Below are 144,179 nucleotides of genomic sequence, written 5' to 3' on the forward strand. Positions count from 1 at the left end.
CATCAGTGCACTCAATCTCTTCCATTTCTGGGGCAGGGATATGTGGATGGCCCACGGAAACCCTGCCAGCAGAGTTATCAAAAAACAGAAGAGACTGCTGCATGACTTGGGGCTCAGACTGCTTGGCTGATTTGCAAGAGGGCGGGTTGAAAGACAGATGGCCATGGGCTGTAGGTGCCAACTGTGAGCTTTCAGCAGGCGACTGGGTGGGAGAAAATGTGAAGGAACTGAAGGCACTGTCAGCCACCCAATCTACTATCGCCTGTACTTGTTCTGGCCTCACCATTCGTAGAGCTGCATTTGGGCCTACCAAATAATGCTGAAGGTTCTGTCGCCTACTCGCACCTGAGAAAGTTGTTTCACTTGGGGCCGTGTAGCTGGCACAGATCGACCATGTCCTCTCCCTGCAACAGGAGCTCTACCAGCAGCACCACGACCAGGGCCATGTCCCTTGTTTGACGCTCTCATTTTTTGCAGTCACCACCAAAGTAACAGATGTTTTTACTAAATAAAGTTCCTTGTGAACAATGCAGAGCAGGTTTTTTTTTTTGATGGCCAAAATGGGTAATGTCACCCAACAATGGAACATACTAATTTTTGAAATTTAGGTCGCTGTCACCTAGGCAGAGCAGGGTTTTTTGGACGAAAAAATGGGTTAATTTCATCTAACAATAGAACAGACGAGTTTTTTAAACTTATTGCCCGGTCTGCTATGCAGTGCAGGCAGCAAAGGTACTTTATTGCCAAAAAAAAGTTATTTTCTCACACAATGAAACAGATGGATTTAACTGTATTTCTTTAACTACCAGAAATGCAGCACAGGGCAAAAAGGTACTTTATTGCTCCCCCCAAAAGTTTTTTTTTTAACCCTAAATGAAACGGATGGCTTTAACTGAGATTATATTCCACTTTCACAAAAGAAGCACAGGGGTTTTTAACATAACAAATGGTGGATATGTCACCCCTACAATGGAACAGATGGATTTGCTGAGTTTATGCGCAGAGGTACTCAGAGGTACTTTACACCCAAAAATGAGAATTTGAAGCCCAAAAATTTAACAGCGGTATTTAATGGTTTTATTTGACTAACAGGAACGCAGCGTAACTGCAGTATTTGGCAGCTTTATTGGACTGTCAGAAATGTAGCACAGGGCAAAAAGGTACTTTACCATAACTTTTATGGTATTTATTTTTTTACCATAAATGAAACAGATGGATTTAACTGAGATTATAGTTCAATCTCAACAATTAAGTACAGTTTTTTTTTTTACTTAAAAAATAGTGAATATGTCACCCCCACAATGGAACAGATGGATTTGCTGAATTTATGTGCTTGTCTGTCACATATGCAGTGCAGGCCTCAAAAGGTACTTTACAACAAAAAATTTAACGTCACTCCACAATGGAACAGATGGATTTATCTGATTATATTTCACTCTCAGAAATGCAGTACAGAGGTACTTTACAGAAAAAAAGTCAGGATGTCACCCCCTAGATGCCAGAACTCACAGACGGTATTATTTTTCCTTCCCTGGCACATATGTAGTGCAGGTGCACTTTAAAAATAGGTATATGTCAGCCACTGAACTACAAGAACAGGATTAAATGATAGTGCACTAGCACTGCATATGTGCCAGGGACAGCTGTTGCACAAAATGGTCGCTGACGCCCACCTAACAGACGGATTAAAACTATTTTTTTTCAGTCTCACTGGGCTCAGGGCAGGGTACAAAAATGTTGCATTGCACCCCCAAAACAAAAAACGCTGTAGATCGCCGACTTCACACTAAGTGCAGATATCAGAGTCTTTCCTAATCTCTCCCTCACAGCAGCAGCATCCTATCCCTACAACTAGTAAGAGCAAAGTGACTCCAGCTTATATAGAGGCTGGGTCACATGCTGCACTTGGTCAATCACAGCCATGCCATTAGTAGACATGGCTGTGATGGCTTCTAAGGGCACACTAGTTAAACGCTTGTTGATTGGCTGCCCTGCAGCCTTTCAACCAGCACCATTAAATTGCCGAACTTGAACCCGAACTTTTAGGAAAATGTCCAAAAAACCCTAAAGTTTGGTATGATCCCGAACTTTACAGTACGGGTTCACTCAACCCTACCCATAATCAATAGAACTCAATGAGGAAGCAATGACTAGCACTGATTAACTTTTTATTTTTTGCAGCCCCTTGAAATAGAGTGATGTGACAATGCGGCCCCCAACCAAAAAAAAGGTTGTGCGCAGCCCTGCTTTAAGAGATTATGCCACAGATAGAGGAAGAGCTGTCCATCAGCAGCATGGTGCTCCTTCTCATTTCGTCTATACTTGAATGAAGCTCTACCAGAACTTTGGATCGGTCGCCCTGGAATAAAAGATTCGCCCATTTTACTCTGGCTTCCACGATCACCAGATTTAACACCCTGTAACTTCTTTCTGTGGGGCTACATCTATAAACTTCTCCCCTCCCAGCCACAGGATATGAATGACCTGAGCTGACACAAAGTGCATATCCAAGAATATGGTGGCACGCATTTTGACAGAACTGAACTACCACCTAAACATCTGCTGTGTCACCAATGGAGCTTACATTGAACATTTGCAGTAAAGAAAAACTTTTCGGGATCCCCAATTCCGTTCCTGAAAAAAAAATAGAACATGTCCTATTTTTGTCCGCAATTACGGACCAGAAAAGGCATTTTCTATTATAGTGTCTGTGATGTGAGGTCCGCAAATTGCAGATCGCACATTGCAGGTGTCCGTGTTTTGCGGATCCGCAAAACACTTCCGGACGTGTGAACGGATCCTTCGGGCTCATGCACACAAACTCTTTTTGCGTTTCGTATACGCACAGTATTTTGATTCCATATACGGAACCATTCATTTCAATAGGTCCGCAAAAGATGCGGATAGCACTCTGTGTGCTGTTCGCATCCGTTGCTCCGTTCCAAGAACCCGCAAAAATTATCCCAAGTCCTAGTCTTGTCTGTTTTGTGGACAAGAATAGGCATCTCTATAATGGGCCTCCTGTTCCGTTCCGCAAATTGCGGAAGGCACATGGGCGGCATCCGTTGTTTGCGGACCGCAAAAACGGCACGGTCGTGTGCATGAGCCCTTAATCTGTACGGCCACGAGTGCATAGATCTTCAGACACAAAGCTACAAATTCTGCATAGACATCTTTAAAAAAAATAAATAAATAACATGGTTACATGCAACAACCACTAGAGGGAGTGTGAGAGCTAACTGCATACAGAGCTCTACAGTGAACTCTGTGATACTACCAGATGCTGTTAAATTCCATGTTACATGGAGCCAGCATCTTATTACATGTGTTACCTTTCAGCTGTTCTCTATGCAGTGGAGTTGGATCTCTGTATTAGGGATCATGCACACAACTGTATGTATTTTGCAGTCTGCAAAAATTGAGGATGACGTCCGTGTGCATTCCGCATTTTGTGGAGTGGAACAGCTGGCCCATAATAGAAAAGTAGTATTTTTTTTGCGGAATGGAAATTGAATGCCCTTAAAAAAAAGAAAAAAAAAAAAAAGGGCTCTGAGCATTGTAGACATACAATAAGTAATTAGTCAGCTCAGAACTCTAAAAATCTTTCCCATGGGTCGTGTCTGGTATTGCATCTCAAATTCACTTATAGTGCTGAGCTGCAATACCAGACACAGCCTGCGAGCAACTGTGGTGTTGTTTCTGTTGGTGGGGAAAATGCACTTTTTTTCTCTTCTAATCTTTGGCAACTGCTTTAAGCATTTAACACTTTGTGTAATAATTAGAGGAACATACGAGTGATTTCTGACACCATCGAAAAAGTCATATTATATTAGCTTGAAGAATAAAGAAAGGTGGTTAGAAATAATGGTAATAGGTTCTGTGATCAAGCAAATCTCAGAATATGTACAACCCCAAGATCAATGCGTGGAGTCGGACAACATGTAGTTTGCAGCGCGTCTAGTCTAGTACAGATCGCTGGAAGAGATGCTAAAATGATGAGTGGAGGAAACCAGCAGGACAGAAATATAAAAAATAAAAAAAATGATTGGGTGTGTGTATTATATTTCTATACATACACACATTATAATATATATATATATATATATATATATATATATATATATATATATATATATATATATATATATATATATATACACACACATACACACACACACTGGTTCAGCTGCGTTATTTAGATGTTCGGAAGATACCACAGATCCACTGCATGTAACATCAAAAGCGCAACATGAATAGTAATTGTTAGTGTGAAGTGAACATTTAAATTCAAACACGCTTCTCGAGGTTGACCGCAGGGAAAAGCAAGATCTTCGATTCTTCCTGTCCTCTGAAGATCTTCACTTTTTTTATTCTGAAAACTGCTTGCAAATGAAATAACTCTGTGGTATGTAGAAAAAAATTAAAAAAATAAAATAAAATAGAGGGTGGGGGGGATATTTTTATCTTTTTTTCTCTGGCCTTTTATCCCTGGAGGAAAATCGGGTGCAGAGGGAAAAAGATATTGTGTCCAGCAGAACCTACGAGGGGTTTTGGATCAATAGCTTTTTCAGCGGGATTCCGCTTAATGAAGGTTTCTTCAGCAGAGAGGCTTTTTTTTGCTAATAACAGTAGGTATTATGGATGGCCGTGTGGAGCAAAACATCTGTAGGAAAGACAAAATAATTGCTTCGTTTTGCTTCAGAAAGGATTAGAAAGAATCTAAACCCACAGCAAACCGTTTTACTTTGAGGAAGTTTGAGGACAGCTTTTCAACAAACCCCCCCCCCCCCAATCCCAATCCCATATGTTTGTATAGAAGAAGATAAATCATTAATATCTCACCGCGGGGCAAGAAGTCGTGGATTGTACTACACAATGAGCTGAAGCTTTGAGGTCAATGATACACAATGCAGGGAGATGTGTACGACCAGGGTGTGCGACATGCGTTTAGACTGCACAGTACATTTATTCCCTCCTTTATCTCTATACAAAAATACACAGAAAATGTAATATTGATAGATTTCATCCACCCAAATTCACACACGTTATGCAGTCATACTACGTGCACCTCTGCACCCTTTTAGGACCAACGCACACACAAAAACCTTTACTTTAGAAATTCCTATTTATTTGTATTCTGTAGGATAGCACAACATATAGGTATTCTCTCGTCAAGGCAGCAGCCCTTGCTGTATATGACCATGTAGCAATGGAAAAAAATAAAAAAAGATACAGAAGGCAAATAGTTAACATTATACATTAAACAAAGGAAACATTGACTATAATGGTAACTGTGAGAATAAATACAGTAATAATTGCTGATCTCAATGTCTGTCAATTCCTCCTTTCTATGGATATTTCACAAGAGGGAGGGAAGAAAATATACTCTCATTATAACGTATTCTGTACACTGGTGCTGCTTATTTTCAGTATTGCACATAATGAGAGGATATATGGTGTGCAGCCCGTGGAACAGCAAAGGAAATACTCTCAGAAAGAAGCGAGTACTGTATGGAGCCGATTACTTCGTCTGTATGAAGGAGAGGAGAACAAAACATTGTAGATTCCTCTTTGGGGGTGATGACACACATTTCAATTTCATCATGACTGTACTTTTCTAGATGATAGGGATGGAACAATGTAACCATTCCCCCTTCAAAGGATGCTAAAAAAATCCCAAAAATAGATATATCTGAACTTGGTTCAATTACAAGGACATGGGTTTAAATGATTTAGGCCTGATTCACTACTGCTACTGGGAACCCCTTTAAAGGCCTGCACTATGAGGCCCAAACTGATCTGTATGGCGAGTTTCATGCACACCAAACTCAGGATTCCAAGTAAAATGACATCACCATATGAAATTAGTCTGAGTACTGTTCTGTTGGGTTACAACGTGGAGTGTTTCGAATGTGATGAAACATACTTGGCAAATACATTTTTGTGAATGGGGCCTTAAAGGGGTTGTCTCGCTTCAGCAAATAACTTCCTCTACATAATAAATATTAATACAAGGCACTTACTAATGTATTGTGATTCTCCATATTGCCCCCTTTGCTGGCTGAATTCATTTTTCCATCACATTATACACTGCTCGTTTCCATGGTTATGACCACCCTGCAATCCATCAGTGGTGGCTGTGCTTGTACACTATATGGAAAAGCAACAGCCTATGTGTGGCCCCACAGTCCCGGCCAGCGTTTTTTCCTATAGAGTGCAAGCACGACCACCACTGGTAGATTGCAGGGTGGTCAAGGGTGGTTGTAGCCATGGACACAAGCAGTATATAGTCTGATGGAAAGCAAAGGAAGCAATATACATAATAACAATACATTAGTAAGTGCCTTGTATTCACTTTCTGTACACAATAAATGCTATTTAAGCATTAAACCCCTTTAAGCATGAACATAAAAAAAAACAAAAAAAAAACTAGATGATCATTGAGCATTTCTCTTCTGAACACTGCAGATGTGCACATTACACAGGACCTTCCTAAGAGAACTGAACCTTCAAAGCCAAATTTAGAGTGTGAAAAACGCTATCTGAACATTACAAAAAGGCAAAAATATATATGTACCATTCTGTGTATTCCAGCCCAAACACTGCCCATAAGTGGCCGTAAGTACCAGTAAATACTCAGCATGACAAGAAATTCTTCAAGTGCTACAAAGTGCAAACATTACTCTGAACTACCATAATTTTTAAGGAGACCCTTGGTACAAAGGCTCTTTCTGGCCGACCGGTTTTGAAGGCATGTAGTGATAGAATTCCAGCCAATTGTTGATTTTGGTCCTACACTCCATTTTGCCCTAAAATAAAAACTATCATTTGTAAAATAAAACCGTAGCTAGCATATATACGCCATTGTCTCACTAAGGAGATGTGCCATATATACCTGCTGGTACAGAAGAATAGCTCAATATTCCAGGAATCTGATTTAAGTATGTGATAGAATACACCAAAATATAGTCATTTCATAATTTTCATTTTACAAATAAAAAAATATACTGGAGGGAAAAAATAGCATAAAATGAGAATAAAACATTGCATTGCGCTCAGTTTTGCAAAGTCATTATAAAGGCACAAGGTTTCTTTAATTACCATAAAGAAAGGCAAATGAGCAGTGAGGTAAAGAAAGGGTTAAAGGGAAAGGCCTTCCCATCCTGGTTAGAGGCAAAATAAGGCGCGTGTACTGTTTGACTGCACAATGCAGACAACAGACCTTTCCAAAGATGTTGGCCTTAGAAATAACCTTCCATCGTCTCAACTGATGCCCACCAAAAATCGCTGATGTATCTTTCTGGGCTCATTCCCCCCATTAACCGCTTTTATTTGCTAATTTACATTAGGCGGTAATCTCCCATCATTACACTCCTCATAGAAGATTCCTTGAAGAGTGGATTGTATGGTGATATTCATTACTGCTCAATCCTGCAATCGCCAGGATGCCACCAAATATTGACTGTAGAATGAGGGATAAGTCCTTAGAAGTGATAGATTTCATCCAGAAATGTGTCCTATCCAAAAACAAACCGGCATCCGTAAGATACCATAGGTCAACAATAGAGCACGAAAACCTGCCCACTTCTATGGAGTAAACTGGGGAAATTCTTGAAAGTGATGGACGTAGGGTGGGAGAATCCTGGAGGACTGGTAATCTAGCTGGTGGCGGTCACGGCATGCATTCTTTTTGCAACCTCATACACATAGGTTACGTCTGGTCTCTTCTCTGGGTCTGGGTTTATGCAGGTATTCACCAACATGCGCAGCTGTGAAGAGAGAAAAAAAACACATGTTAATAGTTCATGCATCGTCTAAGCACAAGATAATCTCTTATTAAAAGGGTTGTTCAAAGGGGACGGACTGATGTTGACCACCCATACTTTACTATACCCTTGAAAACTATATTTCGTTTTTCCTCCAAATAGGTTTACTATATGTGTTCAAATAGTAAAAGTGTAGTTCAGGTTGACATAAATACCACTTTAATGGGGTTCGCCGAGCATTTGGTCAAATTAGGACATGGTGCTATCCTGAGGGGTCCAGCTTCTGATCAAACAAATGATATCCTTTATTCGATGTGGTAAAAGCCATACAAAACAAGACAGATAGAAAATCGACGCGTTTCGGATCTCAAGTTAACGATCCTTACACAGTTTATGTTGGCTTTGTCCTAGCCACATCCAGGCCTCCGATACGATACGCAGGTGAGCGCTGCAATTTGACTTTCTATACCTATATCCTGTAAACCCTACTTCCCTCGCTCCCCAGATGCAGCCGTCTTCCTTGCACCCCATGTGGCTCCTTTACCTGTTCGGTTGCATTGACTAGAACAGGGAAAGAAGCGCCCACATCCGGTGGGGGGTGGCAGCATTGGGGGAGCAAGGGAGGGCGAGCCCTATGTAAAAGAGCTCCCATCCACGGGCCAGCACCATGTCTTAATTAGACCAAAAGCCAGGAGAACGACTTTCTTATTTGGTACCAAAATGCACAAGCTTTTAATAGAATGTTTTCCTTGTACTCGGGTCTCTGTGATGAAGGAGTTAACTACAGGGTTTTTTTTTTATTCTGGTGGATGCTTTAAAGTAGAAAATAAAAAAATAAAAAATGTTATTCAATAAAAATAAAATAAAACATTGGATATATATATAAATAAAACTGTCGCTCTTTAACTGGGCGATCCTCTATGGGGCATAGTTTTTGATATGTGCCCCTGGGCTGTGACTCTGGATTCACACTTAGCAGCAAAATCACAGCCCTGCAGGCAGGACCGGCACAGCCGCTCAGCTGAGTGGTACCCTCATTATAATCCTCCTGCAGGTCGCCATGGCAACTGCCATCCTGGAGCATCCCTGTACCTTCCTAATAAGCTACCATGTGAAATGCAAATGCGGACAGTCTGAAAATTAGTCAAGGAGAATAGGCGATGAGGATGCAGATATGTGAAATATTCATGTGCAGACTGGAAGAGCAAGGGAGGGGGTAGAGAGAAAGAAAGAGCATGAGAGTGAGAGAAGAGGGGGGGGGGGGGGGAGGAGGAGACAATGTGAGTGTCAGAACAAAAGGCTGCCCCTGACACTCATACTATTATTAAGCATTACTGCAAATCGAGAGACCGAGGCAGAAATTGTATATATGTGCAGGGCCATTATATTCAGATGCAGCCGCGCGGCCATGTGCGCATCTTTATAAAATTGTTAAATCAGCTTCATAGAAAAACAAAAAAGGCTGGTTCTTGTTCATGTTTGCAGCAACTTATTTCATTAAAAGTTAAGAAAAGCAGAAACTGTACAGCAAATAACTGCTGCTAAAGTGCTAAAATCCTATACAAAAAGGCACACGCAGCAGGGCCACGGGGAATGGAGCAGATCAGCGGCGTCAGTATCACTAGCAGCAGGGTTATGCAGCAAGTTTCATTACACACGGGTTTGTGTGTGTAATGTATACCGGGGTGAATCCTGCTTGAATTGGAGATTACAAAACCAACTAGAATTTATTTTTCAGATGACGTCAGGCCTTCATCAATTTAAACATTTTTTAATCGCGTGCACAAGGAAAATCCGCAAAGTACAATAGCAGCAAAGTGGATGAGATTTTCTGTAATCAGACACACAATGTGGAAAAAAAATCATGTGATGTGAAGCTTAAAAGCACTGCATGTCAATCCTGTATGCAGATTTTTGCCACAGATTTCACTCTTTGCCGCAAAATCTGCAACAGATTTTTTCCTAACCCATGTGAAGGCGTTTTAAATCTTCAGAAAAAAAAAAAAAAAAAGACGACCTTATAGCAGCTAGTTATAGTGCAAAATAATAAGTATGGCAATACACCCCCTCCCTAAAGCCCTTTGGTCCCCCTCTCTCTGGCGTCACTGCTGTTGTCAAACGCTAGAGCCAAGTATGTATCTATAGGGGTTGTAAATCTAGCACCTGTGCCCTGTTGGCTGAGGAGCAGCAAAGATCCCTCTGTCGCATAAAACATGCAAGAATTATGGATTTTGAATTGTGGGCCAGGAGCTTTACGTTACGCCTCTGGCTGCGGCAGTGATGTTAGTTTGCACAGCATCCAACCATAGAAATCGGTTGTGCGTATGAGAATGCCTTTAAAAAATAAAGCATGTAGCATTTTTGCAAAATCGCCAAAGAAGTTAAAAGCTCACTGTGTATGGAGGACTTAAAGGGGTTGTTTCACTTGGCAACCATCAACTCTTGGGGTGCTTACCTGTTCCCCAGAACATAAAGCAACATACTGTCTGCAGTCCTGCCGCTGCTCCATTCCCAGCTGCTTCCGTTCTCCACAGAACCAGGAAGCAACTTGGGCCCATGACCACTGCAGCCAATAACCAGCCTCAGCGTTCAATAGATTGAGCAGAACATAATTTCTGAGGCTGGCGACTGGCAGCAACGGTCATAGAGTCAAGCTGCTTCTTGGTCCTGTGGGACTGGAAGAGGCCAGGAACGGATTTAGCAGCGAGACCACAGGTGTAGTTTTTTTTTATGTTAAGGGACACAAGTTAGGACCCCAGGGGTAGTCAGCGTCCAGGTCGGACAACCCCTTTAAAGAATAACTGTCATAATTTTTATTTTATTTGCTAGTTTATTATAGGTAGGCATGTATACCCGAGTTAGTCTGTCAATGATTGCCAAAAGATCCGTAATTACCTTATAATAACAGCTTTCATTAATGTCTCCTGTCCCTTTCCACTGCTCCCTTAAAAGACAGTTGCTATGGCTCATCTGTCTCCGGCTAGGAAGACAGAGGGGCGGTCCTTCACACTGCACTAGAGGCGTGTCTCTCAGTAATACAATCTGATTGGCTGGCAGGGAGCTGCTGGCTACAGCAAGTTTGTATGTAACCTGAGGGAATGCAGTTTTGGCCTCAGAGAACTGGCAGAGGAGCCATCTTGAGAAGATCCTCATAATGTAGGATTCAAAACAGCCGTAACTAAGGGGAAAACTCAAGGAAAACCGTGGTAAATGAAGAAACTAAAGATGGCTTTATGCATAATGCTGCTGCTGCAGCAGTAACATATGCTAAAATTGATTTTTTTAATGAAAATATGAGTTATCCTTTAATTGTTTTACAAACATCTGATGGCTGCATTTTTTTTTATTTACATAAAAAAAAGTGAAGAGTTAAATGTGCAAATGTCTAAAAAAGAATTGGCTTTTTCCCATTAGTCTAGTGAATCTGTCCCAGGTTGCTATTAACACCGATTCTGCTTCATACTGTATACTTCTGAGATTTTGGTTGGCCAAGTGGGCATAAATCTATGCTTGGTGTTAGAGTCTGTGAGTAACACGGCAGTAGACATGACAATCATGCTACACAGAGCGATTGTCTTGGACAAGACTGCTTGACTGGCTCTCTTACATATAGTGTGCCCTATAAAAGTAACACACTAGATCATTTAGATCACAAAGTGAGTTTCCAATAAAAGCTTATAAACAAAAAAAAAAAAAAAAAAAACCCCCACAGAATTCCTTTAACATACCTCCTCAGAATAGTGGTCAGATGGCAGTGGAGGATAGTCACATTGCTCTATCTTCTTACACAAGGAGTACAGGTTCATTTTATCTCCATAAAAAGGACTCTGCAATGCTGCCATCTGTAAGTAAATCAAACAGAAGTTCATTCATCTATTTCTTACAAATAAATGCAAAGCTCTAATAGAAATATAGACTATAGTAGTGGTATTTCAGCGACATGCTTTTTTACTAAGTAGTAGTCAATCTGTTTTGTGCTGCATCACTACCACCATATGTGAACTTAGCTTTGGTTCCTGTCTGGTTTTAGCTAACGAAACTACAGTAGGTTTATGGTCTGCCACCAAAAATGCTGTGTAATCTGCAAGCAGAAGGTTATAGAGACGGAGGAGCCAAGTAGATTGAAAGACAGTTTTATGGGAAGAGATTCAGCAAAACTTGTAATTGATACATTTAAACTGATGCTTTTTCTGACTTCAACTGTACATGGGGAAGGTGTCTGCAATAATAGTATTCTGTGTAAGTGTGTATACAGAGATAGCTGTCAGTCACTGATAGTTATGCACAGGGGCGGTTTTAAAGGGTAACTCTGTTTTACAGCTTCTCACAAATTAAATTCTGCTTTTGCTGGGGACAGTGTGAGGATCCATTCCAGCCTCATCCTAGTGCTCTGGTCTGCTTATATTGACTTCTAGCTGCCACAGTGTGCTGCTCCTGCATCCGGCAGTTCTCCTCAAGCCTGGGGTGTATCCAAATACAACAGTCTGCCAGTGCTATACTGGTCTAGACTTCCTTTCCCATACATTTAGGCCAACCACCAGTGAGCCCTAATATAATCCTTGTCCATATCCTCAACACACATGGTATAAGAGACACAGAGTTTATGCTCACAGCACACAGAGGGGAACGATCTAGAACACACAAGACACTATTCATTGCAGTACAGATGGGACAGGGACTATGTAAACTGATGCAGAGACAGTCCAGTTAGGGATGCTGACTAAGGCTACTTTCACACAATGTTTGGTGCGGATCAGTCATGGATTTGCACAGACGGATCCGTTCAGATAGTACAACCGTCTGCATCCGTTCAGAACGGATCTGTTTGTATTATCTTTAACAAAGCCATCTTGAACATCATTGAAAGTCAATGGAGGACGGATCCGTTTTCTATTATGCCATATTGTGTCATAGAAAACTTATTCATCCCCATTGACTTACATTGTGTGTCAGAACGGATTGGCTCAGTTTTGCAAGCAGCGTTTTTGTGTCCGCCTCCAAAGCGGAACAGAGGCAAACTGATGCATTCTGAGCAGATCCTTTTCCATTCAGAATGCATTAGGGCAAAACGGATCCATTTTCGACCGTTTGTGAGAGCCCTGAACGGATCTCACAAGCGGAAAGCCAAAATGCCAGTGAGAAGTTAGCCTAATAAACTAAACCCAGCACATGCAGAGTCAAATCAAGCACTTTATACAATTAATTCTATTATGACCAAAGCAAGAAATGTAGTTACTATCTACTGGAGGGAAGATGTGGTCTATACACAGAAAACAGCAATGTGAGATGCTAAAACATTCTGCAGTGTTCAAGCTCTGAGCCCTGAATGGGGAAGGGACCTCTGCACTGAGCTCTGGAGCAAGCCAGCAAAGAAAGACCACTTCCTTCTGTCCATCAGCGTATAGCAAAAATTGCTAGAAGGGAGACTTCTAGTGGCAGTCATTTCAGAAGTGTTTTTTCTTTAGGGTGGATTACATGAAAATGTTTAAGCAAAAGTACATTTCCAGATTTGTTCAGGATCACCTAAAGTGACCTTTAAGAGGAAGTTGCTTTAAAAAATTAGGCTATGTACACCTTCAAAGGCAATGTTTTTTTATGATTGCATGTTACTCATATTTGGCTAAAAATTATTTTTTCAATTGGCCTTTTTTTTTTTTTATATTGAGCCATTCTGTCACAAAGGGTCAACAGTTTTTCCAACGGTGTGACTGGTACTTTTCACTTTGTGCCGGTCATCTAATAAACCTCATCTCTAAACTACTGAGAGGTCATAAACACTTATTTAGGACACATTCTTATCAGTAAGATAAGGACTGAGCTTCGATGAGTGTTTATAAGATCAGAGAGCAGAGATAAGGAGTCCTTCTGCTCCTGGTATGATGGAAAATCCAAAAGGGTGCTACTAGAGCATGTTGCCTCTGTACGGAAAAAATATTTTTAATAAAGACCAATTTAAAAAAAAAATGTTTTTGCTCAAAATAAGTACAATGCAATAATAAATAAAAATTTCCCCCAAAAAGGTATACGTAGCCTTTAAGTATAGAAAGAGCAGACGTTTAAATGTATAAATGATAAGTTATACTGAATCTTTTCCCACAAAACTATACATCAATCTGCTCAGCTTCTCCTGTTCTATAACAAGCTGCCTGCAGATTGCACTGCATTTTGTGGTTATAGGTTATCTTTAATTTGGACATATGACGAAGTTTAATTAGCCTAGGTGTTAAAGAATAGTCAAGAACATGCAGCCAGAGTGGACAGCGCAATCCTTCTACACAGTAGACAATTATATTACTCAAGGGAAATAAACAACAGTACCAGGTAGACACGTATAAGCAGTAGTGTTAAGTGCGAAGTAAAGAACGCCATTTTTTAACGAAGTGTTACTAATGTCTTAATGAGATTTATAAAGTGTCTTACATGCTTTATACAGGAGATTACATTTTAACATTCTTTGCTTCCTGGTGCCTTTTAACACATTACAGTTGGCAACATGTACATGCGTTTTATAAGATTAAAGTGACACATGAACCAGAGGCTCAAAAAAATGACTTTTTTTTTTTTTTTTTTTAAGAAAAAAAAAAAAAAAAAGAATAGTAAAAGAATGTGAGCTGGGAATAGTATATCCCATGTTTTATATCCCTTTATGTTACATACACAGCAAAAAGTAGCATAAGAAATTTGCACTTTAAGACGCTACAGGACTTTTCTTAATCAAAACCTTAAAGAGAACCAGTCACCACTTCTAAGCCTCCTGACGAAGCCAAGGCGAAACGTACGTCGAGGTGTGTTTTTGGACCCCTTCCCCCACGCTTCCTTAAACATGTCGACATGTTGGTTATTGTCCTGACCTCATTTTTTTTTTTCCCCCTTCTGTTTCTCTTGGTCCTACAGCATCTTAGGGGTGGTTAATCCTCTGAGTGGGTAAAGTTACTTCATCCCCTCTGTAGCATTAGGTTTGCCATGTAGATCTGATATCATTATTTCCTGATATTATTTTGATTGGTACAGGCTTACCTACCTTTGTGTTATGTACATGTATTTCCATCTTTTGTGGGAGCTATGTGGGTGCTTTGGGATCCATACTCAGTATGGCGTTTGTGGCCATTGTTAAATATCTAGATAGTTTTTCCCCCCCATTTTACATGATTTATATGTCTATATCTATCTATATATATATATATGCATGCTGCAATAAAGAATATAATACTTTTTATATACAAGGTTTTGAGTCCTGCTTATTTTTATCCGTTGTAGGGTTTTTGTATAGGTCGTTTTTCCCCACTTCTAACTTGTCTGTTTTAATGATTACTTATTCCTCATGCAAAAGCTGTTTTGGTGCATCTTTTTTCAACACTGTTGTACTGCTATTCCTCCTCGAAATGTATGAAAACCAGGTGCTACCACTGTGTCCCTACACATTGGCAGCAAAGATTTCACCAAATCAGACTGGATAGGAACACACCTAACTTAACACCCAGTTGCAAATCTATTCATAAATTTCTAGGAGGAATAACATAGGAACTGAACAATGCACTGTACTAAAAAAGATACCCTACAATTATTTAATGAAGAATACAAGTACTTCACAAAACAGACAAGTCATAAGGCAGATCCTTTTTAAAGCAGATCTCTAGGAGGATGTAAAAATCTGAGAAATGTACGGGTCTGAACTAAGGATGAACGAATGAATTCTAACAAACCGATTCCTTTCATTAGCAAGAGTTCCTCACCCATAAGGGGCTGTCCCCACAGGTAAAGAACTGCCCACCTAACTGTTAATTGACAGGGCGGTATATCTCACCCGGCCCTGACAATTTTGCACAGGCGATACTGTTCCAAGTAGCAGCGCAAGCGCAGAAGATCTGTTTCCGCTACTGGGGCAGTGACTGCACGTGCACCACTATTCTTCCAGGTAGCTGTGCATGAACAGTCGCTGCTTCCGAAGTGGAAGCAGATTGTTTGTGCTTTTGCTTCTACTTGAAGCAGCGGTGCAGGATCGAGATCGTCAGGGCTGGGTGAGATGTCCGACCCAGTTAATGAACAAGAAAGGTGGGTGCTTCTTCACCTGAGGGACAGCACCTTACAGGTGAAGAACTTTTACTAAGGAGACAAATCAATTCACTCATTTCTCCTGAACAGTTGACGGGAAAATTCAATTGTACGAAATTTAATTTTAAAGGGGTTTGTCAAGCAGAAACGTGTGATCACCCACGCTCATGTTATAATGCTTACTGGGTTCCATTAGATTCTACTGCTGGTCCAGTCTTGACACACAGGAAATGCCAGGAAACGCTCAGTCCTCAAATCACTGGTTGAGACGGGGCCATATCTGCAGCCAGTGACTGGCTGGGCATTTTGTGTTGTGATGGAAACAGGAAGCAATGACCAGTGGCGTAGGCAACGGAATGGAAGGTTTGGGTGAACTGGAAAGTATCAGATTTTTATTTGATTTAACCCACTAAGAGCCCTTTGCTCTATTTTCCCCAGTTTGACTAACTTTTTAAATATGCATGAAGCTGAGTAAATCGGGTTCTCCCTATTGCTTTTGCAGTCGTCAAGTTATTAGCGGTTGTGTCCTCCATTCATCTACGTAGATGCTTTCAGTATACCTTCAAACATCTGCTGGTTCTGTGTGGATCAGACTCTGATCCAGCTCCACTCTGCTGTCAGGCATGTATAATCCCCATCTTAACATCCAGAAGAATTCTGAAAACACTCATACGAGAGTCTACTACAACATATTAATAAAAAGCAGCACAAAATAAGCAAAGTATTCACAAAGTAACGCCGCTTTTTATGTAGGCTTAAACAATACAATAATATGTCCGATTTTCCAAGAGCGCAGTTTTCCTTTGAATTCAGCCTTAATACGACATCTGGGCAATAATCACAATTACTTCTGTTGCTTTCCTATCATTTCCCTATATTGCACATAGGGGGAAATGGTTTCCAAGTCTAGTTGTTGGTAGATTGATTGGGAGGGATATGTGATACCCATGACATAAGTGTGTCTGCCTGCTCCATACTTCTGTACGTAGGAAAAAGGAAATCACTGGCACCGGGAAATGGCTACCTTTAATTCATTACTAATGTTTCATGTTTTGCATTTCACACATATACAGTATATAGTTTACACTGCTTTTCAAACACATAAACCACATTATACCAGGAACATACTTTTGTAAGTTGGATACAACACATTCTCTCTTCCTGCCTCTATAGGAACACTTCTTACTTTTGTGTACACTTTTCTATAGAAAGCTGAGCTGATGCTGTTATTTCACACTTTTCTTGGGGTCTCATTACTTACACTGCAATGTAAAACTCACAGCTATGTTAAATTTAATGTAAGATATCATTGGGGATAATAATAATAAAGAACAGAAGACTGTATGTGCCTCCATGAACTCTACTGACTATTATGCTATACTCAACATAGATTTTCCCTTGATACGTTCATATAGTATGCACAGAAACAGATATCCCAACTATAAAATGGTAGTGCCAAGATACAGGATACACAGGCAAATGGGAAGATGAAACTGTCATCCTTACTTCCAAGGCACTTTTGCAGCCAACTGGTGCAATATATAAAAAAAACAAAAAAAAACACAACAAACAAACAAACAAAACATTCTCAGTCAACCATTCTCTAATATAATGAAAACACTTTGGGCTGCCCACCTCCAAAGAGGATGGCCAGTATGGATGGAACTGAAGAGCTAAAAACTAAGCAAAGAAAAACTATATAAATAAGGCTGCACATCACCATGTAAAAACAATACTTATTATAATAAACATAGTGAAATAACAATACTTATTGTGTCGTTTGACCTCGGCAGGCAGTTCCATTGCCTGAACTGCCTGCCTGATCAGGCAAACGCATGTCATTTTTTCTGACTGATCAGGCATTCTTCAGACTTCTTAGGATCCTGATCAGCCAGAAAAATGCATTGCAATACCGGATCCATTTTTCCGGGGTCATCCGGCAAAACGGATCTGGTATTTATTTTTTTCACATTTTTAAAGGTCTGCAAATGTGCAGACCGGAATACCGGATTGGTCAATGCGGCAATTTGAATACCAGATCCGGCACTAATACATTCCTATGGAACTAAATGCCGGATCTGGCATTCAGACAAGTGTTCAGTTCTTTTTGGCCGAAGATAAAACCACAGCATACTGCAGTATTATCTCCGTCCTGAAAAGTCAAAAAGACTGAACTGAAGACATCCTGAATGGATTGCTCTCTATTCAGAATGCATTAGGATAAAACTGATCAGTTCTTTTCCGTTATTGAGCCCCTAGGACGGAACTCCGTACCGGAAAAGAAAAACGCTAGTGTGAAAGTACCCTAATAAAAGTGTCCAGGCAGACCAGGTGCACAGGTAACGTGCGTATTATTTCACTATTTGATGTCATGTATATCATATGTAGCATATTTGAAGTCCGTATTTAGAACTGGATGTGCACATGGTTGTGCATCGGATTTATTTCCTTGCCCTGCACAAGGTCCTTATTGTATACAATACTTGTTTAATAAAATTATTTATTTTACTTTATGGTGTGCAGCCTTTCATACGGTTTTTCTTTGCTCAGTTTTTCAATGAATGGTCCATTACCGTGGCTGGCACTCAGTTTATATCAGAAGTGTGCCCCCCTAGCTGCTTTTTGACATTGGAACTGAAGATCTGTCGGGAGAACGTCCACTTGGATAAACGACTTTTATCTTAAAGGTTTTCCTTAAGAGGTTTCACTGTATAGTTCGAAAAAGTATCCCTCTAAAGGTGCAGCATAATGGCCATATAAAGCAGGGACTAATCTCATAAATAAGTTTAAGGCAATGGAGCCAAGCAACAAAACTTTAATCTGCCATCTATATATTTTTTCCAAGAGAGCTCGTACTGCCAGCCATGCACAGAACGCTTTAGCACAGCTCTTTCCAATCGCTTCCTTGCTATAATCCCGAAATCCCACTGCCTAGCAGTGCCTTGCAGGGCGCTTCTGTCAGTGAACAGGTTAATGTCACACGTTGTAGGTGGGAAGGGAGGAAAAAAAAATAAAAAATAATAAAATAACACGCAGAACGTCCCCCGGAGGAGCCAACCGCGACTAGTATATTTTCATGCATCTCCTGCTTTGACAGATGAAAAATGTCAACTGTCCTGTTTTTATTTTGAAGCTTTATGCACTATTCATCTGCTTCATTAGTGTATCTTCCCGACTTCTCTCTGACAGCTGCTCTCTCCCTCTACCTCCCCCTCCCTCCCTCCTCTCCACCTCACCACCCCCCCCTTTTTATTTCTCCTCTCGGCAGCTGAATTTTTCAGGCTAATTTGATCTTGCACACTGAGCCGATCTTGGGGAATGATTGACTTGCTCTCCTGACCTCGCGGCCTGATTAGTATTCCTGGGGTGTCGTGGAAGGACAGGATCCCACTGTCTGTCTTTAAGGCTGGTGGCAGTCTTTCTCCCTTCTCTTTTGCTTTCTCTCCCCATGCTGTGCTGAAAAGCCACCAACTTACAACCTTGTCAAGAATCTAGTAGCTGTGCTTAACAATAAGACAAAGGGAAAAAATAGCATGTAATATCTATTTTGGCATGTAAGGTCTGCGTATTAAAAGAAAATAGTTTCCTTATTAATTGGGCTCGCCTTGTTTGCATATCAATTAAAAAAAATAAAGAAAAAAAATTGGCAGGCCTAATTTAACTGCAAAAAAAAAAAAAGCACTTTGCAATTTCTTTTCTGCCACTTGATCCTCATTAATTCCATCGCTGCATTAAGTTGAATAGATTTTATATCTTAAGGTGTATCATAATTTGCCTGAGTGCAAAGTGCAATTTTGGAAACTGTGACCTGGATTGTACATTGGTTATAATGCATTATTAAGCAAGAATAAAAAATAAAAAAGATCAGGCATATTGCTAATACATTGTAATCTAAGCCAAAGAATCAACCAACTGCACTGAAGGCCTAATTCAAGAACAGGCAATTAATGAAGATTAAAGAAGGCTTAAAAGCGAAGGTACTCCGCTACATGGGTCAATTAGACTACAATTGGAGAATTAAACATTTCCACATTTGTAAAGGCAAGCACTTTATCCGGTGACCGGCCATAGACACACCGCCCTACCTGTCATACCGCAGCTTCTTACAGATGTTCTTCAGCCAAGATTGTTTTCAAGTAACATTAAACAGGACCTTTCATGGAGTTCGTTTAGTTTAATTAAATACCTTCCCTTGCCGGGTACCCTGCCTGTTTTTTTCAAATATCGCTTGTACGCCCCACTGTGCCCCCTGCTGTTTTCCCGCCCAGTATGTTAATACTGAGCATCAGTACAGGGAGGAGGAGATGCCAGGGTTTCTCAAGAGGTGTCTCCTTCTCCCTGGCTGTGCCGCGGTCCAATCACAGCGGAGAGCGTCACAGCCAGGGAGAAGGAGACGGCAAAGAAAGGTATTTAAACTAAAAAAGGTCCTCTTTAATAGGCAGCATTCTTCAATGGCGTCCAGAATAAAAGCCTAAACTAGCGGTGTTGTTCTCCTTAATAAAATGGTACATCTGGTGCCAAATGATCACAGTCAGTATTGCTGCGAGTCCTCTGAGGACACCAATCGTGGACATAAAATGCATGTTTCAAGGGTGATCAGGAAGTTGTGGTATATTGTGTGTGTGTATATAGGTCAAGACATTAGGTTTTCCTGCAATATACAGTAAGGTCCATAAATATTGGGACATCAACACAATTCTAAAATTTTCGGCTCTGTACACCACCACAATGGATTTGAAATTAAACAAACAAGATGTGCTTTAACTGCAGACTGTCAGCTTAAATTTGAGGGTATTTACATCCAAATCAGGTGAACGGTGTCAACTCTCAAGAGGAAATCCAAAGAGCTGTCACTATCAGTAAAGCAAGCCATCATTAGATTGAAAAAAACTAAATAAACCCATCAGAGAGATAGCAAAAACATTAGGCGTGGCCAAAACAACTGTTTGGAACATTCTTAAAAAGAAGGAACGCATCGGTGAGCTCAGCAACACCAAAAGACCCGGAAGACCACGGAAAACAACTGTGGTTGATGACCGAAGAATTCTTTCCCTGGTGAAGACAACACCCTTCACAACAGTTGGCCAGAGGTAGGTGTATGTGTGTCACGAGTGAATACAGAGGATTCACCACAAGAAGTAAACCATTGGTGAGCCTCAAAAACAGGAAGGCCAGATTAGAGTTTGCCAAACGACATCTAAAAAAGCCTTCACAGATCTGGAACAACATCCTATGGACAGATGAGACCAAGATCAACTTATACCAGTGATGGGAAGAGAAGAGAAGAATATGGAGAAGGAAAGGAACTGCTCATGATCCTAAGCATACCACCTTATCAGTGAAGCATGGTGGTGGTAGTGTCATGGCGTGGGCATGTATGGCTGCCAATGGAACTGGTTCTCTTGTATTTATTGATAATGTGACTGCTGACAAAAGCAGCAGGATGAATTCTGAAGAGTTTCGGGCAATATTATCTGCTCATATTCAGCCAAATGCTTCAGAATTCATTGGAAGGCGCTTCACGACAATGGACAATGACCCAAAGCATACTGCAAAAGCAACCAAAGAGTTTTTTAAGGGAGAGAAGTGGAATGTTATGGCCAAGTCAATCACCTGACCTGAATCCGATTGAGCATGTATTTCACTTGCTGAAAATGCCCCAAGAACAAGCAGGAACTGAAGACAGTTGCAGTAGAGACCTGGCAGAGCATCACCAGGGATAAAATCCAGCGTCTGGTAAGGTCTATGCGTTCCAGACTTAAGGCTGTAATTGACTGTAAAGGATTTGCAAACAAGTATTAAAAAGTGGAAGTTTGATTTATGGTTATTATTCTGTCCCATTACTTTTGGTTCCTTAACAAGTGGGAGACACATATGCAAAGTGGTGTAATTCCTACACCGTTCACCTGATTTGAATGTAAATACCCTCAAATTGAAGCTGACCGTCTGCAGTTAAAGCACATCTTGTTCGTTTCATTTCAAATCCATTGTGGAGGGGTATAGCGCCAAAAATGTTAGAATTGTGTCGATGTCCCGATATTTATGGACCTGACTATAGGTTCTTGTTTCAAGTAGGATGACTGATACACAACACACAGAACATATACCGATACATACATGTGTAATATTGTGGGACTACAGGGGGAAAAGAGAGTACGTTTTTGAATACTATAAGGCTACTTTCACACTTGCGCTTGATCGGATCCGTTCTGAACGGATCCGATCATATTAATGCAGACGGAGGCTCCGTTCAGTACGGATCCGTCTGCATTAATAACTTAGAAAAATTTCTAAGTGCGAAAGTAGCCTGAGCGGATCCGTTCAGACTTTCAATGTAAAGTCAATGGGGGACGGATCCGCTTGAAGATTGAGCCATATGGTGTCATCTTCAAGCGGATCCGTTCCCATTGACTTACATTGTAAGTCTGGACGGATCCGCACGCCTCCGCACGGCCAGGCGGACAGCTGAATGCTGCAAGCAGCGTTCAGCTGTCCGCCTGGCAGTGCGGAGGCGAGCGGAGCGGAGGCTGAACGCCGCCAGACTGATGCAGTCTGAGCGGATCTGCATCCATTCAGACTGCATCAGGGCTGGACGGAAGCGTTCTGCTCCGCTCGTGAGCTCCTTCAAACGGAGCTCACGAGCGGACAGCAGAACGCTAGTGTGAAAGTAGCCTTACGCTGCTTTTGTGCCTTTTCTTCTTCTTTGAGCTTTACCTGTCACTTGCCAAGTCCTACTAGTTCAGAGTACAGCCGGATCTGTACAAAATCAGCACGTCAGCAATGGGTGTGACCCACGACATAGGATCTGTCACAGGGCATGAGATCCAGTCCAGGAAACATATTAGATGTACTGTGCTTGTGAGTGTATATACACAACATATTGTGAACAGTCCACAACCAGATTCTCTGAACCAAAGTTAATATAAGTGACGGGAGGAGGGACTCCCTATTTACTGGAGTGTAAATTTTAAACACTGCTCCCCTTGAGCGGTCCTCTAATTTTAAGTATCAATGATCCCCACAAATGGATGCTCTATAGTCTACAAAACCTCACAGAGCACTGAATGCTTCTGGAACACCGATCACCATATATGCCAATAGGGATCGACCAATATAGATTTTTTAGAGCCGATAACTTATACCGATATTCTGTGCTTTTTCAGGCAGATCCATAAGGCCTCATGCACACAACAGTATTTTTTCACTGTCCGCAAAACGGGGTTCCATTGATCCGTGATCAGTGACGTTTTTTCGTCCGTGGGTCTTCCTTGATTTTTGGAGGATCCACGGACATGGAAAAAAAAAGTCGTTTTGGTGTCCGCCTGGCCGTGCGGAGCCAAACGGATCCGTCCTGAATTACAATGCAAGTCAATGGGGACGGATCCGTTTGACGTTGACACAATTTGGTGCTATTGCAAACGGATCCGTCCCCATTGACTTTCAATGTAAAGTCTGGAGTCCCTTTTATACCATTGGATCTGAGTTTTCTCCAATCCGATGGTATATTTTAACTTGAAGCGTCCCCATCACCATGGGAACACCTCTATGTTAGAATATACTGTCGGATATGAGTTATGTTGTGAAAACTCATATCCGACAGTATATTCTAACACAGAGGCGTTCCCATGGTGATGGGGACGCTTCTAGTTAGAATATACTACAAACTGTGTACATGACTGCCCCCTGCTGCCTGGCAGCACCCGATCTCTTACAGGGGGCCGTGATCAGCAAAATTAACCCCTCAGGTGCCGCACCTGAAGGGGTTAATTGTGCGTATCATAGGCCCCGTAAGAGATCACGGCTGCCAGGCAGCAGGGGCAGACCCCCCCACCCTCCCCAGTTTAAATTTCATTGGTGGTCAGTGGAGGGGTTAATTGTACGGATCACAGCCCCCTGTAAGAGATCGGGTGCTGCCAGGCAGCAGGGGGCAGTCATGTACACAGTTCGTTGTATATTCTAACCAGACGCATCCCCATCACCATGGGAACGCCTCTGTGTCAGAATATACTGTCGGATCTGAGTTTTCACAAAGTGAAAACTCAGCTCTGAAAAAGCTTTTATGCAGACGGATCTTCGGATCCGTCTGTATGAAAGTAACCTACGGCCACGGATCACGGACACGGATGCCATCTTGTGTGCATCCGTGTTCTTTCACGGACCCATTGACTTGAATGGGTCCGTGAACCGTTGTCCGTCAAAAAAATAGGACAGGTCGTATTTTTTTGACGGACAGGATACACGGATCACGGTCTCGGCTGCAAAACGGTGCGATTTTACCGCGAAAAAAAACAAAACAAAACGGCACAACGGCCACTGATGCACACAACGGTCGTGTGCATGAGGCCCAACACTGATGGTACCATGTTTAGTTTTCCAGAGCCTCCAAAGTACTTAAAATGAAGTTTTATAAATATGCCAGCCCTGTATCCTTGCTGGGTCATTTTCATCTCCATTAATTATCCAGAGTCTGTGCGCTTTTCCGCCGGTGTACATATCAGTATGCCTCTGCCCACAGTGGGCAACATACTGCGCATGCCCAAACCCGGCGGTGAAACAAACAGGCACTAGATTATGAAATGGTATGAATGGAGATGACGCCGCAAGGATACAGGGCTGGCCGGATGATACAGAGGGGAGGAGTCAGGAGCAAGTAAGGCGGGGAGCACTGGGCACTTGCAGCACACTCTCCACCCCTGGGCACTTGCGATAGGTAATTTGCATATTTTTAAAACTTCATTTTAAGTACTTTGGAGGCTCTGAAAAACTAAACATGGGTACCATCAGTGTTATGGATCTGCCTCCCACAGAGCTATATCATCAGTTTAAAACATGTTATGTAGGTGAGAGACTCCCTTTAATAGTTTGGACTTTTCAGACTTGGCAATATGTGATATGTTTATTGTTTATATGTAAAGGGAAAGGGGGTAATTTATATTTAATATTTTTTTTTCTTTTTATTTAATAACTATTTCCCCCCTTAGGGGCTAGAACCTGGGATCTTGTAATCCCTTGTCCTATTCACCCTAATAGAGCTCTATCAGGGTGAATAGGACTTCACACTCTCTCTGCTGCCCTGTGCATAGTACACACAGCAGCAGGGAGATTACAATGGCAGCCAGCGCTTCAGTAGGATCCTGGCTGCCATGGTAACCGATCGGAGCCCTAGGATTACACTGCTGGGGCTCCGATCAGAAGCTGCCACTGCCACCAATGAAGAGGAGGGGACCCTGTGGCCACTGCCACCAGTGATTTTAATACCGGGGGGCAGGCGCACTGCGCCACAAATGATGATTAACGTTTAATACAGGAGACAGGTGTGTCGGCGCAGAATCACATAGCCGCCACCCTGCCCCTGACAGGGAACTGCGATCAGTGGCAGCAGTTAACCCCTCAGGTGCGGCACCTGAGGGGTTAACTGCTGCTAATCGCGGCTTCCTGTCATATACGCTGGGCACCGCCTCCTGCATTTGTATTAGACGTTATCATTGGAGGCGCAGTGCGCCTGCCCCTCCTCCTCCTCCCATCTCTCCTCATTGCCAGCGTGGCACAGGAGGGAGAGAGAGAGTCACTCCTTCTCCCCTGTGCTGCTGAGAGAACATGGCGTGCTAACAGCAGCGCGCTCATGTTCTGTGATAGCACACTGGATGCGTTATCGGCAGGGTTAGATACCGATAACTTTGAAAATCGATAATATCGGTAACTCTGATAATCGGCCAATCCCTATACGCCAATAACCATAAGCCTTAAAAACCAACAAAAGTGGTCACTGACACCTATCTAGAGTCTAACCCACTTAAAGGGGTTATCCCAAAAATATTCTGTAATGTTCAAACATGCACCTGGAACGGAATGCTTTTGTATAGTGCCACCAACTTTGCTCTTTTACTTATTTCTCGGGCCACCTCACTGAAGTGATCGCACAGGCTAAGTTCAGTGCGTCAACCACCAGCTGTATCTACTGTTAGAAAGCTTTGCCAGTTACAGGATGAGCTGCAGCAGAAATGACACCCCCTGAGCGGCACCCAGACTGCTCCTGGAGCGGCAATGTGGCTGCAAGCAGCTCGTCACCCCTGCAGCCGATCATTGGCTGAAGCAGCGCATGTGACCATGTTCATTGCCAGCTGGATGTACACAGCAGAGGGACTGGAGCGGTGCGGAGCAGGAACTATCAATCTTCTGTTTCAGGGCCATGCTGCAGGCACTTGAGAATTTTTTATTTTTTTTTACTGGAAAACCCCATTAAGCTATTATGGTCCATTGCAGGCAAACATCTTTCTTTCAATTACCTCATAAAGTAGACATCCTAATGACCAAATATCAGACTTGAAGTTGTATCCGTTTTCATGTATCCTCTCTGGTGACATGTAATATGGGGTTCCCACTGTAAACAACAAATGAAGAGTGTGAGAGATAGACAGATATACAGGAAAGCATACCTAGAATTACACACACTAGCAAACATACAGTCTTTATGGGTTATATAAAAATGTCCATGCTTATAGAAATATACACAAACCAACCCCAAATCCAAGGTTTACATTCAAGTAACTTTATTGTTAGGCCTTCAAAATATTTTTGAGGTTAAACCAGGGGCGGACTTTGTGCTAAGTGACTGGGTGGCCCTGGAAAAAAACCTAAAAGAGGTCCCATGTTGTAGGCGGATCCAAATTGACAAAAGACGGGACAACACAAGTAGGCAGGGACTACATAAATAACACAAAATAAAGCCCCTACAGAATCAAACACCACAGTTCAGCACAAAAATATTGCTACCCCTGCTGAGGACGGCGATACAGTTAAATCCTGCAGCAGTGGCCGTGCTCGCAATGCCAGCCTTTGTGCACTCCCCATGGTCCCGGTCACCAGAGAGGCTAGCATCTTCACTTCGTGTTCAAGCACGACCACCGCTGCTGGATTGCAGGGTGGTATTAACCCCTGGATAAGAGCAGTGTTTAATGTGATTGAAAAATGAATCCGGCCATCAAAAAAGGCAATAAGGACAATCACAATACATTAGTGTCTTGTATTAACTTTCACTACATGATGAATGCCATTTGTTGAAGTGACACAACCCCTTTAAATATACAAAAATTCCAAAAAGTATCTAGTAGACAACACACTACTATAGAGCATATCTTATGTGTCTGAAGAACATTTACATCTTATGTACGGATGTGGTTTACAGGGAATAAAGTGCTGCTCACCATAAGGTTTCTATACATTATATTTACCATTACATATTGGTATAATGGCCATCATACGGGACAAATTAGAGTGTAAACTTCACACCCAGGACTCTATGACTAACACTGGCGGACTCGGTCCTTTCATATATTACCTATTCACGCCAATAACATTCTATTTCTTTATTTCCTCTGTAGCGATCACTGTACAGAAAGTGATCACTTCTGACAACTCCCTCTCATATTAAAAGGGGTTTTTCTGTGAATGTATGACCAGAGACTGAAAACCCCTCATTCACGCTTATTAATAAAGCTGCACTCCGTACTACAGGTTATTGTCACCAAACTGGACTTCCTCCAACAGCTGCAAGTCAGAAGAGCAATTTCAGGTTCTCTTGCTTTTAGATGGTAGGAGAGAAAACTACTCAGATTCTGGATGTGATTATACAATTGAGGGTCAGTGCATAAAACATGTTCCTATCTGTCTACCAGCTCTAGCTGGCGAGGACCATGGGGGAGAGAAGGTTCCTAATATATGGAGGGTACAGAGATGCAGAAGCTAAAGGAGTAAACAACTGCGGGAATTAAAAAGCTCTCGACTTTCTTTCCGAATGACTGAAGGAAATATTTGACATGTCTGGTGCCTCTGAATACACTGTGAAGACTCCCAGAGCTGAAAACTGAAGTTAGGAGCTTGGCAAAGTACAACTATAAAACCCTTTCTTACGATTAAGGGAATGCATCATGAGAAAATGACCTACTGCTCAAATCACATTTTTATGTTTAATATATTATTTTTTACTATTTTTATTATTTTTTCATGTCACTACTGTGTATATGCAGTGCTCCAGACAAAAAAAAAAATACCTAGTAGCCATTGGCTCCTGAACTGAAAAATTTAGGAGCCAAATCAAATTTTTAGTTGCCAAATCGAAACCGAATCAAAATTTTGGTATCATGACAACTCTACGCCAATCAGATCGGCGTAGCGTTGTTTTGATACCAAAATTTTGATTTGCTTTCAACACCAAAAAAAGCCGTGTGCATTTTGCATTTTATGAAACGTTCGGCCCATACTAGAACCGTCCTATCCTATTTTTTGGGGTGACAAGGTGACTAAAAAATGGCAAATGCTCACCGCATAGGAGATATTTTTTAATAATTTAATAGTTTGGACAGCGCTATTTAATATGTTTATTTATTTATTGTTTATATATTTTATATGTAAAATTGGGAAAGGGGGGATTTAAACTTAATATTTTAGGGTACTTTCACACTAGCTTTTTTCTTTTCCGGCCTAGGGGCTCTATACCAGAAAAGAACTGATCAGGCATATCCCCATGCATTCTGAATGGAGAGTAATCCGTTCAGGATGCATCAGGATGTCTTCAGTTCAGTCATTTTGACTGATCAGGCAAAAGATAATACCGCAGCATGTTACGGTTTTATCTCCGGCGAAAAAAAACTGAAGATTTGCCTGAATGCCGATCCAGCATTTTTCCCCATAGGAATGTATTAGCGCCAGATCCGGCATTTAAAACACCGGAATGCACCCGCACTAAATCGGGACCCATTCACTTCTATGGGGCTGTGCACTTGTGCGTTACGTGAAAATCGCAGCATGCTCTATGTTGTGCGTCTTTCACGCAACGCAGGCCCCATAGAAGTTAATGGGGCTGCGTGAAAATCGCAAGCATCCGCAAGCAAGTGTGGATGCGGTGCGATTTTCACGCATGGTTGCTAGGGTGAAAGTCTATTCACTGTATTATTTTCCCTTATAACATGGTTATAAGGGAAAATAATAGCATTCTTTAATACAGAATGCTTAGTAGAAGGTCAATATAATAAACATTATATACACCCCAGTATAACAAACATTGGTGGCGCAGTGCGCCCCCCCAGCACAATAAACATTGGTGGCGCAGTGCGCCCCCCCCCCCCAACACAATAAACATTGGTGGCGCAGTGCGCCCCCCCCAACACAATAAACATTGGTGGCGCAGTGCGCCCCCCCCCCCCCCAACACAATAAACATTGGTGGCGCAGTGCGCCCCCCCAACACAAACATTGGTGGCGCAGTGCGCCCCCCCCCAACACAATAAACATTGGTGGCGCAGTGCGCCCCCCCCAACACCATAAACATTGGTGGCGCAGTGCGCCCCCCCCCCCCCCCCCCAACACCATAAACATTGGTGGCGCAGTGCGCCCCCCCCAACACCCCAGTATAACAAACATTGGTGGCGCAGTGCGCCCTCCCAATATAATAAACATTGGTGGCGCAGTGCGCCCCCCCAACACAAACATTGGTGGCGCAGTGCGCCCCCCCAACACAAACATTGGTGGCGCAGTGCGCCCCCTCAACACAATAAACATTAGTGGCGCAGTGCGCCCCCCCCTCAATATAATAAACAATGGTGGCGCAGTGGGCAGTGCCAATGAGGGTTAAAAAATAATAAAAACTATTAACTCACCTCCTCCAATTGATAGTCTCCTGTTCTTTCTTCAGGACCTGTCAAAGGACCTGTGGTGACATCACTGTGCTCATCACATGATCCATCACTATGGTAATGTACCATGTGATGAGCTCAGTGATGTCACCACAGGTCCTGAAGAAAGAACAGGAGATGAATTTTCTGCTACCCGGAAATTCGCGAAAGAGACAACTTGGCGCAGGCGCAGTAGCGCCGAGTCAGTTAACAATAAAGGTTAACAAAATGCAAATATCTAGACCTCTTCAGCACCTCTGTGACGTTTAATTGACAGTATTATGTCTATATTGTGGAAGATAGTTTTACATTACGTCTAGCTTGAAGTGCTGACTAATATAAAATTTGAAATCTTTATTTCATTTCCTTAAAACTATTTTCCACAATATAGACATAATACTGTCAATTAAAACGTCACAGAGATGCTGAAGAGGTCTAGATATTTGCATTTTGCTAACCTTTATTGTTAACTGACTCGGCGCTACTGCGCCAAGTCGTCTTTTTCGCGCATGCCCAGTGGGGCAGAATATTCTGCTACCTTCTGCTCGCTAAACAAGACGGCTTGGCGCAGGTGTAGTAGGAGCCGAAGGTAGCAGACAATTCCGGCCCACTGCGCATGCGCGAAGCCGGAATTTTCTGCTACCTTCGGTTGTCTTGTTCGCGCATGCGCAGCGGGCCGGAATTTTCTGCTACCTTCGGCCATCTTCTTTGCGCATGCGCAGTGGCCCGGAATTTTCTGCTACCTTCGGCGCGTTCACGCTACGGGTGAATCCTCCGCGCCTGCGCCGACAAACCCCCGGCAGAGCCAATGAGGAGCCGAGGTGAGAGACACACCTCCCACGTCACTACCGGAAGTGACGTGGGTAGCAAAAAATTCCGGGTAGAAGAAAATTCCGGAACACCGGCAGCTACGCGATCAATGGGAGGAGGCGAGTTAATTTTTTTTATTTAAACCCTCATTGGCACTTCCCACTGTGCCACCAACGTTTCTTATACTGGGGGGGCGCACTGCGCCACTAATGTTTCTTATACTGGGGAGAGGGGCGCACTGCGCCACCAATGAAGATAACTGACCTGTTAATACAAATACAGGAGGCGGGTGCCGGAATCAAATAGCCGGCACCCGACCTCTGACAGGGAGCTGCGATCAGCGGCAGTTAACCCCTCAGGTACCGCACCTGAAGGGTTAACTCAACTACCTCTGATCGCACCTCCCTGTCATAGAGGTCGGGTGCCGGCTATTTGATTCCGGCACCCGCCTCCTTTATTTGTATTAACAGGTCAGTTATCTTCATTGGTTGCGCAGTGGGCACAGCCCCTCCCCTCCTCCTCCTGTCTCTCTTCTTATTGGCGGAGGCAGCAGCACAGGGGGAGGGAGAGACTCCTCCACTGCGCTGCTGAGAAGAACATAGGTGGCGGGGCAGAGAACTATCAGCTCCTGTGCCCGCCACTGTATTCAACGGCAGAGCTGCGGCGGCGGGTATAGTCGCAAACGGCGACAAGACTAAAAAGTCTTGTCACCATTCGTAAATTCTAAGTCGCATTGGCGACCATTTTGGTCGCCATCTGGAGCCCTGATATATATATTTTTTATGCATGTAATCCTGCAATTTTCGATCAGGTCACTAGGCTTAAAATATGTTAAGATTTTGTGTCTTTAGACACAACAGACAGGAGCTGACCCCATTGACTATAGAGAGCTTTCTAGTGCTATGGGACCTGGGCAGAGGTCAGACGGGAGATGATAAACTGTGATATTACCTATTGTGAATGGTGTTATCTATACAGAAGTGTTAATTGTTCTTGTAATTCTGCTTGTGGTAATAAGAGCTACAGAAAAGTTGCCTGTACAGAACACAAAATCATGACCTATTTATTAGACCTAATGGCCATTGTGAAAATTGTGGAATTAGATGCAATAATATATATAGAAATGGAAAACCTAAAGAAAAAAAAAATATATATCACCAGTAATATATATTTTTTTTCTTTGATTTTATTTTTTTCCGGCGTTGGAGTGCTGCTGTTTTTTTGCACATATCTATATATACACACACACACACACACACACACACACACACACACATACATACATACATACATACATACACACACACACACAGAAAGAGTTGCACCTTTTGGCGCACAGATTAGACATGGATATTCAAGATAGGTGCAAAGAGACAGTTACAATGGCCAGTTATTTCTGAGTGATCTTAAAGGGGTTATTTTATTTCATCAAATGGCATTTACCATGTAGAGAAAGTTGATACAAGGCACTGACTAATTTATTGCGATTGTCCATATTGCATCCTTTGCTGGCTGGATTAATTTTTCTATCACCTTATAAACTGATAGTTATGACCACCGTGCAATCCATTAGTGGCGGTCGTGTGTACACACGTGTTGGCCTCTCTGGTGGCTGGCACCATGGGAGTGAATAGGCTTCTGCTTTTTCCTATAGTGTGCAAACTCCACCACTACTGATGGATTGCAGGGTGGTCATAACCATGGGATGGAAAAATGAATCCAGCCAGCAAAGGAAGCAATATGGACAATCATAATACAATAGTAAGTGCCTTGTATTATCTTTCTGAACGTTTGCTGAAGTGAGACAACCCCTTTAATAGACCAGTGTGAATAGAGAGAGACGCATCACTGATCTGCAGTTCACTTCAGTTACACTACTGTAAAAGTAATCATCAGCAGCTCAAACTGAGTGACTATTACATTTAGGCCTCATGCACACGACCGTTGTTGTGTTCCGTTTTTCGTGATTTTCTGCAGACCCATTGACTTTCAATGGGTCCGTTGAAAACTCGGCTAATGCACAGTTTGTCATCCGCGTCCGTGATCAGTGGTTCCAGTCTGTCAAAAAAATATAACCTGTCCTATTTTTTTTCACAGAAAATGGTTCGCGGACCCATTCAAGTCAATGGGACCGTGAAAAAACGCGGAGGCACACAAGATTGTCCGCGTCCGTTTTTTTCCCCTATCATTTGCATCTTGACTTTTTTAACTTTCCTTCATGTCTGGTGATCCTCCAGAAATAAAGGAAGACACACGGAAACAAAAACTGAAACGGATCACGGAACAACGGAACCCCATTTTGCGGAACGGAATACAATGGTCGTGTGCATGAGGCCTTACACCAATCACTTCAGGGGATTTTCAAGATAAGAAAAAGGTCGGCTTTTTTCCTTCTCCACTAGACACTGCAATGCCAGGCACTACCCATGGACAAGAGAAGCACCATTTCTGGGAGGAACTTTTTTCCTAATCGCAATTACAAAAAAGATAAATTTGTTCAATTGAAGAATCTTTTGACCTTTAATTCAAAGCTCCGTATTTCAGATGCACACTTTCAGATTTTCCAAGACATTAAAGCGCTCATGCAAGCAAACGTAATTTTTTTGCAGGTCTGGTCCGATTGTTTGCGGCCCATATGTGGAACCATTCATTTAAAGGGGTCTACAAAAAACAAACAGAAATGACTCCTTGTGCATTCCGTTTACCCGCATGGCCATTCCGCCAAAAAATAGAACATGTCCTATTCTTGTCCGCATTACGGAAAAGGATAGGACTGTTCTAATAGGGGCAGTCCCTTCCCGCAGAATACTTAATGCACACAGCTGTGATTTGCAGATCCGCAATTCGTCGTGTGCATGAGCCCTAAAGGTGATGTTCTATGTGAGATGTGAGTTTTTTTAGGCTCTGACCTATGCAGAGGTCATCGTACAAGGAAAGAATAAATAAGCGCCGACAATCACCTATTGTGAATGGACGATCCGGTCTTATCTATACACAGAGGTGATATCACTACAGGCAGGATTAGAATGACAGATAAGCAGGTAACTGCAGTAAAGTGATCTCTACAGACCAAGAAATGGCGCTTATTATTTGGCTTAGTGGCCAGCACAAAAACTGCAGGATTTTATTGTTTAATGTTTAAACATAAATATAAAAAATTTAAAGTAACCATCAAAAATTCTTTAATAAAATGCTAAACATAAAAGGACGATTTATACAACAGGTAATTTTCTGATGACACATTCCCTCTAATTTGGACTAAGAGTCCATGTAAGGAACATTCTACATATGAAAAAGCCATTACTATAAAGTATGCGTGCAGACATTTATTAAGTCTTTCAAAACAGGAAGGGTTAACCTTACCCCCACTCGATCTAACAGTCAAATGTCACCTCTGTCAATCAGTGTCCAAGATAAAAACACGCAAGGCACCAGAAACGTTAATGAAACCCTCTATCTTCCGTACCCGTAGACCCAGGTATTCCTCTACCAGAGAAGTGGGAACGTCTCTTGTAATTCAGTGTTTAATTAAGCAGCGTTACACTATGGCAGTACCTACCCTATAAAACTTGACCCCATGTTGTAGCATTTCCTTCTCTAAAACATACAGACATTATGGGGAAAAAAGTACAAAAAACACAACTAGTCCGACTAGTACTGTCACATTTTCTGAGAGCAAATAAAAAGGCTTCTTTTTATGGGGCACTTGTAATTCTTTCATTATACTGCTGGTAAAATGTTCTTCTACCGTAGGCCAATCCCATGAATTTCTTTCTCCCCTTTAAATTTTAACAGCGCAGCCATAAAATAAATAATCAGTGGTTATGATGGCAGCGGGCTCTTTTAATGTCAGTGGCAGGGTTAAAGGTCGTCATAACAGGAAACTCCTGAAAGCTACGTGAAATTAATAGTGTGTGCCCCAACACAGGTTAATAAGGCTTTCCGGAGGGGGCTGTGGGTTTCACAGCTGACACATGGCATCAGACGGGGCAGTAAAACACCCGCTCACTACCCGTGCCTCTCAGGACGGCTTACCTAAAGAATGTGCAGCTGTGGTTTTGGAGCTGAAGAAGCGGCCCAAACCTAAATCCCCCAGCTTCACCACGCCTGTGGCTGTTATAAACACGTTGGCTGGCTTAATATCTGGGAGAAAAAACACAAGTTTAGGGAGCAGGCAGACAACACACAAATAAGACATCAGTAGGTAACAATGCAGACTGGCACAGGACAGAATGCATTCCAGTGCTGACCAACGGCATCTTCTGAACTGCACAAGCGCCTGCATTATTAGGGCTTTCCTTAGTTTTTTACATTAGAGTGGGTGAGATGGCACACTATAAATGGAGCCCAACACTTTCAGGGTGCTGCTACACTTTGCGGCAAAAACATGAGGTTTTTGCAACAACATATCAGCATCAGAGAACACACAGCAATTGATGCAATTCAAATCTGCTGGTGTGAGATTTGCTTTGTTCCCCCTCTTTTAGAAGTAAACGCAGTTTTATTCCGCATCCTACAAGCGGCACCACCCTCAGACTAACCACTGCATAGTGAAAACTGCAGATTTCTGACCCTATTGCAAATTGTGGCACGGAGGCCGAGTGGTAAATTTATTAAAAGGGGTGAACCTATGAACTAAAATACCTGGCGTAAAGCACACCATTATTTAAGCTATCGCTGCACTACGATGTAACGCTCAGCTTTTTACTGACATTCTCTATTCCCTTCCTGTAGGATAGCAGCAGCTCATCAAGCTCCCGAAACCTTAGTTCTTGTTAACCCTTTCCACCCCTGAAAACCGTCCCTCACACACAGCCTCCCCACTAATGAACAGCACTATGGTACGCAATGAAATTTCCTTCTCCATTGTCTAGACAGATACAGCTATACTTTTCTATAAAACGTAGACGCTGGGATAAGTGAGTGACAGGTGCCTGGGCTGCTTCACTATGGGATCACTGTGCAGACACCGAAAGGAGGAAGAAAGTCCAACCCTAAATACAGGAGACGACGGAACTGAATCTCAGCCTCCTGAGAAACAGTAGGAGGGGGACATAAAAAAACCTAAACAATATTTCTATGGCATGTATGGGCAATGCATAGACACAAGCCATGTGAACTTGGTTTTGCTGTGCGTACCCATTGATCGGAATGGGTCTGAAATCCGCAAGATACAGCAAAAGATATATCCTATCTTTTGCAGTGCAGAGGCATGGACCCGAAAGCCCATGGAGGCGCTTCGTACTGCTTCTGATCCATGCCTCCATTCCACAAAAAAGATAGGACAGGTCCCATCTGTTTCCTTATATTGCGGATTGTGTGCCGCAATATGGGCACTGAGCCCTTATGGTCGTGGGAATGGATCCTAAGAGTAGTTTCACACAGGTGTTTTTTTAATGCATTTTTTTCAGAATTTTTGTGTTTTTAGTGGTGCCTTCTGCCCATTTATTTCTTGGAGTGTCTACTTGGCAGCTACAAATGTGAGCTGAAGCTCTATGGGACATATGAAATTCAGGAAACCGCTTTTTTTAGCTACAGTTTTTTTTGTCTTTTTTTTTGCTTCTTTTTATTTAAAAAGAAAAACAAAAAACAGCAAGCTGAAGCTTATGACATTTTTCAGGCACCTTCTCAACAGGGGAAAAACGCCTTGATGAAAACGCTAGTGTTTAGACACACACTGGGCCAATTATCAAAGGTCTCTGAAATCTCCTGTGCTGCTGGACAATGCGCCTAATTTATGATGAGGTGCAGGCGCCAAATAAAAGGTGCACTAAACTTATTCAGCATCAGCCACTTTGGTAAATCTGTCAGTGTTTAAACTGTCTTGTCCATGTTTGCTTTTAGACCGTGTAAGTAAATCGATCCCAATGTGTTTCATTTACTAAGAATTTTCTAAATCTGTTTGCTGTCACTGGATGAAAATATTCTTGCATACATCTGAATGTACAAACCTATATACATACACCTAGTATTAGAGCACAGAGAATTACTTAGACGGGGTACAACTGTATCCACTAAAATGGAGAGTAGAGTTCGTTTTCGGGACGTATTCAAAGATGTTCTAATTCACTGACAGCAAGCAGAAATTCTGTATAAGGTAAGGAACTGGAAACATTATACAGCGATTAAAAACTTCATTGACGGGGGCGTGGCCTGACTGCCGATGTAGGAAGACGCATGGCGTAGAGCTCCTGGAAAAGAATCCTGATTTTCATGTCTGCTCACCTCCTGCCTAACTTCAGAGACAGCCGACTGCACACTGAAGCCTCCCTGGATGCTGGGGTATATCCTGGTGCTATCATGACCCGGCAGAAGCAGAGGGAAAAGGAGGGTAAAGACGGCGGCACGGACACTCCGTCCAAACAAGATGGCGCCGCGCAAGCTGCGAAGCTCACTGATGTGGCGGTAAAGCTGGGGAGGTTCGCCCGCACCCCGGCCGCCGCGGCTACTGATCCGGAGCCTGAGACTGCAGTGTCTGATGAGGTGAGGGGAGCGGAGCCTCAGCAGGCAATTACTTACGCCTCGATTGTAAAGCAGAGAGAGGGCCCAGCATTACTACCGGAGACGGAGCCTGTCCCTGAACCTACCATTGCGGACGTTTATAAAATGGTAGCGCAGTGCAGCGCAGCTCTCACATCCCTGAATACTAATATGGGAGGCCTCAAGGAGGAAGTTTTATTAATCCGCCAGGATATGCGGCAATTTAAGGAGAGAGTGGGAGAACTCGAGGGTCGCGTCAGCGATATGGAGGATCAGTTGCCACCTGTAAAGAGAGACTTGCAGCGAGTTATTCATAATGTGTCATTGCTGATAGCCAAGTCTGATGATATGGAAAATCGTCTGAGGCGCAATAATGTGCGCTTTATTGGGATACCGGAACGCACCGAAGGTTCGGATCCAGTTTCGTATATGGAAAAGTGGTTGGTGGACACTGTTGGCAAAGAAAAGCTATCCCCACTGTTTGCAATAGAGCGGGCCCACAGGGTGCCGTTTCGGCCTCCACCTCCGGGGGCGCCTCCAAGACCTCTCCTGATTAAAGTTCTCCATTACAGAGACCGTGATGCCATTCTTAGAGCTGCCAGAGATACTCCTGACATCCAGATTGCTGGTAGTAGAATCCTGATGTTTCCGGATTTTTCTGCAGAAATTCAGAAAAGGAGGGCGAAATTTTTGGACGTAAAGAGGCGTCTGAGGCTTTTACAATGGCCTTACTCCATGTTATACCCGGCTAAACTTCGGGTTGTGGCTCATGGGTCCACGCACATGTTTGAGGATCCGGCTGAAGCGTGTCAATGGCTGGACAGTCATGAGAAGGATCGGCGTGGCAACAATACCTGAGGACTTGGTGATATTATTGATAGAACTTTTTCTTTTATAATGTTTACTTACTGATGGTTTTTATTGCCAGCTATACATGTATAGCGCTCTGTTGTTTCCGTATATGATAGGGCGGCTATATATACTGCCTTAAAATCGGTTGTTTCTTTTCTATTCTGCTTAGGTATTTATAGGGCAGGGTAGGAGGTTGAGTGGTTTGTTCTTATAGTTATCCAGGCTGCTGCGCCACTAAGTGATAGGGTACTACGCTTCAGTGTTCTTGTGCATATACCACTAATTGCGGCAGTTAGGTTCACTTTGTGTGTGTATGGTGTACCCCTATACATCAGATTTATGACTTACAATAGGTTTACGAATGTTGGGGGGGAGGGTGGGAATCTGGGAGCAGGCTCTATTTTTGCATTTACCTCAGGGGGGAGGTTTGTATGGATCTATCGACACTGGTTCTTGTATCTGATTCTATATGTTCGTGATGTCTTCTGTTAACATAGTAGCCTGGAATGTGCGGGGCATGTCACAAGCCTCTAAGCGTGCAGCAATATTTCATGCCCTGAGAGATGTACAACCAGCTATTGTTTGTTTGTCTGAGACCCATTTAAATGTGGATAAGACGCACTTGGCGCACAGAGCGTGGGTAGGTTATGAATACCATTCTACTCACTCCACACATGCTAGGGGGGTTACCATCCTGGTTCATAGATCTATACCATTTACTGTGTATGACTCATGTATTGATGATGGTGGGAGGTTTGTGTGTCTGAGTTGTAGTATTTTTCATTTCAGGATTGTTTTGGCGGCGGTGTATGTTCCCCCCCCATATTCAGCTGAAGTTATGAAACTAATTATCTCCTTCAAGTCTAGGTTCCCATCCATTCCGCTGCTGGCCATGGGGGATTTTAATATGTATCTTAATGGCTCCTTGGATAAGTTCCATAATGGGCTGGGAACATGCCCCGCTGCTTCTACTTCTCTGGCGCGTTTGTTGTCAGAGGTGGATCTATGTGATATATGGAGAACTTTGTATCCTACGCAACGTCAATTTTCTTGTTATTCCACCACACATGGTTCCTTGTCCAGAATAGACTTGGCTATTGGATCCTTATCTTTAGTGGCCCTGACAAAGAAGATTTTGTATCTACCTCGTAGCATATCTGACCATTCTCCACTATTGCTGACTCTGGAAGTAGGTCCCCAGACACATGTTATTAGACCTATTTGGCGCCTGAACCCGTTCTGGTTGTCAATAGTGGATACTGGTACTGTGATATCCGGGGCTTTGGCTGATTTTTTGTCTATTAATGTGGGCTCGACGTCTCTGGATGTGGTGTGGGATGCTATGAAGGCATATGTGAGGGGGCTTTACATTAAACATATCAGCATTAAAAAATCTAAAAGTCGTGCTCTGGACAAGGAACTCTCAGATCGGGTTACGCATTTAGAGGCTGATTATGTTGCACAGCCCACGGTTGCTGGGGAGCTGCGATGGAAGGAAGCCCAGAATCTTCTGAAGGAGCATATACAGGCTAGAGCGGAGGATAAACGGTTGTTTACGACCCAAAGGTATTTCGCTGAAGGTGAAAGTGCAGGTCATTTGTTAGCTGTGATTTCTAGGGCTCAGCAGGGTCCTTCTTCCATCACTTCACTTAGGGGAGGGAATGGACAAATGGTGGTGGGGAATGAGAACATTCTGGAAGAATTCTATGTACATTTTAAGGAGGTTTATAGGTCCAGGCTGGTCGCCACTGATTCTTGTAGGTCTGGATATTTGGAGGGAATTGACATGCCTGTCCTGTCTGAGGAGAATAGGGCGATCCTTGAGGAGGATATTACGTTAGAGGAATTGGGAGAGGCACTAAAGTCCTTGCCTAATGAGAAAGCACCGGGTGGGGATGGTCTCCCTGGGGAATTCTATAAAAAACATGGAGAACTGCTACTTCCGCACCTGCTTGCAGTATTTAAGCATGCTTTTGGTAGAGGTATTTTGCCTTCCTCCATGAGAGAGGCTATAGTTGTAGTAATACCCAAACCGGGTAAGGATCCAGCTTTGGTAGATTCGTATAGGCCCATTTCTCTCCTGACAGTTGATGTCAAACTCCTGGCAAAAATTCTAGCTAACCGATTGAATAGAGTTATTCACACCATTATTCATGATGATCAGTCCGGTTTTATGCCTGGTAAGTCTACGGCTTTAAATCTTAGGAGGCTATTCCTGAACCTCCAGTTAGAGGGTAGGGATGTGTCGGATAACAGGGCCGCGGTGGTCTCTCTGGATGCTGCCAAGGCTTTTGACAGTGTTGAGTGGGACTACTTGTGGGCGGTCATGGCTAAAATGGGCTTCGGGTTGGATTTTATGAAGTGGGTTAAACTTTTGTACTGTGAACCCAGGGCTAGAGTGCGAGTTAACGGGCATTTATCGTCAACTATTGCTTTGGAGAGGGGGACAAGACAGGGCTGTCCGCTGTCTCCGTTATTGTTTGCGATAGCCATTGAACCCTTAGCATGTATCCTGCGTTCTACTTCTTCTGTTGGTGGGTTATTGCGGGGCTCAATGGAGGAGCGGGTATCGTTATATGCGGATGATACATTGATATATGTGAACGATCTGGAAAAGTATATGGATGCAGTAATATCTGTGGTGTCTCAGTTTGGCGACCAGTCTGGATTACTAGTAAACTGGGATAAGTCAGTTATTCTTCCAGTATCCTCTCAAGTACCGTCACGTTCTGCTGTCTTCTCCGGTCTTAAGGTGGTGCAATCCTTTAAGTATCTTGGGGTAATAGTGTCCATGAACCCTGCAGATTATATTACTAGTAACCTCCTACCCTTGTTGGAGAAATTCAAACATAAGATCACAGTGTGGCATAAACTGCCTCTGTCGATGATAGGAAGGGGAAATTTGTTGAAAATGATCCTTATGCCGCAATTGCTTTATGTCCTGCACAACTCCCCTGTTTGGATTCCCGTGCATTACTTTCACAAAATTTTACGACTGTTTCGTTTTTTTCTGTGGAAAAGTAATAGGGGGAGGATAAAGTATGAGACGTTACAGAGGAACAAAGATGCAGGGGGACTTGCTCTGCCCAACCCTTTACTCTATTTTCTATCGGCCCAATTGCAGCATTTTAAGGGGTGGGGAGTGGGGGGTAGCCCAGGTATGAGGAGTGGACGATTGATGGAGTGGGCATCGAATAGATCTCCCCCATTGACGGCCATTGAAGGTAGGGTAAAGGAAGATGTGGGGCGTATCCCAATACTAGTGCTCATGAGGAAAGTCTGGTGTAAGACCAAACATATCTTGGGATTAGAGGGATATGTCAATATCTCGCCTATTTGGAGGAACCCAGCACTGCCAGAGTTGGAAGGTCTAACTGGGTTCTCTGGGTGGAATAACAAGGGAGTATGGAATTTGGGTCATATCTTCTCAGGTGGGGTATTGAAGCAATATCAACAGTTGTGCTCGGAGTTTGGGCTTCCTTCCTCGCAGTTCTATAGATATCTTCAGCTCAGGCATGCACTAGACGCTCAGGCTAAAGTGGCCCCAATAGTGTTCACATCCACTCATGCGCTAAACACGGTGGTGGCTGCTGGTTCGGTGAAAGGGGCAATCTCCGTGATGTATCAAGCCTTGCTAGAAGATTTTCTTAAGGGATATCCGTTAAAATGTAGGCAGCAATGGGAGAAAGATTTGGGTGGGCTTACAGATGCGCAATGGTCAGAGATAGTGGCGCTTACTCCTGATCTATCTCTTAGTGAGGCGGCACGTCTCTCCCAGCTGTATCTAGTGCACAGGGTATATAGGACTCCGGTATTTCTGCATAAAGTGGGTTGCAGGGATAGTCCCAATTGTCCGAAATGTGGCAGCGTCGGAGCTGATCTTCTGCATATGTTATGGTCATGCCCTTCATTGACCTCTTATTGGAGAGCAATACTACATCTTATTAACAAGGTACATAGTACTAAATTTAAAATGGATCCAAGAATATGTATTCTGGGTATACTGCCAGAGGACAATTTGCAGTCTACAGTAGCTACGGGAATAGAAAGGATGCTCTATCAGGCGAGGAAGACTGTTGCAGCAAAATGGATACAGGGGATACCCCCGGCAGTACCGGAGTATGTTGCTAGAATGAATGTGGTAGTGCGTCTTGAGAGGGGTGTGTACCAGAAAAGAAAATGCTTGTCTAAATTTGAGGCTATTTGGGGTAGCTGGATAGATAGATCGGGATGCTGTAGTCCTTGGCTAGCATTGACGAGGAGTGCTTTGATTGCCCGGTAAGGCTGATCTGGGGAAGTGACTGTGTACATCCTGGTGTTTGGTGGACTGTGTGGTGTATGACTGTTGGCGTCTGCTGTGTGATATGTGAATGTGGACTGAGTGCTATGTCTGTGTGGGAGTCTACTTACTTGGGGCTCATAGCCTGTATTGTTTTTTGAGTCCAATCGAACTGGTGCCGATAGAATGAGGAGACGTAGAATCTGGAGGTAGTTATGCTCTTATTGCAATGATGGCCTGCTCTTGGAATGTTTGGGAGGGGTGGGGGGGGGGGGCTGTTTATAAGGATGTTTGTTGAGGGAGAAAACAATTAGATGAATAAAGATCTGGATCTAATGTGTATATTCCTACGATGTCATATGGTCATAGGAAGTATATTATGTAAAATGTGCATATGTAATATTTTGTACTCTTGTCTTTTGTACATGCTGTCTTTTGATGACCGAATATTTGATTTGATTTGACTGTCATTTGATGATGAAAACGGGAAAAAGATTTGATAATAAAAGATTATCTGATTTAAAAAAAAAACTTCATTGACAGGAAAAATGAAAACCCCTTTAGGGGACATTAACACAATGGATACTACAGAACCCGCCAATGGGCATGTCCTTTCTGCCTCCCATACAACTCAATGGGAAGCAGCACTGAGGATCACGGAGCAGCGGCTTACTGCTGTGCCCGAGCCCAGAAGGGACATGTCCGTGCCAAAATTTCTCTATAGAATCTGTGGTGTGGGAATATTTCTCTTATAAAAAGGCAAACAATTACCTTGCAAATATTAGCTGTTCAGGAAAAATTGTACATTTACAAATTACCTCTGTGCATGACACGTCGGGAATGCATATGTTCTAATGCACTGCAGAGCTGCACAAAGTATTTCCAAACGGTTCTCTCAGGAATCAACCTTTTATGTTTTTTAAAATGCTGGGAAAAAATAAATAAATAAATTAATAAATCAATAATAAATGTCACAAGTGTTTTCCACAAGGTTTCTAATTGTGAAATTCTGACTGCCTAAACTTCCACTAGAGGGAGTATAGCGGCTCACCGACAACGGATTTATTATGTTCAGTAGGGGGTGTATAAATCCTGAAAGGGCCAGGGATCAGCAAACTTCGTAACTCCTGCTGCGAAACTACAACTCTCAGCTTTCTCTTAGGCTTCATTCACATCTCCGTTTCTGCGATCCGTCTGCCGGATGCGGATTCTGGTTGTAGGAGGGGTGGAGGTTGCCGATCCCTGGTGCAGGCAGTCAGATCTGCTGTCACCACAAAATGCACCGCAATCTGCGTGCTATGGAGAAGGAGGAGCTGAGCATGTGGTTTTGTGGGAAACACTCAGTAAAACATATAATTTATTTATTCATACATCTGCTGATTGATAGTATTCTTTGTGTATACAGAGATAGCCGTCACTCCCTGATAGCTGTACACAGGGAAGCTGTTATCAGTGATTGATAGCATTCTCTATGTAAGTGTGTATACAGAGACAGCTGTCACTCCCTGATAGCTGTACACAGGGGAGCTGTTATCAGTGATTGATAGCATTCCCTGTGTAAGTGTGTATACAGAGATAGCTGTCAGTCACTGATAGCTGTACACAGGGAAGCTGTTATCAGTGATTGATAGCATTCTCTATGTAAGTGTGTATACAGAGACAGCTGTCACTCCCTGATAGCTGTACACAGGGGAGCTGTTATCAGTGATTGATAGCATTCCCTGTGTAAGTGTGTATACAGAGATAGCTGTCAGTCACTGATAGCTGTACACAGGGAAGCTGTTATCAGTGATTGATAGCATTCTCTATGTAAGTGTGTATACAGACATAGCTGTCAGTCACTGATAGTTGTGAGTGGTAAGATCAGAAAGAGCAGATTACACTACATTTTGTGGAGACAGTTTCTCTTTAGCTACATGACCATGCAAGGGGCAGCAGAGAAATTGTCGTTTATAACAGAAAGAAAATTTGTAAACTTTTGTCAGGAAATCAATCAATAAGGAGTTTTGGACCTAGTAAGCATACATTTAACAACAAAAAAAAAGCCATTTTTAATAGTTTTTTTTCACAGATGCCTTTGTGAAAAATGGCCATTAAAAACGGCCCCTTGAAATATATTGGGGCTGTCAATCTGTCAAAACAGATAAAATAGGACATGTCCTATTTTTCACGGCCGTTACTCAGGGCCTGTTAGAGGTTTTCTGGTTTCTGATATTAATGACCTATCCACAGAATAGGTCATAAGTATCACATCTGCGGAGGTCCGACTCCCAGCATCCCCGCCAATCAGCTGTTTGAAGAGAATGCAGCGTGCCTGCAAGCACTGTGTTCTCTTCATAGTCTACCTGCTTGCAGTAAGCACTGCAGCAGCAAGCAGTGTAATTACAGCTCCTCCATCCCATTCACTTGAAAGGGAAGGGGCAGTTGTAATTGCAGCAGCAAGCAAGTAAACATTAAAGAGAACACAGTGGTTGCAGAAGCACTGCGTTCTCTTCAAACAGCAGATCGGCGGGGATGCTGGGAGTCAAACCCCCACTGATCTGACACCTATGACCTATTCTAAGGAAAAGGTCATCAATATCTGAAATCGGACAACCCCTTTACAATTGTGACTAGAACTATAGACTGCAATAGTTCTGAAAACAGCCTTGTGAATGTACCCCAAGATTAAACGAAAAGAGAAACAGAAAATTTAAATACAGGAAATATATACATTATAAAAAAACTCTGTGTGTTATGCGCATTTACTGCAGATTTTAAACTATATACAGTCAGGTCCATAAATATTGGGACATTGTCACAATTCTAACATTTTTGGCGCTATACACCACCACAATGGATTTGAAATGAAACTAACAAAATGTGCTTTAACTGCAGACTGTCTGCTTTAATTTGAGGGTATTTACATCCAAATAAGGTGAACGTGTAGGAATCAAAAACAGTTTGCATATGTGTCTCCCACTTGTTAAGGGACCAAAAGTAATGGGACAATTGGCTTCTCAGTTGTTCCATGGCCAGGTGTGTGTTATTCCATCATTATCCCAATTACAATGAGCAGATAAAAGGTCCAGAGTTTATTTCAAGTGTGCCATTTGCATTTGGAATCTGTTGCTTTCAACTCTTAAGATGAGATCCAAAGAGCTGTCACTATCAGTGAAGCAAGCCATCATTAGGCTGAAGAAAAACTAACAAACCCATCAGAGAGATAGCAAAAACATTAGGTGTGGCCAAAACAACTGTTTGGAACATTCTTAAAAAGAAGGAACGCACCTTTGAGCTCAGCAACACCAAAAGACCCGGAAGACAACTGTGGTGGATGACCAAAGAATTCTTTCCCTGGTGAAAAAAAACACCCTTCACAACAATTGGCCAGATCAAGAACACTCTCCTGGAGGTAGGTGTACGTGTGTCAGAGTCAGCAATCAAGAGAAGACTTCACCAAAAGGGTTCACCACAAGATGTAAACCATTGGTGAGCCTCAAAAACAGAAATGCCAGATTAGAGTTTGCCAAACGACATCTAAAAAAGCCTTCACAGTTCTGGAACAACATCCTATGGACAGATGAGACCAAGATCAACTTGTACCAGAGTGATGGGAAGAGAAGAGTATGGAGAAGGAAAGGAACTGCTCATGATCCTAAGCATACCACCTCATCAGTGAAGCATGGTGGTGGTAGTGTCATGGCGTGGGCATGTATGGCTGCCAATGGAACTGGTTCTCTGGTATTTATTGATGATGTGACTGCTGACAAAAGCAGCAGGATGAATTCTGAAGAGTTTCGGGCAATATTATCTACTTATATTCAGCCAAATGCTTCAGAACTCATTGGACGGCGCTTCACAGTGCATATGGACAATGACCCAAAGCATACTGCAAAAGCAACCAAAGAGTTTTTTAAAGGAAAGAAGTGGAATGTTATGTAATGGCCAAGTCAATCACCTGACCTGAATCCGATTGAGCATGCATTTCACTTGCTGAAGACAAAACTGAAGGGAAAATGCCCCGAGAACAAGCAGGAACTGAAGACAGTTGCAGTAGAGGCCTGGCAGAGCATCACCAGGGATTAAACCCAGCGTCTGGTGATGTCTATGCGTTCCAGACTTCAGGCTGTAATTGACTGCAAAGTATTTGCAACCAAGTATTAAAAACTGAAAGTTTGATTTCTGAATATTATTCTGTCCCATTACTTTTGGTCCCTTAACAAGCGGAAGGCACATATGCAAACTGTTGTAATTCCTGCACCGTTCACCTGATTTGGATGTAAATGCCCTCAAATTGAAGCTGACAGTCTGCAGTTAAAGCACATCTTGTTTGTTTCATTTCAAATCCATTGTGGTGGTGTATAGAGCCAAAAATGTTAGAATTGTGTCAATCTCCCAATATTTATGGACCTGACTGTATATTGAAATGTGAAAATCGCTTACAACTGTGTCATTTATAATGGGATTACTGGTCAAGTAGCCATCTCACGGTTACAATTTTATTATGGGTATTTTAATAGTGATTTTTTTTCTGTCGCAGATTTCAGCACAACTTCCATACCGAAATGTGCAACACAAAACATCCACTCACTGGTTTAAATGAGAATTCAAGCTGTAGTTCATCTAGTTCAGATTTTTCTGTGTGCAAATTTAATATTTGCATTGCAGTAAAAACAAAAACAAACAAAAATGGAGTTAAATCTATGGCCAGATCCATGCCATGCAAACTGCAAGACCACGGCAGAAACCACGGGTCACCCTTGCGATTTCTGCTGCAGATTCCATGACACGCATCAGATTTTTCTAATTTCTGGCGCGAGAACATCTAAAGTGTCTGAGCATTAGAATAAAACACAACCTGTTTGTGAGATACAGCACGGAAGACTATGTTGGTGCTCTATATATAATAGGAATATAAACACTATAATCCATTGCAGTAACACAAAGCCCCCTTTTACCCTAAAAGTTAAAAATCCATGTTTCTAGCACTTCAGATGATCTCATGTTTATAATGGCATTTCTACTTTCTACTTAATTATAATGGTAAAACTAAAACTTTACCATTTTACCCGAGGAGAGAAAACAGATTCCGCTATATTTATATGTAGATTTTAGTGTGGTCTCTTTGAAAGCGTTCCTTTTTTGAACTCTTGTGACTTCAGGTGATCTAAAATGTTTTTCAAGAAAATCCCTGTGGTTCTACAGCTTTGAAAAGTTTACAGCAAGTTATAACAACTTGTATCCTAGGCAAATGATACAGTACACTGCATGAAAATTAAATCGATCTACAACTTGTGATTTCTTCATCGTGGCCATACAAGCAGTCTACACCAGATTTACACATCAGAGAATGTTTGAAGTCAATAAGATGGAGATCAGCTTGTTAACATATGCATGGATGAAATATCAGCTCGTTAGAAAACCAGTCTATCCCCTATATAAAACAGAAAACTAATTCATGAGTCGAGGAATAGAAACATAGGAATATAGTATACTTAAAAATTAAATATAAATAAGACAGACGTGTAACTCGGAACAACATTTCACAGGTTTCAGATAGGATTTATCTACATAAGTAAATTGTGAAACTTTCTAATAATATTGCATGACTTATACCGGGCTGTGTAGTCGCCAAGTCAAAGTTCTGACATTTTATCACACTCACTCCAGACAGCAAACAAATTATAGCAGCACACCTTGGTACCTATCTGCAGAAGTCACCTTGACGTTGCTAGATGGGCCCTACACACATTTGACCAAAAATGTGATCAAAACGGCTTTCATTTTTCATGTATAATAAATATAGTAACACTGGAATCCACAATAATCCCTAATCCTTTGTTCTATTGTTTGCATGTTTAACATTGAGCTGCCATATTATGTTTGCTGTCTGTATGTTAGCCTTATGGATGTGACTTTGGATGTGCTAGTCTAAATTTTCTTGCTCTCCATCTTATCACACTCCTTCATAAATGTACAATAACGTAATACATTTTCAGTAGTGTTTTTTTTTTTTTTACCATCATGTAAATAATCAGGCTACAAAGATAGAACCGATACCATATTTATTAAAATAAAATTCCTAAATTCCTGACATTTTCTAAATTGCTGTAAGTAAATATGCAGTGCACTATGCAATTAATAACTGGAAACCAGTTATACACTCTCCGGAGAGAGGAGAACTGATTACCTATCATCACTAGAACACCCTGCTTATCACTGTTTATAGTATAACTGACAGGAGAGAACACCGGAGAGAGGAGAACTGATTACCTATCATCACTAGAACTCCCTGCTTATCACCGTTTATAGTATAACTGACAGGAGAGAACACCTGAGAGAGGAGAACTGATTACCTATCATCACTAGAACACCCTGCTGATCACTATGCAGAATAAAAAAAAGGGTCTTAGATTAATGGTACATAAATGATTACCAGTGGTTAACTTTTCTAACTTTATATGAAAGTTAATATATGAATTACACAATATTAATAACAGATAATATTTTTTTAAGCTGTAGTGGGTACATTTCTACTGACTCCACCCAAAACTTGGTTCAACTCCGACTCCATAGCCCTGACTTGTACTTGATCCCACGTTACAACCTGTGTTATAGAGAAGAGCTATATTCTGCAGGCTCCATAGTGAAAATCTCCATTGTCTGCACAGACTGGGTAAAAACTGTGGCCCAGATTTACTAAATGTATCTTGCCAAAAATCTGTTTAAAAGGTGGTGCAAATTAGCCCATTTAGTTTTTCTGTACTTTTTTCTGACATGCTTGTCAAGGAGCAGGACTTCGCAGGAAAGGGCAGGGCCTAAGATGTGCTGTTCTGCACCACAATTCAGGCTAACTAATAGATGGTACAGAGCCAGAGAAAGATGTCTATTCCTGCACAAGATTTATCTCCCGGCCTGAGCCCCTGTGATAAATCTGGCGCAGGTCTAGACAGTCTGACTAAGCTTACGCCATGATTAGGATTAGTAAATATGGGCGAGAATTTCTCACTCAAGAGGACCTGGCATGTCCATGCTTTACAAGGCAATACAACTGATTTCAAAGGACTCATATGACTTTTTTCCATGGTGGTGATAGAGACACGGCCAATAATGATGATGGATCGCAGCAGCAGACACCCTGAAAGGACCTGTTTTGGAGAATATTACCTCTTCTGCTTATAGTCATGTAACAGGAATTTTCCTAGGCCATACAAAAATCATCAGCAACTGTAGTCCTCGCTAATGGTTCTCTCCTCATGACATTCACCTTCTTCGGTTGTTGCTCACATGAGTAAAACTTCAGTTATACCAGGAAAAAAAAAACCTTATGGAAGATGTATCATCAAATACTACCCTACCTGTAAAAATACTACATTCACACTGAATGCTTAGGGCAAATATCAGAGGTCAAAAATGAAAAGCGAAAAATTGTCGCCAAGACTTAAGCAGCCTGTCTGTACTTGGAAGCTGGATACCAAAAAAGGCAACAGACAAAAAGAAAAGCACGGGAAAAATAAAGATACGAGCAGCACACTGCTTGATCAAATTGGTAGAAATCAAAATGCCATGTTCACATTTTGTTGTTTGCCTAGATATATTACAAAATTTCATATATCAATCTGTACTACTAATTTATACAAAGTTGTGTGAAAGGTAGTGCCCATTTCAAAATACTAACCTTCGAAAAGATAAGACAGGATTTTTTTCTACTTAATTTTTAAGGTAACAAGGCACAAATATCTGAACAGAATGCAAGATAACCATGTACACTGAAAGGAGCGATGCAAACAGAACTGCTAAATACCAAGCTTGACCAAAATACCTTTATCATCCTAGACAGGTCCCCAGCATCTGCAAGTTCCAAGACTATGTTCAGTTCATTATCTTCAATGAACGATGCGTAGTATTTTATGACATTGGGATGGTTCAGTTGCTGAAAATAAAAACAAAACATTTTAAAGCAAATTAACTGTAATAAAACTGTTTAATGACATGATTAAAAGGGGTATTCCGGTAGAGTTACTGAATAAAAAAAAAACTGCATTAAAGCTGCAAGCTGTGACCCAACCAGAACCCATACCTATACATATAACCAGATTTTATATTTACCTTGCAATCCATTTGTCTAACTCCTATGTGAGCCTGCAACAAACAGAGTATCATGGCGACTGATCTTCCCTCACAAAACTACAATACCCACAATCCCTAGCTTTCCTGTTGTGAGTGTTGATGTTTAGAGATGGACTTGCGGTTCGCCCAGCGGTCGTTTCACGGCGAACATATGGAGATGTCCGTGCGCGCCATATTCTTTTGCATTGTGCCGAACTTTGACCCATGACACATCCATTAGGTGGGGTAGGACAGCTAATTGAGATGTTTCAGCACATGGACACACCCCCAAACCTATAACAGAACCCGATCTGGCAGCCATTTTACATTATGTGTTTTGCCAGTGTAGGGAGAGGTTGCATTTTGGAGCAGGGACAGACTGTTAGGGACACCAAACGCTAGCTAACAGGTTCACAAAGGTCCTTTTAAGGACTGGTAACGTTGTGCTTACGATAGGTGTGATATACTTATACTATACTTTCTAACATAGAAAGTATATTATAGTGCATTTGTATGCTTCCAGAAAATACTGATTGAGGGCTGCGATCTATCAGCTTCCACAGGATAGTGATTGAGGTTTTCCAAATACCTGCGTCCACAAAATTACTGCTTGAGGGTGATATACCAGCTTCAACTAACAACTGATTGAGGCCTGCCATATATCAGCTTCCACAAATACTGTTCTTCTCTAGGGACTTTGGCACAGGTCCACAGTGGGATATGTTGGCTAATTTCTCAATTTTAACATCAGTATGAGGGTTTAGAAAGACCGCAGAGTGCACCTGTCTTTGCAAATGTTATTATATTGTCATTAAAAAAATGACAGGAAGAGGAAGGCCGTTCTGCAGGGGTGGTAGGGGACGGGCAGGTGCACCATGCCGGAGCCTAAGTGGGAAGTTGCAGAAGGTGCGTGCCATTAGGTCAAAGGACGCACCAGAGTTGGTTGAGTGGCTCACTCAGCCTTCCGCTTCTGCACCCTCCTTACCCTCTGCTGTGTGCACCCCCAAAGACACCACCACCATAGCCCCTCCACTCGAGTCAGAGGAATTCCCATTTCCCATCCATTCCCAGACCTTACCGATGCGCAGCCATTTTTGGCATCGGATGAGGAAGAGGAGATAGAAACCGCCGCCACCCAGCCGTCTGACGACAGTACCCAGATCATCCCAAGGAGGAAGGTCACTCTGTTGCTGCCTACTCCGAGATCTCTAATGTCAGTGGTGGTGAAGGTGATGAGGACGTGTCAATGGAAGTCATGTGGGTGCCCACAACAAAGGAAGAGGAGGGGAGCTCAGAATGAGAGACGGAGCAGCAGAAGAAGCAGGCAGAACTCACAGTGCACAGGAGGCAAAAATCAGACTGCAAATGTATCTGGAGCGAGCTATCCACCATGCACGGTCAGATCTTGCGCTCACAGGACGCCAGGACATGGCTCCAGATTTTAAAGGTGTCAGCTGCTGCCAATAGTGTTGCCATCTGCAGCCTGTGCTGTCAACGCATAAGTCGCGGTAAGCCCAACACTCAACTAGGGACGACCGCCTTAAGGCGGCACCTGGCCTCCCATCACAGAGCCCAGTGGGAGCAACGCCGTCAGAACCCACAAAGCCACACTTCTGGCGCTCCACGTCCTGTCTCTTCTTCTTCTCCTCCTCCCTTTTGTCCTCCACCTTTCACCGTGCCATCATCACGTTAATCTGGCACAAAGCAGGCTTCCGTGGCCCAAATGTTAGAGCGTAAAAAAATTACGCCGGATAATCCTCTTGCCCAACGGCTGACCGCTGGCTTGTCGGAACTGTTACCCCACCAACTACTGCCATATAAATTGGTGGACTCGGAGAGCTTAAGAAAATGTGGTCATTGGCACACCGCAATGGAAGGTCCCCAGAAAGAAATATTTCTCCCAGAAGGGCATCCTTGAACTATATGGCCATGTTCAGCGGCAAGTTAATATATCTCTGGCACACAGTGTCGGTGCCAAGATACATCTGACCACAGACACGTGGTCTAGCAAATATGGGCAGGGAAGGTACATAACTTACTGCCCACTGGGTGAACCTTCTGACGGCCATCAAGCATGCAAACCGTGTGAATTTGGTGTTACCGCCACGGATTGTATGCAGGCCTGCCTCTTCTTCTTCTCCTCCTCCTACTCCATCTTCCATTTCCTCCTCGGCTGACTCCAGCTTTTCCACCGCTACCGCCTCTTCCGCTGCACCCCCAAGCTCCCCAGAACCTATTCGACGTGCCATGTGAGACAATGCCATGCTGTGCTGCAGCTGTTGTGCCTGGAAGCCAAGAGCCACACCGATCCTGCACTGCTTTCAGCTCTGCGGACACAGGCCGATCAGTGGCTACTGACTGCTCAATTTGACAGTTGGTAAAGTGGTGTGCGACAACGGTGACAATCTGCTGAGCGCACTGAAACAGGGCAAAATGATACACGTGCCATGCATGGCACACGTCCTGAACTTAGTTGTGCAGCGATTTGTTGCCAAATACCCCGGGGTCCAGGACGTCTTGCGGCAGGCCAGGAAAATCTCTGCCCATTTTAGAAGATCTTACACAGCCATGGCTGTCGGACGTCTGATTTGACAGCCCGACGTGCTGGTACTCCACCTTGTTTATGCTTGATAGGCTGCTCCAGCAGAAAGGTGGCAATAACGACTACCTGTACGAACTCTGCGGCAGGACAGGTTCTGGGAGCTTTTGTTTTCACTGCGCCAGTGGCTGCTCATGCACGACACATACAGACTTCTGCGTCCATTTGATGAGATCACCAAACTGGTCAGTCGCAGCAAGGTTTAGCCCCACTAAGCCCCACTAAGCCCATGGTTTAGCCACACTAAGGGTCATGCAACAAAAAAGGTACAGCTAGACTGACTTGTTGCGTGACATTTTTTTAATGCGAGTCAATGGTGTCACACTGCGACATGCCTGTTGTGTCACAGTATTTGGCATGTCAGTGTGACACCACTGACTTTTTTTTTTTTTTTTTTTTAAGTCAAGCGACATTGCTGCGACAAATGCAGTTGTGTAGCCGAGCCCTAAATGGAGCTAATTTGCAGTCCGATCAGCCATGTGACAAACTACAAATCTGTGGCAGAAATCAGGGAGTCAACTTCAGACTTCTCCAGCAGATTCTATAGCAAATGCACACTGGATTAATTAAACATATATTTTAAGATATGTGCTTCTTTAAAATGGACCAGTCACCAGTTTGAGTATTGAAAACTAGCACTGCTCCACTGCCACGCTCATTTTGTCTGTGCTCAGTGGACAATGTCAGAGTGATCAGGATGGCTTTACCTCAGGAGAATGGAGGACAACCAGACAAAAAAAAATAAAGACACTGATGAAATGAGCGGAGCAGTGTTAGGGCTCTTTCAAACTTGTCTTGTCCGGATCCGTCGTGTACTCCATTTGCCGGATTTACACGCCGGATCCGGAAAAACGCAAGTGAACTGAAACCATTTGAAGACTGATTAGTCTTCAAAATGCGTTCAGTGTTACTATGGCAGCCCGGACGCTATTAAAGTCCTGGTTGCCATAGTAGTAGTGGGGAGCAGTATACTTACCGCCCGTGCGGCTCCCGGGGCGCTCCAGAATGACGTCAGAGCGCCCCATGCGCATGGATGACTTGATCCATGCGATGACGTCATCCATGCGCGTGGGGCGCCTTGACGTCACTCTGAAGCGCCCCGGGAGCCGCACGGACGGTAAGTATGCTGCTTCCCCACTCCCCACTACACTTTACCATGGCAAACAGGACTTTAGCGTCCTGGCAGCCATGGTAACCATTCAGAAAAAGCTAAACGTCGGATCCGGTAATGCGCCGAAATGACGTTTAGCTTAAGGCCGGATCCGGATTAATGCCGGATCCGGATTAATGCCTTTCAATGGGCATTAATTCCGGATCCGGCCTTGCGGCAAGTCTTCAGGATTTTTGGCCGGAGCAAAAAGCGCAGCATGCTGCAGTATTTTCTCCGGCCAAAAAACGTTCCGGTCCTGAACTGAAGACATCCTGAACGGATGTCTCTCCATTCAGAATGCATGGGGATAATCCTGATCAGGATTCTTCCGGCATAGAGCCCCGACGACGGAACTTTATGCCGGAAAAGAACAACGCAAGTGTGAAAGAGCCCTTAGTTTTAACAAGTAAATTATTAGGAATACGAAATGAAGTGCAACCTGAAGGCAGCATGTTAAAGAGCAGAAAGAGCTGAGCAGATGAATATATAGTTTTGTGGAAAGATTCTGTGTGCAAGTGTGTATACATAGATAGCTGTCAGTCCCTGACAGCTGTACATGGGGGAGGCGTCAATGATTCATAGTATTTTCTGTGTAACTCTGTATACAGAGATAGCTGTCAGTCACTGATAGATGTACACGGGGGAGGAGTTATCAATGATTCATAGTATTCTCTATGTACGTGTGTATACATAGGTAGCTGCCAGTCAGCCAGTCAGTGATAGTTGTACATGGAGGAGGTGTTATCAGTGATTGATAGTATTCTCTGTGTAAGTTTGTATACAAAGATAGCTGTCACTTCCTGATAGCTGTACACAGGGAAGCTGTTATCAGTGATTGATAGCATTCTCTATGCAAGTGTGTATACATAGATACAGTGCTGCCCATAATTATTCATACCCCTGGCAAATTTTGACTTAAAGTTGCTTTTATTCAACCAGCAAGTAATTTCTTGACGGGAAATGACATAGGTATATCCCGAAAGATAATAAGACGATGTACAAGAGGCATTATTGTGGAAAAAAACATTTCTCATCTTTTATTTACCTTTGAGCAAAAAGTGTCCAGTCCAAAATTATTTATACCCTTCTCAATAAATCAATAAAAAAAGTCTTTATTGGCTATTACAGCAATCAAACGCTTCCTATAATTGCAGATTCGCTTTTTGCATGTCTCCACAGGTATTTTTGCTCATTCATCTTTAGCAATGAGCTCCAAATCTTTCAGGTTGAAGGGTCTTTTTGCCATCACCCTGATCTTTAGCTCCCTCCACAGATTGTCAATTGGATTCAAGTCTGGACTCTGGCTGGGCCACTCCAAAACGTTAATGTTGTTGTCTGCTAACCATTTCTTCACCAGTTTTGATGTGTGCTTTGGGTCATTGTCATGCTGAAATGTCCACTGGTGCCCAAGGCCAAGTTTCTCTGCAGACTGCCTGATGTTGTTGTTGAGAATTCTCACGTATTGCTTTTTTTTTTTCATAGTGCCGTTTACTGTGATTGGGTTCCCTGGTCCATTGGCTAAAAAACACCCCCAAAGCATTAGGTTCCCACCACCATGTTTGACAGTGGGGATGGAGTTCTTTGGGTTGAAGGCTTCTCCTTTTTTACGCCAAATGAAGTAATCATCATTGTGACCAAACAATTCAATTTTTGTTTTATCTGACCATAACACAGAAGACCAGAAGTCATCTTCTTTGTCCAAATGAGCTTTTGAAAAGGCCAAGCGAGCTTTTGTGATCCTTATCTGGAGAAGTGGAACCCAGCAGTGTGCAGTGTCCGTTGGATTGTCTGCCTTGAGACATTGCAACCAGCAGAGCCCAGATTCACCAGGATGGTCTTGGTGGTGATCCTTGGATTCTTTTTCACCTCTCTAACTATCCTCCTGGTCAGCACAGGTGTCACTTTTGCCTTCTGACCACGTCCAGTGCGGAACATCTTGTACTTTTTGCTCAAATGTAAATAAAAGCTGAGAAATGTATTTTTCCACAATAATGCCTCTTGTACGTCGTCTTATTATCTTTTGGGAGACACCAATGTCCTTTTCCATCAAAAAATTACTTGCTGGTTGAATAAAATTAACTTTAAGTCAAAATTTGCCTGGGGTATGAATAATTATGGGCAGCACTGTAGCAGTCAGTCAGTGATCGTTACACAGGGGGGGGGGGGGGGGTGTTATCAGTGATAGTATTCTCTGTGTAAGTGTGTATACATAGATAGCTGTCAAGTGAGCTCACAAAGAGATTAAAATGAATAAATTACGAACTTAGCCAAATCTCCCCCCCCCCCCCCCCTCTATAACATGCTGCCTGCAGATTGGACGACATTTCATAGGGACACTTTCTTTAGAAAATATTTGATGTATACAAACGGGTCTTCAAATCTGGGGAAGATCAGATAATGTTAGCTTTTTGGTATGAATATGTGCTGAGTTGAGTTGCTAAGAAATAGGCCTTCACCATGATAGTTTAACACCATCAGGCGTTATATACTTATTTGCTGGATGGCCATTAATTTAAAGGGGTTCTTCAAAAATGACCAGACCTGTAAAGGGAAGCTTACTTACCTGCTTCCCGCAGCTGGCTCCCCGTTCTTTCTCCTCCAGGACTGTGATGCCCTGCTGAGCTCCCTTGCTGTAAACATCCAATTTAAAACACTGCCTCAGCCAATCACTGGCCGCAGCTGAGACCGCATCCCCTTGCGTCATGTGACCATTTGTCAGGATGTAAGGGGGGCCAGTCACCTCCACGTCCAGTGACTGGCTGCGGCGACGTCAAACCAGATGTTTACAGCGCAGAGAAGCAGGTAAGTAATCTTCCAGTTACAGGTCCAACCAAGTAGGGGGGAGGAAGCCAAAAAAACACAACCCCTTTAATTTGTCTCATATTTGTATTCCGCTCATTGAGGCCAATTAAGTAAAACCCTGCTGTGGACTAAACTTTTTGGTATGCCTTTTGCTGCGAGTCAGTCCCTTTGAGATGACCAGCATCCCGTCACCTGAATATACTACACTACTGAAATACTTGAGTGATTGAATTTTGTGGTTAATTTCCATAATAATACAAATTAAAGATGTTTAATGGCAATGATGGATAAACATCAGTGAAGCACAACAGCAGTCTTCACTTTGTAAGTAAATCGTTGGAGGGCAGTACGTAATCCCACTGTGTTCGTTATAAGGAAGAAGCAAAGTGACTTTTAATGCAGTTTTATCCCAAGATGTAAACATCTTTCTTCCCTTATTTAAGAAGATGCCAAGTTCACAGGAGATGTGAAAACTAAGTGGTTCAAAGCCTTCGTGTGGCACATTGGAGAAAGGGGCTCGGCTAGACGAAAGGAACAACAAAATCAAAGCTTCAGATTTCACACAAAAAGCGCATTCTACAAACAAATCTTAGGGGCGCTTCAAAAAGTGTTTACCTTAAGGAGGTCAATCTCTTTGATACAGTCTGCTCTTGCCTTGGCATCCATCAAATCAAAAATCTGCGAGGGATTAAATAAAGATGAACATGAGATTATTTATAAAGACACCATTAACTCAGAGGCACTGCAGCGAGGCTCGAATGCAGCTATATGGCTGATTACACAACGCAACAACAACAACAAAATAACTTTTCGGCCGCTACTGGGATAAAAAACATTTGTCCTATACTAAATCCAAAGTCAGAATTGTTGTAACACGTCATGAAATTTTGCTATGCATAAGTATGCCTAAATGAATTAAACACTTGGAAAGCATTGAATAATTTTGAACACAACGAGTTTTACTCCAACAATTACCTGATCTACATCAAAGTTTGTGTAGCAAACCGTGTATAAAAATTTAATGAAATAAAATTTCAAAAAGTCTCGTTTTTAAAGGGAGTCTGTCACCACATTTGGACATTATAGACCGCTTACATAGCATTCTGGCATAACTTTAGATGAATCAAATGGTACCTTTGTTGCGTTCTTCTGCGGTTCACCTGCGGCAAAAACAGGCTTTCATATGTAAATGAGGGCTCGCAAGATGCAGTGGACAAATGTGACCACGGCATCTAGACAGTCCGGAAGTGGAAGTTGCGCACTTCCGCTCCGGTAACAGCGTTACCCAGTTGAGATCGGGGAACTTGTTACATTGATCTTATAGGCTGAAGCCTCAAGCAGGCTTCAGTGCCTATTAGATGACTAAACTAATACCAATAGGTGGCAGCAGTGTATTGGTATAGTGCAAATGAAGTGTTCAATGGTGTCTATATAGACATCAATAAAAACAATAGGCATTCAAATGATTGACAGTCATTGTCACCCATGGTTTTTGCAAAAATAAATAAATAAATAAATAAATAAATAAATAAATAAAATAAAAATCACACCCCATTCCTTAAACTAAAAACAAAGTACTTAAATTATAAAGAAACTAAAACATCATGGGCATCGCCATGTGCGAAAATGCCCATACTATTAAAATATAACAATATTAATGGCATACGACAAATGGCGTAACGGGGGGAAAAGAAAAAGTCAACTACCCAATATTTTTTTTAATAAAAAGTGAACAAAAAGTCGCACACACTTCAAATTGGCATCACTGAAAATAACTGATCGTCCCGCAAAAAATTAGCCCTCACACAGCCCCGTACACATAACTACAAAAAAAGTTATAGGGGTCAGAATATGGTTATATAAATTTATTTATTTTTTCCTCAAAAAGGTTTAAATTTTTTCCACAGTATTAAAACGCAAGAAAAATCATACAAGTGTGGTATCGTTGTAATCATACTGACCTGGAGAACGAAGATAACAGGTCAATTTTACTGCATAGTGTACAGTGTAATTTTTTTTTTATCAGCATTGCGTTTTTCCCAATTCTACCCAATTTGGATTTTTTTTTCCTGCTTCCTATTCCTACTACATGGTATGCAACCATAAACAGTAAGCAAAAAATAAGCCCTCATAAGGCTATGTGAATGGAAAAATAAAAAAAGTTAGGACTAAAGAAAGGTGGGGAATAAAAAACGAAAACGCAAAAATGGAAAATCCCAGGGTCATTAACCACCTCAGCTCCCCTAGCTTAAACCCCCTTAATGACCAGACCACTTTTTACAATTCTGCACTACACTACTTTCACCATTTATTGCTCGGTGATACAACTTACCACCCAAATGAATTTTACCTCCTTTTCTTCTCACTAATAGAGCTTTCATTTGGTGGTATTTCATTGCTGCTGACATTTTTACTTTTTTTATATTAAATTGAAATTGACTGAAATTTTTGCAAAAAAATGAAATTTTTCCATTTCTGTTGTAAAATTTTTCAAATAAAACTACATTTCTATATACATTTTTCTCTAAATTTATTGTTCTACATGTCTTTGATAAAAAAAACAAAATGCAGTAAGTGCATATTTATTGGTTTAGGTAAAAGTTATAGCGTTTACAAACTATGTACAAACTATGGTGCAAAAAAAAATCAATTTACGCACTTTGACTTTCTGAGCACCTGAGGTTCTACAATGCTCAGACAGTAGAAACACCCCACAAATTACCCCATTTCGGAAAGTAGACACCCTAAGGCAGGCATGTCCAAACTGCGGCCGTCCAGCTGTTGCAAAACTACAATTCCCAGCATGCTCTAATAGCTGTAAGCTATCCAGGCATGCTGGGAGTTGTAGTTTTGGAACAGCTGGAGGGCCGCAGTTTGGACATGGCCTGCCCTAAGGTATTCGCTGATGGGCATAGTGAGTTCATGGAAGTTTTTATTTTTTGTCACAAGTTAGCAGAAAATTATTATTTGTGCTCTTTAGAATTTGGGCCCCTTTGCGCACCTAGGCTGCAAAAAAGTGTCACACATGTGGTATCGCCGTACTCAGGAGAAGTAGGGCAATGTGTTTTGGGGTGTATTTTTACATATACCCATGCTGGGTGAGAGAAATCTGTCTGTAAAAAACAACTTTTCCCATTTTTTCATAAAGTTGTCATTTTACAGAGATATTTCTCTCACCCACCATGGGTATATGTAAAAATACACCCCAAAACACATTGCCCTACTTCTCCCGAGTACGGCGATACCACGTGTGTGACACTTTTTTGCAGCCTAATTGCGCAAAGGGGCCCAAATTCCAATGAGTATCTTTTAGGAGGGCATTTTTAGGCATTTGGATTCCAGACTACTTCTCACGCTTTAGGGCCCCTAAAATGCCAGGGCAGTATAAATACACCATAAGTGACCCCATTTTGGAAAGAAGACACCCCAAGGTATTCGGTGAGGGGCATGGCGAGTTCCTAGAATATTTTTTTCTGGGCACAAGTTAGCGGAAAATGATTTTGTAAGAGAAATTAAAAAAAAAAAAAAAATTCTGCTAACTTGTGCCCAGAAAATAGATAAAAAATATTCTAGGAACTCGCCATGCCCCTCACGGAATAGCTTGGGGTGTATTCTTTCCAAAAATGGGGTCACTTATGGTGTATTTATACTGCCCTGACATTTTAGGGGCCCTAAAGCGTGAGAAGAAGTCTGGAATATAAATGTCTAAACATTTTTACGCATTTGGATTCTGTGAGGGGTATGGTGAGTTCATGTGAGATTTTATTTTTTGTCACAAGTTAGTGGAATATGAGACTTTGTAAGAAAAAAAAGAAAAAAGAAAAATTTCCGCTAACTTGTGCCAATCGGGCGAACACTGCGTTTTTTGTAGAGCCTATAGAACATGTCCTATTCTTGTCTGCAATAGCGGACAAGAAAAGGCATTTTCTATATAGTTCTAGCAATGTGAGGATCCGCAAAACACATACGGACGTCTGAATGGAGCCTTACAGGGGGGTGGATCAATGACAGGAGGGTGATCAGGAGTTAATAAGGGGTTAATAAGTGACGGGGGGGGTGTAGTGTAGTGTAGTGTAGTGTGGTGGGGTGCTTGGTGCTACTTGTGTCCTCTGGTGGTCGATCCAAGCAAAAGGGACCACCAGAGGACCAGGTATATCAGACGCTGTTAACAAAACAGCGTCTGATATACCTTTCAAGGGTTAAAAAATAAATAAAAAATAATTGCATCTACAGCCTGCCAGCGAATGATCGCCGCTGGCAGGCTGTAGATCAACTGGTTTACCTTCCGATCCTGTGAACGCGCGCTCCTGTGTGCACGCGTTCACAGGAAATCTCGCCTCTCATGAGATGACGCGCCGATGCGCCCAAGAGGAATAACCCGGCCGCCCGCAATCCTGCGTTAGGCAGTCAGGTAGCGGTTAAGGGGTTAAAATCTAGACGTGTCAGGCAAATTCCGAGTTCATATTTGGAATCAGCACGCTCATTTTAGTATAAATCACATGTTTTTCCCTCAGTAGCAAAATCCTTGTTGCGCGGTGTTAGTAGGACACGCGAGAGGGTTGAGTAACACCTACCCTCCGAAGGAAAGGTTCCCAACCAGGCAAAGCAAAAAATAAATAAATAAAAAATGCACGTCATGCAAATGCACAGACAAAGTGAACGAAACGCATGTCACAGCATATGGACCCTTCTATAGTATCCCACAATTAATGTCTCTAGAACCCATTCTCTGATGACGTGTGGTAAAATGCTTTGATCCCATCTTTCTGCGTCTCAAACTAAACAAATCTGAGCAAGATACATGAAACAGTCACTGTGGGCCTTTCAAGGAGAAAAGGCTTGTGAGCTGCCCTGGGGGAGGGATGCTCAGAGTTACAATCACATCTCTCCTATGCAGTGACAGCTCCCTCCCGAACAGGATGGATGGAGAGAGACGAGGACACACAGTGACTTGTCATTGCAGCTGGGAATGTGACTTCACACTTGCACTTACTTTTTGGTCCTTATTACTTCAACGCTATTTCAGATCGGTTACTGGATATAGCCAAAGACCCCTGATGTAATCAATCTGAGGTCCCTATGCTTCTGTATTGTCAGTACACCGATTATGTCAATTTTGGGACTCATACTATATAACACTATTAGGCTACTATAAAATCGCATCTGGTCAATAATACAACCATCTACATCTATTCTGAATGGATCTGGTTGTATTATCTCTGAAATGAACAGATCTGGCACTAAAACCATTGCAATTCAATAGGCGCCAGATCCGGGGGGTTTCGTGTCCAAAAAAACAAATCCAACACCATTGACTTATATCGGGTTTCATGCCGGATCCGTTTTGATCAGTATCCCATGACGCACACAAAAAAGCTGCTTGCATTCTGGTGCACTTTGTTCCTCTTTGTTCAATTTTGTCCCAATTTACAATGAATGGGGACAAAACTAAAGAGTTTTCCTCCGGTTTTGAGATCCTCTGACAGATTTCAATAACTGAAAGGAAAACATACTAATGTATAGGAAAGAGCTACCTCAAAGAGGTTATACACACACACACACACACACGATTGGCCATGGTCAGACACATTGCACCCCTTCCGATCACTCATTTACGAGGAGCTCTTGTACTCATCTAATCACTGCACAGTGGAGGCAGCGATCGATGGACTACCCAGATATATCCAAAAGATACCGGAATATCCTTTTCAAGAGGACCTGTTAGCTCTCCTGCCAGGTCTTAGTAAATACTTGCATTCCCCATTTCCAGAGTATCTTTTGTATATATATATATATATATATATATATATATATATATATATATATGCGCACTATGCAATGGTCTAAATAAAGAAGCCATTTGATAACAACTGCTTACTAAAACAGACATTTTATACCTTATTCACACCTCTGTTTTTTCCATCAGTGATTGTGAGCCAAAACCAGGTGTGGCTCTAAACACAGAATCTGTCCCCATTGACTTACATTGTGTGTCAGAACGGATCCGTCTTCCACACCACATCACGGACAGAAAAATGCTGTTGCAGCATCTGTCCGCGATGGGGACGCAGCCAAACTGAACGGAATGCATTTTGGTGGATTCCGTTTCATTCAGTTCAGTTTTGTCCCCATTGACAATGAATGGGGACCAAACGAAAACGTTTTCCTCCGCTACCGAGACCCAATGATGGATCTCAATAGCGGAAATGGAAAAGTGCAAGTATGAAAGTAGCCTAAATCTGGAGATTCAGATGGAAAAGAGAAGCCAGTAGTCATCACATAGGCAGACCTGGAGGTTCTGGGCTTGGACGGCTGATAAGGGCATTTGTTTCAGGTTAACACACAAATGAAAGCTGCCAGTAACGGACGCTGCACAGTGGCATCCATCACTCATGGTCTTGAATGGCATCTGTTTAAAAGAAAAGCTACTGAAAACCTTGTGACACACATTTAACTGATGCCTGTTACTGAGGTCTTACAGCGGCATCCATCAACCAAAGGCTATGTCAAAAAAATTAAAATAAGTATACAATATTTACTGGGGTTCTCTGCCATGCCTACAGACAACTTTAGCGTGTACAAAAAGGGAGATTTGCAGCATATATACTAAAGCTTAAAGGGGTTGTCCGGACTAATGATATTGATGGCTTATCCTCAGTATAGGTCGCCAATATCAGATTGGCAGGGGCCAACCCCTGGCACCTCTGCCCATCAGGTGTATGAAGGGTCTGCGGCGCTCGTGCAATCGCTGTGTCCTCTTCAGTTTAATTACAGCTTCCCCTCCCGTTCACTTCAATGGGATGAACAGTTGTAATAACACTGGACCAACGCTACAAAGTAGAGGGCGTGCAGGTAAAAACTGAAAAGGATGCAGCGCTCACACAAGCGCCGCGATGCCAGGGGTCGGACCCCCAGCAATCTGATATTAGTGACCTCTCCTGAGGATAAGTCCTCAAAATCTGTAGCCCATGCACCCCCTTTAACAAAAATAGGAAGAGGTCGTAAAAACGTAGAGAAGAAACCAATAACTAAGCACAAGTCACGTGTGCAAAGTACATGTGTGCAGAAAGCGAAAAATGAGTCCAGGTGAGGTCTGTTATGTGAAAAGAAATCCCTTATCCAGTCTGGGGTTATATACACGGCAAAAAAGAATTATCCTGCGCGGCCCAACTGTGAACGCAAAATCTGGAACTCAAAATGTACAAAATAACATATCACAAAAATCACAAAGGCAGCTTTGAAAGGCTTCACTCTAATGAAAGGAGTCTCCTGCAGAATAGTTGAAACAAATCCGCGGCTCTTTTCAGCAGTTTTGCATATTGTAATAGCATGCGGAAAGCTGCTGGCAGCTGTCATTCACTGCAAACACAGAGGAGGCAGATCCCCCACAAATATATGCAGATGCTATGCAGATTAAAAGGGAAATGGGATTCAAAGTCGAGGATGTGCTACTAAATGAGACAGCTTAGCAGCGGGGAATGCTGGGGAGCGCACTGCGCTATTCTGCCATGGCCCGGACACATAGGTTATTCCTTATTAGCGCCATGCTGTAGACCGAACGGGCATTCATATTGGCCATATACACAGTGATAATAAACGTTCTACCAACACAAGACCATCATTAGGCTTCACATCATGTACACTTTATTCAGAAGAAAAAGGAAAAAGATGTCCAGATGAAAATAAATAAAAGCGGTAACGCAACCAACGTGTTTAGATCTAACAGGTATAAATATGGAAACGTAGACAAAATAAGTGGTTGGAATTATATAAGATATCGAAATCCTATTGCTTTCTATGAATATCTCACATTTTGAATCTTGTTGCAAAGTTATCAATAAAATTTTTTTTTAAATTAAATAAGACTATAGAATTATATGTATACACTGCATACATTTAATAAAAATACATTCACAACACCCGCAGCTCAGTTAGGCTGGTTGAAAATCTGCAGATATTAACATCTAGAATTACATGTGAATGCCGCCTTAAAACGGTAACTGTCTTTTGATGCCTCAGAAGTTTAACTGGTTTAGGCGCTGGGAACCCAGCTGAACACTTAATGAAAGAGGTATTCCAGTTTTAGGACACTGATGACCTTATCCTCTGTATACGTGGTCCATATCAGATCAGTGGGAGTCTGTTTTAAGGGGTGAGCACCTTTGTTTACCTGCATGCCGTCTACATTGTAGCACTTGGGAGTAATTAAAGTTTCTTCCCTCCCATTCAAGTGAATGGGACAAAAAGACCGTAATTAGACTTACCGGTAATTCTGTTTCCTTGAGTCCACCATGACAGCTCTACTATGAGATTGAGCCTTGACCTCTGTAGGGGCAGGAACACACAGAGTTTAAAAGGCCACCACCCACACTCACCCTCGGTGCTTTCCAAATTACCAAGTTGGTGTAGCCTTAACCTAGGCAATATATGAATATATACATTTTTTTTTTTTTTTTTTTTTTAGTATTAATTCATACTCAACCCCTCCTTAAATCTCAGGGGGGGAATCTGGGCCATCATGGTGGACTCAAGGAAACAGAATTACCGGCAAGTCTAATTACGGTTTTTCCATTTCATCCACCATGACGGCTCTACTATGAGAACTACCAGATTATTAAACAGGGTGGGTAACTGCTTGTAGAACCTTCTGACCGAAGGTTAAATCCGCAGAAGCTGACACATTAATTCGGTAATGTTTGATAAAAGTACTTATATTCGACCAGGTGGCTGCTTTACAAATCTTGTCTAGGGAGACACCTCCTCTTTCTGCCCATGAAGACGCCATAGCTCTTGTAGAGTGAGCTTTTATATACGTGGGGCTATCTAGACCCGACTTCTGATAGCAGCAAATAATAGTAGATCGGATCCATCTTCTGATCGTGGCTTTGGATGCCTTCTTTCCCCTGTTTGGACCTGCATACTGAATGAAAAGGTTATCATCTTTCCTAAATTCCTTTGTTGAATCTAGGTATTGTATGATAGTATCTCGAACATCCAGGAGTTGGAACTGATCTTGTGATGAGCAGTACTTGGGAAAGGATGGAAGGATGATCTCTTGGTCTCTGTGAAAGTCCGACACCACTTTTGGGAGAAACCCTGGATCTAAAACGTTGAACTATTCTGTCCGGGAAGATAGTGAGGTATGGTTCCCTGCAGGACAGCGCCTGGATTTCACCCAGACGTCTGGCTGAGGTAATTGCCACTAGGAAGGCTGCTCTTAAAGATAGGTTTTTCAGAGATATACCCTGTATAGGAGAAAAAGGCGAAATCGTAAGATTTCTTAGGACCAAGTTTAGATCCCATTGAGGCGTCCTAGGAGTTAGGGATGGTCTCAATCTTGAGGCAGCTTTTATGAACCTCCTTATCCACCTATGACTGGCCAGGTCCGTATCATAACAAGCCCCCAAGGCCGAGATCTGTACTTTGAGAGTACTTGGTCTAAGGCCCAGATCTAACCCTCGTTGGAGGAAGTCTAGCACTTTTTTAATATTTGGAGAAGAGTTTACGGGAGGAGTCTGGCCTAGCCAACTACAATATTTTTTCCATATCTTAAGATATATTGCAGAAGTAACTTCTTTCCTGCTGGACTTAAAGGGAACCTGTCACCTGGATTTTGTGTATAGAGCTGAGGACATGGGTTGCTAGATGGCCGCTAGCACATCCGCAATACCCAGTCCCCATAGCTCTGTGTGCTTTTATTGTGTAAAAATAACGATTTGATACATATGCAAATTAACCTGAGATGAGTCCTGTCCCTGACTCATCTCACATACAGGACTCATCTCAGGTTAATTTGCATATGTATCAAATCGTTTTTTTTACACAATAAAAGCACACAGAGCTTTGGGGACTGGGTATTGCGGATGTGCTAGCGGCCATCTAGCAACCCATGTCCTCAGCTCTATACACAAAATCCCGGTGACAGGTTCCCTTTAAGGGTGTTTATGACTTTCTCTGATAGCCCTCTGCTTTTTGGGATTTTGCGTTCAGGATCCAGGCTGATAGTCTGAAAAGACCTGGATTCTGGTGAAGAATTGGACCCCGAGAAATAATGTCCTCCTGTGGGGGGATTATCCAGGGTTATTCCAGAGCTAGTTCTTTTAACACTGGGAACCAATTCCTTTTTGTCCAGTACGGGACAACCAGTATTACTGTTACTGGGTCCGATCTTATTTTCTGCAGCACCCTGGTATTAATGGCCAAGGGGGGGGGAAGGCATAGGCTAGATCCCAAGACCACCTGACTGAAAATGCGCCTGTCGCCCAAGGGTTGTCTCTTGGGTTTAGGGAGCAAAAGGGATGGACCTTTGCGTTCTTTTTTGATGCAAACAGGTCTATCTTGGGGGTCCCCCACCTCCTGGTAATCTGATAGAATACGATTGAGTTTAGGGCCCATTCCCCCGGATCTATGGTTACTCTGCTGAGAAAATCCGCCTGCATGTTTTCCGTACCCTTTAGATGGATAGCTGTGATGTATAGAACGTTCTTTTCCGCCCAGGAAAATATTTTTCCCGCCAATTCCTTTAAGCTTGATGATCGTGTTCCCCCCTGATGTTTCAGGTATGCCACGGCTGTTACGTTGTCCGAGAGGATTTTTAGGTGTTTTCCGGAGACCTTGTCCTGTGATACCTTCAGCACCTCCCAGATTGCCCTCAGTTCTCTGTGGTTTGAGGAACATTTTCTCATGGCGTCCGACCAAGTGCCCTGGTAATTTAGCGAGCCTATTTTTGCTCCCCATCCTGTACCACTTGCATCCGTGTTTATTAGAATCTCCGGATCTTTTACCCAGGGTACACCCTTTTGCAGGTTTGCCTCTTTCGTCCACCATTTTAAATCTGATTTTACCCGATTCGGGATGGGGATTTTTTTTCTCTAGAGAGCACTGTCTCTTGTCCCAAATTCTCAGGATCCAAGATTGGAGAATCCTGGTGTGGGCCTGAGACTAAGACACCGCTGTTATGCAGGAGGTCATTGTGCCTAGGAGGCTCATGGCATTGCGAATGGAGCACTGGGATTGACCTCGGAATTTTTGTGTTTTTTCCATAAACAACGTAATTTTTTCCTGAGGGAGGGATGTCACCTGGGAGACAGTGTCCAGGATTACCCCCAGAAATTTCATTTTGGTTGAGGGGATTAAACTTGATTTTTTCAGGTTCATTACCCACCCCAGTTCTGAAAATCTGCGCATCAGGTCTCTGGTAATGCTGGTTGTCTCCAGCTCCGAAGATCCTAGGACCAGAAAATCGTCCAAGTATGGGAAAATTTTTATCCCTTCTGCTCTCAGGGGGGATATCATTTCTACTACTAGTTTTGTGAATACCCTTGGTGCAGATGAGATTCCAAAAGGGTAACACGGTGAACTGGAAGTGTCTTACAACTCCTGAGCTGTCCACTAGGGCAAACCTGAGGAATTTTTGCGATGATCTGTTTATGGGGACGCGATAGTACGCGTCTTTTAAGTCTATGGACGGCATGAAGTCTCCTTTTCTGATCAGGGGAATGATGGATGTTACGGATTCCATCCTGAATTTCCTGTATGCCACTGCTTTGTTTAATTCTTTTAGATTTATAATAGTGCGGAAGGTACCATCTGGTTTTTGTACCAGAAATAGACTGGAATAATAACCCCTTCCTCTTTCTATACTTGGGACTTCTGTCACAACACCTGAGTCTATAAGTTGCAGGATACCCTGCCAGATTTTTTTTCTATAATTTTTGGGCTGTGAGAGGTTATTTTGAACCGCTTTGGAGGGGCTGAGGAAAATTCTATCCGGTAGCCATCCCGAATTATGTTTAGGGCCCATGGATTTTTTGTAATGGACTCCCACTGGGACAGAAAATTCCGCAATCTTCCCCCTACTCTGGCGTCATTGTTTATCTGCTTGTTTGTTTTGGGGGTTAAGAAGGAAACCTCTGGCTTTTCCCCCCTTCTGGTAACTCCACCTACCCCCCTTTCCTTTGCCCTTATAGGGTCTAGTTTGGAAGTTGGAGGAACGAAAGGGCTTCTTTTTGGTCCCTCTGGGAACCCCTTCTTTTTGTATGCCGCCTTTTCCAGGATAGAGTCTAATACAGGTCCAAAAACGTATTCCCCAGAAAACGCTATGGAGCATAGCTTGGCTTTTGATGCTCTATCCCCTCCCCAGGCCTTTATCCACAAAGCTCTCCTTGCAGAATTGGTGAGGGCCGCATCCTTAGCGGCGAACCTCACAGATTCCGCCGAGGCATCCGCCAAGAAGGCTGTGGCAGATCTGAGGAGTGGGATAGAGCTCAATATTTCCTCTCTAGGAGTCTTGTTTTTGATATGTTCTTCTAGTTCGTTAAGCCAAAAACACATAGATCTCGCGGCTATGTTGGTTTTGACCCCAAACATAGCTGCCTCCCAGGATTTTTTTAGGAGAGAGTCGGCTTTCCTTTCCATTGGGTCCTGTAGCTGTGAAGAGTCCTCAAATGGGAGGGAAGTCTTCTTAACTACTTTTGCCACTTGGATGTCTATTTTGGGGGTTTCATTAAATAATTTGACGTCCGCTGGATCAAACAACAACCTGTTTCTGAATTCACGAGATACCCCTAGTCTCCTCTCGGGGTCAGTCCACTCGTCTAAAATCATGTCCTTTAAATTTTCATTCATTGGGAAAACTTTGGACTTTTTAGCTCTGAGTCCCCCGAACATCTCGTCTAAGACGGACCTTGGTTTCTTCACCTCCTCAATCCCCATGGTTGCTCTGACAGCTCTCAATAGCTCCTCCATATCCTCGGAAGAAAAGAAGTATTTTTTAACTATCTTCCATTATCTCACCCTCTGATAGAACGTCAAGATCCACATTCTGTCTAGAGGTGGAGGCCTCCTCATCCATAATCTCTGAAACAGAGGAGGATAGGGCGGATAATCTAGTTTTTTTTTGCAGGAGGTGTAGACGGGACTGATCTGAGGGAGGCCAAAGAGGACTTAATTTCGTTCTGAATAAGTGTTTCGACCTCAGACAAAATTGACGGTTGCTCCTCTTTTATAAGATCTTTTATGCAACTCTGGCAGAGCTTCTTTTTATAATTCTCAGGAAGCCTTTTACTACAAGTTGCACTTCTTTGAACTTTAGACCTTGTTCTGGGCTCTTTAACTCCCTATAAAAGAGAGGCGCAGCCAGGTATCAATAGACAAAACAGGCAAGTAAGTCAAAAAGGATACATCATTTTGTCTTTTCCCCACAGGGGAACTCACTGTTGGAGTAGCCGAGGGAGTTTCAGAGTCCATCTGGGCTGTAGGGGCGTCCGGGGCTTCAGGAGCAGACATAGGTGCTGTATGCGCCAGGAGGCAGATCGGTGCCACTGCCTGTTTGAATCTGCCGCCACAAGTAGTCGGCCCGGCGTCTGACGTCACCGCCGCGCGCCCGATCCAAGCCCCGCCCCTTCCACCTCCAGCCGCCGGGAGCAGTGAGTAATGCTGAGGCTTCCAGAGAGTCGGCGTTCAGCATGCTGCTTCCCTGCGGTCAGCTTCCTCAACATAGGGAAGGGGGACCGCACTGTGGGGAGGGATACAGGCTCCTGAAACAGAAGTGAGATGGACTCCATATGGATCCCCTGCCCAGCTTTGGACCAGACCGCAGGAGGGCAGGGGAAGAGGACAGAATCCTCAGGTATTTCTAAAATAAACTTTCTTAACCTCCACCGGGAGGGCTCTCTGTGTGGTTGACCCCTGTAGGGACAGGAAACACTGAGGGTGAGTGTGGGTGGTGGCCTTTTAAACTCTGTGTGTTCCTGCCCCTACAGAGGTCAAGGGTCAATCTCATAGTAGAGCCATCATGGTGGACGAAATGGAAATCTATAATAATTAATAATTACTCTGCACCACTGCTGCAATGTAGACACAAAGACCCCAAAAAACAAAACAAAAAAATATATAAAACCACAAGCTATACATTTACACACGAGTCACTGTATTTTTCGCCCTACAAGCTGCACCTAGGTTTTAACAAAGAAAAATAAGAAAAAATAAATTTTTTATCAGACCTCTGATCCGACTCCTAGATGATCAGATCCCCAAAATAAGACCCCCAATGCTCGGATCAGACAACACAGATCTGACCCCCCCCCACACTCTCACGTAATCCCCCATGCTCAGATCTGAACCCTATTACCCAGATCTCGATACCCGTTCTCCATTGTAGAAATATCTTTATGAACCCGCTCTCCATGTTCATCACTTACGTGGGAAAAAGTCACGATGGAAATGTAAGAAATGCACTTTCAATGACATTCGGCAGCCAAGTTGTTCAAATGCTGTAAGCATGTTGTCTACTAATTCAGCATAGGTTGCAGCTCATCTGTTCCCAAGGAAGTTCTGTGCTACTAGCACAAATGCATCCCAAGCTGCAAGTTCCAGAGGGTTGAGTTTTGCTCTGAATGTGTCATCATGCACTAGTTTGTTGATTTCGGGGCCAATAAAAATTCTGGCCTTTATTTTAGCATCAGTTTTCAGAGGGCTAAACTTTTCCTTCAAATACTGCAAACCATTTCCATCACGATCAAGTGCAATTACTAATGTGAAGTGGTGGAGGATAAACTTTAAGTGGATCGATGAAACAGATGGTTTTTCGTTCCCATTGTGCAATAAGACAGCTTTCAAACCTGTTGTGTTAGAGCAGTGATGGTGAACCTTTTACAGACCAGGTGCCCAAACTGCAACCCAAAATCCACTTATTTAGCACAAAGTGCCAACACGGTAATTTAACCTGAATACCAATATAGTATATCTTCCAAGTACTTTATCATTTAGCTATAATATCCTGCCTACATTCAGTACGCTGCCTGTGCTGTTCATAGTGTGCCCTACTCTGATGAATGTCAGGAAAAGTCTAAAGCATATTGGTACGCATTAGACTTTTTCCAGGGTGCGCGTGCCCACAGAGAGGGCTCTGAATGCCGCCTCTGGCCCCCGTGCCATAGGTTCGCCACCATTGTGCTAGAGTCTATGAACAGCCTCAATTCATCGGTAACATGTGTACCATCTAACTCCATCATAAGATCATTTACATCAGGACAGAAACAGACATCGCTTTCCATTGCATGGTATGCAGCTAACTTGGTGTGTCTATGATGAAAGTGTGAAGCTGTGGTGCCTCGTTGTAGCAAATTCCATTCCTCAAGTCTAGGAGCTAGAAGTTCTGACTTTTCTTTAGATAATGACAGATCTCTTGCCAGATCATCTAAATCCGATTGGCTCAGCAAGTGCGGCTGACCCTCCAGTTGTTCTAGATCAGGAAATACATTGTCAGATCAGAACAGCCTGTTTTAATTGCCGTTCCTGCTGTGGGAGGGACAAGCACTGGATTCTCTACATCGTGTGGTACTGGTTTAAGAGCAGACTCACAGTCAGGATACACAATTTGTGACTCGTTTCTCTTTGAATATCCAGGGATTTTAGTCATGCAAAAGTAATAGTCTGAATGGTGATTTTTCTGCTCACGCCAAACCATAGGTACTGCAAAAGCCATTCCTTTCCTTTTACCATTGAACCACTGCGTTAGCCCAGAGTAACACACAGTGCAACAAACATGAGGTGCCCAGCTTTTATCTTGATCTCCAATTTTACAGTCAAAGTAATACTTGAAAGCAAGACACACTCGCTTTGCCAGATTCTTGCGCTGATCATAAGTAGTGTATTTGCCACATATGTAGCAGAAAATGTCTGGATCATTAACACATTTGCATTTATCCATCTTAAGTTTCAAAACTGATAGCGCTATAACAGATCACTTTATCAAAATCTGTCCAGCTTGCCTTATATACTTACTGCTGACATAAGCCTGCGTCCGAACAGGTCTGGACATGTCCATTGGAATATCTCCAATATAATGCATTAATATTATAACTGAATAGACTTTGCATGTATAACTTAAAATCTAGACGTGTCAGGCAAATTCAGAGTTCATATTTGGAAACAGTTTGCTAATTTTAGTATAAAAATCACACGTTTTTCTCTCAGTAGCAAAATCATTGTTGTGGACAGCGCCAGGGTGGCCTTGTCAAGCTTGACCTCGCTAGATAAAAAGGACATTTTTGTGAAACGCCTGACTTCACCCTGAGAATACTAGAGTTATTTTTCCGTTCACCTAGCCATCTGAGGGCTTGATGTTTGCTGGACAATACTTTTTAATGCCACCATTTAATATGGCATACATTTTTTTACATCAGCATATTCTGACCCCCATAACTTTATTTATAATTAAGTTTACTGAGCTGTGTACATTTTATTTTGTCTCGCTATTTGCCATATTGGAAAAATATTTTTAGATTTTATTAGTACGGGCGTTTTTGGATGCAGTGATGCCCATATGTTATTAATTTATTTTTATGTTTTTGTAGCCTGTGTAGGAGGCTACAACATTCACCAATTTTACATACAGGAGCATGGTAATATGTGATTTGCTGATTTCTTTTGTTAGTCTGCTAAGAATTGCAGCTCTAATACGCTGGCTCTCTTCAGCTAGCGTATTAAAGTGAATTGCTGGCATCCCCATTAGCCCCAGGGGGATGCTGGTAATTACCCGCCGGAAGCACGCGTTTCTGGGTTTTTCACTGTTTAGATGCCGTGATCTGCATTATTGCAGAGACCAGCCGGCCATGGCATCTGCGAGAGAATGCCATGTTTACAGATCGCTCCTAGCAAAGGGGTTAAAGAGCTTGTACTCTTTCAAAACGACATTTAGAAGAAGAAAAAAAATAGAAAAAAAACAAACAAACACACACATTACAAGTTCTATACTAAACTCACTTACCTGAACCTTTTTTAACGCAACCGGTACTCTATCCAAAAGGCACGTTGCTCTGTATACTTCGCTGAATTGCCCCCGTCCAATCTTCTTCTCAATCTGGAAGTTGGCCAGTGTATTATAACCCATGTCTGGCCGTAGTGCTTTCTATAAACATGAAAGATAGAAGAAACAAAAAGTTAATCATGTTGGTTATTGGATTTAATGACATCTAAAATTCTGAATAATAAGGAGAATATATCATCTATACTGGATAAAGCTTTACATCAACTAGCAATAAAGAGCAGCAATGATTGTGGAGGCAGAATGTTTTGCGGTCCTATTCTGTCTCATTATATACTTGATGTTACAGTTACTCAGAAGCATATAAAGAAATCTGTCCGTCTCAGGTGGTTATCCATGTCCCCCCTCCTCCTCCACACATTGCAAGACAAGTGGCTGGAGCAAGAGCCTCCCTGCTGTGTCCTATCTGCAGAAGGACAAATAGATAATTAAAGCCCACCTCTTGGCTAAGCCCTGCCCTCTCAGATGGCCCTCAGCCAAAGATGGAGAAGCAGGAGATTATACCTTTGTTCTCTGCAGGTTTTCTAAGAAACTGTTTGTGCCAGGATCACACAGAAAATGCTGCAGACTGGCAAACCTTGAAGGGAACAATATTTCTCGTTTGTTGGTAAAATTCATTTTTGAGTGTGATGTTCCATTAACTCCTTTCTGACCCTCACTGTATATGTATGGTGCAGTGAGTAGCAAATTCCTGACCTGCGCCGTACATCTACGGTATGCTGATCAGGCAGGCACAGGAGTTGTATGACCAGAAGAATAAAGTCAATGTCATTTTCTCACACAGTCTACGCCACAAAAACAAAACCCAAAAAGCATTGGCAGAGTTTCTGCCTTTTCTTTATCCTGCATCTCAAAAAGCAAAATAAAAAACGTACAAGAAGTCGTATGTACCCTAAAATAGAACTAGTGATAAAAGGCAAAAAATAAGCCCTCACACAGCTCTGTCAAGAGAAAAAATAATGAGAAAATAGCTGTATTGCTACCCCAGAGGTTGTGTGAAAGCAACATGTAAACCAAATCGATCAAAATTTGCACTGCAAAAAACAAAAGTCTGCATTTATGGCGTTCCCGTACATCAAGTGTCTGTTTGCTCATTGCATTCATCATACCTTTTGAGGGTTTTTAATACACACATCCCCATTTTTTGTTTTAGATATACAATGGTATTTCCACACCCAGTAGAACTGGCCTAGGAATTCATGCAGTGTGGTGAGAGTCTCAGACAGCACGAGTGTGGAGGAACATATTTAGCACTGAAACGCCATATTTGGGGAAATAATGCAATTTAAAATTCTGCATAGATCGTTGTTTTCTGCAAAATACCTGTGGCGTCAAAATACTCCCTGCTTAATACCTTGAGGGGCGGAGTTTCCAAAATGGGGTAACTTCTCAGGGGTTCCAGTTATTTTTTCACCCCAGAGCCTTTACAGTTGTCAGCACAAGCTGTGTAAATCACCACACTGGGCCTTAAAAATACACATGGTGCTCTTACACTCCTGAGCCCTAAAAATATTGGCCAATTAAATGGCAATTTTCACTTTGCACCATCTGCTGTGCATTAACTTCTGCAAATCACCTATGGGGTATAAATGCTCACAACACCCCTTGGTAAATTCTGTGAGGGGTTTGGTTTCCAAAGTGGGGTCACTTCTTGGGAGTATATTTTTCTATTTCTCCTCAAAGCCTCTACGGTTGTTGGACAGTGCCGTATAAATTTCCACCCTACAGTGTGCCCAGAGAGCAGTTTAGGACCACAAAGGGGATATTGTTGTACTCTGGAAATATTATGTAACAGAAGTTTGGGTGTTTTTTCTCCTATTACATCTGTAAAAATGATACATTTAAGGCTAAAACTACAAGTAATTGAAATACAATGTAATTTTTCATTTCATGTCCCAATATTATAAAATGATATGAAGCACCTGTGTGGTTCAAGCCAATTAATTGCCCTAGATGATTTCCTCGAAGGGTTTAGTTTCCAAAATGGGGTAACTTCATGGTGATTTACACTGTACTAGTACCTCAGAAGCTCTGAAAATGTGAGATTGCACGCGAGAACCATTTCAGGGAAATCTGCCCTCCAAAAACAGCGCTCCTTCCTTTCTGAGCCCTGTGGTGTACCCATATAGCCGTTTATGACCACATATTGGGTGTTGAGGTATTCAGGAGTAAATGGGAAACCAATTGTGGGGTGCCTTTTCTCCTGTTACCCCTTGTGAAAATGAAAAATGTGGAAAACATGTAATTTTTAATTTTCACATCCAAATGCTTCTAAATTCTAAGGAACACATGTGGGGTCAAAACCTGCCACACTCCTCAATACATTCCTTGAGGGGTATATAGTTTCCAAAAATCTTTTTGGGGTTTCCAATGCAGAGACACCTCAGGTCTCTTCAAATGTGATACTGCAACCAAAAACCATTCCATCAAAATCTGCCATCCAAAAACCAGATGGCGTTCCTTCCTTTCTGAGTCCTGCTGAGTGCCCATACAGCAATTTACGACCAGATATGGGGAGTTTGTGTAAACTGCAGAATCGGGGTAGTCAACATCGATGTTTGTTTTGACGTTAAAAAAGAAAATCTGTACAAAAAAAAAAAAAAAAATTTATTTCACCTCCATTTTACTTCCATTCCTGGAACACCTAAAAGATTAACAGACTTTCTAAAACAGGTTTTGAATAATTCGAGAGGTGTAGTTTCCAAAATGGGGCAATTTATTGGTGGTTTCTATTATGTAAGCCTGTCAAATTAACTTTAAAACTGAGTTGGTTCTAAAATGCTAAGCCTTTTAACGTCCTAAATTTTTTTTTTATAAAAAAAAAAAAATATGAAATTACATTTTCAAAATGCAAAGTAAATGGAACTTGTAACTACACATGCATCCATCCACCTGGCAAGCTTCATTATTGTAAAGCGTAAGTGCTGATCCAAGTGGCGCAGGGACAGCCACGAGATTTCAGGACCAGGCTAGATTATTGTTACACTGCTTGATCCTGTCATTTACAGTGGGGGATGTGGCTGGCGCATACTCTAACTGGAGCTCTAAGTGCAACACCCTTTTTGCACCATGGGGCTAACTAGCATAACATAAAATAGCTTGCATCTCTGGATTGGCACCACAGATCTACATGGGACAAATTAGGCTACATTCAGCTTCCCAACGCACATCACCCATGGTATCTGGTTTTATATTAAGGTATGTGCTGACAGAGTCCCCTTAAAAGGGGGCTGTCTCATTTATACAATTTTATTTATTTATACACCGCCAACTTATTCTGCAACTAAAACACAAATTATCGTCACTCACTTTAATACCTGTCCCCACTGGGATTTGCAATCTAAACTTCAAATTACCCTAACGTTCTTTAGTGTGGGAACAAACCACAGTACCCAGAAGAAATCCAGGCAAACATGAGAACATCCAAACTCCATGCAGATGTTTCCCTTGGTCATGTTTCAAACCCTGCACGGCAACAGTGCTAAAATCTGAGCCACCATGCTTCCCAAAATATGTAATTTCTTACCAAGGAATTAGGGTTGGGGGTTATTTGGTAGTTATTCAGTCTATTTACCGAAAGGCCTGACCCTACATCTCCCAATGGTTGTCCACAGCCTGTCCCATAACATCAGCTGTTTACCAGGGGTGCCTGGAATAGTACCTATGGCCAGCCCATTGCCCTGATGACAACATTTTGAAAGGTATATGATAACATGTAACTCCTGACACAACTTCGTTTACAGCCATTTCCCATACTGAGAGAATGGACAATAAAGCAGCCGATTGTCAGAAGAACTGTATGAGAAAGAAGAAGATTTAAAAAAAAAAAAAAAGTCTACAAAAAAATTCTTAAAAACCAAACCACGTGGTAAGGTTGTACAGCAGATATTACATACTATAAAAATGATAGCAAAATTAATGATGGTTTTATGATACAATTCTTTTAATGCGTATAACCTTGTGCGTCCTCACATGTCGAGTACCTCTAGTGGCACAATAAAGATTCTTCACGTGCAATCATAAAGACATATGTAGCAAAAAGAAAAAAAGAAAAATTTTGATTAGACAAAACATGGCTCTTTCTCAGACTTGGAGAACGCTTTCCAACTTGACAAAGATTAGCGTGAGTCTCTAAGACACAGTGACAGCCGCATGCTGAGTCCAAAGTCTGGCTAATGTGTTTTGGCATGCGAGTTTGTAATCACACATTTACATATGCAATGACCTATATTTGCATGTCAGATCACACACTGTCTGGCTTGGTTAGGGCCAGGCACCTCCCTGGGAGAGGAGACCAGAGTGGCTGTCCAGGGCCAGAGGGCCACGGGCTTGCTCTGTGAGATCGGGTGAAGCTGCCTCCGCTGATTAGGCTGACGAGCCCTGAGCATTAGACACTTCATTAGAGGTAATCTGTTTAACAGTGGGCAGTGTATGCAAACTTCACAGCCCCATTTTCATGTTCCCATCGAATGCCTCCCCCACAATTCTTCCTTACAAAGGGCAGAGGGGTCAGTCTGTCGCATCTGCACTGTCACAAGAGTTCTAGAGTTAAAGAGCTCTGCATGGATGAATGCCTCATTTTCTTCTGGGAGGATTGCAGTCATTTGCACAAAATTTTTGAAAGAACGAGGAAGACCCATGAACACTTGATAGTACCGAAATATGAATAAACGTCAAATGATGAAGCATAATTTTATATGTTGTAGTAAAAATCCTGGATTTTTTAATATATTTTTATTAACATGGCGTGTTGTGGTTTGACGCCACGTAAAATTGCCACCGATTCATGTGAGATTTGAAACATTTTGCTCAAGATGCTCAAATGATAAAAATATCTCTAATGCCAGAAACTATTAGAAAACCATGTGCATGTTCTAGAGCCTGCATGATGGTGGTGAGATTTTTATAGAACGACGATCAAGTATGTGCACTGCCACTCCATTCAAACTCCACGGTAATTACGGAAACAGCCAAATTAGGGCACCTGACCGTTTCAATAATTGCAATGAATTTGTGTGGCTTGGAATCGCCCATGTTTGACCGCCATTCCTTAATGGCCAAGTTTTGGAAGAGCCTTAAAAGGGGTTGTCCAGCTGTTAATATTGATGAACTATCATCAGGATAGGTCATCAATATCTGATCGGAGGGGGGTCTGACACCCAGGACCCCTGCCAATCAGTTGTGAGATGAGGAGGGGGCTCTCCATCCGAGTGCCGTATCCTGGTCTTCATACAACGCATGGTCTCCTGTGAAGCAGTGGTGTAGTTTAATTACAAGTACTCGCTCCCTTCACTTGGAATGGAGTGGGTACTTGTGTAATCAAGAGGAAGCGGCGCTCGAATGGAGCGCCGCCTCCTTTTCAAACAGCTGATCGGCGGGGGTCTCAGGTGTAGGACCTCCACTGATCAGATATTAATGATCTATGCCAACGATAGGTCATCAATATCAATAGCCAATCAACCCCTTTAGATCACTTTTCCACTGCATGGTACCGGCTCTACTGTAGTTTTTTTTTTTACCAAGTGGTCTGTTTAACACTGCAGACATGGCGCCAATTTTTAGTCGGTAGCCGTATAGTGAAGAGTCTCTCGGACCCATCACTAGTCAGCAGTGTGGACAAGTGACTTCATGATACCTACTTATCTTGGAACTGCCCCAGATTAGCTATCAAGAAAGTACCAGGTACCATTTTCAACTTTGGCCTGGTGGAAAAATGGAAGAACATGGTAGAGTCAGGTAGTCAAGTCAAGCCAGTGCCATGTTGTAGGAAAAGGGGCTTTAGTTTCTATCATCAGATGAAGCACTATAACCCACCAGAATAATTGCTGTGCTTTATTTTCACAGAACTAATCCCAGAGGATAATATATCAGTAGAGGCATACAAATCATGTGAAAAAGGTTTCTACATAGAGCATCTGTGTGACCACATACCGTACATGTCCTATACTTTTCCTCAACATACAGACTATGGACCCATTGAAGTCAATGTATACGCACCTTCATGCAGCCTGCATATGACTCTGCAAAAACGCTTCAGTTAAAATAATACAACCGCATGAATCCTTCATGAACGGATCCGGTTGTATTATGTCTTCTATAGCCATGATGGATCCATCTTGAACACCATTGAAAGTCAATGGGGGACAGATCCGTTATCTATTAGGCCAGATCCTTTTCCATACAGAATGCATTAGGGCAAAACTGATCCGTTCAGGGCTCTCAAAAACGGTACAAAACGGATCTCACAAACGGAAAGCCAAAACGATAGTGTGAAAGTAGCCTAATATCCGTGTTTCATAGATCTGCAGTTTGAGGACCACGAAACAAGGTTGTGTAAATGATTCCTAATTCAGGTTTTGAAAGACCAGCAGAAAACATGCAGTGCCAGGTGTCACACAGAGCCGATTTACTGCGATTTAGAACAGTTCCCAGCCGTTTTCTATTGATTATACGGCTTCTACAATCCCTTTTTTTGTTCAGGGTGGCTCGTGACCATCTCTCCGCAATAAATATGGGTATGAAGGTTACAAAGTTTGGGGACCACTGTGCCAAGACATTCCATAGTCTCTTCAGCATTTTTTTACCTACATGTAAAAATGTTAGCTTAAAAGATTGCTGGAGAGTCCAAAGATAACGGCTACAGTGTCATCTGGCAATTTTCAGACTGTACAGGACTGAGCAGCGTGCAATGTATGACAAAGCATGCAGGCTGCAGAAGGCAAAAGCAGAAAAAAGTTTAATTAAAACAAAACATGAAAATAAATCACATAAATAAAATTCAATAATAATAAAACAAAATTATTTAAAAAGGTGCTCAGACTTCACATCACTGCTGTTCGACTGCTGCTCTGCTCTCCGCTCCACTTCCTGTTCTCAGGCTAGACACGCCTGGAATGCGTGGCCAATCATGGAGCAGAGCGGAGAACCGCCTCAGCCAGTGATTAATTGGGTGGATAATGCAAATCATTTGTGGCATATCTAGCCCAAGAAGTGGAGAAGAGCTGGGATCTGAGCAGCGTTGGCAGACTGGTAAGGTAAGTAATGTTGTTAAATTACTTTAACTCACTCCAACACCATTTTTACTTGTGTTACTTAATGTTTTCCAAAAATACCTTTCTGATTACTTTTTATTATGTGCAAGATGAAAAACTCAGAGTAGAGTTCAACAGCTTTATTTTCATATGAAAAATAGAAGCACGCAAGTGAATTGCTGACATCTCAAACAATTCATACCTGTGGCTGAAACGGAGGGACAGGAGGTCCCTGCATGGCCGGACACTGCTCCTCCATTCTGTTCACACAGGCACCTCACAGCTCTGCAAGGACACACAATAATTAGTATTATAAGAGCAGTCAATGTGGAAGCAATGAACCAGCAAGAACCTGCAAACAAACAATTCACAAGCAGTCCCTAGTACATAATCTGTAGAGATTCTATCATAACATCGCACATACAGTAGGCCGAGGCCTACGGGTACTGCACATACAGTAGGCCGAGGCCTACGGGTACTGCACATACAGTAGGCCGAGGCCTACGGGTACTGCACATACAGTAGGCCGAGGCCTACGGGTACTGCACATACAGTAGGCCGAGGCCTACGGGTACTGCACATACAGTAGGCCGAGGCCTACGGGTACTGCACATACAGTAGGCCGAGGCCTACGGGTACTGCACATACAGTAGGCCGAGGCCTACGGGTACTGCACATACAGTAGGCCGAGGCCTACGGGTACTGCACATACAGTAGGCCGAGGCCTACGGGTACTGCACATACAGTAGGCCGAGGCCAACGGGTACTGCACATACAGTAGGCCGAGGCCAACGGGTACTGCATGGGATATACATTTATGGCATCCATTACAACACTTCCTATGTTCATAGGATAGAAGCAGGTTACAGAGACTCTACTGACGGCAAAGTACGGATAGGTGCTCTCTCCAATATGGCAGTACCAATTGCCAAAAATATTGGGTATACTGTATAAGTGCAAGAGATGGAGGGCACTCAGATGGATGGGTATATATAAAGGAATCAGCTATAGTATATAACCATTATTTATTACATAATTCACATCATTTAGCAATCACTAAATAGGACAATCGTACTGCTTAGTCACAATTAATCCTCCTATAGCTGGAAGAAAATTCAAATACACAGAAATTATAAAAATTATAAAAAAGATATACGAGGGGACCTACTAATGCAGGTGATCAGTCTGCATGCAGGTCCTATATGAATGTGCACTGTAGTTAAAATGGATTAAAAGTTTTGCTGATGTGGGTACGCTTGTGTCCCAAGGAGCGGTCACCTTAAAAGAGGAGAAGAAATCAAATTGTCTTACCCCATATAGCCAGGTTCCAAAAGGCTATTGTAAGGGGATGTCTTTGATGGAAGCGCTCCGATCCTGTGTGTCGTTGGTGCGCACGTGTTCCTCGGCGTCTTCTTCTGTTACCGCTTCGCGATGCTGTCCACAATACAGGAAGTGACCGATTCTAAGACCGGATATGACGGTCTGTTCCTCCGGTCCGCTGATTAATTCCGTCAGTAAGCTGGAAATGAATATTCGCCTATAGTCCTCCTCTATGTAGGCGATCTTTATAGTCCATATATTGTTCCTTCTTTATACCAAACGCGTTTCGGTGCACACTGATGACGGTGCAAGAGTGCACCGAAACGCGTTTGGTATAAAGAAGGAACAATATATGGACTATAAAGATCGCCTACATAGAGGAGGACTATAGGCGAATATTCATTTCCAGCTTACTGACGGAATTAATCAGCGGACCGGAGGAACAGACCGTCATATCCGGTCTTAGAATCGGTCACTTCCTGTATTGTGGACAGCATCGCGAAGCGGTAACAGAAGAAGACGCTGAGGACACCGAGGTACACGTGCGCACCAACGACACACAGGATCGGAGCGCTTCCATCAAGGACATCCCCTTACAATAGCCTTTTGGAACCTGGCTATATGGGGTAAGACCATTTGATTTCTTCTCCTCTTTTAAGGTGACCGCTCCTTGGGACACAAGCGTACCCACATCAGCAAAACTTTTAATCCATTTTAACTACAGTGCACACATTCATATAGGACCTGCATGCAGACTGATCACCTGCATTAGTAGGTCCCCTCATATACCTTTTATAATTTTTATAATTTCTGTGTATTATTGAATTTTCTTCCAGCTATAGGAGGATTAATTGTGACTAAGCAGTACGATTGTCCTATTTAGTGATTGCTAAATGATGTGAATTTATGTAATAAATAATGGTTATATACTATAACTGATTCCTTTATATATACCCATCCATCTGAGTGCCCTCCATCTCTTGCACTTCCTATGTTCATATTTGCAGCGGAAACCATGACCAGTGAATCCACTGCATGTACAACTGAAAAGCTGCAGCAGAAATGTGAGGGTCAGTGAAGGAGTTGTGGAAGCGAGAGCTAGAGATACCAGAGTTACACAAGCCCTAGTCATCCGTTCTAGATAACTAGTGGATGGGAAGAAAAGAGGGACAAAGTTCAGGACTTATGGAACACTACTCATTCATGCCTAGATCATTTCCAGCAGACACCTCTTAGGCTCCATTCACACGTCCGCAACATGTTTTACGGATCCGCAAAACAAGGACAGCGGCAACGTGTTCCGCATTTTGCGGACCGCACATTGCCGGCACTATAGAATATGCCTATTCTTGTCCGCAATTGCGGACAAGAATAGGACATGTTCTATTTTTTTCAGGAACGGAATTGCGGACCCATAGGAATAAATGGGTCCACAATTTTGTTCCGTAAATTGCGGAACAAAATTGCGGACGTGTGAATAGAGCCTTATACTGTGTAACTTCCAGAACGGTTTCTCCATTGTCCCCACAACACCTAGCAACAAGCACTACCTGCTGACACATTACACCAGTGTAGAACATACCTTTTTGTATGAAGCAGAACGCACAGTGTAACACTAGAAATCTGGGCGAAAATACCTCCCAAGGCCTCATGCACACGGCTGTTGGCCAGCCATTCCGTGCATTATGGGCCACAATTTGTGGTCCCCAATGCCCGGTCACCATCCGTGCATGTTCCACAGATGGATCCAGACCCATTCAACTTGATGTCCTATTTTTTTGCGGTGCGAGGCCCAGGGAGAAACCCCACAGAGCACTCTGTAGTGCTTCCGTGCCTCTGTAATGCACTGCACCTTCCAGATTGCAGACCCATTCAAGTGAACGGGTCCGCATCCGTGATGCGTTGCACAAACGGCCTTAGAGAGGACCGCCCCCATTTCTTTTAACAAATTATTTTGTTCCCCATGCAACTACTATTCTGGAGCACTTTTTTTTATATAACTCTAGGTTGCATCATTCCTCTGTTATTACTGATAGAAGTTTATTAATAAATCTGCGAGTAGGTGTTACCAGTGGGGAGAATATTCCCCGCACAGTCTGACCCTATGCAATTAGTGCTGCCAGTGTGCAACTATGCAGGGACACACTCCTAACACTCAGTTGTAGATTCATTAAATTGGTTCTCCGGGCTTTAAATATTGATGACCTATCCTTAGGATAGCTGATCAATATCAGATCGGTAGGGGTCCGACACCTGGCACCGCCACCGTTCAGCTGTATGAAGGGAAGGCGTGCGCAGTGCACGCGTGCCATCTCCCTTCCTGCTTGCCATCGACAGAGAATTAGCGACCAGGAAGAGAGAAGAATGACGGCACGTGCACACTGTGCGAGCCTTCCCTTCATACAGCTGATTGGCGGGGGTGTCAGGTGTCGGAGCCCCGCCAATCTGATATTTATGACCTATCCTGAGGATAGGTCATCAATATTAAAAGCCCAGAGAACCCCTTTGATACACTTTTAGTAGGCATACTGGAGGAACTGAACAACAAAGTTAAATGAACAGGTGCTCCAGCATTTCTATTACATAGGGAATGCAGGTCGGGAGAAGAGGGAATGTTCTTCTCTCAGATTTTGTAATTCAATAGCAATTATCAGGGAATTATGACCCAACCGAAAAGTCAAATTCTACTATATACAACTGTAAAATAAGAAAATACTAAGAAAAACACACACACACACACCAACATAGTATATACCTTCTCTTAAGTATCTGAACAGCTGCATATTGCTTCTGTATACCAGGACAGAAGCGACTCAAGTTTGGTCTGGACTCTCGGTCATCTATCTGGTTGTTGAACGTGGCCCTCACCACATGTCTGATCGGCTAGTTTCTGTCACAGTAAAGCCTCAAGCACACAACCATATTATTATTATTTCTTCTCCCCACACAAGATCCGCATTTTTTGCAAATTGGATGTGGGCTCATAAAAAAATAAAAAATAAATGGGGACAGCACACTGTGCGCTGTCCGCATCCATATCACCATCCTGCATCAAAATAGAACATGTCCTATTTTAAGTCCATATTGTGGACAAGAATTGATTTTTGACAATGGGGCCCTCAAAAAAAGGGGGGGATGCACACGGCCAGTATCTGTATTTTGGGGATTCACATGTGGGCGTGTGCATGAGGCCTAAGGCTTTCACATCAGTAGATGCAAGCCCAACCAATAGTGAATAAAATAGGAAGAAAAGTATAATGGAGATATATATACACGTCTTCTGGACCCACTGCCAGTTTTGACTTACAAATACTGCCCAAAAACTGACCGTGTGAAAGTGGCCCAAAATTACCGTAATGCATGTCTAATCACCCTCGGTATGTTCATACAGCAGAAACACATGTCAGAAAAAACAACTGCTGTGTAATTGTAGCAGAATCCGCAGAAGAAATTGCGCTACTAGGAATATTGACACCATCAATTGCTAGCATTTCTTACCATGAGTTATTAGATACAACATCCACATGGTTTAAAGTTACTGAGCAAATAAATAAATAAAAAAAACACAACAACACCCAACAATGATTGAAATAAATTATAAATGGCAAAGAAAGAATCCCACTGTAACCTGGCTAGCAACGACAAGGTATGCAACTTGTGTGACTTGGATACCTACAAGACATAATAGCTGACATCTGACACCAGCTATAGACTATCCAGCATCTATTCACGCTTGCACACAGCAATTAGGAAGGGGTGTTCCAAGACCGGTGTCAGCACCCTGCATACCCAGGCAAGTGTCGGGGCCCACAGCTCCTGCAGGGGCCCACAGCACAGCTGCCAGAAGCAATGAGCGCTTCATTAAATACAGATGGAAGCACTCATTGTTGGAGTGCAGGGAGCCGGGTCCTGTCATTCACCTCTGAGCTACCCACGTTCCTCCCCTCCTTCAGGCCGGCAGCGCTCTAAATGGTGAAGCAGGAAGACTTCTCTCTACTCCACCAATCAGTCTGCAGACATGGATCGCGCTGCCGGCCTGTGTGGGCGGAGCCTGCAGCCCGGTAATCTTCATAACCTCCGCCCACACAGTGCTGCAAAGCGATCTGTGCCTGCAGGGAAGAGAGGATTGAGAGCTTCAGTAACCGAACAAGGTGAGTCGTTAATGAATTTTTTTGTTTTTAATACAGAGGGGTCACAGAGGGGGCACATATCTTGGCATATCTACCGTGAGGGGGCACATATCTTGGCATATCTACTATAAAGTGGGCATATCTTGGCATATCTACTGGAAGAGGGGACTGAAACACTGGGTAGAAAATAAAAGTAGGCACATAAGGACTGATTCACATATATCCGCTCTGTAGAATGCTCTGTGTAAGGTATTTAATCTAGAATACATGCAGTTTCATCGCTGTAAGCGCCATGCAAAATGCCACAAGGGGGCCCACTGAGACTTTATCGCCCAAGGGCCCACATGAACCTGGAGGCCCTGCTAGGAATGTTGCTTCCCGATACCTGCCCTACGCTGTTGTATCCGGTGAAAGCATCACTGATGCGGTCACCTAAATCATCTCTAGACAGTATATTGTGCATCTAAACAGCGATCTGCTGCCCACAAGCAGTGTGTGTATGAGGACTTTAACTGCTCATCTTCATAAAGAGGAGGTGATCGCTGCATGAAAATGCAGTTCTTACCTCCTCTGAAAAGCAGGCAATTATCAGGAATGGGCAGTTTGTTCCCTATAATTGCCTGCTATCTCTGCCCAACTAAAGGAGCCCTAGGCCCCTTGCAGATGAGCGTTCCTCTCGCAGAGAGTTTGCATCGCAGCACCCGGCCTGACCTCCCATCGCTGCCAGGAGTCACATAGCATTATATTGATTCATGATGCTATGTAACCCTTACAGTTCTGGAATGTACTGGATAACACTGGCATAATGCTGCCAGTGTTATCCAGTACATTCCAGAACAGTAAGGGTTACATAGCATCATGAATCAATATAATGCTATGTGACTCCCAGCAGCGATGGGAGGTCAGGCCGGGTGCTGCGATGCGGACTCGCTGCGGGAGAAACGCTCGTCGGCAAGGGGCCCAAGTTTCTTCTCTCATGCGTTCCATATACTTTACGATAGATAGATAGATAGATAGATAATGCATTAACTATTTGGCCATATGTGTGTATTGAATAGTGGCAGTTTCAACCTAAATAGGGGGGGGGGGGGAGAAACACATCCAGGCTAATCAGTCGCACACAAGGGCATAACATAGGCACACGCTTCCAAACGATGTAGTCCAATAGTTACAGTCTCAGATACAATGCGTAACAATGAGTAACAGAGACAGAAGGGTCCTGATTAAACCTAGTTGCCGTTTTGCTCCTTACCTTTCCTGCCTTGTCCAGCAGGTGAGATCAGGGAGACTGCAGAATTGGATGCAGCTACCATTATTTGAAAGCCTTCAATAGCGCTGTGCCTACAGCACCATTAAAAGGGTCCTTAAAGAGGACCTTTCACCGATTATTACAATGTGAACTAAGTATACAGACATGTAGAGCGGCGCCCGGGGATCTCACTGCACTTACTATTATCCCCGGGCGCCGCTCCGTTCTCCTGCTATGCCCTCCGGTATCTCCGGCCACTAAGTTATAGTATGTGGAGATTTCAGTCACTAAAGTTATAGTAGGCGGAGCCTGCCCTTGTTCTGCTCTAGCGCTGGCCAATCCCAGCGCAGAGCTCACAGCCTGGGAGGTTATTTTCTCCCAGGCTGTGAGCTCTGCAATGCGATTGGCCAGCGCTACAGCAGAACAAGGGCAGACCCCGCCTACTATAACTTAGTGAGCGGAGATACCGGAGGGCATAGCGGGAGAACGGAGCGGCGCCCAGGGATAATGGCAAGTGCAGTGAAATCCCCGGGCGCCGCTCTCCATGTCTGTATTCTTAGTTCACAATGTAATAATCAGTGAAAGGTCCTCTTTAATGTATGTGCAACCCGGCAGAGATTACATGATATACTGACTGTAAGCGCACATTTCTCACTTCTTGCCGCTACAAGCCATTTTACATGAGTGGACATCAATGTGGATGATGTGTTGGCACTATACATGACAACAAAAATTGCCAGAACATGGAACAGGATCATACAGGTATCAGTAAGCCATTAGACATTTTCTCTAAGAGGATGGGTCATTAGCATAGATGACTGCAGAGCTTATACAGTCCATATAGTTTACGGGCAGAGGACATTATAATCGTTTTTCTTTTCTTTATTAAAACCCTGGAAAACCCTTCAGATAACCCACAGTTGCCTTCTTTAACTCCTTAGTGACGGTCCCCATTTCCAATCGCAGCGCGTCCTGCTTGCCGGCAGGGAAAAAATAAAAAATAAAATCACACAGTGCAGCTCCAATCTCCTGCTCTGGTCTCCTGTTAGAGTGCCCACAAGTGCCTCCAAGCAAATAAACACCCCACAGTGCCCCAAACACACACTGTTCATCTGCCACCCCATCCTCCAACCACCCTTCTGCCCCACAGAACTTCAGTTTTTTTTTTTGTTTTGTTTTTTATAAACCAGTGTAGAATATAGGTCAATAGGTAGCTTGAAATAGTTGAGGTTAATTTATTGGCTCCGATAAGCCGAAGTTATTGCATCGAAGTCTCGCGAGACGTTGCGCAATAACTTCATAAATTGATTTGTACTGTAAAAAACAATTTCCCGAACTCAGGTTCGGTTCCAAGTGGTACCTTGGAACAAAACCAGAGTTCGGGAAATGTTTTTTTTTTACAGTATAAATCAATTTATGAAGTTATTGCACAAAATCTCGTGAGACTTTGCGAAGCAATAACTTTGGCTCATCTGAGCCAATACATTCTAATCCTGTACTGAGCTTTCATCCGAAGTAGATTCACTCATCCCTAGTTAGCGGTTTGAAAAAAAATAATTATAATTATAATAATAAATTATATGGCTGAGCGTATGTTTACGGCAGAGGAGGCATACGCATTTATCTGTTCCGATACAGAAAAAGCAAGCGAGACAATAGTTTTACATTTTGTCATCGTCCACTAACACTAGTGCTGACGAGCCACAGCAAAGTCGCAGACGAGACTCTTTGCCTGGCACTAGCACCATTGACCCCGGATGTCCACAGAGCATATACCCAATCTGTTCTAGAATTTAATTCTGTCACAGGCATCCGTTATGATGTTATGGGGTTTAGAGGGGTGGAATTTTTTAAAATCTTATCAGAAGAACTGCTAAATTTGATGGTTGAGCACACCAATTTATACACTGCTCAATTCATTGCTAGTCACCCCACCTCATATTACGCCAAGAATGGCATATGATGTCCTTTCGTTGTGGTGGACATTTTAACATTTTGGGGCCTCCTTCTTTAAAAAAAAAAAACCACAGATCTTATTGGTCATCTGAGGTGTTGTACGATACCCCAATGTACAGGGAAGTAATGACAAGAAAGCGATTTGAGGCAATCCTGCGATTTCTTCATTTTGCCGAGAACACACAGTGCCCCCACGTGATGACCCCAGCCATAACAGGCTTTATAAACTTATGCCCCTTAAAAATTATTTAAATAAAAAAATTCAAAGAGGTCTACACCCCACTTGTCCTTTTTAAAGGGGTTGTCAGTTATTTATTTTGTTCTTTGTAACTAGGCAAATGTAACAGCTTTACCGTGCACTTAATGCATCTGTAGTTGCTCTTTTCTCAGATTTCACTGAGGGTCACATGACCTGTGATGTCAGCTTTTCTCCCTGTTCTGATGATGCTTCCTGCACAAGCCTGAGAGATCAGATATGAGTCTGTACACCAGACATCACTGTGCTGGCCACACCCCCCTTCACTGCCCTGCTGCTGTATACTCCCTGGATTCTTAACCCCTTCAGCTTCACAGACTCAGGGCTGGAGGCTTTACTGAGAAGCTGCAGGCAGTAAAAAGACAAATGCTGGGCACAGCAGCTGACAAAGGAGTTCTGCAGAGCATTGCACAAGAACAGGTAGGGGGAAGATCGTGTGTGTGTGTGTGTGTGTGTGTGTGTGTGTGTGTGTGTGTGTGTGTGTGTGTGTGTGTGTGTGTGTGTGTGTGTGTGTGTGTGTGTGTGTGTGTGTATCAGCAGTGTCATACAGCTGGGACTTATAGTCTTACACATACAACATGCTGCCGAGTCTCCCAGCAGGCAGACATTTCACTCAGGGCAGACTTATTCACTCCCTTTGCAAAGCAGGGGGAGGAGAAGAGATCGTTTTTATTGCAGGTAAACAAAGGGTCAGAAGAGAACCAGGGAAATTTATAATTTATTTATTTTTGCCGAAAACTTGCTTAGCTTCGTTACATATCGCGGACCATCAGATTTACAGTGCCGTATATATATATATATATATATATATATATATATATATATATATATATATATATATATATATATATATATATGCTGTGCCTGCGCTCCCTGGACTTTATGTGGCTGTCATGGCTCATAAAAGGTAGGAACTAGTGTTAGGGACCACTCATGAAGGCGACCTTGACGTGGTGAGTGGCTTATTACGCTTTGGCCAAAATGTACACCAATGCCTTATTCAACATCCAGCATAAAGGCAGGGCAGAGTGCTGGTTGCAGTGTGCGATTGCATTTTGTGTATATATATATATTTGATTTTTTTTTTCTCATAACTTGGACAACACCTTTAAAGGCAGGCTTCAATTTTGCCAATATTTGCCAAGGAAGAGGGCACAATTTGGGCAAAAAAATAAAAATTAAAAACTTATAAGCTCTGTGAGAGGGGATCTGGCCACACCTATACATTTAGAGTGAATGAAGGCAAAGATACCCAGTTTTTCCCTCCTGAATGCCCCCCTTTCCCTCAATGTTGCAGGTAAAATAGGGATCTTTTGCACCCTCTTTTAGATAAGGGGTACCACTTGTACGTCGACTATTATACCACCATACCCCTTTTCAAGTGCCTTTCAGCCAGAAAGACAGTGGCATGTGGCACCATACGCCGCAATCAAAGAGGCCTGCCCAAGCCTTTTGTGAACCAAAAATTGAAGTATAAATAAAGGGCCTTTGCAATGGGAACATCTTAGTTGTAAAATATGGAGACAAAAAGTATGTCTTCTTAATGACATCTATATATCCAGACAGTAACAGCCCTGTTTGCACAGCACAAATACCACCGTCTGTAAGCCTGTCTGCATACAGGATAACAATATATGGGTGGGGTGGACCTATAGCACGGTCAGCAAATCCCGCATTTGGTAGAAGAAACTTGCAGCCCACTTTTGGCAAGTAGCCCTGTATCCTTCTTTTGTCATGTTCCAAAAAGCAGGGAACCAAGGAACATATCTTGATTTTCAAGAACAAATCATTAAAAATGTAATATTTGGAGAGCAGCGCCAGGATAGCAGTGGGATATCTAGTTATGCCAGCAGAATTATCCCAGGGCAACATTTCCCATCAAAGGTGCTCCCTAATGCGAAAAAAAAAACAGAGCCCAAAAGAGATGTAGGGTCTGTTACAAGAATGGGATACGGCGGGATACCATATATCAGTGACACCTGTCCAGATAAGCCTGGACTTTGCATTAAGCAGTGTTTCCTTATTTACCATACTTCTCTAGAATATTAATTTAATCAAGTTACATTTTATTACTTCTTTTATGCACTTTTGGTCATTTTTAATTTATTATGCAATCCATTGTTTTTTTTTAACAATCCACACTTCATTATATTACTAGCAAATTATAAATTGAAAAATTAGACAAACTCCAAAATGTAAAAATAAATTCTCATTATACCCCTAGATGAATACTTTAGGGGTGTAGTTTCCAAATTGGGGTTACTCAGGGTAACTTCTAATACGACACAGCGCCTGAAAATTATTCCAGTAAAATCTGCCCTCCAAAAGCCATATTGTGCTCCATCTGTTCTAAGCTCTGCCGTACGCCCATACAGCCGTCGAAAACCACGTATGAAGTATTGCCGTATTCAGGAGACAGTGGGTAACACATTTTGTGGTGACTTTCTCCTATCACCCCTTGTGACCATTAAAAACTTGGGCCTAAAGTGACATTTTTCAGAAAATATGCAATTTTTCTTTTTTACAGCCAAGGGTTTCTAAATTCTATGAAAAGCTTATTGGGCCAAAGTGCTCACTACACCCCTTCAAAAATTCCTGGAGGGGTGTAGTTTCCAAAATGGGGTCACTTTTTGGGGGTTTACACCGTGGGGTACATCAGGGTACTTTCAAATACGACACAGCGCCTGAAAATTATTCCAGAGAAATCCAGTGCTCCACCTGTTCCAAGCTCTGCCGTACACCCATATAGCAGTCGACAACCACATATGGGGTATTACTGTAAACTCCAGAATCAGGGTAATAGATAGAGTTTAGTTTGGCTGTTAACTCTTGCTGTGTTACAGGAAAAAAAAAAAAAGTGTATTAATTAAAATAGAAAATCTGCGAAAAAAAGTGAAATTTTGACATTTTATCTCCATTTTTCTTTAATTCTTGTGGAGCACCTAAAAGGTTTAAAGTTTGTAACATCAGTTTTGAATAACTTGAGGGGTGTAATTTCTAAAATGGGGCCATTTTTGGGTGGTTTCTACTACGTAAGGCACACAAAGTGACTTTGTAACTGAACTAGTCCTTAAAAAAGTGGGTTTTAGAAATTATCTTTAAAAAAAATGCAAGAATTGCTTCTAAAATTCTAAGCTTTCTAATGTCCTAGAAAAATAAAATGACATTTTTAAAATGATGCCAACATAAAATACACATATGGGAAAAGTAAGGGCTGCTTCACACAAGCGGATGCCTTGCGTGGCATCCGCTCCGTGACAGAGTGCCAAGACCCGCTGCAGACTGCAGAGGCACGGGGCAGTAACATGACTGTTAATGCTCCGTGCCTCTCTGTGATCTCTTTACTACGAAATCACAGTTGTCACTGTGATTTCGTAGTAAAGAGATCACAGAGAGGCACGGAGCATTAACAGTCATGTTACTGCCCCGTGCCTCTGCAGTCTGCAGCGGGTCTTGGCACTCTGTCACGGAGCGGATGCCACGCAAGGCATCCGCTCGTGTGAAGCGGCCCTAAAGTACCATATTTTTCGCCCTGTAAGATGCACTTTCCCCGCCCCCCCAGTGCGTCTTATAAGACGAATGCTGCCATTTTTACACTGGTGACGCCGATACATCGCCAGCCACTATGCTGCACAGCGCGGCCTGCGATGTATCAGCAGGGACATAACGCTCCCGGCCAGCCTGCTACTAGAGTTTTATAGTGAGTACTACAGAGAATCAAGCTACTACTGTAGAGGATTGCCATACTTTAACAAACCTCCCATGTCTACACTTTACATATAAAGACTGCAGTGAGCAGGGCTTGGAGTAATAGAGTACAGTGACTGCATCAGGCCCCGCCGCGATTCCAACATCAGTTGCCGGCCTCCATCCCCTGTATTGGGGGTCAGTATTTACACAGAGACACTTATTGGGGGGGGGGGGGGGGAGGGGATCTGTGGATGATGCTATGTGTCATCCACAGATCCCCTCCATAACAGGGTCATCCACAGATCCCCTCCATAACAGGGTCATCCACAGATCCCCTCCATAACAGGGTCATCCACAGATCCCCTCCATAACAGGGTCATCCACAGATCCCCTCCATAACAGGGTCATCCACAGATCCCCTCCATAACAGGGTCATCCACAGACCACCATTAGTTCAAAACCCACCAAAAGCACACATTTTGGTTCAAAATTGTTATTTTCACCCTCTAAAACCTAAGTGCGTCTTATGGGCAGGTGCGTCTTATAGGGCGAAAAATAATAACTAATTTTGTGAGGTATCCTTATCTGCCTTAAAAGCAAATTCAAATGTTAAATATAAAATTTTCCAAAATTTTCTGTAAATTTAGGATTTTTTTTATAAATAAAAAAGGTGAACATATTGACTCAAATTTACCACTAGAGATGAGCGAATTTCATTCACACTTCGTTTGGTGGTAAAAGATGAATTGCGTTATGGATTCTGTTACCACGGACCATAACGCAATTATAAGACGGAATGCACAACGGAATTCCTTTAGAGGCATTCTATGGCCTGCATAACGGATCCGTCTAGTTTCCGTTATGCAGAGGAGTCCTCTCGCAAAGGCATTCCGTTATGCATTCTGCCATAGAATTGCGTTATGGTCCGTGGTAACGGAATCCATAACGTAATTCACCTTTTACCACCAAATGAAGTGTGAAAAAATTTCATAAGCTGAAATTTGCTCATCTCTATTTATTACTAACATGAAGTTTGTTATGTCATGAGAAAACAATCTCTGAATGGCTTGGATAAGTAAAAGCGTTCCAAAGTTATAACCACATAAACACACATGTAAGATTTGCAAAAATCAGTCTGGTCACAAAGGTGCAAAATGGCCCGGTCATTGCAGATCCGCCAAAAAAATTAAAAATAAAAACAGATGGCGTTCCGTATGGCATCCGTTTTTTGGGCGGATCCATTGTAATGCCACCTATCCTTGTCTGCAAACGGGGCAACGGAACAGACAGACATACGGATCGGACAGCACACTTTTTTTGGGGACCCATTGAAATGAATGGGTCCGCATCCTATCCGGAAAAAAAAAAAAAAAAAAAAAAAAAAAACACGGAACGGACACAGAAACAAACAATGTTCGTGTGCATGTAGCCTAATGCATAGTCATCCTATCCGGTTATGCAAATAAAGGGAAGCCTGCCAGTTAGGCACACACAACAGTAACAAAAAAACAAAACAAAAAAAAACACATTACAATAGACACACTGTGCGTTTTTCATGGCCATTCTGTATCCACGTGTACATCCATTTCCTGGCTGTTTGTTTTCAATTGCCTTATGACATCACATGTGGCATTTTAACCTGTTTTTAACCATCGTTAGACTCTTGTCTATATGTGACAGCCACTATTCACGGACAGTAAAAAAAAAAAAAAACGGCCATAGACCTTTATTTGTTTAAAAAAGAAATAATGTCTATTTCACTGCCATGTGACTGTACATTTGGTAATAAACATATGGACAGCATAGTTAGCACTGGTGTCTTGCACCGCTGGTGTCCTAGGTTCGAATGATGCTATGTGTCATCCACAGATCCCCTCCATAACCGCGTCATCCACAGACACACCACTGAAACCAGGACCAGGAAAGCAATGCATTCACCTTAGGCACAGTAGCTGTCGACCAAACAGTTATTACACCAGACCCCCATATAGATGCTGGGCTGGAAGACAAGCTGCTGACAGACGCCTCTGGTGGTGGCTGGTCTCACTGAGGCTGGGTTCACACTTGAGCGTTGCGCGTTTTACGCGCGTTTTTATGCGCGTTTTTGTAATAGTAAACGCGCGTTTGACGCGCGTTTGTGTGATTCACTACAGTGTCCTATGGCCACAAACGCCCCAAAAGTCGCTCATGTACTTTTTGGAGCGTCGGGCGTTTTACAGCGCGATCGTACGCGCTGTAAAACGCCCAAGTGTGAACCATTCCCATAGGGAATCATTGGTTTCTCCTTGTTGAGCGTTTTACAGCGCGTAGGAACGCGCTGTAAAACGCTCAGGTGTGAACCCAGCCTAAGAACTAATGATCCGGCACGCTGAACTTCAACGTCTCCCATTCCGCTGCCAGGAAGAGCTAGGCACACCTTGCACATTAGTCGCCAGCTCTTGCTGAAATTGGCAAATTTAGCTTCATCATTAATCTAATGTGTGTAGGTGTTGATAAGTGTGATGCGCTGCGGAATATGTCAGCGCTATATAAATCAGTTAAATAAATAGATGGCCATCTCTTACCCTGAACATAGTTTTGCATAAGGACACATTACCAAGGAGCGTATAAAAGAAGCCTCCGACTATATGTGGCCACCCTAATTACAGCAAGTCTTTTAAAAGGACAATTCAATACCCAACCTAACCAAAGATGCTTTAGAGACCCCCCCGTCTCTATGGCCGGAAACTTCTCGGCATTGGCCCCATCACACGCTCTTCTCTTGTGCACACATACTTGTGACACGACACAGCTTCCCTGTCTGCTTCGCACTTCGTTTTATTACAGGTAAGTAATTCTGGGTAACTTGAGGCCGCTTATAGCATTACAGTATAGGAACAGTGTAAGCCGCTTTACATTTCACATACTATACTGATATTGTCATTGTATCGTTCAGGGCAAGCAGTGAGCGACAATGCATCCGGCGACACTGTTAACCATTTAGTGCTCAGCTAGTTATGTACTTGCCTAAGGGCTCATGTACACAAACGTGTGCAGCCCGCACCCATGGACCACTATTTTTTGCAATGCAGGGGTACCAGTCATGTGCCCGCCAATTGCGGATACAGACCTATTCACTTGAATGAGTCCATGATCTGCAACAGACTGTCCGCACTGCAGAAAAAAAAAAATATATATATATATAGGCCATGTCCTTTTTTTCGGAGGTGCGGAGGCATGATCCGAAATTAGGGATCGACCGATATTGATTTTTTAGGGCCGATACCAATAATTTGTGAACTTTCAGGCTGATAATTTATACCGATATTCTGGGAATTTTCATTTTTGAAAAAAAAAAAAAATCGTACACAAATCTGCTGAAAATTAATATGTTTATTGTTAACGTGTATTTTTTTTTGTAAACCTTTCATTTATACTTAATATTATTATTTTTTTTTTTTTTTGTGCACACAGCAGCATGGAGTTTACTATGGCAGCCAGGGCTTCAATAGCGTCCTGGCTGCCATGGTAACCGATCGGCGCCCCAGGATTACACTGCTGGGGCTCCTGCCACCAATGATTAATACTGGGGGGCTCGGGGGGGGGGGGGCACTCTGCGCCACTAATGAAGAGAAATCTCTCATTCATTCATATACAGGAGGCGGGAGCTGGCTGCAGAATCACATAGCTGGCTCCCGACCTCTATGAGCGGTAGCTGTGATCCGCGGGACCTGAGGGGTTAACTACCGAGGATCGCAGCTGCCGCTCATAGAGGACGGGAGCCGGCTATGTGATTCTGCAGCCAGCTCCCGCCTCCTGTATATGAATTTATGAGAGATTTCTCTTCATTGGTGGCGCAGTGGCCACAGCCCCTCCCCTCCTCTTGTCCTCCTTCCTCTCATTGGTGGCAGCGGCACAGGGGGGAGGAGACACTGCTTCCTTCTGCCCTGTGCTGCTGAGGGAACACGGAGAGCGCGATCTGTGTTCCCAAAACGTTATTGGAATATTGGCAAAATACATGCCGATACCGATCAAAATCCTGAATATCGGCCGATAACATCGGTAAAACCGATAATCGGTCGGTCCGAAATCTCACGGAAGCGCTCCGTAGTGCTTCCGATTCATGCCTCTGCTCTGCATCTTGCGGATTGCAGACCCATTCAAGTCAATGGGTCTGCATCCGTGATACGGCGTGCACACGGCCAAATGCCTGTGTATTGTGGTCTGGCCATTTGCGGTTTGCAATATGGGAACGGACAGCCTATGGTTGTGTGCATGAGGCCGAAGAGCAAGTTCATAACTCTGTTTAACTGACCGGCATTTCACCAGATCCTGCCTAGCCGTATGCTGCCATTTACTATAATGGGATCTGGACGCTTTCCAGCAAAATGCCAGCTTTCGACTGAGCAATAAACGTTGCATACGAATCAGTTAAACAGAGGTGTGAATCCACACTAAGGATCTGTTCACACTGGCATAATGGATTCCTACTTTATGGGGCCTTGACATATCTGATGGAACTGTATTTTAACCCATCTTTTCTAGCAATTAAATACATACATAAATTGAACGGCACAGCGTAAAACGTAGCGAATGTTACAAAATGTCCAGCTATCTTAGATCCACAGATAAAACAATAAACCAACATGTTCATTCTTTGTGCAGATTCCAGGCGGAAATTCCTGTTGAAACCAATTTTAAAAAAACACCACAAAATCTGCACCAAAAACCGCTTAAAACAGAAAACACTACAAAAGTTTCAATGTGCCAAGACACCATGTGACCATACCCCAACACCTTACTGCATACAAGTTTAAAGCAAAAGATGATATTAACAGTGGGAGGGATTTAAAGGGAATCGGTCAGCTCTGAAGCACCCCACAAACTAGACTAAGCAGCGTATAGTGTAGGCGATCTTGAGTCGGATTATGTCATTTTCATCTTTATATTCACTTGCATTCCACTGCGGTGCTCCAAAAAAAAAAAAAAACAGCAGTACAATACACTGAGAGGACTCTTCTACGAGTCCTCTCCATTAGGTGTGTGAACACGAGAGTCCTCTAAATGCATTTTGCTGCTGGTTAGTTGGAGCACAGTGTCAGAACACTCTCTCTTAAACTAGCCAAATAATGACACAATACTATTTTCAGAATATGTAATATACCAATAGCAATGAGCGGAGTGAATCGTGCATGAAATGGGCGATTGTGTCCCATTCTTGGAGCGCAGAGGTGGGAGCTGCACCTATTGTAGATTTACGGCAAATCCTGTTGATACGACCCAATTGTCCCAATGGGAATACCCCTCTAACATGTTATTTTAGACGTGCTGATCTACAGCAGGACTATATTGCCAGATGAGAATGAGCAACTGTTCGCTCCATCATCGGCCTGTGAAATATAGGCCCTTAGACCAGGCCGCCTAAAGATGCTGCAGATTTATCACAGTGGCACATGCTGTATGATAAACAGTGTATCCTGCTAGATACGCTATACACGTTAGTGTCTAACTTTACACAACCCATCGGAGGCTTCCTTTGATCATAGCGACCCATTTAAGGCTACACCCTCTTCCTCTGCGGCACACCCCTCATCTAGTGAGGCACAATTACTAAAACACAAATGAAACAAACAATGAAGAGAAGGCTGAATTAGCGCGGCGCACGTCTTCTCTTCAATTAGCTGACCGGCGGGGGTGCCGGGTGTCGAACCCCTGCCAATCTGATATCGATGACCTATCCTGAGGATAGGTCATCAATATAAATAATATTTGTTTCACACTGCCGGCAGCCTGTTCCGGCATAGAATGCCTGGTATTGGTCAGACAAAAACTGCTGCGTGCTCTGTGAATTCCACACTGCTAATCATGGGGGTTTGCAAAAGCTGGACCCCCACTGAACAAAGATTTATGACATATTCTAACTACTAATTTGCAGAGTAGCAGTAACCTATGTAGCATTTAAGGGATTGTCCGAGTGCTAAAAATGTACCTGTTGTAAATGTAATTAAAAAAAAATACAAAAATTATTTTAAAAAAAAAACAAGATTTTTGTGGACTCTCTCCTGTAAAATCTCTTTCTCGCTTAGTTCATTGGGGGACACAGGACCGTGGTATAGCTGCTGCTGCCACTAGGAGCAGACACTAGGCTGAAAAAGTGTTCGCTCCTCCTGTGCCGGCTATACCCTCTCCAGCCTGGAGAGAGCATATCAGTTTGTGCCCAAGCAGTAGGAGAAAAACCATACATGAAAGGAACCATAACGTAACCAATGTCAGTTGGACCGAACCAGAACTGAGGACCCTACCGGCAAAATTAAACATTAATGGGTGGGAGCTGTGTCCCCCAATGAACTAAGCAAGAAAGAGATTTTACAGTGGAGTCCACAAAAATCTTGTTTTCTCGCTCGTATCATTGGGGGAGGGGGGCACAGGACCGTGGGACGTTCCAAAGCAGCCCATGGGGAGGGAAGAACCACACGCTCATGGACCACGTCTTCGCGCAAGCTCAAGACACACAGGCTGCCTGCAAGACCTTGCAGCCCAGAGCGGCGTCTGCTGATGCAAAGGTATGCACCTGGTAGAACTTGGTGAATGTGTGCAAGGAAGACCAAGTCGCTGCCTTACACAGCTGTGAGGCGGAAGCATGGTGAAAACGAGCCCAAGAAGCGCCCACCACCCTGGTCGAGTGGGCCATGATACCGAGGGGAGGTGCCTTGCCCCAGGGAGAAGTATTCCTCAGCAATTGCTGAGCGAATCCACCTGGCAATCCTCACCTTAGAGGCTGGCAAGCCCTTGCAGGGACCTCCAGGAACAACGAATAGGTAGTCCGTCCGGCGGAACGCCCTAGAAATGGACAAATAAATCCTCAGAGCCCGAACCACGTCAAGCTGATGGAGAGCTCGCTCCCTAGAATGTGAGGGAGAGGGGCAGAACAATGTCTTCAATGACATGGAAGGCAGAGACTACCTTCGGCTGAAAAGAAGGTACCGGGCGGAACACTGCCTTATCTTGGTGGAAAAGAAAGGGCTCCTTACAAGAAAGCGCTGTCAATTCCGCAACACGCTTGATGGATGTGATTGCCACCAGGAATGCAACCTTCCAGGAAAGAATACGGAGGGACACAGCGTCTAGAGGTTGAAAAGGAGCAGATACGAGGGAACCGAGGACAAGGTTCAAGTCCCATTAGGGGCAATACGGAGGGACAGTGTGAGCCACCCCTTGTAGAAAGGTCTTAACCGGGGCCTTTTCGGCTAACGGACGCTGGAAAAAAAATTGACAGTGCCAACACTTGTCCCTTTAACCTCTTGGGGACATAGGGAGTACGGGCAGTGATGAAGTCATTTAGCAGGCACTCTGCAACAATGCCAATCCCCCCCTTCCCCTCCCCCCGGGGATCGGTGCTGCCATCGGGTCCCTGTGCTGCTGTAATGGGGACCCGCTGGCATGGAAGGAAGTGCGATGCCTTCCGGTGGAGAGCCAGTGAGATCCAGCCCCCTGGATCTCACAAGCAGGAAGCTGTATGAGTAATACACACTGTATTACTCATACAGTCAATGCAACCAAATACAGAATTATTGGAATGCATTGTAAAGGGGATCAGACCCCCAAAAGTTGAAGTCCCAAAGTGGGAGAAAAAAAAAAGTGAAAAAAATAAAATAAATATAGAGCAACCAAAAATCATACGTACCCTAAAATAGTACCAACAAAACTGCCACCCTATGCCGTAGTTTCTAAAATAGGGTCATTTCTTTGGAGTTTCTACTCTAGTGGTGCATCAGGGGGGGTTCAAATGGGACATGGTGTAAAAAAAAAAGTCCAGCAAAATTTGCCTTCCAAAAACCGTACGGCATTCCTTTCCTTCTGCTCCCTTCCGTGTGCCCGTACAGCAGTTTACGACCACATATGGGGCATTTCTGTAAACTACAGAATCAGGGCCATAAATATTGAGTTTTGTTTGGCTGTTAACCCTTGCTTTGTAACTGGAAAAAATTGATTCAAATGTAAAATCTGCCAAAAAAGTGAAATTTTGAAATAGTATCTCTATTTTCCATTAATTCTTGTGGAACACTCAAAAGGGTTAACAAAGTTTGCAAAATCAGTTTTGAATACTTTTAGGGGTGTAGTTTCTAAAATGGGGTCATTTTTTGGGTGGTTTCTATTATGTAAGCCTCACAAAGTGACTTCAGTCCTGAAAAAGTGGGTTTTAGAAATTTTCTGACAAATTTCAAGATTTGGTTCTAAACTTCTAAGCCTTCTAACGCCCCCAAAAAATAAAATGGCATTCACAAAATGATCCAAACATGAAGTAGACATATGGGGAATGTAAAGTAATAACTATCTTTGGAGGTATTACTATCCATTATAAAAGTAGAGAAATTGAAATTTGGAAGTTAGTTAATTTTTGCTAAATTTTGAATTTTTTATTAATAAAAATTTATTGTTGGGACTCTGTTTTACCACTGTCATGAAGTACAATACGTGACGGGAAAACACTCTCAGAATGGCCTGGATAAGTAAAGGTGTTTTAAAGTTATCACCACATAAAGTGACGTTAGATTTGCAAAAAACGGCCTGGTCCTTAAGGTGAAAATGAGCCCGGTCCTCAAGGGGTTAAGGAACTAAGAGCAAGACCCAAATCCAGTCCCGACTGCAGAAAGGAAAGAATGGTGGGAAGTGAGAAGCGCAGTGGAGGGAGGCTACGTTCCTCACAGAAGCGCAAAAAGGACCTCCAAGTCCTATAATAAATTTTGGATGAAGCTGGTTTCCTGGCATTAATCATGGTTTGGACGACCTTGTCAGGGAAACCTCGCTGCTTCAGAATAGCGGTTTTAACAGCCACGCCGTCAAATGTAACGACTCTAAACGCTGGTGGAAGACAGGTCCCTGAGAAAGAAGATCAACTCTGAGCGGAAGAGGCCATGGCGTGTCTCCTAGAAGGAGCATGAAATCTGTGTACCATGCCTGACGGGGCCAATACGGAGCAATGAGAATCGTCCATATGCCCTCCATCCTGATTCTGCACAGGACTTGGGGAAGGAGGGGAAGGGGAGGGAATACGTACAGTAGAGAGAACACGTCCCATGGTGCCACCAGTGTGTCTACAGAGCACGCTCGGGGATCTCTTGCTTGAGAGAAGAAGGCGGGGAGTTTGTGGTTGAATCTGGATGCCATCAAGTCCACCTCCGGTTGGCCCCAACGGAGACAAATGGAGTCGAACACCTCCGGGTGCAGAAACCACTCTCCCGGGTCCACGGTCGTCCGACTGAGGAAATCCGCCATCCAATTCTCCACTCCCGGAATGTAGACCACCGATAGAGCTGGTACACGATTCTCTGCCCACTGCAGGATTTTGGCCGACTCCTCCATCACCGCCTGACTGCGGGTTCCCCCTTGGTGGTTGAGGTAAGCCACCACCATTGCGTTGTCTGACTGGCTCCGAATTGGCCGGCCCCTCAGGAGAGGGGTCCAATGGAGAATGATAGATGAATGGCCCAGAGCTCCAGGATGTTGATGGGCAGTTTGGACTCCAACTGAGACCACACGCCTTGGACTCTCCGGAGCGGGAAGTCTCCGCCCCAACCCTGAAGACTGGCATCGGTGGTAATGACAGTCCAGGAGACTGGGAGTAAGGACTTACCCCACCTCCAAGGTTGGGGCCGAGAGCCACCACCTGAGTGCCGCACGCACCTTTAGGGAAAGGAGGATGGGACGGTGACTTGTCCCAAAGCGATAAAATTGCTCGTTGAAGGGAACGGGTGTGAAATTGTGCAAACAGAACTGCTTCGAAGGAAGCGACCATTGCACCGAAGACCCGAACCTGCGCCGGAGGAGAAGACGGACCAACCGCAGAAGGGCTAGCCGCTTGTCCAGAGGAAGGCGAACTAATGCCGCGTCCGTGTCGAGGACTATACCAAGGAAGGTGATCCTCCTGGTGGGATGTAGGGAAGACTTCTGGAAGTTTACAAGCCAGCCAAAGTGTGTCAGTGTATCAAATGTGATATGGAGACTGTCCTCATTCTGACAGAAGGTTGCCGCTTTGACCAGGATGTCGTCCAGATAGGGAATCAGGGTGATACCCCTGGTATAAAGAAGGGCCAGGAGAGGAGTGAGCACTTTTGTGAAGACTTGCGGTGCCGTTGCCAAGCCAAAAGGGAAGGGTGACAAACTGGTAGTGGTGGGGCCTTAGCGCAAAGTGAAGGAAGCGTTGGTGCGCCAGAGCAATGGGGACATGCAAGTACGCATCCCGGATGTCTATTGAAGAGAGGAATTCTCCCCGCTCCAGTGAAGCAACAACAGAGCAAAGGGACTCTATTCTGAAGTGTTGAACCTAGAGGATTTGGTTCAGCAGCTTGAGGTCCAGAACCGGTTGAACGGATCTTTCTTTGTTGGGGACGACAAATAGGTTTGAACAAAACCTTGTGAAGTGTTCCTCCAGGGGAACAGGGGAGATCACGCCGTGAGTGAGGAGGGACCGAATTGCCTGAAAAAAGGCGACTGCCCGAGGGCTTAGCGCAAAATGTGCACTTGGATCTGCCCTGCGGGAGGTGGGTACTTTTACCATCTGTAGCCTCTGAGATAATTTCATCCAATCGGGCTCCGAATAATCGGGAGCCAGAAAAAGGGAGGCCTGCCAGGGAACGCTTTGACGATGAATTTGCTGCCCAAACCTTAATCCACAGTTCGCGCCGTAAGGCTACACAGTGAGAGCCGATGAGCGGGCAACTAGAGCACTAGCGTCCAAGGAAGCCTCACAGAGATACTTCCCCGCCTGTGAGATTTGCAGGGCCAAAAATTGGAGATCAGCCAGAGGGAGGTCCGCTGCCAAGTCCTGATTTAACCGGAGTGCCCATTCTGAGACCGCCTTAGCCACCCAGGCGGAAGCAAAAATGGACTGAAGTGCTGAGCCACTTGCTGCGAAAGCAGACTTAGCAAAAGACCATACGGCGATCTACAGGGTCCTGGAGGGATGAGCTATCGGCCACAGGAATGGTGGTATGTTTGGCAAGACGTGCGAACGGAGGATCCACCTTAGGAGGAGAGGACCACTTAGCTACACAATCCCCCGGAAAAGGATACAGCAGATCGAGTCACTTGGATGTGGTAAAGCTACGATCTGGACGGTCCCATGCCTTTACAATGACCACTGAAAAGTCGTCATGTAAGGGAAAGGCTTTAGGAGATAGTCTGGAGCGGAGAAAAGACACCCCCTGGTGGCTCGTGGAGGTGGGAGTCATCCTGCACCTGGAAGGCGTCACGGACAGCAGTAACTAGCCTATCCACCATGGAAGCAATCTTAGAAGACTGTTGTGGATCCATAGCCAGAGTCAGAGTCCCCTCCCCCAGTCAGTTAGATAAATATGTACTCTGCACACCTAGGATCCAGTGTGGGTGCCTGCGAGAGTGGTTTAGACAATATAAAAGTTAATCCACGGCACTCCAAGAGATTTGTGCAAAATACATTTTCACATTTAATTCTTAGTACACAGAACTGTATACTAAGAATTAAATGTGAAAATTTATTTTGCAAAAATCTCTTGGAGTGCCTTGGATTAACTTTATATTTTATATACCCTCTCCCAGTCAGACAGAACTTCCCCTGGGAGGGAGGATGCATCCGAGCGTGACTCAGGTGGGGGTGGAGATGCTGAGGCGTCAGAGGAGGAATGATGTCCTTCTCTGGGCCGCTTATGCGAAGGTCTGCCCCGAAGCTGTTCACCCGAGGAGGGTGTGGACAGCACAGGTGGGGATTTATCAACCAAACGACCCATGAGAGAGAGGGTGGATTGGGATATTTTCGATAGGTCCTCCACTGCCCGGGATTAGGCCCGGACCCAGTCCGGTTCCACACGGTCAGGGTGGTCATGAGGTTGAGTAGGCTCGGGGGCAGAACCTGTCTGGGTACAAAGCATGTGGAGCATACGAAATCTGGCTGGCCGTGAGGGAACTTAATTTTGCATTTAGTGCATGCATAATAAGTGGTGGCTGGTGGCATGCGAGGGTCGCTTGTGGGTTTGGACATGGCTGCTAACCAACTCCTATACTGGTCTCAAGGCTGGAGGGGGAGTGAAACCGTCCTACCAGTTTGTAGGGGGACTGCAGGTCCTGTGTCCCAGTAGAAGCGTTGAGGCAGCCTGAACCAGCGTGGGGAAGCGAAGGGTCCTCCCACGGAGCCGCGGCGGGAAGCCTAGCACCGCCCTCGGTGTCAGAGGTGGGCGGCACATTGCGGCTTACATTTCCCAGGAAGCCGCGGCCGACTGCGATGCACTTCCAGACGGCCAGGGAACGAAGGGACCCGGAGCGGTGCGGGTGGCCGGCCGCTTGACAGGAACGGCCGCAGATAACCCCCGGGGCCCGGGGGACAAGTCTGGAGCGGGGGCTACCCGAATCGCGGTTAAGCCCAAAAGAAAGCCGGGGCCTGAGGAAGCGAGGTGGCCGGTCTGCCTAACGGTGGTGTATGGGGCCAAACGGGGGTCGGGGGTCTCCAAGTGCTTCTCTGTGGCTACAGGAACACAGAAAGGTCAATCTTAAGCAGATGCCTTCTGTTTCCAGGAAAGCTGGAGAAGGGGAGGATGGAGTGGGAGGGGGGGGTAAGCACTTCCCTGTGGTCCAGAAGAGTGGACGAGACCCGGAGAGAGAAAGTGGGGGTAAAATACTCACTTATTCCCAAGTACTCACCGCATCTTCATCCTCTTCTCTTCTCTTCACCCTCTGTAAGTGGACCAACAAGGTCACCTCTTCAGCAGCTGGCACCCGAAATGGCAGAAGTCTGGTATGGCAGGAGGGTTTTAAAGGATCCAGGTGACCCTTTGGCTGGCGGGAAACAAGGGAGCGAGTCTGCCCTGGTCCACCTTTTCTTCTGTGGGGAGGTTGGGCGGTGAGGGAACAGACACCAATCTTGTTTCCCCGAGTAGACAGAGAGGCAGTCTGTATTCAGAATGCTATTATTTTCCCTTATAACCATGTTATAAGGGAAAATAATAATGATTGGGTCTCCATCCCAATAGTCTCCTAGCAATCGTGTGTGAAAATTTTTCACGCAACCCCATTCATTTCTATGGGACCTGCGTTACGTGAAAAACACAGAATATAGAACATGCTGCGAAAATCACCGCTTATGTGCACAGCCCCCTAGAAATGAATGGGTCGGTATTCAGTGCGGGTGCAATGCGTTCAACTCACGCATCGCATCCGCGCGGAATACTCGCCCGTGTGAAAGGGGCCTAAGACCGGCAAGGACTACCAAGCAGCGGCACTAGAGTGCCAGGAGAATTAAAGAGAGGTATCCTTTGTTTCTTTATGTTATAACTTTTATTGAAGTTATTTCATTTGCAAAAAAATAAAAACCACTAATGATCAGCCCAGGTTTTTTTTCAATAATATACCAATAATGGTCATAGCACTCATTAATTTTGTAAGGCTTTTGTTGGGTGCACACCCCTTTTTATCCCTCTCCACCCCAGGATCAGTATTACTGTAGATACATCATTTTTAGTCGGCACTCCAGTATACGCAGTGTTCAAGTGAGTTTTTATTCAGCCAAATTAGTGCACATCATTGTAGCAGCGTTTTGGGCTTAGGACATATATAGCCCTTTATCAAGCATGTTTGTGCGCCTTAGTAGCAAGCCGGCTTTACTAGCACGTCCTTTAAAGGAGGGGGCTAGGAAGAGCAGACATTTAAGACAATAGGCAGTGCTTACATACACTATACAAGTGCTGGATAAATCTGTCCATCACCCATCATCTCAGTGACATTTCCTAATCACCCCATTTATAACTTCACTGTAATAGTCTAAATATCTCACCAGCGACCTTGCAGGAAGACGGGTTTGTACCGAGTATTTTTAGTTGCAAGCAGTAATGGGCTATTGATGTCTTTGATGTTCTTATTAAAGCACTGCAAAATCTTAGGGTACTTTCACACTAGCGTTTTTGTTTTCCGGTATTGAGCTCCGTCCTAGGGGCTCAATACCGGAAAAAAACCTGATCAGCATTATCCTAATGCATTCTGAATGGAGAGCATTCCGTTCGGTATGCATCAGTTCAGTCCCTCTTATGTTTTTGGGACGGAGAAAATCCCGCAGAATGCTGCAGTTTTCTCTCCGGCCAAAAATACTGAACGCTTGCCGGAATGCCTGATCCGGCATTTATTTCCACTTAAATGCATTAATGCCGAATTCGGCCCCAAGTGTTCCAGCAAAACGGGAAAAAAAAAAAAAATACCAGATCTGTTTTTCCAGATGACAACCGGAAAGACGGATCCGGTATGGCAAAGCATTTGTGAGACTGATAAGTCTCACAAATACATCCATTTACATCCGGATTGCGACGGAACTGCCTGACGGAATCCTCTGCCGCAAGTGTGAAAGTACCCTTACAAGAAAAATAACCTAGCCATCAGGAATATTAATGGTTTCTCATATACTGCATAAAGGCCTATACAGTGGTGCTCGAAATTTGTGAACCTTTCAAAATCTTCTACATTTCTGCATAATTTTGACCTAAAACTACATTAGATTTTGAAACAAGTCCTAAACGTGGATGAAGATAACCAAATGAGTCCACATTATTAGACTTTTTCATTTATTGAGGAAAATGATCCAATATCAGGTCTGTGAATGGCAAGTGTGTGCACCTGTAAGACTAGCAGATAATCTAAAGGTGAAATTATAGTCAGGTATCCCGACAATAGAAATCTACGGATGAGAAACAGCGCGCTGTATTTTTGAAAAAGGTGACGTACTAAATCACATGGGACGCCACGTGAGATGCCACCAAACACGTGATCAACACCCGGAAGTTTCGATTCAAGCGCAATACACCAAGAGAGTACGAATCCTTTCTAGACTATTGTTGCTGGCACAGGAAAATAAATCTTCGCCGAGCAGGCGTGCCGTCTGCCCAAACGAATAACCACTGAGAGGTGGTGAACATACGGTAAAGAGACTGCTTTTACTTTGTTAACCTTTACTTCATGTCTTTTGGACTGCCGGCTATACCAGAGGTTCGTACATGGGAGTTACGTATGTTGATCACGTGGGACGCCAGGATAGGTCATCAATATCAGATTGGCGGGTGTCTGACACCCGGCACCCCCGCCGATCAGCTGTTTGAAGAGAAGGCGCGCGCCGTGCCAGCACTGCCTCCCCTTCACGGTTTACCTTCTAGCAGTTTGCATCTGCAGCGGTGACCAGGTGTGGGGTGTGGGCTTGGGTGCAATTACACCTGCTCACCGCTGCAGATGCAACGCCTAGAACAGGGTAGGCAACCTCCGGCTCCCAGCTGTTGTGAAACTACAACTCCCAGTATGCATACTTGCTCTGCTCTTCTAAGAACTCTCATAGAAATGAATGGAGCATGCTGGGAATTGTAGTTTCACAACAGCTGGGAGCCGGAGGTTGCCTACTCCCGGCCTAGAAGGTAAACTGTGAAGGGGAGGCAGCGCTGGCATGACGCGCACCTTCTCTTCAAACAGCTGATCAGCGAGGGTGCCGGGTGTGGGATCCACGCCGATCTAATATTGATGACCTATCCTGAGGATCATCAATAAATATAACTTAGACAACCCCTTTAAGAGAACATGGGGCATGCAGCAAGACGACGACCCTAAGTACACAAGTCGTTATACAAAAGACTAGTTAAAGTTTTGGAATGGTCAGTTCAAAGTTCTGACCTTAAAGGGAATCGGTCACCCCAATACTGGACCATTATCTACAGAACTACACGAGTAGTACTACAGATAAGGAGTCCAGATCACCATTTCATATTTTTCTACTGCCCCCCGTTCCCCCGCTGTCAGTGCTCAGAAATGCATTGAAATACGTCGTCAGGACTGCTCTGAGAGCTGACAGCGCAGGAACAAGGGCTATAGGAAAATATAAAAATAGTGACCTAGACTTCTTATCTGCTGGACTACACATGTATTATTCTAGATAATGGTCCAAAATCTTGGTGACAGATTCCCTTTAATCCAATAGGATAAAATTCCTCCTAACCAATGTAGTTACAGTATTACTGCACGAAGGAGTCACAACAGATACTGAAAGCCAAGGGTCACATCCTTTTTTTACTCACAGATGTGATACTGGATCATTTCCTCAATAAATAAATAAATGTTTATGTCTAAAGGCCCTATTAGACTGCACGATTTTCAGCCCGCTTATCAGGTACAAGCGTTCATAGGAAAATTACTTCTCGATAATTGTCCCATATAAACGAGCAACCGGTCAGTCAACGAATGATGTCCGATTATTGATAACACATCTCGCTGTGTAATCGGGGATAAGGTGCTGATACTTATTAAAACTGAACGAGGGAGGAACGACCGTGGTAACAATTGTTCCTCGCAAATTTTATTTGCATCTGCCTGTGTAATCAGGCCGCTGCAAAGAAGCGCCAATGGATAAGTTATCATCCATCGGCGCCTGGACATTACACAATGTAATAGGGTCCTAATATTTAGGACTCATTTGTTATATTTATCTACTTTTAGGACTTATGTAATAATCTGATGTAGCTTTTAGGTCACATGTATGCTCAAATATAGAAAATACTGAAGCGTTCACAAACTTTCAAGCCCCACTGTACATTCCCAGCTTAAAGGGTTTCTGTCATGAGAAATAACGTTATGTAGCGGACTGACATTAGCGATGGGCTAATGTCAGCAGTACATAGCAATGCGCTTTATAACTCCCTGCCTGCCGCCGTTCTCTTAAAATAGACTTACAATATGCTAATGAGCCTCTAGGTGCCATTAGGGCGTTGCTTCAGCACCTAGAGGCTCCGTCTACGCACCCTCTGGCACGCCCAGGTGCAGTTGATTGAATTTCAAGTTCTCCTTATCGTCCTGTAAATCGCGCGCCTGCGTAATGTCGCTAATGTCAGTCAGCTACATAACGTTATTTCTCATGACAGAAACCCTTTAAAGGGGTATTCCAATTACATTACGTTATCCCCTATCCACAACATAGGGGATAACAATAAGATTGGTGGGAGTCCTACTGCTGAGCCCCCCTGAAATAAAAGGAGCGGCCGGTCGGGCATACACGCAGCTGTTCCATTCATTACCATGGGAGTTTCGGAGAAAGCCGAGAGCTGTACTTGGCTATCTCCAGAACTTCCGTAGAAACGAATAGACCAGCTATACGCATGCCCGACCGGCCGCTCCATTTGTTTCCGGGGGCTGCAGAGAGTATGGGGCCCTCGTCCTCGTGAGCAGTGGGGTCCCTGTGGCAGGAAACCCACCGATCTAATACTGTGGATAGGGGATAACTTAGAGGACCTTTAACCAGTTTTAACTTTATATTAGCAATACCTCACACTATAGCCCATGTTCAGCAGATGTCATATCGCTAATTGTTTTCATGATCTGCTCCTCCATTGCCCCACTGTGCACCCCGTTCAGTTTTGGGGCCTGGTATGCTAATTAACAGCAAAGGTACAGGGAGGAGGAGACGCCAGCTTTTCTCAGGGGGCATCTTCTTCTCCCTGGCTGCAACCTGTGCACCACAGCCATTGAGGAAAAAACTGCTCAACTTCTCCCCGGCAGTGACGTGGGCCGTGCCAGAGCAAGGGAGAAGGAGACGTCCCCTGAGAAAACCTGATGTCTCCTCCTCCCTGTACTGATGCTATAGATTAGCATACAGGGCGCCAAAACCAAACGGGGGGCATCTACTGAACATGGGCTACAGGGTATGGCTTTTATAAAGTAAAAACTGGTGAAAGGTCCTCCAGAATACCCCTTTAATGCAGTGTTCACATCTATTTGGAGCTTGAGTCACAGATTTAATAAAAAAAAATCCTGAAAAAAATGTGTGCAGCATCCTGTGACATTTTGTACGGTATGATGAGGGAAGCCCAATGGACTATTATAGTGAATGGGCTCCATTGGTATCTGTCATGGATTCAGCAATGTCCTTATGTTCCTTTTCTATTTCTATAACTGAAGAGAAAAGCAGAAATAATGGTGCGGATGTGAAGACGGCGGTACAGTCCTACCCTCTACCTTACTGAGCACAGGTGCAGTATATGAAGACGACTTTCCATCCTGTCATATCAGCAGCGCACAGGTCAGTACATGAAGAGCGCACGACCTGTTCCCCCTCATTCTCCGCATTCAGCAGAACAAACAAGACAAAGAGGTGACAAGAAACCATTAACAAGTGGAAAGGAAAATCAAGCAAAGTCCTTGTGTGACAAAAGCCTCCGCTGCGCATACCACAGACGTGTGAAAGGCGCCGTCTGACAGAAAGGAACATGAATAATACAGAATATTCAGGCCTTACCAGAACAACAAGTTTCTCCTCTCAAGGACTGAGCTACGACTCATTCACCATCATTCTGCCAAAAATGACTCAAGAAATAGGCACCATTTTCCTTCGTCCAGCTCATTTATCGTGGACTGATATTAAATAGGCTTTAGAGTCATTCCTGCCGTCACCTGCCGCTAATTGTGACATATAAAATGTCCCACGGGCTAGGACTTAAAGTGTTTTCCCACTCTTTCTATCCTCCAGATGGGTCATCGTATCAGTGGGGATCTGACATCAGGCACCCTAAGGCCTCATTCACACATGCGTGGACCACGGTCCGGGAAAACCCGGCCTGCCGAGTGCACTGCGTCGCTGGTTGCCATGACACCATGAGCTTCGTGCCGTCACCACTGTATAGTAATACACTCTTATAGATTATACGAGTGTATTACTGTACAGAGGCACGAAGAGCACGGCGTCTTAGCACCAAATGACGCCATGCGCTAGTGCACTCAGCAGGACAGGTTTTCACGGACCGTGGTCCACGTATGTGTGAATGAGGCCTTACTGATCAGCTGTTCCTCGCAGGACCAGAAGCAGAAGGCTCCATCCATAGCATAGCGGCCGTGCCGCCATATTGCGGCTCAGCTCCTATTCGTAACAGTGGACAACCCCTTTAATGCTGTGTGATGTATTGTGCTGGTACCTAATGCTCTGTTCCATAAAAGAATATTATGGCTGTACACCTGGCTCTCACCCCAATCCCAGCAGTTTAACCCCTTAGATACTGCAGTCACTAGTGACCTCTGAGCCATTAGATGCCCCTGGCCTCCGATTGGCAACGTGCTAATGCAATTGTGGGCAGCTGGGGGTCTTCTGAAGGGCACCAGGCCTGTGATGTCCCTCTGGCGGGAATCCTCCTGTCAGAATCACTGTGTACTGTATATGGGATTTATCGGGGCTTTGGCGTGTTTTTTGGTGCAGATTTTTTGTTTATGTTAACAACCCCCTTATAGTGAGGAAAACCATTATACATAAGGTAAGGAATCGCACTAACAATTGACATACAGCAGATTTTAAAATCCACATGGCAGGTCAATTTCTGCACGAAAAAAAAAAATAAAATACACAAAGGGGGAGATGGTGTAAAGGAAAACCGGCTTAGTCGCCCATGGCAACCAATCAGATTCCATCTTTTATTTTCCAAAGGAGCTGTGAAAAATGAAAGGCAAAATCTAATTGGTTGCTAGGGGCAACTAAGCCAGTTTTCCTCTCCACCAGTTTTAATACATCTCCCCTGAAGTGTACATGACATTTGTTACATCTCGTACACTTTGCTGGTACTGCTTATGCTATGGATTCTTCACCTGAAAATCTGCACATAATCCTCATTGTGGAAATCACCCTCAGGGCCTTGTGAGGCCCCATACTCACCCTACCAGTATTGCATGTCCTGGAACATACCACTCATCTCATATATTCTCTCATGGATTCTTCATATGAAATCAGGGGCACACAAAGATACAAGATGGCTGCCCCATAACATATCCAATTCCAATGATACCTCATGCTCAGGTGCATGCACCGACTCGTATGATTATGGCAGTTTTCCCTACACAATTAAGGCTACTTTCACACTTGCGTTTTTCTTTTCCGGCATAGAGTTCAATCACAGGGGCTCTATACCAGAAAATAACTGATCAGGCATATCCCCATGCATTCTGAATGGAGAGTTAGGCCTTTTTCACACTTGCGTTGTCCGGATCCGGCGTGTACTCCACTTGCCGGAATTACACGCCGGATCCGGAAAAACGCAAGTGTACTGAAAGCATTTGAAGACGGATCCGTCTTCAAAATGCTTTCAGTGTTACTATGGCACCCAGGACGCTATTAAAGTCCTGGTTGCCATAGTAGTAGTGGGGAGCGGAGGAGCAGCATACTTACCATCCGTGCGGCTCCCGGGGCGCTCCAGAATGACGTCAGAGCGCCCCATGCGCATGGATGACGTGTCCATGCGATCACGTGATCCATGCGCTTGGGGCGCCCTGACGTCACTCTGGAGCGCTCGGGAGCCGCACGGATGGTAAGTATGCTGCTCCCCGCTCCCCTTTACCATGGCTGCCAGGACTTTAGCGTCCCGGCAGCCATGGTAACCATTGAGAAAAAGCTAAACGTTGCATCCGGCAATGCGCCGAAACGACGTTTAGCTTAAGGCCGGATCCGGATCAATGCCTTTCAATGGGCATTCATTCCGGATCCGGCCTTGCGGCAAGTGTTCCGGATTTTTGCCCGGAGCAAAAAGCGCAGCATGCTGCGCTATTTGCTGCGGCCAAAAAACGTTCCGTTCCGGAACGGAAGACATCCTGAAGGACGGACTGTCCATTCAGAATGCATTAGGAAAATCCTGATCAGTATTCTTCCGGCATAGAGCCCCGACGACGGAACTCTATGCCGGAAGACTATAACGCAGGTGTGAAAGAGCCCTAATCCGTTCAGGATGTCTTCAGTTCAGTCATTTTGACTGATCAGGCAAAAGAAAAAACCACAGCATGCTACGGTTTTATCTCCGGCGAAAAAAACGGAAGACTTGCCTGAATGCCGGATCTGTCCTTCCAGTCTGCGCATGCTCAGACCTTTAAAAATGAGAAAAAATAAATACTTGATCCGTTTTGCCCAATGACACCGGAAAAACGGATCCAGTATTGCAATGCATTTTTCCTGATCAGTCAGAAAAAAAATGACATGCGTTTACATACAGATTGCCTGATCAGAACGGAACTGCCTGCCGGATTCAAACGCAAGTGTGAAAGTACCCTAAGGGCTCTTTTACACTTGCGTTTTTCCGGATCCGGCGTGTAATTCCGGCAAATGGAGTACACGACGGATCCGGAAAACACAAGTGTGAATAAGCCCTAAGATGTTTTATTTATTTTTTTAAAGGGTACCCGTCATCAACTTTATGTTGCTATTACTAACGGCAGAATAAAGTACAGACAAATGAGATGACTTCAGCGGTCTGTCATTTATAAGTTAAAAGTAAGTGGTTGCCGAGAACCAACATGACAATCATTGCAGACTGGACCTGGAAAAGAGTCCTGGCCACCTGAGAAGAGTCCTGGTTATTGATGAAGTCCTGCTCTCCTGCCCACCGGCTGATGACTGACAGTCTTCTACCTAGTTTTCTCCCTTTCTCTCTAGGAGAGAACTGCCAATCATCAGCAGATGGGCAGGAGATTAGGAATAACCAGGACTCTTCTCAGGTACATTTGACTCTTTTCAAGGCCTGGGCTGTAATAATTATGAGGCTGGTTCTCAGCAACCACTTACTTTTAGATGATGAGTGACACACCGCTGACATCAGCACTTATGTCACCATTTTATGCTGCCCTCGGTGACGTCAGCATAAAGTTGATGACAGTTTCCCTTAAATATAGTGAGACCAATGATCAGAGGGGACATTTTGAGCTGGACTAGCTGCTTCCTGTCAAGTTTCGGTAGGGGGTCCTTAAAGGGGCTTATAAGAATACCTACTTTTTTTTTTTTTTTTAACTTAAAAAAACCTCTCCAAAACGGTCCATGGCTGTGACCTGTATTGCTGTCATACCAGACTGGTTTTCTCATACGTGCCCAGCTTTCTTATACAGCTCTACTTGAGGACACGGTACAGGTTTGTTCCATTACTTTTTAGAAATTGCCTGCTTCAGACTGGAAAGACTCGTGAAGTTTTGGGGTTAAAGCCAGACGTGGATCCAGGAGGAAGGAGAACGATAAGTCCTCCCTTTATATTTCTCATTCCTTTTGAATCCATTTGTGACTTTGACCCCCCAAAAAACTGCATGTGTGATTTCTGCCTTACCAAATTCTAGGCCACGTGCAGACTTTATGTTGTGATATCACACAAACAAAATACCAAGTAGCAGGGCTGGCAGCCTGCCCAGGGCAGGAGTGGAAGTGGTGGCGACTATTCACACAAGCCGAATAGAAGGAGACCATTGCTGATCTGCAAGAAACATGGAGATCCAGTGTGGTCACCTTGGCCGATTGCTAGGCAACGAGGGACTCTCCTTCCTGCCCTGCCTAGCCGGCTCCTGCAGAGCCCGTTCACTCCCTTTTACTGCATGCTACACTATGGATACACTTGGCCTTTATGCCCGAGATTTTTTCAGCGTATACACCAAACACAGGGCCATAACGTGGTGTGAACATGTCCTTACCTGTCAGGGTGACATCTTAGGACATTATGCAAATGTAGATTGCAGCAGAGGAACAGACTACCGCCACCCAACACCAGATCCCTATTAACTATCATGAGACCTGGCGGCTTTCGGCCAGACAAATATTTGCCACCAGAAGCCCATTGGGTCCCATTATGGTCAACAGAGATCCGGTCATGTAGGATACAGTAAACTCTGGTAGTCTGCTCCTCGCCTTGTGCTGGAGATGTGAACCTACCCTTACCCGTTCTGCTAAGGCCTCATGCACACTAACATTTTTTATTTTCGTGTCCGCTCCGATTTTTTGGCAGACTGTATGCAGAACCATTAATTTCAATGGGTCCACATAAAAAACAGAAGGTAATCCGTGCGCGTTCCGTTTCCTTATGTCCATATTTACGTTCCACAAAAACTTAGAACATGTCCTATTATTGTCTGCATTACGGACAAGGATAGTACTGTTCTATTAGGGGGCAGCTGTTCTGTTCCGCAAAATACGGAATGCACACGGACATCATCCGTATTTTTGGCGGATCCGTTTTTTGTGGACCGCAGAATACATACGGTCGTGTGCATGAACCCTAATTCTTAGACTAACTTCTTATCTTTAAAAAGGGCACTCCTATCTGAAACAAAAGGTGGGGCCCCAACGCAAAAGGCCAGAAAGCTGCACATGCGTGGCCACTCTACATTCGCCACTATGGGAATTCGGAAAATAATCAAGCACTTCGGGGCCCATTCTTGTGGCTGTACAGAAGTGCTACCTAAATCACTTGCCGGGATCTTCACATCAGTTATCGCTCTAGGGCAGGCATGTCCAAAGTGCGGCCCTCCAGCTGTTGCAAAACTACAACTCCCAGCATGCCCTAATAGCTGTAAGCTATCCAGGCATGCTGGGAGTTGTAGTTTTGCACCAGCTGGAGGGCCGTACTTTGGACATGCCTGCTCTAGGGCATCTATATCGGCATTATGTCCTATGTCGCCCCGACAGATAAGGAAGCGTTCACATCACTCTAAGGCCCCTGCAGAAACCTGTGTGCTTTCCGCCAAATCAAATTCAAGGAACAGACTACTGCCATGTCTGAACGTAACCGAAAGCCTCATTCAGACTTCTGTGTTCAAATCCATGAAAAGGTGGTCAGTGATGCCTCCGTGAAGGATCAGTATATGGTCCGAGTCCGTTTTTTGCTGTCTGTGTGTCAGCCGTGTTTCACGGACACTGTGCAGCTGAAATTCATTTTCAAAGCATCTCTTCCTAATAAGACGCGAAACACAGAAGCGCTCGTCTTGCAGCCGTGGTTTTCACTGACCCATAGACTATAAAGAGCGTGAAGGATCGGTGTACACGGACAAAATAAACCATGCTTCCGTGCTAAAACCACGGACAGTGGTAAAACACGGATGTGTGAATACACACATCAAAATGAATGGTTACGTCGCTGTCCATGAGGCTAACAGTTCGTCACTACTCTGCAGCACAGAATCCAGCACGGTCACCTGTGGGCTGCAGGGTATGTTACTGAGCAACAGCACAAACAGGACTAATGCCGCCCTAGAGTGTCCCTTCAACAGCAGTACCGCATTGTAGAAACCAACTAATAGGTGCTGACCAAGAAAAATGATGTGCAATAAAGATAAAACTAATGAAACCTGTACATTTGTGTAGGTAAGCTGGGAGACAACCAGTATATCTTACATTATAGTTCATAGACTGGTGCGGTATAGCAGTGCTGGAGATGTATTATGGAAGAAATGAGCAGCTGTGCAATCCAGAAGCTGGGAAAGCTGGGTGACCTCTAGTGCTGGCCGTCACCCAGCTTTCTCATAGATTGGTATATTAGAAAAGAATGGAAAGATCTGAACAGCTTGTGATCATTATATTCTAAGACATCATGCACACAGCCATTTATACAGGTAACGAGTAATGGCCATCAGTCACACAGCCATGTATGCAGGTTAGGGTACTTTCACACTTGCGTTCAGAACGGATCCGTCTGCATTATATTGGTAAAAAAATTTCTAAGTGTGAAAGTAGCCTGAACGGATCCGTCCAGACTTTACATTGAAAGTCAATGGGGGACGGATCCGTTTGAAGATTGAGCCATATTGTGTCATCTTCAAACGGATCCGTCCCCATTGACTTACATTGTAAGTCTGGACGGATCCGCACGGCCAGGCGGACACCCGAACGCTGCAAGCAGCGTTCAGGTGTCCGCCTGCTGAGCGGAGCGGAGGCTGAACGCCGCCAGACTGATGCATTCTGAGCGGATCCGCATCCACTCAGAATGCATTAGTGCTGGGCGGATGCGTTCGGGGCCCGCTTGTGAGCCCCTTCAAACGGAGCTCACAAGCGGACACCCGATCCGGCATTCAAAATATCGCAAACCGAAAAAAAAAAAAGGGTGAAAAATAAATAAAATGCCGGATCCGTTTTTCCAGAAAGGCAGATCCGGCATTTCAATGCATTTTTCTGACTGATCAGGAATTTTTAAGAATGATCAGGATCCTGATCAGTCTTACAAATGCCATCAGTTGGTATACGTTTTGCCAGACCCGGCAGGCAGTTCTGGAGAAAGAACTGCTTGCAGGATCACTCTGCGGCAAGTGTGAAAGTAGCCTAACCAGTACTCACCATCAGTCACACAGCCGTGTACGCAGGTAACCAGTACTCACCATCAGTCACACAGCCGTGTACACAGGTAACCAGTAGAGATGAGCGAACTTCTGTTTTAAGTTCGGCGTCTAAAGTTCGGCTTCCGGTTAGCGGAGAATCCCGATCTGGAACCGGATATGGATTCCGACTTCCGTTGTGGTCCGTGGTAGCGGAATCAATAATGGCCGATTATTGATTCCGCTACCACGGACCACAACGGAAGTCGGAATCCATATCCGGTTCCAGATCGGGATTCTCCGCTAACCGGAAGCCGAACTTTAGACGCCGAACTTAAAACAGAAGTTCGCTCATCTCTAGTAACCAGTACTCACCATCAGTCACACAGCCGTGTACGCAGGTAACCAGTACTCACCATCAGTCACACAGCCGTGTACGCAGGTAACCAGTACTCACCATCAGTCACACAGCCGTGTACGCAGGTAACCAGTACTCACCATCAGTCACACAGCCGTGTACGCAGGTAACCAGTACTCACCATCAGTCACACAGCCGTGTACGCAGGTAACCAGTACTCACCATCAGACACACAGCCGTGTACACAGGTAACCAGTACTCACCATCAGACACACAGCCGTGTACACAGGTAACCAGTACTCACCATCAGACACACAGCCGTGTACACAGGTAACCAGTACTCACCATCAGACACACAGCCGTGTACACAGGTAACCAGTACTCACCATCAGACACACAGCCGTGTACACAGGTAACCAGTACTCACCATCAGACACACAGCCGTGTACACAGGTAACCAGTACCGGCCATCAGTCACACAGCCATGTACACAGGTAACCAGTACCGGCTATCAGTCACACAGCCATGTATACAGGTGACCAGTACCTGCCATCAGTCACACAGCCATGTACACAGGTAACCAGTACCTGCCATCAGTCACACAGCCATGTACACAGGTAACCAGTACCTGCCATCAGTCACACAACAATGTACACAGGTGACAAGTATCGGCCACCAGTCACACAACAATGTACACAGGTGACAAGTACCTGCCATCAGTCACACAACAATGTACACAGGTGACAAGTACCTGCCATCAGTCACACAACAATGTACACAGGTGACAAGTACCTGCCATCAGTCACACAGCCATGTACACAGGTGACCAGTACCGGCCATCAGTCACACAGCCATGTACACAGGTGACCAGTACCGGCCATCAGTCACACAGCCATGTACACAGGTGACCAGTACCGGCCATCAGTCACACAGCAATGTACACAGGTAACCAGTACCGGCCATCAGTCACACAGCCATGTACACAGGTAACCAGGCTGGAGGCCAGCACAACACTGCTAACACAGCTCAGGATGATTTCCTGATACAGATGTAGCAATCCGAGTTTGTCATTGACCACGATCTGTGACATCAAACTGTCTGCTGCAGTTTTACATAGGACTGCAGCTTTACATATGAACATAGGGCTATCCCACCAAATAGAAGCTCAAACAGCTCTGCTACATGTGACCCAACTACACCAGTCCTGCTATTAGAAAGGAGCAATATCTCATAACGTCACTCCAGCCAACTCCTCTCCCCCTACTAGGAAGCAGCCACAAGCTGCGCAGTAAGAAGCTCCTGACACAGTGAGGAGAGGGTCTCACCCGTTGTCAGGCCGCTCTGTATGACGTCACGCCCAGGACCCCAGTACACACTTCTCGCAGGGTCGTACGTGTCCCTCCTCACAGTGCAGCTCGGCCTGCTAACCGAGGGAGATGCTAGGTTCTAGTGGGCGAAAGGACCTTTGATGATGTCACGACCATGTGACCAGTCACGTGCAGGGGAGGAGCCTGGCTGTAGGCTGTGCTGCTGGAGTTGCGTTATTCTTCAGTGTGTGTGAAATGTGACCACATGAGCGAGTCAAACTGGTTTCAGTACGCAGGAAGCGAGTGCTCTGTGTATGACACATGCAGCAGGGGCGTCATGTGGTAGTCATGAAGCAAACTTGTAGCTAGGGGATCTGCTGTGTATTCTGGGTGTTACAGGCAGGCTTTATACAACCCATTTGTAGGAGACCATCAGAGACAGGGCTTTCCTGGAGCTTTCTACTTGTGCCGATCTGCTCTGGATTGTCAAATGCCTTTCATGACCAAGGGTCATTGATGCCCCAGTGTCCAGGTCAAAATTTACAAATCTGACATGCGTCATTTTTATGTGGTAATAGCTTTGGAACACTTATTTATCCAAGCCATTCTGAGATTGTTTTCTCGTGACACATTGTACTTCATGCTAGTCATAAATTTGAGTCAATACATTTCACCTTTATTTATGAAAAAATCCCAATTTATTTTTAAAAAAATTTTAAAATTCACAATTTTCAAAATTTCAATTTCTCTGCTTCTAAAAACAGAAAGTCATACCTAATAAAATATTTATTACTTAACATTTCCCATATGTCTACTTTATGTTGGCATCATTTTGGAAATGTCATTTTATTTTTTTAGGACTTTAGAAGCAATTCTTAAAATTTTTAAGGAGATTTCCAAAACCCACTTTTTAAGGACCAGTTCAGGTCTGAAGGGGCTTACATAGTGGAAACCGCCCATAAATTACCCCATTGTAGAAACTTCACCCCTCAAGTTACTCAAAACTGATTTTACAAACTTTGTTAACCCTTTAGGTATTCCACAAGAATTAAAGGAAAATGGAGATGAAATTTCTAAATTTCACTTTTTTGGCAGATTTTCCATTTTATTACATTTTTTTCTTTAACATATTGGGGGTTAACAGCCAAACAAAACTCAACATTTATTACCTAGATTCAGCGCTTTACAGAAATACCCCACATGTGGTCGTAAATGTCATCTCCCATTGATATCAAATATGTCTACTTTGTTTGTTTGTTTGTTTGTTTCAGTTTTACATAATAAAGCAATTTTGAAAAAGAAATTATGTTTTTGTGTGTCCATTTTCTGAACGCCATATGTTTTTTATTTTTCTGCCGATCGTCTTGTGCAGGGGCTCATTTTTTGCAGAAAGAGTTGCAGAATGGTTTTTTGATCATTCGTTATTACACTTTATGGGGCAAGGTGACCAAAAAATTGGCTGTTTTGAAACAGTTTTTATTTATTTATTTTTACAGTGTTTATCTGAGGGGTTAGGTCATGTGACAGTTTTATAGAGCAGATCGTTACGGACGTGGCAATACCCAATATGTGTACTTTTTCTTATTTATTAAAATTTTTCCACAATAATAGCATTTCTGAAACCAAAAAAATGATGTTTTAGTGTCTCCATAGTCTGAGAGCCATAGCTTTTTCATTTTTTGGGCGATTGTCTTAAATATCATTTTTTTTAGGGATGAGGTGACGGTTTGATTGGTACTATTTTGGGGGTCATACGCCTTTTTGATCGCTTGCTGTTGCACTTTTTGTGATGTAAGGTGACAAAAATGGCTTTTTCTTTTAGACAGTTTTTTTTATGGTGTTTATCGGACAGGGTCTATCATGTGATATCTTTATCACATGTAGTTTTTTTATTTTTCATTTTTTATAGGAAAAGGCAATTAATTTTTTTAATTTTACATTTTGATTTATTTTTACTTTTTTTTTTTATCAAGTCCCTCTTGGATCTTGAAGATCCAGTGGGACTGATGGCTGTACTATACTTTGCAATGCTCTTGCATTGCAAAGTGTAATACAATCAGATGCCCTGTAGGTGGCAACAGCGGACGCTTTTGCAAAGCGTCCGGTTGCCATGGCAACCATCGGGGCTGCCATCGCAGCGCGGCAGCCCCGATGGTGGAGAGAGGGAGCCCCCTCCCTCTATTAACCCCATGGATGCCGCTGTCGCGGCATCTATGGGGTTACAGCAGAGTGTCCGCATAGAGCTGACACTCGCTGCTGATGGCGGCGGCTCAGGAATGGAGCCGCCGCCATCAAACACAGCAGGGGGACCGAGCGGGGGGCCGCGCTGGAAGGGGGGTGGGGGTGGGGAGGGTGTCACGGCCAGCATTGAGGGAGGTGGGCAGCAGGAGGAATGTATTGGGCGGGGAGGGGGCGGACTCAAGGAGGGGCACTGTGGACACAAGGTGGGGCACAGATCGAGGGGGCACAGATGGGGGGGCTGCACAGATGGGGGTGGCACGAGGACACTGTGATTTCAGGCTCTGATCTGCAGAGCGCAGATCAAAGCCTGAAACCGGCATTTTTTCACTGCCTCAATCCGATTGGTTAGTCTGCACAGACTAACCAATCGGATCGATTGCCGGCAAGGGGCCACTCAAGCGCTTCGATCGGATTGAGTTCCTCTAGAGCGCTATACAAGGACTTAGTAACATAACATAACTCTGATTGGTCCCTTGCCGGCATTACTGCACTGTATGCTGTCCGTGACAGCAGCAGGGCAGGGGCAGAAGCTTTAATCCAAGCGCTTTGCAGCGCTTGGATTAAAGAGCTGCCAGAACGTTTATATACGTGCTAGCTGCACGGGGTATGTGCAGCTATCACGTATATATACGGATTGCGGTCGGGAAGGGGTTAAAGGACATCTGTCAGCAGATTCGTAGCTATAACACTGGCTGACCTGTTACATGTGCACTTGGCAGCTGAAGGCATCTGTGTTGGTCCCATGTTCATATGTGGCTGCATTACTGAGGAAAATGATGTTTTTTTATATATATGCAAATGAGCCTCTAGGAGCAACGGGGGGGGGGGGGGGGGCGTTACCGTTACACGTAGAGGCTCTGCTCTGACAGGTGTGATGACGTTTACACTGCCTGCCCCTGTCAATCACAGTGCAGAGCCACCAGGAGTAACGGAAACGCCCCCTTTGCTCCTTGAGGCTTATTTTCATATATATTAAAACATAATTTTTCTCAGCAATGCCGGCACATATGAACATGGGACCAACACAGATGTCTTCAGCTGCCAAGTGCACATGTAACAGGTCAGCCAGTGTCATAGGTACAGATCTGCCGACTGATGTCCAGAACCCATCATTATTATGCTGACCTCACTGAGGGCAGTATAAATTAGTGACATAAGTGCTGATGTCAGCGGTCTGTCACTCATGAGCTAAAAGTAAGTGGTTGCTGAGAACCAGCCTCATAATCATTGCAGCCCAGGCCTGGAAAAGAGTCCTGGTTATTCCTAATCTCCTGCTCTCCTGCCCACCTGCTGATGATTGGCAGTTCTCTCCTAGAGAGAAAAGGAGAACACTAGGTAGAAGACTGTCAGACATCAGGCCGCTTAGATGGAACTTAAACCATATTTATTGGAATACAGTTTCTGAAATCTAATATATAAAGCTGAGTGTGTGTGTGTGTGTGTATGTCCGGAAAAAGAAATCTGCACCGTCGCATTTACAATCACGAAATTTCGCACACAGGTACATCAGGTGTCCGGGAAGGTTTTAGACCGGGTCACAGGCCCTTAGTCTCCACATACACACAGTTTTACACCAGGTTTCCATAACAACCTAGCCATTTTTCTTCACTTCTGTAGATCAGCTTTAAAGGGGCAGGGCGCTGTGGAGGTCAGTTATTAGCCATACAGGCCACCCTCAACAGATGGACTTAACAACCCCTCCCCCAGGTGCCGCTAAGCCAGTAGACCTTTGGGTCTAGTTGTACGGGTGATCCGAAAAGAAAATGAGCCACATCCCTCACCTCCCCCCAAAATGGGGTGATACTGGGGCACGTCCAAAACTATAGTACAAAGAACCCACGTCGTTCAAGCACCGCCAGCAGACAGACGGAACATGGAATGTAGGAGTGCAGGGGTATGGTACCAGTGCATTAGCTGCTTTATGCGTCTCCTTATATGTGGTGCAAATAGATGACTGGGCTGCCCTATTCCATACAGTCTGCCAGGCACTGCGAGAAAGAGGCGATCCGGGGGCGGTAGCCCATTTATCCATATATGCATGATGTGGGATCTCGCCCTCCGCGGATGTGGCCAAACAGTGGTTGATGAGAGAGATCAGACCTCTTGTCCCGGTGCCTAGTCAGCACAGACGCTCAAATGGAGTAGGGAGTGACACCTTAAGTGAACCAAAAGTAGTGCTCACATAGTGACAAACCTGGAGGTAGGGGAGTCCCTCCGTCGCCGGTACTTTCGATTAGGTCCTGAAGCTGCGCAAAGGATCTCAGTGTCAGAGTAGAAGCGTCCACAATGTCCGCCAGGTGGAAGAGACCCAACGACGACCAGACCCGGACCATAGAGAATAGCTGGAGGGAATAGCTGGGTTGTAAAGAAAAGAGATCATAGAGGAGTGCTGAGAGGCTAAGGCAAATCGGCTGTGGCAGGTGTCCCATATGTGTTTGGTAAAGGCCATAGGCCCCAGGAGGGGAGTGTGGGGGGCTACGGGGGTCTGCTGCCATAGCAGGGTGTTTGACCAAACAGGGGCAATCCAGAGCTTTTCGATTTCTACCCATTTGGTGTATACCTGTTAGGACGCCCAAAAAGGAACGACACTCAAATGGGAAGCCCAGTGATATTGTATGATATTAGGGACCGATAGGCCACCTTTATCTGCGGCCGCCATCTTGTGGGGGATGCGGTGACATTTACCTTGCTTAAATAACTGAATACACAACCAAATTGAGCAATGGTCAATGCTGAAATACTAGGTAAGCACACTGCTTAACTAGCTCATATTAGAAAAGGATACCTTAATACATAACTATTATTAGTTCACTAATAAAATTACCCTAAAAATCTATGAATCACACTACATAAATCGCTGCGCCAATGGTAACCTTGGGCTAAGGGTGTTCGGGTGGCTAATACTGGGTCTCTTACAACTATCTGACCCTACAATATATAGGATCCCTGCAGTTAGGGGCAATGCAGACCCAAAAGAGGACCCTCTAAACCTCGTTACCTAGGAGTCCCTCCTTGTCCCTGCGCCGCAAGGGAGACTGCCCAGCTTCGTCAAGCTACAGTGGGGAACCCTGTTAATATTCTGGTAATTTAAATGAAAATGTCCCGTTGCTAACAATTCAACTCATCAGAGAACCAATGTGAAAAATACAAATACCAGTGACCCTGGCAGTACAGCCCTTCAAATAATTTGTGCCTGGCTGATATATCACCTCATATCCAGAGACCAACCTCCCATCCCGGGGTCACAGGGTCCTCTTTTGGGCGTTCATTGTCCCTAACTGCAGGGGCAGCGGCCTCCTTGCTTCAAGTCAAGATAATCACGCTCCCTTCGCTGCCCCTTCGCTGTGACTGGACAGCCGGCAGTTCGGCTGGCTTTGCCGGACTCTGCATAAGCGCTGTCAGTCACACGGTAGGGGGCGTGTTTTTTTTTTTTACTTGAAGCAAGTCAAACAGGGAGGGGTGCCCGCATGGACAGGGAAGTGAACACACAGGCTGCAGTACTGGATGTTGCCCCTGGCAACTAGCATACACGGGGTCTACCGCAGCCAGTACGCCAGAGCACAAACAACCCATGACAGAAACAGAAATACATCCATACAAAGGCCATGTTCACACACAAGGCCGCAGCCAGCATGCACCACAGAACCAGCATGCATGGGAACACCCACAGTCAGTACACAAAGTGCACGCAGCCGGCCTGCATGGCCCCAGTAACAGGAACCACAGAGATATGGACATGGAAGGTCACAAACACAAGCCACAGTTCGCACACTACACCGCAGCCAGCACGCAGTCCCAAGCAACCAGCATATACAGGTGTCAGCCTGCAGCCAGTAGGTAAGAGAGCCTGCAGCCAGCCTACACGGCACAACTGTCAAAGTGAGCCGCACCGTGACAGCTGTATTGTATATAGGAGATCCTGTCTCCATATAAACTTGGTCTGCTGTTCTGTATCTCCTTCAAGCTTTACACTGCAGCACTGCCTGTTCAATTTTGCTGCTGTGTGTAAGTGTAAGGTCAGTAAAAGGAAAGATGATTAGGTTACAGTAAGGACAGAAGATTATAAACTACAGGGACCCAAACCCTCAGAGAGTAAAGGACTATCAGGAATCGGCTGCATGTAGATGGAAGGGAGGGGCATTAACAAGGGGGAAGGGCCTGGGGAGGTGATTTCATCAGCCATTCATTAGTAAACCTTTGACTCTTCCTCCTGAACGGTGCAGGACTCGCTGCAAAGGAGAGGTTTCACACCTTGTTAAGCCCTTGGGTACAGAAAGGCCCCATAAACTACTTTGGGGGCTGTATTATGGCCGTGTACCACTTGCATATTACTCTGGTGTCAATGGGTGGCTGATAAAGATGAGCGAATGTCCTCTTATAAAATTCATTCACACTTTATTGGTTACGGGTAAATTGCGTTATGGATTTCGTTACCACGGACCATAACGCAATTCTATAACGGAATGCCTTTAGAGGCATTCCGTTATTCATTCCGTCATAATAGAAGTCTATGGCCAGCATAACGGAAATGGGATGGATCCATTTTGTGGCCCATAGACTTCTATAATGACGGAATGAATAACGGAATGCCTCTAAAGGCATTCAGTTATAGAATTGCGTTATGGTCCGTGGTAACGGAATCCATAACGCAATTCACCTTTTACCAACAAACAAAGCTTGAACAAATTTCAAAATATTAAATTAGCTCATTTCTAGTGGCTGAAATTAAATGGACTGTACAATTCGGACAACCCCTTTGTAACCACCAGTGTGGGCACAACACAAAAACACACATCACATTTACTGCAGACCTTCTTATGAGAAGGACAAGGCCTTATCCAAGCAATCAATGGCGGATAGGAATATCTTCCTTACTTTTCAGAAAATAAGTTCTGCAGCATCTGCATCTCAAATTTTGTCATTTTATTTAACCCCTTTTGGACATATTTCACCTTAAGGACCAGGCCATTTTTTGCAAATCTGACCAGTGTCACTTTAAGTGGTGATAACTTTAAAACGCTTTTACTTATCCAGGCTATTCTGAGACTGTTATTTCGTCACATATTGTACTTCATAACATTGGTAAAATGAAGTTAAAAAAATATCATTTTTTGTTTATAAAAAAATACCAAATTTAACATTTTAAAAAAGAAAAATTGCAAATTTACAAGTTTCAATTTCTCTACTTCTATAATACATAGTAATACCTTTTTTTCAGTTTTGAATACCTTGAGGGGTGTAGTTTCTTAGATGTCTTAGAGGTCGCTTTTATGGAGTTTCTATTCTCGGGGTGCTTTAGGGGGGCTTCAAATGGGACAGACCACCTAGCCAAGTCAAAGAATTAGATGATCTACTAGTTGAGAAAATAGCTAAAATTACATTGAAGGGGGAAGTTATCATTATGGGAGACTTCAATATTCCTGATGTAAACTGGAAAACCAAAATAGCTAGTTCTGCCAGGAGTACAGATATTCTAAATTCCCTACTGGGATTATCTCTACAGCAAGTAGTTTAGGAACCAACCCGGAAGGAGGCCATTTTACATTTAGTATTCACAAATGGAAATATGGTATCTTACTGTAGGGGAAAGCTTGGGATCTAGTGAGTCACACCACACAAAAACAAAAGTTTTAGATTTTAGAAAAACTGACTTTTATAAAATTAGATTAGTGGTATACGAGTCCCTATCAGACTGGAACAGTTTTATTGGAGTCCAGGAGAAATGGAACTACTTAAAAGTGGCACTATTGAAGAAAATTGCATTAGAGTTGACTTGTCAGTAAAAGTAAAAAAAAGAAAGAGACCACTGTGGTACTCAGCAGAAGTTGCCAAAATCATTAAAAACAAAAAGATAGCATTTAGTAATTAGAAAAAAAAAACGAGGATGACAGGCAAATTTTTAAGATTAGGCAGAGAGAGGCCAAACAAGTTATAAGAGCTTCTAAAGCACAGGCAGAAGAGAAATTAGCTCAGTCAGTGAAAAAAGGAGATAAGACATTCTTCAGATACATAAATGAAAAAAGGAAACTAAAACAAGGAATTACCTAATTAAAAACAAAAGAAGGAAGGTATATGGAAGAAGAACTAGCTGACTGCCTCAATGAATACTTCTGTTCAGTTTTTACAAAGGAAAATGAAGGAAAAGGACCTCAGTTAGGAAAGAAGACTAATAAATCTTTTGATGCATGTGTCTTTACAGAGGAAGAGGTTCTAAGTCAGCTGTCTAAAATTTATACAAATAAGTCACAGGAGCCTGATGGGATACACCCAAAGCTATTAAAAGAGCTCAGCGGTGAACTAGAAAAACCATTAACTGATTTATTTAACCAATCACTGGCAACAGGAGTCGTCCCAGAAGATTGGAAATTGGCAAATGTTGTGCCCATTCACAAGAAAGGTAGTAGGGAGGAATCAGGCAACTATAGGCCAGTAAGCCTGACATCAATAGTGGGGAAATTAATGGAAACCATACTTAAGGAGAGGATTGTGGAACATCTAAAATCCCATGGATTGAAAGATGAAAAACAGCATGGGTTTACTTCAGGGAGATCATGTCAAACTGATCTTATTGATTTTTTTGATTGGGTGACTAAAATTATAGATGGCGGAGGTCCAGTAGACATCGCTTATCTGGAATTTAGTTAGGCTTTTGATACTGTCCCAAATAAAAGGCTTTTTAATAAATTGTAGTCTTTGTGAATGGACTCCCATATTGTTGAATGGAGTAGGCAGTGGCTGAGGGACAGACAACAGAGGGTTGTAGTCAATGGAGTAAATTTAGACCATGGTCTAGTTACCAGTGGGGTACCTCAGGGATCTTTTCTGGGACCCATATTGTTTAATATCTTTATCAGCGAAATTGCAGAAGGCCTCGATGGTAAGGTGTGTCTTTTTGCTGATGACACAAATATTTGTAACAGGGTTGATGTTCCTAGAGGGATACACCAAATGGAAAAGGATTTAGGAAAACTAGAGGAATGGTTAAAAATCTGGAAACTAAAATTTAATGTTGATAAGTGCAAGATAATGCACCTGGGGCGTAAAAACCCAAGAGCAGAATATAAAATCAGTGATACAGTCCTAACCGCAGTATCTGAGAAAAGGGATTTAGGGGTCATTATTTCAGAAGACTTAAAAGGTAGGCAGACAATATCATAGAGCAGCAGGAAATGCTAGCAGAATGCTTGGGTGTATAGGGAGAGGCATTACCAGTAGAAAGAGGGAGGCGCTCATGCCGCTCTACAGAGCACTAGTGAGACCTCATTTGGAGTATTGTGCTCAGTACTGGAGACCAAATCTCCAGAAGGATATTGATACTTTGGAGAGAGTTCAGAGAAGAGCTACTAAACTGGTACATGGATTGCAGGATAAAACTTACCAGGAAAGATTAAAGGATCTTAACATGTATAGCTTGTAAGAAAGACGAGACAGAGGGGATATGATAGAAACTTTTAAATACATAAAGGGAATCAACAAGGTGAAAGAAGAGAATATTTAAAAGAAGAAAAACTGCTACACGAGAACAAAGTTTTAAATTAGAGGGGCAAAGGTTTAAAAGTAATATCAGGAAGTATTACTTTACTGAGCGAGTAGTGGATGCATGGAATGGCCTTCCTGCAGAAGTGGTAGCTGCAAATACAGTGAAGGAGTTTAAGCATGCATGGGATAGGCATAAGGCCATCCTTTATATAAGATAGGGCCAGGGGCTATTCATAGTATTCAGTATATTGGGCAGACTAGATGGGCCAAATGGTTCTTATCTGCCGACACATTCTGTTTCTATGACATGGTGCAAAAAAAAAAAAAAAAAAGGCCATCAAAATATGTCTTCCAGAAACCATACGGCGTTCCTTTCCTTCTGAGCCCTGCCGTTTTGTCATACAGCGGTTTACGACCACATATGGGGTTTCTGTTAACTGCTGAATCAGTGTAATAAATATTAAGTTTTGTTTGGCTGTTAACCCTTGCTTTGTTACTGGAAAAAAAAACTGATAAAAATGAAAAAAATTTTGGCACCATTTTTATTGATTTTTTTTTTACCGTGTTCATCCGAGGGGTTGGGGGAGTATTTTTATAGAGCAGATTCTTACGGACGCGGCGATACCTAATATGTATATTAAAAAAAAAACATTTATGTATCTCCATAGTCATTTTTTTTATGTTTTTAGCCGATTATCTTAGTTAGAGGCTCATTTTTTGCGGGATGAGAAGACTGTTTTATTGGCACTATTGTGGGGGGCATATGACTTTTTGATCGCTTGCTATTACAAATTTTGTGATGTAAGGTGACAAAAGAATACCTTTTTTTGCACCTTTTTTTTTACCGTGTTCATCTGAGAGATTAGCTCATGGGCTATTTTTATAGAGCAGATTCTTACAGACGTGGAGATACTTAATATGTCTACTTTTTTTTAATTTATTTTAGTTTTACTAAATAATATTTTTGTTTTAGTGTCTTAAGTCTGAGAACCAGTTTTTTGGCTGATTGTCAGTGGCTAAATTGGGATATATATTTAGTACTCCTTGAAGCAACCAATAATGCAGAGGCCCGGATGATAGGGGCACGTGTCACACTGAGTAGTGGTGTCCTTCCATATCCCCCTCCTGTGACACACTGTGCACTTTTTTTTGGGTCCGTCCCTTCTTTCCAGTATGGGGGACCACACCTGGAAAGTGTTGGCCAGGGACGATCCGGGCGCCTCCAGTACCCGAGGTACTCCGGCCCGCTCTTTCCCAGTCAGAAAATATCAGGGCCTTGAGGACTGTCTCATAAAACTGAAGGAATGTCCCTGTGTTGCCAGCGCTCCAGGACAGCACAAAAGAGTTTTGTGTGAGGCATCATTCACATCAGGCAATGCTTCTTTTGAAAAGCAAACCCAGAACTGGTGTGTGTTTTTTATAGGGCAGGGCAGCCGTAACAAACACCTCCAATCTAATCTAATTGATTGGACTCCAGTTGGCTGACCCCTCACTCCAATTAGCTCTTGGAGATGTCATTAGTCTAGGGGCTCACATACTTTTTCCACCTGCACTGTGAATGTTTACATGGTGTGTTTAATAAAAACATGGTAACATTTAATTCTGTGTGTGTTATTAGTTTAAGCAGACTGTGATTGTCTATTGTTGTGACTTAGATGCAGATCAGATCACATTTTATGACCAATTTGTGCAGAAATCCATATCATTCCAAAGGGTTCACATACTTTTTCTTGCAACTGTATGTGTAGTAAGACAACCACCAAAGGTTAACCACACCCCACAAACATTGGCCTTTTAGCCTATGCGCCCCATAACTTTGCTATGTCTAAAGTTATACCTATTGATGAGGGGGGTATCCTAATTTGTTATTTTTATTTATTTATAATCGGTCCTAGAGACCTCATTATAGAGGCAGTTGTGTCAGACTATCAGATGATAGGGACCACATCCATGAGAAGACCTTGTATCTTCATTGGGTATGTTGATGATTTGTGGTGATATTTATGGTGTTTTCTGTATAATTTGGACACAGCAGTAGCCACTTGTCACCACTGGAAATAAAAACAGCCTGGGGTTAAGAAGGCAATTGCAGCAGATTGGAACACCAGAGATCTGAGACAAAATGAGGCCCAGAATAAACCATCTCCTGATCTTCTCCAGTGACCCCTGCTAGAAGGTATTGGTCTTAAGAACCAAAAAGATCCCTAAATAAGGTAAGATCCTTGTTACAGGAGTTATAAAATGTAATGTGATTTATACGACAGGAGCTCATAATAATAACAGACATAATGCCAAGTTCTGGAGAAACCAGAGTGATGACGAAGAATAATTTAGGGTTTAGATTTTTCACGAAGATGAGCAGAGTAGTGGCTATAACTGGAAAATCATCCAAATTGCCTGATACATGTTATCGTAATGGCATATAAGTATGATTCTAACTGCAGTCACCACTAGGGGGCGCTCCCGTTGACCTTGATATGTAGATCACCTTGAGCAACGACTGTCAAAATTTTAACTATGGAAGTGTGCAAGAAAGCAGGAGTTTTGGCGATTTGTATCAGAAAAACTGAGCTCCAAACCTTATAAAGATATATGAAAATAAATCAGCCACAATTATAAGGTATATTCTGTTTATGTTGGATACAGCAGTGGGTCCCAGAACAAAAATAACAGCTATAACAGTCTATGACATTGATAAGTGTTCTTTTCGCTGTTAGAAACATGGGCCCAAGTTTTATACAGTTAGGCTCCATTCACACTTCCATAGTGCATTGCAGATTCGCAATACACCCAGCCGGCACCTCCATAGAAATGCCTATTCTTGTCCGAGGACATGTTCTATTCTTTTCCGGAGCCGCGGACCGGAAGATCGTTGGCGCGCTCCAGAAATGCGGATGTGGACGGATGCGGACCACAATTGCGGACGCGTGAATGGAGCCTAAAGGGATTACAGTGACTGGGAGTAAATTGTGTGTCACCGAAATATAATTTTCCGCTGCTCCATGTTCAGTCATAATTAATTATATTTATTGTATCTGCAGATCACTGTACCAGAGCAGGCAGGTGATGACTAGAGTTGAGCGGACACCTGGATGTTCGGGTTCGCACGAAACTTTAGGTCAAAGTTCGGGTTTGGGACCCGAACTTGACCCCGAACCCGGACCCCATTGAAGTCAATGGGGATCCGAACTTCACTGTATTATTTTCCGTTATAACATGGTTATAACAGAAAATAATACTATTAGCTTTTTCAAAAAATAGAGAAGGAGGCCCAGCTTCCAAAAAAGATAACGTTCTTTATTCCAATACACACAGAATTGTTAAAAATCCAACATAGCTCCGATGGTATATTCTAACACAGAGGCGTTCCCATGGTGATGGGGACGCTTGAAGTTAAAATATACCATCGGATTGGAGAAAACTCTGATCCGATGGTATATTCTAAACCCGAAGCGTTCCCATGGTGATGGTGATGGGGACGCACCTCTGACAGGGCGCTGCCATCCACGGCACCTGAGGGGTTAATTGTGCGGGTGGCAGCTCCCTGTCAGAGGTCAGGTGCCGGGAATGTTTCTACAATGTTTGCATTGGTGGGCAGTGCGCCCCTCTCCAGTATTAAAATCATTGGTGGGCAGTGCGCCCCCCCTCCCCAGTATTAAAATCATTGGTGGACAGTGCGCCCTCCCCCCCTCCCCGGTATTAAAATCATTGGTGGACTGTCCGCCCTCCCCACCCCGGTATTAAAATCATTGGTGGGCAGTGCGCCCTCCCCCCCCCCCATATCATTGGTGGCAGAGGCAGTTCCGATAGGAGTCCTAGCAGTGTAATGCTGGGGCTCCGATCTTATCCATATGCCCATGTTTATGCAAATTAGTTTTTACATGGCAAAACTGTATAGAAAGGTTATTGAATAATATGTTAGGACAATCTGAAAACGTTTTGTCGCCCTAATGATATTGATCTAGGTGTGCAGGTCCACCCAAGCCTTCCAACAGATGCAAAAAAATAAAAAATTGAGGTTTACTGTATCTCAGTCAGATGAGAGCTGGTTTGGAATGTCGCCTAGTGCATGAGGCTGGCATTTTAAGGTATGCTGGCTGTGATCTGTCTCATGAATAGATGGATGGCTTGTACATACCTTGCTTTTTGCATGTAGCCTTTGTGTGGTTGTCTATTGTATATTGTACATAATAGGAGTCTAAGACGCATCCAGCTATCCTCTTAATACGGTTGCCAAACCATATTGATGAGGTTTCCAACAAATTCTAACAATTTATTTTTAACTAGACCCACTCTTCTCTTCCGAGCAGGAGGTGCCTGGGGTTCTCCCATGGACTTCCATTGTATTAAATTGTATTCGAGCACCCAAATTATTCGGCCGAGCACTCCGATCTTGCGTGACCAGGAGGTTCCGGGTCTGGACAGGTGGCAATCAATCGTAGTCAGTAATCGAAGTCTGAGGTCAGGGGCAGGCGGCAAACAGGCAAAGTTCATAAACGAAGTCCGAGGTCAGAGGCAGGCGACAAACAGGCAAAGTCCAGGAGTACAAAAAGCAAGGTCCGGTACACAGTGAAGCAGACAAGAGAGACACCTTAACACTTGGACATAGACCAGCTAAAACCATGAGGTTGCTCAAGCATCTTCCTGTAGTAAGAAGCGCCTTTAAATACCTGCTGCAATCCAGCAATGGGCTGGTGAGACAGAGGGCGTGTATGTGTTGCCTCATAGGTGAAGAGAGGCACACCCACGCCAGTTCAAACACGAGTGCAAGTCTCCAGTAGGAAGGAAAGTCTCCAGTAGGAAGGAAACTTTGGCAGGGAACACAGATAGCATAGCTAAGCTACCTGCTGCCCGCGTTTCTCAGCATTGCGGCAGGAGGAAAAAGAAGGAGCCTGGCACCCATGCCCACGGTTAGGGGCAGCGGCGCCGGCACGGACCGCTCGACTAACATTCACTAAAGAAGTAAATTTCCTGCTGCATCAATGGCAGATTTCAGGCTTGGTCTCCAATGGACTTGACATTCACTGGACTTTCCACAGACAGATGTATTCACCAAAGAAGTGAGTTTCCTGCTGCATTAAGAAGCAGATTCCGGACTTGGTCTCTGCATTTACCACTAGACTTGTCATTCACCAGACTTTCCACAGTCAGATGTATTCACCGAAGAAATGAATTTCCTGCTGCATCAAAAGGCAGATTCCAGGCTTGGTCTCTGCAGAAGTCAACGCACTTTACAGCCACTATTGTTTCAAGAAAAAAAAAAAAAAAAAAGACCCTCCTTGTCACGTGCCATCGTTTTCCTCCACCGCCTAGGGGAAGGGCAGTCCTTCAGCCATGGTTCCCTAGAGGTTTCCTCCATTGGGGGTTTTTCCTCTCCTTAGTGCTGAAGGCCCGACATCAACAGGGTCACATTTAAGACCAGTGACTTCTAATGAGAAAATCTACTGTATATTCAATACCTTGCAGTTAATAAAGAAGTCAGTGTATATTAAGTAGTGGTGTGTCTGAACCTCGTTATGAATCTCTGTCAGCTCTGCAGATGAACCTGTATCTTCACCCTCTCAGTCACCGACACAGTGTAACGCCAAAATGCCCTACTCTGTGCTTTCAGGTACAGTAAGTGTCTCTGTGACAGCTTCATGCACTGATGTTCTTTACACTGCAGCTTAGCTCCGTAAGGGCATTACCAAAGAATACTTCTTTACATAGCAAAGGAAGGCTGTGGGCACCTGTGAAAAGTTACCTATTTTCAGACAACCCCATTATGCCTTCCTGTTGTGTCTAGCGGTCATGACTAGTGGTGAACGTCTCTGGTCTTTAGAGGAGGACCTTACTACAGAGCATGTTCAGAATAGTTTCAGGCATTGTAACTCAAGGCTTTGGATAAAGATAGCTAGTATAAGACCTCATGTACACGACCGTATCCGTTTTGCGATCAGCAAAGTACGGATACGGTCCGTGTGCTGTACAGATTTTTTTTGAGAAACCATTGTTTTCAATGGGTCTGTGGTTCACATTTTGTGGGCATAGTGTATCTTTTTGTAAAACGGACATACGGATGCAAAAAGCACACAGATGATCTTGATGCTTTCTGCACCCCTATATCCGTTTCGCAAAAAGATAAAACATGTCCTATAGTTGTTCACAAAATGCGGATCCCTGACCCATTGAAGTCAATGGGTCCTCCAAAACTGCAGATGCAACCACAAATCGCATCCGTATTTTGCAGATCTGCGGGCCGCAAAACAGATAGTGGTATGCATGGGGCCTAAGGACAGCACAGAACACAATAGAGGGGAGATCTTATTTTCTGTCACCACTTGAACACCCTGCTTATCACTGATTTTGATAAATAAGGGCCTTAGATTGATAGAACATAAAATATATTTATGATTAACATTTCTAAACGAATTACGCATTATTAATAATAGATTATATATTTTAAACTGGAGTCGGTACCTTTCTACTTTTAACTCCGACTCCATAGCACTTAAACCCACAGTATAAATTTACTCTGTATTTCTGTTGCAGGGTTTGGATTTGTTAAACTCTCATTTACTTTGCTGGGACTGTAAAACGTTGCGGATTTGCTGCGCACAAATCTGTGACATTAAAAACATTTCCCATAGGGTAGGACCAGGCATAGCAGCTGGTGGGCTGTCAAGACACACGTATTAGAGATTGCTTTGCGGTTCGCCCGATGGTCGTTTCACAGCGAACTTTGCGCGTTCGCGATTCGCCGAACATGCGAACATATGCCAATGTCCACCAGCGCCATATTCTTTTGCATTACGCCAAACTTTGACCCATTACACATTCATCAGGTAGGACAGGACAGCCAATTGAGACGTTTCAGCACATGGGGGCCCCCCCCCTCCCATCAGAGAACCCGATCTGCAGCCATTTTACATTCTGTGTTTTACCAGTGTAGGGAGAGGTTGCTTTGTGAGCAGGGACAGGCTGTTAGGGACACCAAACACTAGCTAATAGGACCACAAAAGTCCTTTTAAGGACTGGTATAGGTGTGCTATCAATAGGAGTGATATACTGAGGGACGTGATATACTTATAATATACTGTGGGGGGTTAGCTCTTCTCCGGGGGTCATTCTCACAGATACGCCTTTAGGACACCAAGTTTCAGGTCCAAACAGTGTATTTATTGTTCAACACCAGCAACAATAAAATGACAAAATAATAAACACTCGCCCGTCCAGGCTCTAACTAAACATAAAGTTTCCTGACTCACCGAGGTCCCAGTTCACACCCTGTGAACTCGTGCGGCTTTGTCAGCCAGTGTCCCACAGCCTCCTGGCTGTACAGAGCACAGTACGCCCACTGTCTCCAGTTCAGTATTTCTTGTGGGGGATTGGGGCTCAGTAGTCTGCCTGACTATGGCCCTGCGACCCTCCCAGGCGTTGCTGCATCCCCCAACTCCAGGCTATCGCCCAGCTTTGTGGTCCCTCAGCCTTGCCCAGCTGAGACCACACAGACAGAGCCTCCAGGCCTCTGTCCACAGGTACCACACTCCCCCCTTTCTGACACTCTGGGAGGTGCTTTGTGCTAGGCTGATTACCTCCAGCTTCTCTCACCTGTGGTGGAACAGGGGTGTGGACCGAACTATCCACCCCTTCCTGGGCCTGGACGTGGGGAACAGCCACCCACCCTGCTCTTTGGCTGCTCCCAATAAGAACCGGCCCAGATTGGCTTTACAGCCACACTAAGTAACCCAGTGTCAGCGAGCACTAGCTGCCGCTGACACAGAAAATTACCGGTTCTTATTTCACCGAGGCCAGGAACCTCGGTGACACGTACCTTCCCTTTGTTCTGCCAGACCCACGCCATCAGAGCTTGGTTTATCACCAAAACCAACATCTTGCCTAACCGAAACTGCCTAAAGGCCTCATGTGTCCATCTCATGGCCAGATACTCTTTTCTTACTCTTTCCCGAGTGATGATGCGCTGTCGTATATTTTGATCTCTCTCTCTTTTTAGATCCTCTGGCTCCTGTACATGCGCCTCACGTCCTTTCTTGGACTGCTGCAGCTCTTGCCTGAACGGTTCCCAGTCATGGTCATATCCCGAGACTTTCTCCTTTGCTTTGCAGGGCTCCTTCAGCAGAGCATGCTTGCCCCTACTCGCTTCTTTTAAGTGCATCTGGGTCACTTCTTCCTTCTTTCCAACAGTAGTTACCCCAGCTACTATGGCAGTTTTAGAGACCTCTGCTTCTTTAGCGGCTTTTTCCACTTCGGCCGCTGCTCCCTTTGGCTTAACTTTGGCCTCTGTAGAACCTGGGCACTTCATGTCAACCAACATATCGGCCTTAACTTTTTCAGTCTTTGTCTTCTTGAAGTCTCCAGTCTCTTTGACTGCCTTCTCATCCTTCTCGGACATGGCACCATACACTTGCCCTGTTAACCCCTCCCCCTCTTTCTCATTGAGGCAGGAGGCACCAGGGTCTTCAGCAGACTCCTCGTCTTCTTTTATTTTCTCCAGAGGCTCACCCAGGACCCTGTTCTCATTTTGTGGAGGAGTCAGGAGATACAGGCCATTGTAATAGCCCGGATCCGAAAATTGATCGTTCACCTCCTTGTACTTCTTCCCCAGCAGCCTGCTGGCTATTTGGAAGGCCTTGTATGCAGAGAGGACATCTTCCAGGCCTAGGCTACACGCTACCACGGGTCTGTGGTCTTCGGCATCCACATCAGCCCCATCAACTGGTTTAGCAGAAGCATCTTCCATCTTCTCTGCCACAGCCAGCACCACAGTGCCACCAACTCCAGTCCCATTTTTAACAGGCTCTGGCTTCTTGACGTCTTCCAGAGAACTCTCCTCTTCAGGTTTCTCACCTTCTACCTGCTGCTCGAGAGCACACTTAGATTTCTCCAACTCATCTTTTAAGCTCATGAGATTTTCAGTCTCTGCTCTGAGTTGCTTGTTCAGCCTCTCCAATTCAGCATGCTCCTCAAGCGCTTCTTCCAGGGCTTTAGCCAAGGAGAGGGCCTTGGTCTCCTTTTCCCCAAGCATCAGTCTCTGTTTGGTCACTTTTTTCACCATATCGAGCAGAGATGCATTTCTCTTCAGCTAGGAGCCAGTCACACTTCTCCTGTTTCTTCGCTGGACTAGATATAACTTGCTTCTGGTGGTCCAGGTCCACCATCATGTAAGAGGCAGCCCTGATCATCCAGCAACATTTCCAACACATATATATATAGCAGACTGTCATGTTTCCCTCCAGCCACCAGAGGCCACTGTGGCTTAGTAGGACAGTGTGAGGAGTTGTTTCCAGAGGACAAGGAGTTAAGTGTTTTTCCCGGGCTGAGCAGAGAGCCTGGGCTGAAGGTGTCTGAGTACACAGGAAGAAGGACGCTGTGCACTGAGAGGGAGATCCACAGGGAAGATTAGAGTGATTTCTCCCTGCCAACCTGCTGTGACATGGTATCTGGGACATTAGAGTGTGTTTGCTCTCTGACTGACCTGATGTGTCCTGGTGTAGAAGAGAGACTGCTGTAGTGTGAGGCACTTACCAGAGGAACTGTGAGTGAATTCCAGGCCCTGCCTGATTACACGTCCAGAGCTGCTGATTATCTCTAACCAGAGTTACAGAGACTACAAAGAGAGGCCAGAGCTGAGCCACGCTGAAGCAAGCAAGCAAGCAACCAGATCGGGACCCAGACTGTATCTGCCTGCATGTGCCGGACACCGAACTGTGAGTGCACTGATGCTAACCGGAGCTAGGACATAGTAGAATAGGATTTAGTTTAGTGCACCGTAGAGGGGCACCCCGGGTAGCGGGGACAGATAGGACTACCTAGAAGAGAGTAGCCTGCTATTGTCTGTACTTGTGTTTGTGATTCATTTGTTTTCTTTATGCAAATTTCCATTATCTTTGTTGTGAATTCTCAAGCTGTTCATATTGTAAATCTGCTTCTCCGGCAGTTAGAGTTCTCCTTTAATAAAGCCGGTTTCTACTTCAGCCTCCTTGTCTGCTGCACTGTACTTGAGTCCTGCTCTACGGTCTCTTCCTCTGCAGACCGTTACAAGTGGCGCTGCGAGCAGGGTACAGTCACAGAGATGGAGGCGGCTGAAGGCAATGTGCATGATGTTAATGTGAGTACCTCAGGCAATGGTGGAACCCTTGCAAGGGCCCTTCCTATTGGCACGTTGTTCAACTTGCTACCCAAATTTGATGGCCAGAACATGACACTGTCAGACTGGGTGACAAGGTTACAGAGTGCTGTTAGGATTTACAATGTCAGCCCAGAACTACAAGTAGAAATTGCTTTGGCCGCTCTCGAGGGTGAGGCCCGAAGAAATGTTCTCCTACAACCAGAAGCCACGCGCAATACATTGCAAGAGATGGTGAGATTCCTGGAAGAAATATATGGGGAAACAGCCAGTGCAGGGCACCTCCGGGCGAAGTTTTTTTACCGGATTCAACGGGAAGACGAAGGTGTCTCTCAGTACGCTACAGCCCTACAGGAAGTGTTGGCCGAGGTACAAAAAAAAGAGGCAGATGGGGTTACTGGCATGGGACCCATAGACCGGATACTGCGGGAACAATTTATTCTGGGGCTCTACAGCAATCCCCTGAAACAGGCTCTGCGGGAACGAGTCAGAGTAGACCCTACCCTAACCTTTCGACAAATTTTGGCAGAGGCCGTGACGCGAAACAAAGAAGACGGCTATGCTTCTGGAGTAATACGGACCCAGACCGTTACACCCCCCGGGGTTACAAGAAATGAGGAAGCCCTGGTCAGAGTGGTACAAGACTTGCAGAGCTCCCTGAGTGCCATGCACGAAAAGTTGACACACCTGGAGAAACGGATAGAGTCGCGCCAGACTACTGAGGCTGCCTATCCAGCCCGACAACAAACCTATCAGGCGACTCCGTGGGTTCCTACACCCGAATGCCCTTATGCTAGTTTACCATACCATCAAGCCCCTCATTACCCTTCAGTGGGGCCATCCAGCCAAGCTCTGAGGGCACCTCCCACTCGCAGGCAAAAAGTGGGCCGTCAAGGGGCACAGTGTTGGCGGTGTGGAGATCTAGGACATTTCGCCAGAGAGTGTCGGAATAATCCAGCTGGACGCCAAGAGCCGCCGTTAAACTACCGACCCCTGCAGTAGTGGGGCGTACTGCAGGGGAGGTGGAGAGCCAAGATTACCCAGCAAAGCTCCGAACACCTGGTCGCAGGGTGCCCCACTATACGAGCTGAGTTCGAAGGTGTTCCTGTCGACTGCTTAGTGGATACTGGGTCTCAAGTGACAACTATGCCCGAGTCATTCTTCTACCGTTACTTTCAAGCGCTGGCCAAGCCAGAACGAGAGACACTGGTCCGGGTTACAGCGGCTAACCAACAACAGATTCCTGTCACAGGGGTCGTGTGGATGAATGTACGGCTATGTGGACAGGAAGTGGGGCGGAAAGGTATCTTGTTGGTCCCCGAAACGTTCAAAGAAGATGTGCCGGTGATAATGGGCATGAATATCCTGCGAGAATTGGATCAGATCATGTTCACCAAACGGGGGCCGGGTTACTGGAAACAAGCCACCCCGCACAAACCTACCCAGAAAGCATTTCAACGGCTAATCCGTTTTTGTGGAACACAGAAAAGTGTACCAGCACACCAGGCGGTGGGAACGATCCGAGCGCCAGGAAAGGCTACCTTCACCCTTCCCCCTGGTCGGGAGACCGTGCTGACATTACCAGTGGGAACTTTCCGTAATCTTGAAGGCATGGAGGTGTTCGTTGAACCAACAGGCCTAGGAGAGCTGGGTCAGGACGTCCTGGTGGCCCGGACACTGGGAGTGGTCCAGAATGGACGAGTACCCATAAGAGCTGTGAATGTGGGATATCTAGACGTTCCCTTGACGCCAGGGGTGGAACTGGCTCGTGTGTACCTACATCAGGGAGAAATCCTGAGTCAGAGAGAAGTGACTCTAGCTCCGGTAGGGGATGCTGGTTGGACCCTGGCAGTTACTGCCAGTGCAGAAGAGGCGCCGACCCCAGAATGGAATGGGGGAACCATCTTGGATCAAATGGAGATAGATGTTAAGGCTCTCAGTTTAGACCAACAGCGAGCAGTTGAAACCATGCTGTGGGAGAATCAGGCTGCATTTGCCCGCCACGCCGATGACTTTGGCTGCACGAATGCTATCACACATGATATACCGACGGGGGACACTCCACCAATTCGGGAGAGATATCGACAGATTCCGCCCAAGTTGTACCAGGAAGTGAAGACGCTATTGAAACAGATGATAGATTCCGGAGTGGTGCGGGGAAGCCAGAGCCCTTGGGCAGCCCCAGTGGTGCTTGTCAAGAAGAAGGACGGCACTATTCGATTTTGTGTGGATTACCGGCGGTTGAATGCTTGCACTGCGCGAGACTCATATCCTCTGCCCCGCATCGAGGAGTCTCTGACGGCTCTAGGACGAGCCAAATACTTCTCCACCCTGGATCTAGCAAGTGGGTACTGGCAAGTACCAGTGGCTGAGCAGGACAAGGCAAAGACAGCATTCATACTCCCCATGGGGTTATTTGAATTCAACAGGATGCCATTCGGACTGACTAATGCCCCTGGAACCTTCCAGCGGCTGATGGAGAGATGCCTGGGAGACCTGAATTTTGAAGCCACTCTGATATACCTAGACGATATCATTGTATACTCTGCAACTTTTCAAGAACACTTGAATCGGCTAGGGCAGGTACTCGAGCGACTGCGATCCCATGGCCTGAAGGTAAAGCCAAAGAAGTGTCATCTCTTCAAGAGGGAGATCGAGTACCTGGGCCATAGGGTGTCCCAAGACGGAGTGCTACCGTCCCAAGACAAAGTGGCTGCAATACGACAATGGATAGTGCCGAGAACACTGCGTGAGTTGAAGGCCTTCCTGGGACTGACTGGGTACTACCGGCGGTTCATCAAAGACTACGCAAAAATAGCGGGCCCTCTGAATGAGTTGTTGAGAGGAACGGCTGGGCAACCCAAGGGCCAAAGTATCCCCTGGGGACAGAAACAGGAAGAGGCCTTCCAGGCCCTGAAAGAAGCCCTGACATCGGCCCCCATCTTGGCTTATGCCGATTTTGATAAACCATTCATCTTAGCTACTGATGGCAGCCTCTACGGACTTGGGGCAGTCCTGTCGCAGGTACAAGATGGACATGAGAGAGTGATCGCTTATGCCAGTAGATCCTTGCGAGATACGGAGCGAAACCCCCATAACTACAGTTCCTTCCGGCTGGAACTCCTTGCCCTGGTGTGGGCTATGACGGAGAAATTTGCAGGATATCTGACAGGAGCTAAGATCTTCGTACGGACGGATAACAATCCCCTGGCCCATCTGGGTACTGCCAAGTTGGGAGCCCTGGAGCAACGCTGGGCGGCTCGCCTCGCAAAGTATGACTTCTCAATTCGCTACCGCTCCGCTACAGAGAACACTAATGCTGATGGTCTCTCGAGGGTTACTTTTGAAACTCCAGTAGGGGATATGGATGAACAAAAGGAAGAAGATGAAACTCCTGACTTCCGCAAGTTCGCTCCCCCAACAGTCGCGGCCCAGACAAGTGGGGAGGCCCGTAAGCTACCCAAAGCATTGGGGAGAACTAATGAAGAATGGGGCAGATTGCAAGATGAAGACATTGGACTGCAGCAAATGAAAAGCTGGGTAACCCAGTGCAGGAAACCCAACAAAGAAGAAAGGACTGATCTGGATGCCGAGATGAAGTCCGTTCTACACCAATGGGACAGACTGGAAGTGCATGGAGCTGTTTTGTTCCGCAAGTGGCAACAGCCTGCCGACCTAGAGGCGAGGTGGCAGGTAGTGATACCCAGAAGAATGGCACGGGAGATAGCCAAAGAGGCTCATGAGTTTGGAGCTCACTTCGGGCCAGTCAAGACATACCAGTGGCTGCAGCGTTATGTGTATTGTCCGCGACTGGAGGCCACAGTTGAAGAAGTTTGCCGACAGTGTCGAGTGTGTGAACTCACGAAGAGTACAGAACAGAGAGCACCCCTACAGTCCATCCAGACCACAGAACCGCTGGAAGTGTTGATGATAGACTATCTTCTTGTGGGACAATCGTCAAGAGGTCCACAGTATTGCCTGGTCATGATCGACCACTTCTCCAAGTTTGCAGTAGTCACCCCAACTCGGGACCAGACGGCCGAGTCCGCGGCACGAGCCATTTGTCAAGACTTCATTCGGGTCTATGGGTGTCCAAAGCGGATCCATTCAGATCAAGGGGCGTGCTTTCAAGGAAAAGTGATGGAAGAGCTACATCGACTGTACGGCATTGAAAAATCCAGGACAACTCCTTATCATCCCCAAGGAAACGGAGCCTGTGAGCGCTTTAACCGCACATTGCTGCAAATGCTGAGGACACTAGAGGAAGACAAGAGGGCACACTGGCCTGACTACCTGCCAGAATTAGTCTGGGCTTACAATAATCGTGTCCACACCACCACCGGTTACACCCCATACATGTTACTGTTCGGTAGGGCTGGTCGAGAGATCGTGGAATTAAACCTAGAACAGCCAGAAGACCTAATAGAGCGATCAACCACCTCGTGGGTGAAAGAACACCGTCGGCGTCTCCAGACCATTCGCCGGTTGGCAGGTCAGCGGTTACAGGAGAGAGCTCATACAGACCGTCCTCCAGTTCAGGAGGTTCCATTGCAGCCTGGGGATCGGGTACTGGTACGAGAGAAACGTCCCAGAGGCAAGTTGAGTGAG

At 44.1% G+C, this 144,179-nt stretch overlaps 1 protein-coding gene across 2 annotated transcripts; it reads right to left on the reverse strand.

Moving 5' to 3' along the window:
* Positions 1–5,106: 5,106 nt before the first annotated feature.
* On the reverse strand, positions 5,107–119,894 carry NEK7 (NIMA related kinase 7). Of its 2 annotated transcripts, XM_044300521.1 has the most exons (10): positions 119,744–119,891; positions 80,612–80,694; positions 73,322–73,462; positions 57,166–57,228; positions 49,713–49,823; positions 42,727–42,835; positions 34,333–34,440; positions 26,105–26,199; positions 11,495–11,608; positions 5,107–7,769 (listed from the first exon to the last, which is right to left on the reverse strand). In XM_044300521.1, exons 2-10 carry the CDS (start codon positions 80,666–80,668, stop codon positions 7,659–7,661), a joined length of 909 nt encoding a protein of 302 aa, XP_044156456.1. In that variant the 5' UTR covers positions 80,669–80,694; positions 119,744–119,891; the 3' UTR covers positions 5,107–7,658. The 2 variants fall into 2 exon arrangements, with proteins under 2 accessions (XP_044156456.1, XP_044156457.1); XM_044300522.1 differs by lacking the exon at positions 80,612–80,694 and having other exon boundaries at positions 119,744–119,894.
* Between the last annotated feature and the right edge of the window lie 24,285 nt (positions 119,895–144,179).

Source organism: Bufo gargarizans, chromosome 7 (genome assembly GCF_014858855.1).
Source record: "Bufo gargarizans isolate SCDJY-AF-19 chromosome 7, ASM1485885v1, whole genome shotgun sequence".
NCBI classification, from domain to species: Eukaryota; Metazoa; Chordata; class Amphibia; order Anura; family Bufonidae; genus Bufo; species Bufo gargarizans.

What these genes read in the sequence shown, in the direction of transcription:
- NEK7 (XM_044300521.1), bottom strand. Translation starts at nt 80,668, where the DNA reads ATGGAGGAGCAGTGTCCGGCCATGCAGGGACCTCCTGTCCCTCCGTTT. An exon ending in CACAGCTGCACATTCTTTAG is followed by an intron (nt 26,200 to 34,332) that starts GTAAGCCGTCCT and finishes TGTTGTTTACAG; the next exon opens with TGGGAACCCCATATTACATG. An exon ending in TAGGATGTCTACTTTATGAG is followed by an intron (nt 11,609 to 26,104) that starts GTAATTGAAAGA and finishes ATTTACTTACAG; the next exon opens with ATGGCAGCATTGCAGAGTCC.